Here is a 144,179-nt window from a genome sequence, read left to right as displayed (position 1 = left end):
TAAATACCATTAATACCGGGTCTTAAAAACAGCCCAAAAAATTTAGTTCTTTCAACTTCCCCTCCTTTCTTCATGAACTCATTCTTTGTTTTATGATTAACCCAAAAAATTTAGTTCTTTCAACTTCCCCTCCTTTCTTCATAAACTCATTCTTTGTTTTATGCCTCCAATTCCTGTTAGATCGAAGAGAACTAAAGAAGGACTTCATCAAAATTTCAGCGTTATCGTGGTGGTTTCTAAGCGTGGTCGCCGACATGGGAGGAAGGAACCCATCAAAAATCCCCATATGAGTGAACCAAGTAATTGGATAACTATCTAGCTGAAGCCATTAATACTTCATATTGTATTGGTATACGTACATACTATCTTCAATTGAGACTTCTAGAAAAAACCTGTTATGGAGTCGTTGCCACTTTGTAGCACCCCCAGGTTTGGTTCCATTATTGTTTTTTCGGACTTTTTGTCTTTGAATTATATAATGAAATATTTTTCAAGTTTTCTATTTGATTTGGCCATTCACTTCTTATTTCTTACTTGAAAATTATTTTTTCTGGCCATGGAATATGATTGTTGTTGTCTGCGTTCTCGACTTTGAGAACTAAATTCTGCCGTTGAGGTCGTTCAGCATGCTCAATTTTATATGCTTTTGATCTGCCCCGTTTTGTTACTGTAAATATAAATTGTTACTAGACTTATTAGTTTCTTGCATGTGGCTAGCACGGGGGTGTAGGATTCAGCCTTCATTTCGTTACTTGCTTCAACTTTAACCTTTCTTTGGATGATTTGGTGCAAGTCTACCTTTTCTTGATATCTCTTTTCTTTATTTTTTTTAAATATTCATTTTCAAGATTTATATATCTACAGAAAGTATGTGCTAGCTTACTGAAATTTCTCTTTACAAGCTTACATATGTAACTGTACGTACTGGGGCACATTGCAGAAAAGAAGATGGGGGATTCCCTGGAGTGGGTATTTGTGTTTTGGATCTCATAGAAATAGGAAGCGAATTGGCCATTATGCCTTAGTCCACTGAACTGCGATTAATGTCGAACCTGGCTGGGGCTTCCACCGAAATTCAGCCCATCCGCCCTTGTTGTATTACCCTTCGCCGCTCCTCCTCCCTCTTCCCCTGCTTCATTCCTTCAAATAACCCCCGTCTACTACCCGGACACCCGCCAGGATTCTTATCCTTCACTTCTCTATCTGCAAATGTCTATTCCCCGGTCCCAATTCCATCTTTGCCATTGGGCCTTATGCGCATGAGACCAGTTAGTTTCTCCACCTGTTTTCTCAACCTTCACCACTCAACCATCCACTGCTCCCTTTACTCCCCTCCGGAACCTTTGCATCGGACAACACCTTCGTCACCGGAGGTGCCATTTGCTCGACTACTAACATCCTCGGCCGGATGCAAATTGCAGAAATAGTGTAGCCGGTCGAAATTTCCACCTTCTCACTATGAATTCCAGTCCTATTATCTGTATCCGGGAAGCCCGGTTGGCCACCTTATCACCCGGTTTAGTGATCTCTAATTCGGGCACTTCTTCTCCTTTCCCGGATAATGAGTTCACTTTAGCGACATCTTTTTCTCGAAGTTTCGATCGGAGAACCTCCTAAGCTCGGAGTATTGATGGGTTCTCTACATGCAATTGGGGGCCACATCAAGGTTCTGGTTCCATAACACCAGATCCCGTGACACCACCTTCCGGAGACAATTTCCATCTGGAGAATCAGATTTCGGAGGTTGCATCACTTGCAAACTCAGACAATGGGTCCCAAAATGATGACATTGTCATTGGTCACAGGGTATCGTTTGAGTTAACTGCAAAAGTGGGTACCAACCGTATGGGAATGGATCATCTGGCATCAGTAGAATCTACAGCAGAGCTTTTATTAGACAGAACAATAGCGAGAGCTACAACTGAAAGAGATTGCCATTCCAATGGAGCAGAGAACTCAATCGACTGTCATGAAAATCTTTTAATGAGATTGTTTTGTATTACAGGAAGCTAAAAAACCAAAACTGTCGATACTACCGGAAGACTGTACTATCATAGATGTGGATGAGTATAAGGCAGCTAATGACTTGCCTTTGCCGATGTTCACAAAACTCACAGAAGTTGAGATTGTATGTACTATCTATGTTGTTGATTAACTAAGACACTCGTGAAAACAGTTTTTAAAAATTTTAACTCGATGATCTTACACCTTCTTGGGATTATTGTAGGAGGAGGTTGAAATGGAGGGGCGTATTGCGGATCCCATTATTGATATAGACAAATTGTGATTGAATAATCCACTTGCCGTTGTTGAATACATTAAAGACATTTACTCCTATTATAGGAAAACTGAGGTACACTAACTTTAGTCCTGTTTTGTTTCAATAAGCTATTTAGCCGTTTTAACGTTCATCAGAAAAAAAAAATTCCATATTCAAAGTAAATTTCTATAAGAACCTAGCTTTATGTGACCTTAGATAGAAACTATATAGGGATCGATGGTAAATAATATATGGTCGCAAACTTTACTATTCACTCAAATTTTGTTTGGAAAAAGATTTGTTTGTTTTCTCAAATACAAAAGCCCCTTTGAAGAATTGTTTTGTTGGTTGAGCTAAACTGATTTTAATAGTCCTTGGGTACTCTATGAGTCTGATATGTTTTGGAATTTTTTTTTAAAGAAGGAAATTACGTATCTTCCAATGGTTTCGTCACTAAAGCAGCTCATGCGCTACAGCCTTGGCTCTGTTGCTCTTGGTTCCCTGATTGTACCATTTGTCCACTTAATATTAATTACGTGTCTTTAATTACCATAAATACATATAGTCCTTTCACATTCCGTCTCCCTCTCAATCTTCGTCTCTCTCTCTCTCACTTTCTTTTGCCAACAGTAAAAATAACAAAATGAAAAAAAAATCATATTTTCTCCGGAGACAACAAGATATGCACCACTGTACAACTGGACTGCTTATGAAGAAGCTTTAAGAGAAAATCCTATTTTAGCTAAAATGATGATAAGTGGCATAGTCTACTCTCTGGGAGATTGGATTGCGCAGGTAACTCTTTGAGGCTCTCTGATACATTTAGTTTCTATTTCCATAGTTTTATTCTCATATTCTGTTGATTTGTAGTGCGTTGAAGGAAAACCTCTTTTGATTTTTTTGATCGGCCACGCATGTTCGATCGAGGCCTTGTTGGGTTCTCTCTTCATGGATCTCTTTCTCATTATTATTACCAGTTCTGTGAGGTGATTATTATCTTTTGATATTTTGTAAGAGTCGTTAATTATACCTTAATTTTATCTTATTAATTGAAATTGAGTGGAAGCCTGACACAGGTTTTGTTGCTTTGCAGGCTCTATTCCCCTTCCAGGATTGGTGGGTTGTTCCTATCAAAGTTGCCTTTGACCAAACTGCACGGGCAACACTTTGGAACAACATCTACTTTGCGGTTCTGAGGTTGTTGTGTTTCGAATCGCCAGCCAGCATCTCAAGTGAACTAAAGGCCACATTTTTGCCAATGCTTACTGTAAGTATATTTCTGTGGTTTCGTTTTCTTCATCTCCTCATTCTGTTGTTTACTACAAACTTTTTAACTATATGTAGCCTAAGGTCACCCGTTACTTAAAAACAGTGTTTTTTCTTTTCTTTTGAAATCCTTTTCTTTATGGATAATATTGTAATGTTTGTATTAGTTTCTCTTTGTGTGGAATGATTTGAAACTAAAAAGTGAAATCCCAGTATGTGGAATGATTTGTTTACTAAACTATGTTGGTCTATCATTTTATATGACAATGTGAACACTCTTCTTCTAATTGTCAGAACCAAGAAGAGGAGTTTAAATCCCTCGACATCCTGATTGATTTAAAATGATTTTGTTTTTTTGACTTTGTCAATCCCCCTCTACTGGTAAATAATTCCAGATATGGTTAAAATGTTAAATAAGTAACTCAGTTTATGTCGTACTAAAGCATGGTTAAAAACCAAACTTACCAGTTCAGAGATATTTGATGATTAGTTTTATGTGTAATGGCATCGGTATAAGGGGGAACATATTTTCTTTAGTAAATGCAATGCCTTTTTGGTGTTAAGTTGTTTACTGCTAACTTCTTTTTGTGGACTTTGAGTGATAACTTAAGTTGAATAGTACTTTTAAGGTTTTACGGTAACATAATCAATACCTAAACGTTTAAGTTGAACAATACTTTTAGAATGTTCATATGAGTATTATTTACTATGAGTACTAATTTTACAAAGATTAACTCTTATTGTTGTACTTTTGTAGTCATGTGTTGTCTGTCCAGAAGCAATGGTCTTAAGCAAAGAACAACTAGCATATGCATAAAAAAGATTGAGCGAAAATGAAAGCTGCAGCAAAAAAGGCATGTGGATGCTATGAGTCCTCACTTTTCAAATATGCGCAAACAGACAAGGCAAAGAATAGGTAGTACACAAGTTCACATCTATTCCCATACAAATGTTCATATGGATGGTACAAGTACAACAAGGACCACTTCGACTTCTATTCACGATGATCAAATTCTATGTAATAAAATAGCAGCAAGTAAGCATAATTGTTTTTTTGATATATATAATCAATCAATTTTTTGTTATTATTTCGACCTTGATATTTAATTATGGTTTTGCTCTCTTTATATACCTTTGCTATCTTCAATGCAGGTGCAGTCTAAAGCCACCAGTTTACTCTAACGTCTCATTTTAAGGTGTACCAATGCCTGTGTGGTATCCGGGTTTTGTGGAGATACCTTAAGTTGGAATAAGAGCTTTTTAAGGACTATTCTTCTGTATTTCTTTCATTTCGTTATTTCACACCAATAAGCACTCGCTGTCTTTTTAACATGTATAGAAGATATAGTGTAAAACATTGGTGGGCTCTTTTAGAAGGTTTAAATCAAGCGTAAAACGTGTTTGGACTATACATCATATCCTTCAACCCCCACCTATAGCATCTCTGTTACCACTAAAGGATCTATGCTCCTCTATCCTTCTTCACATGTAGTCTAGAAATTTTGAGCGGTGCATCATACCTTCAGTGATCCTAATTTTTACAGACATGCTTGCTGAATGGCCAAATGATTGTAAACTTGGAATAAAAACAACAATTTGTATATCAGTTGCAAGGCTCTTAGTGCTTTTTCTATTTGGGATTGGTGCTATTGCTTTGGCAAGTAAAATAGTTAACATATTGGATTGTGGTGATCAAATACATAATTTTGTGCTTCTACCGCAGAACACAACTCCAAGTGCCATATTACTTGCTGGGAGCATTTGCCAGCTTGAAGCGGTATGCAGTTCATGCGGCTTCTTCCCTTCTCTTTTGGCCAGTATATCTTTGTCATTTTTTCTCTTACCCATGTAAATCACCATTTTCTTTAATTTGCTACTATGTATTTGAGATATACAAGGAAGATTTTCTTTAAATATTCAAATTTTTGGTTATGTCTACGTTCTCCATCACATGTCATCATGTCAACAAATGTTGCGAAATACCAAAGCCAACTCCCTCAGTCAAATAGAAACAATTACTCAAAACCACCTCACCAGTTCATGACTTCACGCTCAACGAACGTGCCCAAAAAGCTTTTAATTTATTGTCCAGCATGCAGTCAAGCGAAAAAAAAGACTATGTGAGTAACTCCATATTAAATACTATGCCATTGTAACTTTATTTTGGATGATTGATTAACAAACCAAATGACTCAACTTTTGGATGGTATGTCCCATTCTTCCAATTCAATACCTACGGTTGCATATTACCTATTTATCTAAGATTTGGATATTGGTTTCAGTGCATAACATTACATAGATGCTTTTGATGCACTAATCTTTTATCTTTGTCATTTGCAACGTGCACTTGCTAGGATGAGCAGCTCAAAGTACATGTGATTTGGAGCTATACTTATAAGTTTATTGCTTACGTATGTCTGGAAATCAAATAGGCATGAAGTTCCATTCAATTCAAATTTTAAACGGATGTCAGTGTATCTGCTCAGGCATAATGTCAATTGTAAGTGTGCTCACCCAAATTATGTTTACACTCATCTTTACGTTTTGTTTGACATCGCGTGCATAGCACGTGCATCTTGCTAGTATAGTTAATTTGTATTTAGCTATTGAAGTGAACGGAACAGAGCCGTAGTATGGTGACATTCATATGAATGTCTTAAGAAAAAAATTGTCGAAGTGTTGAACTAATGCGTGTGCAATTTCTTTTAATCAGTTTTTTTTTCGTAGGGCATAAAAACATTACTAATAAACAGCAAAGGAAACAACACAAAGTGAGACAAAAAATAAGACGTAAGAATGATATGATGAAAATCTGTTGAGAAAGCACATACCCATCAAATTAAAGAATTATATATGATCTGTTTAGAGGTATATATCTTTTAACGTGCAAATGGAGGAGTTTCATATTGGAGACTCGTGAAGGCGAACCTTCACACCTTGAAACAATTGTTTTCCGTCCAAATCATCAACAGTGTCGTCTCGTCCGTTAGGCGAGTAAGGCGGTCTCCTAAGACCACATATTTGAGAAGGCCTCTAAATTTCTAAATTAGCCTTATAGCAATCCCTTTATTTCTATGTTTTAATGCGGTATTATGGTAATAAACAATAGATATAAATGGTAAATGTCATTTCGAGGTAACTAAATCCTTTCACTCCATGCACTAATTTTCGGGAGAGAATTAATTAACCAGGGTACATATTTTAGTGCTCCTCTATCATATGCTAATCCCAAAGTTTATCAAGAATCAAATGATCAGAAATAAGTCATAAGTTTTGTATTTTGTGAATGCGTCTATAGAGCATCTCTAGGTGGTAGTATAACCTGCCTTTTTCTTCATATTTGAAGGATAAGTTCGGAATATCTCGGAATTCCATCTCTAGGTGGTAGCAAATCCGATCGCATCACCTGCTTGTTCCCATTCTTGTTCGCAAATTTGACAATTTGGATGTGGATGCGGAGCGACATTGGTAATGTCGCCCCACTTTTTTTTTTTAGTTTGACCAGCATCACGCGCCAGTAGTACTGTCACGCGCCACTCCTAATGTCGCGTGGGTTTTTTTTTTACTTTTGGAATGGTTGCGCGCTACTCCTAATGTCGCGTGGGTTGTTTTGGAATTGTACTTGGGCGACACTCCAACTGTCGCGCGACAGTGATAATATCGCATGGGTTGACCTTTGCTTATGGAATTTGCGACCACCTAGAGTTGGTCGAAATTTGCCACCAGTTTCTTCAAACTTTTTCTTCAAATATAAAGAGTATGCTACCACCACCTAGTTAATCAATTTTCTCAAAAAAAATAATAATAAAAAAAAAATTTGATTTTATAACCAAAGAGTCCACGTTCTCTGTTCTTCTCAATATTCTCCACACCTTCCCTTCACTTCTCCCCTCTCTTTATGTAATACTTCTACTGTTTGTATTTCATTTTTTGAGTTAAACATCATTTTCAAATAATAAAATAATATATTTTTCTCTAATTTTTCTGTTTGGAATTGGATCTACACTGTGGTAAATTTGGTGTTTTATTTTCCAATTATGTATAATGATTACATAGTTGATTTTAATATATTATTTGGTAATTTGAATTTTCGTACACTGAAACATGGTACTTTTCTAACGGTTTATTTCTCCATTTAAGGCCACAAATTTTGTTTTCGCCTAAGGCCTTGCTTTGCCTAGAGTCGGCCCTGATCATCAAGCTAGTGTTGCTTGCAATGCCATTTAAGAATCTCAGGAAAGAAGTATTTGTAATTCCAACAGACCGCAAGAGTGTGATAACATACTCCAATATTGAATTAAAGATATACATTTGAAAGCTCTATATATTACCAATGAAGAAAAGAAACAACAAACATGTTGATTCGCACCAGCTGATAATTATCAAATAATCCTTATAATGAAAGACAATCTCAAAACGTGAACATACATGCCTTTCGGGAAAAAATCATGTTCGACGAACAGAAAATAGGTTGAAAACTGACAATTATTGGTTACCAAATAAAGCAATCTACTAAGAGCATTTCTAGGTGGTAGTATCATCTCCCAAATTCTTCAAATTTGCTTCCAAAAATTTGAAATTTCGCGGAAATCCAACTCTAGGTGGAAGCAAATTCAGTCGCATCACCTGTCTAGTCGCATCCTTGTTCACAAATTTGGGATTTCGGATGCGGATGCAGAGCGACAGTGGTAATATCGCGCGCCCTTGCAAATGTCGCCCAAATTTTTTGATTTTGACCAGCACACCGCGCCAGTGGTACTGTCACGTGCCACTCCTAATATCGTATGGGTTTTTTTTTTTACTTTTTCAATTTGGGTGCTATATTGTAAATGTCGCGTGGATTTTTTTTTTCACTTTTTTCAACCTTGGCGACAGTACCAATGGCGCTTGTGGTAGACCCTACAATTAATTTTGCGGTCGATATTTGCGACCACATAGAGTTGGTCAAAATTTGAGTCCAATTTCTCCAAATTTCGCCTTCAAATTTGAAGGAAATACTATCACCACTTAAAAATGCTCTAATATAATTCTTAATTACACCTATTTGATATACGTGACAAATTTCTGTATTATAAACCAGAAAACTCCAATGTTGAAAGGTAATGTGACCGGTGAACAGTCAAAGTAACGAAAAGAAAATATTTGGAAGGAGAAAGACTAACGCCGTTTGAAGAAGATGCCTTTTGGAGCCCGGATAATTTGGAAGGAAACATTTTAAGTGGAAAGAAGAGATATGTGTCTTTTCAGATAAATGTATTTTCTTATATTTGGGAGAATATGTTTATGAAATCTTAAGGCCAATCAGGGCCGGCCCTGAGCAGGTGCTATGTGGGCGACCGCACAGGGCCCCCAATATATAAGGCCTCAAAAAACTAGTTTTAGTGGAAAAGACTTATTTCGCAAATCAAAAGCCCAAACCGATGAAAAACTCAAAAAATTGAAAATTTCACATTAGTAAACAGTCGACTCTCTCATATTCTCTCTCCTCATTAATTATGTTCATAAAAAAAGAAAATAACAATAGATATAATAGATGAGGAGATCTTCTCATTGACTAGATCTCTCTCTTCCTAATTAATAACGTTTTTTTTTTTTTTGGAAAATCACTCCAATTAATTGCTTGAGTTGTCCTCAATTACTCAAATACAAAAAGAAATAGTAAAAAAAAAAAAAAAAACCCCCTCATTCACCTTATGACCATCTAGTATCCTCTCATTCTCAATAATTTCTTTCTTTACAATTGTGGATTTGTATTAATTTTCATTTCGATCAATCTCAATTACTTATTCACCTAAATTTTGATTATTTTTCAAGTAAATTAGAGATTAAAATCAATTTTTCCTTTTCTTAAATATTTTTTCAATAACTCAATTTAATTCCAAAGTAATCTAGTCTAATATTATTCACCTAACTTGATTTCTTGAAACGACATGATTGTTTCCTAATGCATTCATAGCTTATAGAATTTTGTTGATTGTTCCCATTGCTGTCGCGTATGCAGAAAAAAGTTTTTTAAAATTAAAATTATTGAAATCATACCTTAGATCGACTATGTCACAAAAAAGTTTAAATGGGCTAGCGTTAATATCTATTGAAAATGAATTTTTAAATAAAAATAACTTTGAAAGCTTCATTGATAATTTTGCAGCCAAAAATGCGAGAAGGGAAATATTTTGATGATCCAATCTCTGTTGATGGAAGATTGGAAGAGGGCCACATTTTGCCGTTTGCACAGGACCATTGAAAACTCAGGGACGGCCCTGAGGCCAATAATTTTTTAACCAAACTTGTTGAACGAAAATGGTTATTTCGGGGAGTTCGCTTTATGTATAGAATAGATACATACCCTTCACATGGATCACATCATCTGTTTCGAGTTTCAGGTTTATACAAACAACATTTCTAGTCAACTGAAGCTGTAAATAGTGTAGCTTTTAAAAATGAACATGAAGTGTTGAGAATTAAACATGGTGGTCTTCTTTACCTGGAGCGCTAAATAATGCAAAGAACACCCTGCTTTACAAAGTAGCTAGCAATGCCAACAACTACACAGTAGACAATGAATAAAACTCGATCCAATGCGGAAGGGACTGTACGTAAGTACGTTCCATAGGTTTATTTGGTCACTTGCATAGACTTATGAAACTTTAATTTGTGCTTGCGGATGCCCATTTATTTAGCAGGTAAGAAGCGCGTATCTCTTCGGGTGAGATACATGGATGACAAAGAATAATGCCCTAGTTTCTCAGTTTCTGATAGGTGAAGCGCAGCAACATAGATTTGGATCATATCGCGGAAGAGGAAATCTGGATCTACTTAATTAGGGAATTGAGCTCCTAAGTCCTAACTAACTCTATATGCATTCTGTATGCGTGCAAAATCCGAAAATCGTCATGTGGCTAATCATTAACTAACCTTGATTTCACATTCCAGCTAATTAAGGTGCTAACTAGGCATCCATAGATGCCGAATAGAAAGATTTAATATCTTTAATATATAAAAAAAAAACGTGGGGGTTGAGTAACAGTATTTTGGTGTACGTTTCAGGGGCAATTTAGTAATTCTCAGTTTTTTTTTAGGAATAAAATATTAATTTAACGTTTATAATTTTTTTTAAAAAACTCAATGGAGCCCACGTAGATACCACGTGCACATTGGCTAGTAGTTTATAGGTGCCAAGACCAACCCCCTACAAAAGTTCGCTTCCCCCCAAAACGACCACCGATACCTATGGGCGGCTAAGGCAAGCAGGCAAGCAAGCAATAAGAAAACACTGAGTTTTGGAGATCGAAGTTTCTTCTAAATGTCTACGTCGTTAATTTCCTTGCACGGCGTGTCATATACTCAATAGAGTTCGTCTACCACGAGGATATCCCTATAGGGACGCCAGCCGAGACCGTTGGATCCGAGATCTAACGGTCCGAAAATCCAAAACAAACCCATATTCTCTCTCTTCCTTTTTGTTTTTGATTTTCGGACCGTTAGATTTCGGATCCAACGGTCTCGAAACACTCATCCCTATAGGGATATCCTCGTGGTAGCCCAGATCTACTCGATACTAGTTTGATTGGGCATTAAACAAACTTTGTAGCAATTTAGTAACAGTATTTTGGTGTACGTCTCAGGGGCAATTTAGTAATTCTCAGTTTTTTTTTAGGGATAAAATATTAATTTAACGTTTATAATTTTTTTTTAAAAAACTCAGTGGAGCCCACATAGGTACCACGTGCACAGTGGCTAGTAGTTTATAGGTGCCAAGACCAACCCCTACAAAAGTTCGCTTCCCCCCAAAACGACCACCGATACCTATGGGCGGCTATGGCAAGCAGGCAAGCAAGCAATAAGAAAACATTGAGTTTTGGGGATCAAAGTTTCTTCTAAATGTCTACGTCTTTAATTTGCTTGCACGGCGTGTTATATACTCGATACTAGCTTGATTGGGCATTAAGCAAACTTTGTAGCAAAATTGAGCTCTTGTGTCGTGTTGCTCTGGTTGTACATGCCTCTACAATTAATGTCCAAGAAGGCAGGAACCTTGCTAAAACATTTGCAATTTTTTTTGTTAAATATAAACTTTTTTGATTAATTAGGGTCTTGATTAATTTAGGGTTTAGAAATTAAATTTTGTTTTCGGTTATTATTTCGGTGACTACAGAAAACAAAAGTATAGAAATTTTCGCAAAATGTAAGAGAAAATACATCAACAAAAATTAAAAATATAGATAACAACTATTCTTTCAAATTTGGCTATGCACCAAAATAAGACATATATGAATATATGAAATATCCATATTCACTTTCTCAAAATTAACAATATTTTCAAATAGACATATATGATATATCTTGATAATCAAATGTCCCCCAATAAAAAAAAATTAAATTAAATTAAATTAAAAGAAAAATGCAAAAAAGATAGCAAGGTAAATACTAAATACTTGTTTGAAAAAAATTAGGTATTTAATGTTTAGTAACTAGTAAATACTAAATGCTAAATTGACAAAAGTAATATCTATTTATATTATTTAGGATCTTTTAGTATTACCCTCCTACTAGATGAGCCAATTAGGATTTCTCCCAACTAGATGGAGAAATTAGGGTCTCTCCCCTAAGTACACACAAAAAAAAAAAAACACGGTCAATCTAATTGGGATAAATTAACAATAAGTTGACCTTTTTTTTTTGTGTGTATTAGGAGGGAGACTCTAATTTCCCCATCTAGTTGGGGTAAATCCTAATTGGCTCATCTAGTAGGAGGGTAATATTAAAAGATCCTAAATAATATAAATAAAGATTACTTTTGTCAATTTAGCATTTATTGTACTTGGTATAATTCGAAATTTTATGTAAATTGTGTGAAAAACTGCATATTCAAAATGAACAAAATCAAAAAAATAATCTAAATTTTCATGAAATAACTTTGAAAACTTGAAAACAGAAACTATAGGGTTTGAAATATTTTTATACCAACCGAAAACGAATTTTTTTTTGAAATTTAGTTCCTTTATGATAATCGGAGTGAAAACACAATCATACCCAAATCATACTCTCGCCCAAGGCCCACCCCCCATCACAGAATGAAATTCTGCATGAATCCCCAAGTTTCATAAGGTCGTTCTCTCCTCTTCATTCACAAAAACCAATGCCTAACTGCTTTTCTGTCTCTCTTCAGTATCTAATTCAGGCAAACTTAACAAGTTGTGGGAAACGAGGCAAAGGGACAAAGGAATTCAAAGTTGGTATGCTTTTCTAAGGTTAACATTAGAGAGATTGACTTCAATGAAGGCAGGTTAGCATGTACTACACATGAACTTGTACAGGTGCATCAGATCATTGGGTAATTTTATCTCTATTTATCGTCTGACACTATTCAATGCAATCTTTCCAAAAATGGGAACCAGTCCATTCTCTTTACTTGCAACGGATAATAACCATGTAACAAGCTCTATGCATCTTCTTTAATCCTACTTCATTTATGATTTATGTAGATCATGTATTTCTCGTAGTACATTACATACATTACTCCATGTCTCCTTTGTACACACCATGTCTGGTAGACCGGTACCTTTTCGTGTTGGGTCCATTCCACTTAGTTATTGGCTCAACCACCAACAGATCGCATAGCACTAGGCTAGTTTATTTATGGGTTTTCATACAGCACAACTTATATTTTAGTAAGGACTGCCCACACCAAAACAAAACCAAACGGACGCTAAGACTAAATGGACATCACTTGAGATTTTTATTTTTTTATAAAAAAAAAATTCTTTAATTTTGATTATTTTGGTTTTATATTACGTTTAATTAAATCAATGTGTTTTTTCAATATTGACAAAATTCAAAATTTTAATCATCTTCTATAAAATTGAACATATGGGTATATTCAAACGCACGATTAAATAATTTCATTAAATTATTTATTTATTTATTTCAATTGTCTATGATAATGTGGAGAAAAGATTATGGATTTGATTTGTAAGTTATTATGAGACTTACTTGTTTTCGTGTTCCTCCAAATTTTGATAAATTTTATAGTTTAATTTTTTTTTTTATTTTTTATAAATCAATGAGTATCTTCAATTAGTGATAAATTTTATAAGTCTTTCTTTGTTTGATTTTAAAAACTACAAAATTTTGTAAAAAAAAATTCGTGTTTTGATTATTAATAAGTTATTTTAAAATATTATTGTTTTTATTCCTAATTCTAGGACCAGTTTGTTTGGGGGAGGGGATAGTATATGGTGCTCTTGGTAAAATTAATGGTGTCTGTATGACAACCCTTATTTATATAGCAAAAAACAAGAGAAAAAATGAAAATGAGATTTTGGTGTCCTATTGTAAGTGCACGATAGACCAATGGACACCAAAATATGTTCTATTCTTGAAATGGGCACCAAATTAAATCAATATCAATCAATATATTAATATTAAAGCTCCCGCAAGAGATATTTTTCTAGCTCTCATAAAATTTCATGTCATCAACTTCTATTAAAACGGGAATTGTAGCACTTCTAATTAAAACGGGAATCCTTATCTTATTATAATGGGAATTCCTCCCTTATTGAAAAAAAAAATAAAATAATAAAAAAAATAAAAAATAAAAAAAAATAAAAATCTAGCACTTCTAATTAAAATGAGAATATTTCTCCTATTAAAAACGGAAATCACACTTCTAAATTAAAACAAGATCCCTCCCCCAATTAAAAAACGGGTTTTTTTAACTGAATTAAAACAATTTGTTGAGAGATTAAAACGGATTTTTAAAACTTGATTAAAACAATTTGTTAGAAAATTAAAACAGATTAATGACAAAAACAGGAATCACGGTTTGTTAAAAAAATTATATGTATAGTTATGATTGTTGAGCAAGTTTTTAGAAGAGCCGGTGGCGTATGCATGGGTCTACTTTCTAGTATGAAAGATATGACGTGCCAAATTGAAAATACATACATCTTGTGTCTTAAACGAAATAGATGTTGTAAAAGTGTAAACCATGCTCTGAAATATGACGTACACGTAGACATATATATATATGTTAGCCGAAGTTTAACTTCTCTAGGAAGAAGATTCAATCAAGTTTCATTTGTACACAGTTACAGACTAACATGTCGCTCAATTAAAAGGGAGGGGGTTGTTGTGTTTGTGCGCCAAAAATTTGTTAAGTTTACGTTTTAAATGTGTTTAACTAGTATGTTCTACCAAGAAATGGCCCTCAACCCCCTGATTTAGATCCGGGTTCATGTAAACCCTTTCCTTTCGCCCCGGCCCGTACCATAAAACCTCCATATTTTTTATGCCTCGTGATGTAAACTTTCTATTTTTGACGTTATACAAAAATCACAATCTCTTTCTTATCTCTCAATCTCTTCCTATTCCTCTTTTACAATTTGGAGAAAAAAGACCCATTTTCATTTCTTAGTTTATCTCTTTCAATCAATTTCCATTTTATTCGTTTCTCCTTCGATCAAATTTAGTTTTCAGAGGTTTAGTTCGAAATCAGCTTTGGTTAAACTAAATAAGAGTTTTGTTCATTGAAATATTTGAACAAATCAACAAATTCATCACTTCAACTTGTTTTTCAAATGAGGGGGCACAATCTTCTTTAGATTAATGTTCAAATCAACTTTATGCGTACTGGAATTGTTTTTTGCACAGTAAGTAGTGCAACTTCATCTTCATCACCTGGTGGGGTTGGATATGCATAACTCTATTCTTCTCTATGTGATTTTTTTTCCCTTGGTTTACATCAAAATTTGATGTTTTTCGTTTTCAGTGCTATAAATAGAAATTTCAATAAAAAATTAAAATTTTCATAGCAATTTTGCTATGTTAATTTACTTTTGCATAGAAATTTTGTATGCAAATTTATCTCTACATAGGAAATTGACTATGCAAAAACATTTTTGCATATATTTTTTTAGTACGCATCTGGTAATTGTACTATGTAAAACTGTTTTTGCGTAGTATTAAATTTCACTCTACAAACTGATTTTTCATACAAATTAATTTTGAAATACTAGTTTTTTTTTGCATAACAATTTGCCTGTGCAAATTTACTTTTGCATAGAACTTGACTACGTAAATTATTTTTTTCATATGTCAATTAATTTTTTTGCATAGAAATTTACCTATGTAAAGTTATTTTTGCATAACACTTGACTATGTAAATTATTTTTTGCATATATAAAAATAAACTTGCATATGTAAAAATATATTTGCATATGTACGTACATAGCAAATTGACTATGCATCATATTTTTCATACCAATTTCGAAGTATTTAGGTTCTTGTTTTGCAAAACCACATCTATTTTTGGAAAAAAAAAAAAGAGATTAATTTGTATGGATTATGTACATCTTGTTTCTTTTGATCGAATAAAAGGTTTTTGATTTACAAATCTACAATCATCTCTAGTTTTTCTTTTTTAATGTTCCAATCATTTCTTCTTCTTCTTTTCCATTTCAAAATTCTTGAAGATAGAAATGAGGTCCCTATATTTTTTGGATTGTTCTTTATTCCTCTTTTTTTTTTTTTTTGGAAGGTAAAGATGATGTAGAATGAGAGAATGTTGATCTTTTTGGGGCGGAGGAGTATTTTGGTCAATTTACAGTTGCGGTTTTCCATTTTATCACTTTTTCTGTATAGAAAGAGGTTATGTGTGTTTAAAGGAATGAGGAAGATTATTCTTAAAACCTGCTCTAGTGCTCTAGTTCTCTCCAAATTTTGAAAGTTGCCGAATGTTTAACAAACTGAAAATTAAAATTACTTATCGAAACTTCTCCGATCTTTGTATTTTTCTCTTGTCAAAATTTTAAGGTACGAAATCGGAAAGTAGGCCCCTCGTGAGTCGCGAAAGAATTTGTTCTTGGTAAATTTCAATGTTTCACAAAAGAATATCTAAAATCTACACGTGTTAGTCAAGCTGATCTCAGACTAGGAAAAAACACCTAAACAAAGAAACAAATCGCAAGATCAAGCTGATCTTGGATTGGGACATTACGTACGTTCCATTAGTGTTACTGTGTTAGTACTTAGTACTGCCCCCAAACTTTCATAACCTGGTTAACCTCCTCTCCACATACATGAAAATCACATAAATCCAAACTACATGCATTTTCTTTTATTTCTCATTTTTGGATTGCATACATTGTCTTTACTGAGCAGTACCTTTCAATGCTGTTCTTCAAAAAATAAAAATATAAAATATAAAGTATGAGAAATTTCAGTTGATTTCAATTCTCAAAACAAGAATATGGCCATCAGTTGAAACTTGAAACACAAATTTCATCTGAAAAGAGAAAATTGAACTCCAGAACAATTACAAAAATTAATTTCTATATATATACGTACATAATAGAAGTTAGAAAGAAGATCAAGTAAATAGAGAGAAAAAAAGAATATACTCCTCTTTCAGCATTTGTTGTACATGTAGCATTGAGCTGGGCCACAATATAGAAGAGGTAGTGCAATCAAATCACCCGTTTATAAAGAAAAACTACACCTGAGTAGGATGCGGCTTCTTGATCTTCTCCGTGATCATCTTCCTTCACTCTGTTAGTCTTTGCCTGCAATTTCTCTTCTCGTCTCCTACTTGTCGCTACCTGTTGTGCAAGGGATTTGGACCAGTGGGCACTACTCTTTTATCATCTAAAGTGGCATTTTTGGTCTTGTCAAAGGGAGAAAAGTAGTAATCACACAAATTCAACTTCTTTGACTTGCACCTTTTAACAACAACTGTACCTTTTACAGCAACTTCACTTGAATTTTTGCTCTCTTCTACCTCTGCATCAGCTTGTTTACTTCCATTTGTAAAAAATGTATCTCTTGCATCTACACCACACGACCTTATACTTCCAATAACCAAAAAGCACCCCAACACAAAAAAGACCAAACCCGACCTCATACTGCTCTACTAGCTTGAAATTTGAGTGCACATATAAAAAAGTTACCTAGGAATGAAAAAGAGTAGAAAATGACCAAGCAAAGAAAATATACTTAAGAAAGCTATGGTAGAATGAGATAGTGAGAATGAGAAGCGAGACAAAAGGAATTGGAATGTGATAATAGAGAGAAAGAAGAGCATAGTGGGGTTGAGCGAGAGATAGGAAGATGAGAGTGTTGATATTAAGTAAGGTACCTAGGATTTTCAGTTACCATCTTTGATTTGTCAACATCTTTTCATCAGAACCTCTACCAAACAGCATTAAAAGCGCTTAAATTCCATATTTCAATTCCTTCCTCCCTTCCATCACTCTGTCCCAAAACACAATGGAATTTAATATTTTTAAATTTAAACATACTTAATTAACACCAAGTAGTACTACATTCTACATTTTGACTTCTGTCCATCGTATTTTCTCATAATACTTTGACTTTTTCTTACACAACTGCACGAATTCAATACAAATGCAATTAAGAACTTAGTTCAAATGCCAAAAGTGAGATCATTTTTAAGTGGGGGAGTTGAATTAAGTTTGTTTTTAGCTTGTTAAGAACGTCAGCAAGTGCAGGGTGAATTTGTTTGTATTTTGAAGAAGAGAGACAAGAAGAGAAATAGAAGCTGATAGAGAGTAGTCATGGGCTCATGGCCTGCATGAAGACAGACATTTTGGGTCTTCGTATCATAAAGACCGCGACCTTTTTCCCTTAAACACGTAGGGTTAGGTAGCTCTTTTGACCGATCCTAATTTGGTCGAGTGTCTAGCTTCTGAATTCTTTGTGGTCAAAGGCGCGCTGTTCGTGTGTTTGTGTATGTAATTATGTATTACATTATATTATTAAGAGTAAAATATATATAGCACGAGGCTAATTCTTCTGATAAGAATGTTTGCGCTTTTGAGTTTTTGGAGCTTGCAAATTTAGGATGTTCCTTACTTGAGGTTTATTGGATCAGATGTTTTTGCTCTTTTGCGTAATTGTTGGTCTGTTTCTTTCCCATACAAACGAAATTGATCGGGGGCGCAATCTGCATTGAGGATGTTCTTTGGAATTGTTCATGTAATATGCCAGTTGCGTATACATGAGCTTATGGCTTAACTTGGTGATCTCATGGCACAACCGCAGAACCGCACAACATTGACTAGTCTTGGTATTGGAATTTAAACAAGCTAATTAGCTAAGGATTATCGACTCTTGAGAGGACCAAAACCTAATTACCCTTTAAAATTTGGACGCTCTATGGAATGAGTGCTGGACAAGGCTTTAGCTAAAGCAAATGAAATACCAACCCAAGTCAAACCAAGTGAGATATGCAGTCCCAGACTCCCAGCCCAACCTTATTTCTAAGTCCAAGCTTTTGTAGTAGACTGGTGGAGAGAGTTCGAGCCCAACTTAACAAAATTACATCATCACTTACCAACTAAAAAGGTATGGACTTTATTCGCACTTTTGATCAACTAATCTAATAACTTACCCAACAAAAAAGTGCACTTTCTTCGCCAGCAAAGAAAAATCTCAGGAAAAAGATATGGAGGTGGAGCTAGGAATCAGTTAGTACAAATTCAATATATGCAATTATGTCTTTGAGTTGGCAAGAAAAATCAACATGCTGATTTTAGCAAACTGCCAAACTGCAAAAGTCATAATTAAATGAGAGGTCGAGAGGACCTAAGCTAATTATATTTGCAGTTGGTTTAGCTTAGAGAAGTAGAATTGATAGAACTTTCAGGTTAAAGGTGACCGTCTAATAGCGTCTATTAATTGAAGTTGGCTGTGTTCGGAAGAACTATATATAAAACATCACGAGGCCTTAGAGGAGTCAGAGCATCTACCACCTAGATTAAGTGTCATATTTGAGGCAAGCATTGCAAACAATGACCAATCCTAGGAGGAGGCAAACTTAGTGAGACCTATTTTAGTAGGTAACAATTTTTTTTAAAAAAAATCCTAAAAAATAGAATATATTTTGGTTAAGTGAGTCCCATTTTAAATTTTTTTGTATTAAAATATTTATTTTCCCATAAAAAGAAACGACTATAAACCCAACAAAAAACCTATGGAGTATCGCATGGAATGTTGAAAAAGTAAAATAAATAAAAATAAACCACATACGATTCCCACGGTATGCACAAACGAAACAACAAATTTGCATCAACAGATATAACTAGACACTTTATAATATGCCTCAATATTTAAGTCCATCTAGAATTTGATTTGGCCGAAATTCTAAATGGTGAAGGCAAATTGACACTTGATGCCTCCACCACGTAGAAATGCTATTACGTAGTTATGTTACATGTCTACTTCAACATTATTTACATGTCTACTTCAACATTATTTACATTTTAAGCTTTGAAATGAAAACACTATAAATGGCTAGGCTGTCAGGACATTGAGAAAGACCTTTTTTTGCTCAACCCTTATCTCTAGTTTCGTTGATTGGTACATATTCTTACTAATCACTTCATAGTTTCTTCATAAATATTAATATAGTTGAACAAACCAAATATCCAAAAGCCATTGCAATCATGCCATCCACAGTCGATATTTTGCGCACGCATAATTACTTATTTGATTAATAGAAAAGACAAAATTAAAGACGTCTTCATGGGAGACATTGATCAGATGTGGACTCTTTTTCTTGATGATGGATGACAGACCGCTACCCAAAAGAATAGAACATGAGAAAAAAAGGTAGAATTATTGGCTGAAGCTTCATGGGAATGAGACTAGAGAGTTGTTACTTAGAAGAATATATAAAGAAGTCCGAATATGTCATTTGATAATAAGAGATGGCGCAACCAAGATAGAAGCAGTGACGCAGTCTAATCTTCTGGGGGAGGTGGATGCTAAATTGCTAATCATGTTAAGCTGCTGTTATAAATAGACGAACTAAGAAGCTTAAATGTGTGGTGATTGAGACCCTTTCTTTTTAAATTTTGTTCAGGAAAACAATTTTGTTCAGGAAAACACCAAACTTACGATCGACAATGAATTAATTATAGTGTTCTTATTATGACTTGGCCACCTATAAACTATCCTTTTGCAGATAAACATTGTGAAAAGAGGAGATAAAGAGGGCACGACGCCAAAAACGTCAAGAGTTATTTAGGGTTTGGTACTGCTTTTTAGACTGATATTAGGAACTCCTACTACATTTCAAATTAATTTGGAAATAGTACCACTTCTGTTAGTTGACCAAAGTCAAATTGTTTCAATCTGTTTGGATTTTCATATTGTCTATAATGCCCTCAACATGTTTTTCACGTTAGTAGGCATATAACCGTTGGAAGCCTTTAAGTCACAAATACACGTGTCAAAATCAAAGATTCAATCCAATGGCCCAAAAAACACGTTAGTAGGCATATAACCTGCCCAAGAAAAAAAAAGTCGCTGGAGGTTTTGTTCTATAAGAGTTGGGTTTACTTATTCCTGCCAAGTCATCTTCTTCCCTCTTCAATTTTCAATCTTATACCCGTTCCGATCCATAGCCTAGTCAAGTGAGTTAAACACCGCCAAACAGTACAAACTCACTTGTTTAACAGAAAAATTCTAATTAAGAGCAACAAAAGTGATTTTAATAAAAATGGATATCCCTCTAGACTGTTGTTTCTCAGCAATAACATGAATAAGAGTAATATATTGGCTACCTTGACCGATATCAAAATCTAGGACATGAATAACATTACTGTTTATTTGTTTTGTTGTGGCTTCAAGAATTGCTAAATTAGCTAGAAGCCATGAAACCGAGTTTGAAACACAGTGAAACTTCAAATAACATTTTCGTTGCTATAACATGATTATTGTAAATGAGTTCTTGAATGGGTGGTGGGTTTTCAGTTGGGTTTATTTTAGAACGAACTGCGGAAACCATGTAGGATATAAATTTTTGTTTTGAATCACCCTAAATGAAAGATTTGCCAAGTGTATTCATGAATGTGCAAGCTTTACTAGACCACTTTGGATTTGAGGATGGTGATGGTGACGAGGAGGAAAGGGGTTGTGTGAGATGGTGTTAATGAATGTGATTAGCAAATTTGGCATGATTTTGTAATGGAGGGTTGAAATTTGTGCATTTTGTACGGGACAGACATAACACTACACGAGTTGGAGAAGATGATGACGCGTCGATGTGGTGGGCCAGGAGAAATTGGCCACTCCAATTGAGTTTGACACCAAAAAGATTTCAAAATTTTGACACTAAAAAATTTATTTTGAAATTTTGAGATATGATTTGGAGTTTCCCTCCTTACTTCACCACTTTCATCGGGATCAAAGAAATAAAACATTAACAGCCAAGATTAGATCACATGGACCACTAAGAATGTAACACGTGGTGACTTTGACAACTCAAAAAGTGGTACCAAACCCTAATTACCTAAAACACGTGAGAGACACGCTAAGGGGTAATGTCACTATATTGAAAATACTAGTGGATTCTTCTTGGTCAACTGACTGTTAAAAAAAAAATTGGTGTTATTTCCTAATTAATTTGAAATGTGGTAATATTTCTTAAATATTGGCCTAAAAAGTGATACCAAACCCTAAATAATCCTAGTATAAATCTTTGGGTTAACGAGTATTACCTCCTACTAGATGAGCCAATTAGAATTCCCCGCCTCCCTTATTCCCTTAGTAGATGGAAAATGACTCTCCCTAATTTTCCATCTAATAGGGATCCTATTTGGCCCATCTATTGGTGTAATACTCGTTAACCCTAAATCTTTTGACAGCGGACTCCACAGTGCACAATGGTATTCAGTGTTTTCAAAATCAAGGTTCACCAATCATGTGAAGAAGCTAAATAAAGTATGGCCAAGGCCAGTTATTATGGAACTTTAGATTTTCCATGTGTGATGGGTAAAGCCTATTAATTAAGATATTTGTTATTGACAGACCCCATATTGTGTTGGGCAGACTCCAACAAAAAAAAACAATTATTATAAGTGTGTTATTGGTCCCAAAAAATCCAAAAAAAAAACAAATATTACAAGTGTGTCATTGGTCCCAAAAAATTGAATTCGAAAACCCCAAGCTTAAACGACCCGGCTAAGCCGTTCATTGTACAAACCCAACGATGTGGCCACACCATTCGGACTGAGTCCCCAACGATGTGGCCACATTGTTTGGACTAAGTCTCAAACGGTGTGGCCACATCGTTTGGACTAAGTCTCAAACGACTTGGCCACATCGTTTGAGACTTAGTCCAAACGGTGTGGCCACACCGGTCAACACCGGTCAAGAGACCAAAAAATATAACTTTATATTTTTTCAAAGTTCAAATCACAAACGGTGTGGCCACACCATTTGGACTAAATCTCTAACGATATGACTACACCGTTTGGACTAAGTTCCCAACGATGTGGCCACACCGTTTGAGACTTAGTCCAAACAGTGTAGCCATATCGTTGGAGACTTAGTCCAAACGGTGTGGCCACACCGTTTGGGATTTGAACTTTGAAAAAATATAAAGTTTTGTTTTTTGGCCTCTTGACCGGTGTGGCCACACCGTTTGGACTAAGTCTCAAAAGATGTGGCCAAGCCGTTTGGACTGAGTCCCCAATGATGTGGCGACACCGTTTGAGACTAGGTCGTTCATTGTGCAAACCCAACGATGTGGCCACATCTGTAAAGTCCTGAATTATTATTAAGGGTAATTGTGTAAATTTCATATCAAATCTAGGGTCATTTATGTAAATTGGTCGTCGGGTTTATGTTTCAAACGTACGTAACTGGATGAAACTTAACTCCGACTCATAAGTCACGCGTTAGTAGCGACCATAGGCTTAAAATTTGACCAAAAACGGCGGTTAGCGGTTTTCTGCGTCTCTTGCCGCACGAAGTTAACGGCTTACACGCATGATTGGGTCATCATTATAGCATCGATGTGAGATAGAATATAGAAGATTAAATTTAGCGGGATGAGCCGGAAAAATAATTACGGCGCGACGTCAAATTCGTTAGTGGTTAGGAGTCTAAGTAGGATGTTTAATCTAAGTAGGATATATTGGGCTTGGGCCAAATATATCGCGGCCCAAAATAGAAAAACAGAAATCGCGAAAACAGGAAAACAAGCGAAATCGCGAAATTGAAAATCGCGAAACCACTTCTTCTTCCCCAATTCGCATCTCTCAAAAACCTAAGAGAGAGAAACCCGAATTTGCCTAAAATTCCATCGATTCAACCTCAATTCCTCACGCCCAAACCTTAACAACACTCAACCAAGCGTGGGAATTCAAAAAAATTATTGGATTTGCGTCGTACCGCCGCTGCCGCCGCTGCCGGGTGAGTGTAATCCGCTCCAAACAACTAGTTTGAACTCGACGTCGATAGTTGGGGATGTATTGATGGAAGTATTGGACGGGGGTGTAGTATTTCTGCAGTAGCAGTTGGAGTAGAAATGAATTCGAGCATACCGAAGCGAAATCGAGATAAGAGGTGAGTTAGTTTCGCCTCAATCAAATAATTTGAATTCGATTTCGTTCTATTTGGTTGTATGGAGGAAGGATGATTGAAATTGGGTGGTTGTTAGGTCGACAGCAGCTGTGGGAGGAGACAAAGTGAGCGATTTTGGTGGAGCAGCAAGCTAGGAGCGATTTTCGCTTGCTGACTTCGGTAAGAATTGCTATATTCACTTTAATTTAAAGACGTTATGTTAGTCTAAACTTGTTTAGGATTTGATTCAGTAATGCACGATTGATAAGAAACACGACAGTAATTGTAATTAGATTTTATATGAACCGAAGAGTGGAATTTGTTTGTAGTTGAAATTTGGAATTTGAATTGAGAGGGATAGGATTACGCGTCGATATGAGGGCCGCCATGGCGAAATAGCCGTAGAGACCGTCCGTCGAGTAACAATGCCAGATGCGAAATGGCCAGAAGCTCTGATAATCCGGTAGTTAGATGGAAAGTTATCCGAAACCAAATTCTTAACGGCGAGAATTCTTCTCGACTTACACTAGATAAGAATTCCTCGTTGTTCGATCAATTCTAATAATCGACATATTTGTATATGCTATTATAGGAATGAATTCGAGTGGATTGGGTTAAGCGGGATTGATTCATTTAAGTGGGCTTGAGGAGAACGGAGCTTGCTAAGGTAGGAACCTACATCCCCATATATAGTCTGCTTATTTTCATGCATGATTTGAATTGCTTAAATTGGAAATAGATAGTTTGTGTATCAACCATGCATGTATATATGATATTCATGTTTTGCATTGTATTTCCTCGCTATAAACTATATATATAGATAGCTTTCGTGTGAAATGGGTTTTCTGAAAAATCGGGATAGCGAGGGATTGTTTCTTTGTTAAAAGTGAAAAACTGGTTTTGGGAAAGGTTAAATGTCTCTTGTCTCGATGGGAGACGAGAGATGGATTTTGAAATCGCGGGTAAGGATTACCCGGTTGTTTGTAATTAGGCGAGGTTCGGATTTTTCCCTTATGGGTGTTGTTATTTACGATGATTAAGCCGTTTGGGAATCATCGGTTGTTATTTAATATGACCGTTTTGGGAGTCATAGGTTGTTCTACTCGAGGATGGGAAATCCGGGAACTCACACCTACATAATCAACAGTTTTAAAAGAAAAAAAAACTACATAGGTAACTAGAGTATTTGAAAATAATCGGTAATATGAGTATATATATATAGATATTACTATGTTTATCACGAGGGATTTAGAAAAGGAATTGTGAATTCCTATAAAGAAGGAACCTGCTGTCGCATTTCCTGAGACGGCGCAGTAATTTCTAGATTCCAATCGTGGTGTACACCTTTTCGAGGTGGTGGGCCACCTTTAAAAGGATGCATCACCGGATGTAGTCCGAATTTCTTTTCTACTTTTCTAGATAACCATGCTTGTTTTCCTGAATGGGTGTTGTTATTTTACGATGATTCGCCGTTTGGGAATCATCGGTTGTTATTTACTATGATCGCCCGTTTTGGAGTCCTAGGTTGTTCTACTTTCGATTTCGGAAATCCATGAACTCACACCTATATAATCAACAGTTTTAAAAAGAAAACTAGATATGTAACTAGAGTATTTGAAAATAATCGGTAATCTGAAGTATATATATATATAGATATTACTATGTTTATCACGAGGAGATTTAGAAAAGGAACCGTGAATTCTATAAAGAAGGAACCGCTGTCGCATTTCCTGAGACGGCCGTTAACTTCTAGATTCCAACCGTGGTGTACACACCTTTCGAGGTGGTGGGCCACCTTTAAAGGGATGCATCAATGGATGTAGTCCCGAATTCCTTTTCTACTTTTCTAGATAACCATGCTTGTAGTGTCACCAGATGGTGATTAGCTTGAGTGGGGTTACATGTTACCTCGATGAGGTTTAGACGCCGAGGAGTGAGAGTTTAGTCCACTCCTGGATGTGTGTCGGGGATCCCGAAAGCGATCTGCGATCGTCGAACGGTTGACCACCGTAAGTTAGGTGACGCCCGTATGGGGAATCGTGGTCACGGCCCCACCCGAGCCCTAAAAGCTTTGGGGATTTTGTGTGTCTGAACACACAACAACGGCATTTCAGCTCCTGCCGGTAAAATCGGAAAAACAACGGTGCATGGTTCACACCGGAAGTCTTGAACCGAGATTGCCCTCGCGGATCGGGTCGAGTACCGGTCGTACCCACACCATTCTAATAGGATCAAATGCCCAATAGTTGTATGATGACCGTGAAAACTCTATTTTGAATATTAAAGAAGCATGCCGATATGATTTATGCTAGCTAGTGATTTATTACATAGTCACCATATTTGAATACTATTATAAAACCCCGCATGTTTTAAATGTTTTCTATAAGTAGCTATTTATTTATGGTTATGTCGCGTTTCTCTGGGCATAGTTGTTTGCTCATCCTACTTAACATTTCGCATTTGTTAGCCAGGTTCTGGGAGGAGGCTTTTCCTAACCCTAGCGATGAGGGTTATGGGGATTTGGGAGGATTCCACTTATGCTTGACGAGAGACAGAGTCAAGTTTTTTATTTTCAATATAGAGATAATCTAGGTTATTCTTTTGTAGATAATGAGCATAGCTCTTTTCTTTGGATGTATAGAGATAGTTCCTTCTTTTGTTGTATATATATAGAGCTCCGCTCATTTTGATGTAAAATTTGATGTATTTAAAGTAGCGATTACACTTACATAGTTGGTGGATGGGATGTGATGTTGTTTAGAAGGTTGGGTTGTATATATATATGTTTGTTGGAAGGGTATTATGAAGTGTCCGGGGGTTATGATGCGGTTTATGACAAGGTTATGACGTGTTTTTAGGGTTTGACGCCGATCAAACAAAGGAAACTCTGCGAAATTTCGGTAGAATCGGGATAGGTGTCGGCCTCGAGATTCATTCCACGCCCCGGGATGTGTGTTGGAGTCGTATGACAACATCGTTAGGGACTCGATCCAAACGGTGTGACCACATCGTTGGGTTTGCTGATGATGAATCCACTGGCCAAGTTAGTTTAAGCTTGGGGTTTTCGAATTCAATTTTTTGAAACCAATGACACATTTATAATATTTGTTTTTTTTTTTTTGACTTTTTAGGATCAATGGCACAATTGTAATAATTGTTTTTTTTTTTAGAGTCCGCCGTCCGTCAGTAATAGACCCTTAATTAAAGAATAATCCTTACGTCTGGTGATGTGTAAAGCCATTAAAGGATAATCCTTACACCTGTTTTTATCGAACAATAATTAAGCCAAGTGCATAATTATCTAGCGAGCTTCAGTGTTTGCAGGGCTGCAACTCTTTACGGAGTTCTTTCTTCTCCAAATTATTCATGTTCGCATCTCCAACTGTATTTCCCCATTTGAGCTTTTTTTCTAATATGACTAAAATGCCCTAACAGAAAAATACAAGATCATTGCAACTACAAAAGTGTGATGATATTTTGTTTCATAGTGATTCGTGACCACAAATTGATTCAAAGAACTTTCTCATTTGTGAAATTTTGAACAATTGCATTTGGTAATTTATTTTACTGATCAGGGTAGTACACTGAAGGGGGTTGGAGCTTATATTCTTCCGATAAAGAATTTGCAAGGTTCCTATGATTCAAATTAGTAGTGTTCTTCTATCTAAATGAATGGAGGGTGTTGAATGTTGATATCGTTTATGGGTATTTCCTGAATTCGACTACGCGTCTGTGAATTGTGAATTGAAAAAGGCGATGAGCAATTGGAAGTTGTTGTTGTTGAAAATGACGCTCAAATCGCCATCGGGATGATCCATCTTTAAGGTCTCTGTACCATAGTACAAAATATCCTGATATATCGCGATATTTGGAGATATCTATCCATATTTCAGAAAAAGATATATAAATATCACGATATGTTTAGAGATATATACGACTGTAAATATCAGTGATGTTTCGATAATATTTGTGATATTTGAGAATATTTTGTGATATTTGGAGATATTTGACGATATTTTGTATATATAACAATTTTATTTAATATTTACCATTATATTTTAAATAAATATAAATAATGTATCATGATATATCAAGAAATATCCACAATATCTACGATATTTGTCGATATTTTGGATATATCCATGATATTTGCATGTGAAACAATGTCAAATATCCCCAAAGAAAGGGATATATCCACGATACATATCCAGAAATTAAATATCGATAAATACCCATATCCTGATATTTTGTACTATGCTCTGTACAATACAGTGAAGCCTCAATCACATTGTCATTTTTGTGAAGCAGTAGATAAATTTTTGTGATCAAAAGCTTGGTTTTCAGATTCTGGAATCAAGATCACCAATTGATTTCTTCTAAGAGACACATCTAGTTTTTATCATATTGATGGATTGATGAAGGAGTCTGTTAAAGAGCTAGGCCGTTCAACTACTTTTTAGTGTTTCCATTTGTGGCAGTACAAGAAGAGATACTGGTTTTCTATTCTGGTGCATAATGAAAATTCAATTTGTATTTGAGGGTAAGTAAAATTAGAAGGTGATGGAATTCACATAAGCTTTTTTAATGGCTAGCCAAATTTAACGGATTGTATTGATTGTAAAAAATTGAAAATATAATGTATTTTTAGGCAAAAAAAAAAAAAATACATTGTATTTAATGTAATAAACAACAGTACGTTATATTTTTAGGTCATTACGTCTAAACGTTATAGAAAATTGTTAACAAAGAAATCGAGAATTCCGCTTATTGGTTGCCTGCTGCTGTTTGAACTTTGAAATAACTTTGAAATGAAAATGATATGAGTCGAAAGATTCCAACATCAATATAAATAAAACACGGATCAGTATGTTTCTCTTAATATAAAGAGTTGGTTTCATATAAAAGTCAGATACAATCAATAGCATGGCAACGTAAACAGCTGTGCATCTCAAGGACCACCAACCATTACCATAATCTACTTCACAAACGCGTGAGTTTCAAAATCAGTCCAAACTCCAAAGAACCCAAAACAACGTCTCACCTCACAGCCTAGCTGTCCATCACTTAGTACCCATGCTAAAACCCAGTCAAATACTCAACTAAGCCACCTTAAAACCTCCACATACATTTCCTACCTACTTGGCTTATTCTTAGTTTCTTATACACATAGCCCTCTTTTGCACGTATATAAACCCTTGTAGGCAGATAGACCCTCACCACCTTCAAGTCTTCAAAACAATCCTTAGTGTCTCATTTCTTCATTCAATCTTTCATTTGTTACATCATGACTTGTAATACTTCTTGTAGAGCTGAAACATTGATGTTCGTCATTTTTATGTTGGCATGCTCTTTCATAGCTTCCTGTGCTGCTAATCTCAACCAAGATTTGGAGATAACATGGGGTGACGGACGCGCTAAGATGCTCAATAACGGAAATCTTTTAACACTGTCACTAGACAAGACGTCCGGTTCTGGTTTTCAGTCTAGGAATGAATACATGTTCGGAAAGATAGATATGCAACTCAAGCTTGTCCCTGGTAACTCAGCAGGCACTGTCACTGCCTACTATGTACGTTTATCTATCTCAGACATTATCTTCACAAATATGTTATAGTATCATTAGTAGCATACAATGAAACATATGGCATTACAGAAATAGTTGCATTTCAAATTTATTAAGTGAGCAAGTTTCCAGCATTAAAATACTGTTTCTATTGTAATTAATTGGAATAAATAAATTCACTATAAAAAAAAATTGGAATAAATAAATAAATAAACATGTTTCTATGGTGTTGCAGCTATCGTCGCAAGGGCCAACTCACGACGAAATCGACTTCGAGTTTCTAGGCAATCTTACTGGTGACCCTTACATTTTACATACAAATGTGTTTGCACAAGGGAAAGGCAGCAAGGAGCAACAGTTTTATCTATGGTTCGATCCTACGAAGGACTTCCACACGTATTCCGTCTTATGGAATCCTCTTAGCATCATGTAAGTTCCCTCCACTGGCCGCTTGATTGAGAATTTTCATATCGGGCATCAGAGGCCCATACATAAAGACTGGCACGGTAAAATACCAAATACAGTATTTTACACACAGTTGGACACTTGGACTACACATAATGACATTGTTCGACGACACCTAAAGTTATTATCGAAAAAAAGAGACTACACCTAAAGCTCATCAAAAGAAAAAGCTTAAACCAAACGACTATGATGAGCACAAATTATCCTTTTTGGATTTTCCACAGAATATACTGACACTTCCGTCTTTCTATCAGCTTCTTTGTTGACGGCACTCCCATTAGACAGTTCAAGAACTCGGAATCCATTGGCGTTCCTTTTCCAAAGAATCAACCAATGAAGATTTATTCGAGTCTATGGAACGCCGATGATTGGGCCACGAGAGGTGGCCTTGTCAAGACGGATTGGAGCAAGGCACCATTCACTGCCTCCTATGCAAATTTCAAAGCCCAAGCTTGTATTTGGTCATCTGGTGGTTCTTCTTGTACTTCCAACAGCAATGATACCTGGCTAACCCAAGGTCTGGACTCAACAAGCCAGGAAAGCATTAAATCGGTTCAGAAAAATTACATGATCTACAACTACTGCACTGATACAAAACGGTTTCCTCAAGGTCTTCCTCGTGAATGCTCGGTCAACATCTAAGATCCTATATGGCTGTGATGATTAGTTCTTCAATTATCTAAGATCCTATATGGCTGTGAAGATTAGTTATTTAATCGTAAAAGCATTGGTTTTGTTCGTTGCACTTCACAGGAAGTGTCAGGAAAATAAAATGTATCCCTATAAACATTGTGTTCACTACTAAACAACAACAGATGGAAACTTGAAAACCAAAAAACAAAAAATAAAAAAATTTAGACTGGGTAAGAGGCAAAGCGAATTCAGGCTATTATGCGAAATCTTCCATCTTCTTTTATAAATCCTTACATTTGCCCTACACAGTCAATCAAAACTTAGGCATATTTTTCATTTCCTTCTAAAGAGTAGGGTTTTCCGTTTGATGTCAGTCCGTCTACTAATGGTTTGAGTAAGAGTAAGATGTACCATCAATAACAAACATACATAGGTCATGAGATGAAGTCACAGGGAATGTTCCATTCAGAAACCTTAAGTCCATAGACTAAAAGATATGGGATGATCAAATGTGCTACTGCAGCTACGCCTCATGAGTGCATGCCCGCTCTTAAAATTAGAAACACAGCGACAATTACTTGAGGAAGTCGAGTGAAACTCGTGAGCACATTAGAATAACTCCGAATATATCTTAGGGTTGTTGAGCCCATAACTTTCAGTTCGAAATATATAAAATGACAATGGGAACAGAGTGGCAGTGGTTTTACACCGATGAGGTGATAAATTTTCAACAAGGTACTTCCATGACAAGGTGTTGCTACAAATCAATTACCATTACTATTCAATTCAGCCCAGTATTAACACAAGGTTGTTGAATCCCAGAAGGCTGACATCAATTGATAAAAGGAGGAAAAATTGAAAAATCCAGGGTCTGTCTGCTTTTATTCTCATCCTTTCAGAAATGTCAACCAGCATGGTTTCGTTTTGTTCTTAAAAGGAGTTCTACCTAAATAGATACAGAAAAAGAAATGCCCCTGAAGTCTACTGCCTTGTCAGGCTGCCACCCTCTAATACACGGCATGCTTACCCAGACTGCAAAACAATCCACCCAGTTGGGTATGTCATCCGTATAAGCAAAACACCTCATATGGAAGAAGCTACATAACAGAATAAGATCTGGCTAAGCCCATCTCCATTCATTAGGCATTCAAACATATTTCAAAATACTCATCTTCCAATCGGACTGCTATTACACCATCAACATAGCTCCATCTAATTATTCCTCTATAGAACAATGTATATCTGCAGATAAGCTAAAGAAAATTCAGGAATAACCACGCACCAATTCCTCTATAGAACAGTGTATATCCACATATAAGCTAAAGGAACTTCAGGAATAGCCACGCACCAACTAAACTGGCACACCAAACACTATTGCCTGCGGGTTGTAGTGGCCTAAGCTTGCCTTTTAAACTTTTAATTCCCTATTTGTTGGATGGTCAAACGCCATGTATAATTGTGTGCGCTGCATGGACACACTACGTGCCTGTGTGTTGAGGCCAGCAGTTACATCATATCTCCCCCACTAAACTTTTAATTCCCTATTTGTTGGATGGTCAAACGCCATGTATAATGGTGTGCCAAACACCTCTGTAGGAATAAAGGATGCAGTAAAACACTGTTACAGAATGGTCTAACAAACTTGCATACTCCCTCAAAGCACCTCCTCCCATTGCGACCACGAGGTTGTCAACCTCGAGCCTCTCCCAACTCACATCTAAGTAAACACGTTACTGACAACCGAAAAAATGTGAGGTTGCCAATTTGATTTATCGTTTCTATTTTCTAAGAAAATATATTGGAAATACACTTTTAGTAACCAAACAAGCCAAATGATCCTTCTCCAAATCAATGAGAGTTGATACATTTCACTTCACCTGCCACCTTCCCCTAAAATAAAAAAATAAACACCCTAAACTTCTATTTTCTCTTTTGAAAACGGATAAATCAAATGCTATGCTAAATTACCTGTCTTTAGCAACTTTCACACATTACCATATAAATAGATATTCCACAATAGAAGACATTCAAAAACAATGTCAAAAATCCCCAAGTACCCAAACCACAACAGGGAACTAAGGGGAAATATTACCCCCAAATAGACACCAACTTAATGCCTCATATCTGCATTAGAAAAGTACAGAATAATCTGTTATGTCATAAGATCATTCTATTATTATTTTCACAATGATTACTTCACTGGCAATTAGAACAAAATAGAGGAACTACAAATCTACAATGGTACCTTTGGAAAGTACTATTATCCTTTTCTTGGTGAGTTTGCAAGGAATCACAAACACTTCCACTGCGAACTCTGCTTAACCATCTCTTTATTTACATTAAGAAAACCAAAATATGTACAGAGATGTATGTCCACTTCTCTGTAATGACTATATAAGCTAAATTACAAATTTAGCAGTAGCAAGTCTTCAGATGTTCTAAAGATACGCATTTCATAGTACGTCAACTCAAAAAACTAAATAACAACTGAAGCACTATAAAACTAGCGCTACCAAAGTATCACGTATGCTAAAGAACCCACGCAACTGAATTTCAAAAGTAACTAGATCATTTCAAACTTTACACAACTAGCAGTTTAGCATAGTAGATCATGTTTGACTTAACTATATGTGAAGAAGATATTCCTTTGTAGTGCAATCAAATGTCAAAAATAAAGAAGTGAAAGCAATGCCTTCTTTCAAGGAAACAGACATTCCCCCGAAAAATCAATCAAATCTGGTATTATTGAAATGCATTTCTAAGCTACAAGATGAGCATAAAGACACTGGCTATAGAAAACAGAATTGGAAACAATAACTAACTCAGTAAACTGTATGCTGAATGAATGAAAAGATTCTTCAGATAACACCCATCATACAAAAGCTTTCCCCAAATAAATAAAATAAGGAAAAACTCATCCCCATTCTGTGTAAAAAATTTAACCAAGAATTACGATACAAGAGCAAACAATCCAAATTATGTAAAGCAAGTATGTAAAGCAGCATCCATACTTCTTTAAGCAGAAAGAGCACGGCGCTTTCTCAGGCGCTTGACGGATGGAGAAACACTCTTCAGACTTTTCCGTGCCTTCTTGAGAGAAGTAGCCCTCCGCTTCACCTTTTTCACCATGGTAGGAGTCTCTATAACAGGACCGGCAGGTACGCCTTTCTTAAGAGCACTTCCTCTAGGAGTAGCAGATGGTGGTAATCTCAAACTTTGGGGAGGCAAAGGACTTTGAGGCTTCCATACCAAATTGTCCTTCATAGCAAACTTGACCTTCTTGCCACTCTTCTCAGCAGTCTTTCCAAATGCACTGCCTCCATTGACATCTTGACCAATAAGATCATCACAAACAGAAACCTGACCACCAATACTCTTTGCTCTCTTCCTCTTCTTTGGCACAGAGGCAACAAGTGGAGTTTCAGGTAAGTCAAAAGCAAATGAGTCATCAGTATCCATGCCAACTTCAGCGGCAACCTTCTCAAACTGCATCTGTAGATTTGAGATCACAGCTGCATTAAGTGTGATCAAACCCCCATCATCTGTTGAATTCTCTCCATTCAACATATTTCCATTCTCACTTCCATCTTTAACTTCTGAATGATCAGAACTTGACGCCATATCCCTCTTCTTCTTAGATTTCTTAGATTTTTTAGTTACACTTCCACCAGATGATTTTTTCAACTTCTTCATCTTCTTAGACAGCTTACTTGTTGATCCAATAGAAACTTTGTCTCCCACCTCCACCTGTTGCTCTGAAACTTCATCCATACTAACGTCAACCTGAGTAACTGGAACCAACTCAGAAACCTCCTCATTTCTCACTTCCGGAACCTTAATCTCAATCCCAGAACAAGCCAAATCCTTCTCCAACTTACCAAACTCCTCATGCAAACCAAACAAAACCTTCCTATTCCCTTGAACACACTCCTCCGATGACCCCAACTCAAAAAACTTCTTCGAAAAACCCAACATCGACGCAATAGACCCAAACAACTCCACCTCATCAACACCCCCACCTTCCACACCCTCCTCCCCCTTTCTCTTCCTCTCCAATAGCTTCTCCCCATTTTCCAGTAAAACCCCAAACACACAACCCTTAATCTTACTCAACAAAACCTTATCCAAACTCCTCCCCAAAACGGTCACAAACGGCTTCAACAAAACCTCAATAACCTCCCCATTCACAGGCAAAAACGGTTTCAACTCCTCCAAAAACACACCAACCAAATGATAATTCACCCCTTGTGCAGGAAACTTATCACAACTCAAAAACGTCTTTTCTTCCAAAATTAGCATAAACTCCCTAACAATCTCAACCCCCCACTTATTATCCCTCATCAAAACAAACAAATTACTCAAAAACTTTCTAATCAAACAGTAAAACTTGTCCAGCCTCAAATAATCAATACCACTCCATTCACGTCTAATAGTAAGTAAAAAAACATCAAAATATTCAACAGAAAGTGAAATATCAAGACTTACAATAAGTCCAGCTAGTAAATTGATCAGTTCAAGCTGGACTTGTGATTTATCAGAATGCCATAGTGTGTAAAATAAACCTTTCCAGATTTTTCTCATTTCTTCGTTGGTTATTTGTGGGTGTGTTGGTAACCATGTTTTCAGGAGGTGGGTTGCTTTGTCTCGTGTTTTTTTGTTGCATGAAGCTAACTGTTTTATTATTAATGATGATTCCATTTTTTTTTCTTTTTTGTGATCAGGCAAAACCCTAACCCTAGTTTTTTTTTTTTTTTTTTTTTTAATCTTTTGAGGACTCAGTGAGTTTATGGGTTTAAATGGGCTGGGCTTGTGCAAGGCCCAATACGATATATAATCAGGTGTGAAGTTATGTATTATGTAATCGAATATAGAAATGATTTTCACAAGCTGTCAAAGGTTAAGGCAAAATACAAAAGAAGAAAATTTATGTTTACAGAATCTTGACATGCATCATATTTTTTTACTAGGTCCACAGTAAGATTATAAATATAAACGAAAACAAAGAGTTTTTTTCATCTTGAAATTGGTAGTGAAGATGGTGAAAGTGTTCCCAACATTTTGTTTCCTTCTTTTTCTTATTGCATTTGTTTCAGGTTTTCTCATCTCTCTTGAACCACCTCTTTTGTTTTCTAAAAACTGACTTGCTCACAATCATTTTTTTATTATTTTGTAAGTTTGTAACACATTTTTTGATAGCTATGAAATTTCAACGTTTTGTTTATCTATCGAGATTTGATATCATCAAAAAAATAATAATGTTCGTTTGTTCGAAATTTTTCATTGAATTGATTGCAATTTGTAGAAAGCAAAATTTATTTATTAAATTCGACAAACTTGAACAATACAACGTGATAATTAATTCCATTTCCCCCAAAATCAACCCCATATTATTTATATTTCACACAACAACCATCTGATAATTGTTTTTTTTTCCTGATCATCACAGCAAGAAACTTGACTCCTCTGGTAGCTGAGACGGAAAAATTGGTGGTACAAGGAGGACTTTGTGTTGATAGTTGGGGTCCATGTTTCAGTGACAGTATTTGTAACATTCAGTGCAGAGACAAACACCCTGATGGTCATGGGCATTGTCTTTCTAACTCCTGCATTTGCCAGCATGGCGGTGATTGTTGATTGTAATTTTTTGTACTCTCTCATATCTTTGGCCTTTGGACATAGAAATTAATAAAGAGTGCATTTAATTTATTTGTTCCATTTATGCTAAAGATGATTGATATAGCTTGTCAGTTGGGGACTCACGTATAGCAGTTTGAAATAGTTTGTGACTTTGTGCGTGTTCTCTGTGGGCGATTAAAGTGGTGTTTCTTGTGTGAGTTTTGGGTAAAGATCAGCTTTTACCATATTAAATTCCATATCATTTCATTGTAGTCGGTGCACGTACAGATCATCCTATTATTATGGGTTTTGTATTACGGGATTTGAATATCCAGGATTCTAAATTGGAGTTTGTGGCTGCTGTATTGCCTTAGTTCTGGTTTTGAAAATAAGACCCTCAAAACCCGAGTACGCAGAGTAGTTTTTAGCTATGGGTGAGTTTGTTTACTCACTTAGCTAAGGAAAGAAAAGGAAAGATATAGAATGGTCACTTTAGAATAGAATGGAATGGAAACTAAATTTTGGTATTATATATTTGGTAAAATGGAGAAAAGAAAGGAAAACCAACTGATGGAATAAACCATGTTTGTTATGTAAATACTAAATAAAATAAAATGAAATGTGTTTATTCGTATTTTTCTTTTTCTCTTTCCTATTTAATTTTCCATTTCATGTTTGTTATTCGAAAACTAAAAAAAAGAAAAGAAAACAACCATTTTCCTTTTCCTTTCCTCTCAAATCCGTGGGTTGACTCTCAAAATCAAAAAGTCTTTCCATTCCATAGTTTTGTTTCTACAAGAGAAAATTTATATTCTTTTCTATAGCAAACAAACACACCAAACTTATAGAAAAGGTGAACCACCTTAGGAATGTCCAAACGGGTACCGACCCGGCCTGAACCCGACTTTTCGGGTTTTGAACTGGTATTGGGTTACCCGGACCGGTTTTCAGCTGGTTGGGTTCGGAGTCGGGTATTTTGTTGAGAAGTGTGACTAAACCCTACCCTAATCATATATTTCGAGTACCCATCGGGTTCGGGTTCGGGTTTCGGGTAGGATAAAGCCCGGTATAAATGAAGAAAGAAGACAATAAAAAACTTTATTTGAAATATATATCTACATTTTATTCTTTCTTTGGCTATCCACCAATCCATCAAACAAAATAAAACTTCTAATGAATTTGGAAGTAATTATTACTTATACTCGGACATAATTATTTGATACGATTTAAAAATAGATAGACTCAGAATGAACTATAGACACATGATCACGTGCAATTACTGAAAAAATTGAAAATCCCGACATAAATATTTTCATAATCCAATATATTAAATAACTCATCATTGTAAACATGAATGAGATCATAATCCAAATATTTATCTAACTCATTTTTTTTATATGAGATTAGTAGTATGCAATTGAAACCAGATTTGGGGTTCAATTTCGGTCTAGATTCGGTTTCGGGTTTTTTAGCCCTTTTAACGGGTTTAGGGCTAAATTATCGGGTTGGTCTGGGTTTTGAGAGTGTGACCAAACCCTACCCTATGTATTTCGATTTGGGTTCAGGTTCGGAGAGGGTTCGATACGGGTATTTTGTTCGGGTTTTGGGCGGATTTCGGGTTTCGGGCAAGATGGACATCCCTAGACCACCTCATATTTTTCTTTTCTTTTCCATTAGTTTTCTCTAAAACAAACGTAGCCTATAGTTCCTCAATATCCATGATAACAGCATGGAATTGCCGAGGTATGGGTTCCACTCGGCATTTCAATCTCTAACAGACCTAATTCGAGTAAGTCAACCGAACTTTACCAAAAAAAAAGTAAGTCAACCGAATATAAATTGCTTGTCGGAAACTATGATACAAGAAAAAAAAGGTGGAGTTTGTTCGCAAAAGAATTAAGCCCGATAGTAAATGTATTGTTTCAGTGGTTGAGAAGAAAGGCCGACTGGCTATCTTTTGGAAGGAAGGTGTGCAGTTAGAGATTATGGGTGTTGCTTCTAATAATATAACATGCAAAATCATTGCTTATCCTTCTCATTGTTTTTTTTTTTTTCATTCGTTTACAAACCTTTCTCCTAGTTTTTTTTTTTATCTGTTAAGGAAACTAGCTTTTGAACTTGTCCAATGAACGGGTGCCGTTATACTAAGTTAATCTGAAAAAATATTGGCAACTATGCAAATTAAAGCTGTGAGATATAAATATTATATTGATTACTCATCAAAATTTCTTATAACGTGAAAATCTCATTGTCCATAAAAAGAAAGACCCTTTATAAAACTCTTCAATTTTTGTTGTTGTTTAATAATAGAGGTTTTGTGAAAATGATCGACCAATGAGGTGAAGATCATATTGAAGCTACTTGAATAGCAATGCAATCCCAATAATATAAAAAACTATAAACACAATTTTAAATGCAAAACTATACTTGTCGAGACATTCCCACGACATATAATACAACTATATATGTTTTGAGGTTAATTAGTTTGCATCTAGTTTTCAATTTTCTGTTAATTATTCTTTGATGTTAGTGTTTCGACAAGATTTGCCAAAACACACCAATTGGGTCGGAAGTGATCTTGTTCGGATGAGATGGCGAAGGAGATGTTTGTTGGGGAGAGTTGAGACTGGACTTCGGTTTTGAAATTGCCTACGTACCTAAAGATATTGCTTGGGATCAAGTATCGATTGCGTAGTTCTGGAGATTGACGAAGGTTGGATTTTATAGAATCATGATCAGTTACTTCTGATAAGTACCCAAAATTGTGTTTTAAACCTCGTAGAAACATTACATTTGGGCCAATTATATGTGTTTAATAAATATAAATTAATTGTATTTTCATATTTTCACAGGTTTCAACAGACAACAATAAAATACACACAAAATCTGCATTTTAGCACGAAATAGAGCCGAATAAAGCTTGGTCTTAAAATCTTCAGTCTCAGTCGTTTAAAGCTCACAAATGCCAAAATAAAGCTCATGGACTCAATGGGCCAGAACAGGTCAATAGTGCCAAAAATTCAGCCAAATTTCGGAGCTCATATATTCTTATTCTGAACTCCAAATTCTACAACTGGCCTGCCTAGAAGATCAGTGCAACCTACTCTATCCAATGCCAAAATTTGCAAAAAGTCAACTTTCAGGTCTCACTGATAAAAGCTATGGGTCCCACCATAAGAATGGGCCCCACCATGGAAAGAACCATGAAACAAGTCAAAAGAACAAACCTAATCCCCTGAGCCAGCCAAAGGAGTCATTTTCGGGTTAAGACTTGGTCAAACTGACCTAAAATAGTCTGAGAATCAGGAGAAAGTTCAAACGGTGACATCTTTCGCCTCCTAACTCTAATTGAAGCATATGACCTGTCAAAATGATCAGTACAGAAAACTCTACGCAACGGTATATTGATTTTACAAAATAGACGTATGGTTTGAAATCAGAGATAAAGCTAAGCATGTCACTATTTATTGAAGACGACGTAGATATTTTAGATTTTTTATTATTTAACTTTTTGTAAAGTCAAAAGATAAATAGTTCCAAATAGTGTCAAATAGGGATTAGTATTCCTTAAAGTCAAAAAGTTGAATAGTGATCAAATCTCAGTCGTTGGATCAGATTTCTGAGATTCGATCACGATCGTCTATTCAACTATAAATAGAAGGGTCTAGTTTTAGTTTTTCTCATGGAATGTTTACCGTTCCATCAATAGGAGTAGAGTTAGATTTACTGCTTTCAAGTGTAATTTTACTGCTTTCTAGATTAATTTACTGCTTTCTGTTTTAAATTCATTTACTGCTTTCAGTTTTCAATTTCAGTTTTACTACTTTCTGATTTCAAATTCTATTTTCAATCTCTAAATCAATTAGGAAATAGAAAAATCTTAAAATGCTTTCAAAATCAAATCAAACTTTCTCTCCTCCACTTTCTCACTAAATCACATGATCGAATTAATAGTTTATGTTTATAAATAAACATTTGCAATTTTATTGAAATGTGAATGAAATGACAAACCCGACCGCTATGTTACAGACAGATCAACTTCCTCGTCTCCAATAAGTAATCAAATCATAGGTTCAACTTGGATAGCGGTTGGAGAACTATCACACGATCGATAGTGTTATTCTAACGAATATTAAATGTGGACGAAGTTGTGGAAGTTGTTTGACTCACAAAACATATGCGCAATTGATATTGATTTTACATGTAGGTATGTAGGTTTTGAGCATAGGCTTTGAACATGGGCTCTGAGTGTGGGTGTTATTGTAAATAAGCTCTGAGCGTGGGCTTTTGGGATCTGAGCATGGACTTTATTGTATATAAGCTCTGAGCATGGGCTCTGAACATAGGCTTTATTGTAGGTAGGTAAGTAGGCTGGTTCTGAGCGTGGGCTTTGAGTGTGGGTTTGTATTGAATTGGGCTTTTATTGGGACACATTTGTGGGGGCCAGAACATCGCCCTCTCTTTGTTACATGGGTAAGGCCCATGTGGCAAAAAAGTAAATATTATTATTTTTTAATTTTTTTATTAATTTTGTATTATTTTATTTTTTTTATAGGGTATTTGGTAGGTTTGTAAATCGGTAAAATAAAAATGATGGGAGTTGAAGGCAAATAGAAATTTCTTTCTTGATATAATTTATATGGATATAAATTTGGAGTTTGATATTGTTGAATTTATCGTATAAAGGTGAAAATATGCAATAGCAGTTTGATAAATAGAATTGTGTTGACTAGTTAAAATGGTTAAAAATGAAAGGCTATAGACTTATAGCCCACAGGCTTTTTGATGGGTGTTATGGGGATCAAACGTAAATTAAATATGGGTTGATTTTTAAGGGGTTGATATAATGGGCTTTATCTAGGCTTTTAGATAGAAGGGATCAGGTAACTAAAAAACAGAGAACAAGGATCGGTAAACCAATATTTTGGTCTAATTCGAAAGTTGGAACGACAATAGGAATAGAAGTTTTCACCAGCGGCTACTCAACTGGATCGTAAGTGGTAATATTGATTTCGAAAGCAAATTGTATACTGATTGATCGGCAATTGTTGATCAAAGGTTGAATTGTGTTGTCAAAAGAGGTCGGTTGGCCACTAACCAAAAGTAGTAAGAGTGGCGAAGAGGACCCGGCTTTATAGTTTGGTCTGCAAATAGGTTGTTTGGGTCACCCAAACAGTTAGGAATTGTTATACTCTATTCTGATCGGGTATTCAATTTTGGTTCAAATAACCAGGTGGAACGGCAATAGGATCGGCAAATGAAGGTAAGGTTCATCATTGAATAAAACTATGTGGTTCTTTTTTAAGTGTGCAAGAGAAATCAAAGGAATACCCATCCCATCAAAACTCCAAGAGGGACTCCAACGATGTAGTAGGAACCTATGTTTATAATGGCTGCAAGTGCTTGCCATCCTGATCCAACACGACTGAAAATTGCTGGCCCTGCTACTTTCCACATTTTCTTTGATTCATTCCATACTCTTGCTGATAATCTGTCTTCTTCTTCAATAAACTACTAATGTTTAATTTGAGAATGACGATATGGCTTATGGATCGGCAATTAAAAGGACTGGCAATTCAAAAGAGCGGCATCGGCAGTTCAAAGAATCGGCATCAGCAATTCATAGGATCGGCAATCAAAGGATCATTGGCAAGTGCGACAATTAAAAGGATTGACAACTCATTCAGCGGCATACAGCGGCAATTAACAGGATTAAATTGGAAGCTCGAAATATTACGTCGTCGGTCACCTCAAAGGATCGACAAAAACCAAAAGGTTTCTACCCATCAACTTGATCGGCACTTATTCGAGCGGCAATTGAGTGATCGGAAAATAAAGGTCTTATTCAAATATATAATTGAACCATTCAAAAAGAGATTGGCACCAAACTAATTGTCAACAAAACAAATAGGTCGGTTATAGAGAATGAAACTTATCAATTAACGAAATTAGTGCTAAATATAGAAGATTTCCAAAATTTGTCGTGAGATTGAACTTTGGAGAGTTGTTGCAAAGGGATATATATCTAGAAACGTAGTGAAGTGGGAGAGTTGAACAAATGTGGTTTTAAGAGAAAATATATATCACAAAACTTATATTCTTCTTCAAAAAATAACAGTAGACTGCTTCCACTAAAGATTGTTTGCTTACTCGTTTGAGACTCTAGCTTGCGGGTTTGATTATTTTATAAAAGGGAGAGGCGAAAGGTATTGTGTGTTGGAGTAGAGATAAAGGGAGAACTTGCTGGGTTGGAGTTACAGACTATTAGACCGAAGAGAAACTTGAGAGAGCAAAAAGGTTCGATCTTCTTTTCTTCGTCTGGCGTCAGTTAAGTGTTCGAGACTTCTTTGTTTATAGTTAGTACAGTCCATTCTCTGCTTGGATTTCTCTTTTAATTAAAACCTGATATTTTTTGGAGAGAGTTTATAACTTGAAGAGGAGATGGGGTGATAAAGGGGATTTTAATATGAATAGGGTGGCGAAGGGTATTGATGTAAATAGCTTGAGAGCAAAGTATGATATTTGTGAAGATATATCTATTGAGTATGTTGGAAGTGATATCGACCAAAAGTGTGAAAAAGACAAGATAATTTTTTTTTTTTCACATTTTTGGCTTGGTTGTAGTGTTCAATTTCGAAAATGTGTTTCCGAGTTATTAGCTCGATGGAGATTACATCCTTTAAAATTATCTCCTGGCTATTGGGCTATCTTTGCCTGTGTAGCGAGGATTTGTAAGGTTTATCAAAGGAGTATGTCTTCAAACTTTTTGTTTGAGTTATTGAAACCTATACGGCAAAACAAGGCTTATTTTAAAAGTTATGCGTTGAGCTATCACAATCATCACAACTAGAATTATCGGTTTTATGGGATGCCTTCAAACTACAAGAATGCAAAATTGTATGGTTTTAAGATCAAAGGCAATTGGAGGTTCAAGAATATTGATTATCCTAACAATATATCAGGTAAGGATGTTAAGAGTACACACATGGCCATTATCCACTAAGAGTACACACATGGTCATTACATCTCGTGATAGTATTCCACTATCATGCATACTGTAGGCTTCATTACTTGGTATTGACAAAAGAAGAATCAAGGGTTACATTTTATTTCATTTCCTCTTTCTCAAGCCAAGTTCTAAATATTCCCCCACCATGTGTAGGCCCTTAATACAAGTCCTCACCTTATCACCTTAGATATGTGATTAATAGCAATGAAGATAAAAAAAAACCAATACCAAAAGGATCTAAATAAAAATGTAGTTTTCAAAAAAGAATGTAAAAATAAATTAGGTGAACAAATGAAAACTACAGAAAATTAATAAAACTTAAATTGAAAAGATAAAATGTAAACAAATTAGGCAGGTGAAAGAACACTTAAAACTATATGTGAGGTCATGTTGAACTCAAATGCCGACAAAGTAATGGTAACCTTACTTCTTTAGGAACCTGCTGGCACAAGCCACAAGTACATATGAGGAAATTGCCAAATTCACAAGGTCTGAAGAAGTGGTCGTGGTATAATGCCTGGAATTACAGAGATCATGACACATTGATACCTTCTTCCTCGTGTCCTTATACCCTCTTGATTCTTAAGCAAATTTCCCTTCTTCAAGTAGTGTTCTAAATCCTCCCCCACCCCACAATTGTGAGACTCTTATACCAGTGATTAATAATAAGTCCATACACTGTTCTGAAAAAGGACGGTAATCACATTAACCATCTACAAAAATGAAAATAGGAATAGCAAATTAAGAAAGCATGTTGAACTTTGGAATATGCCAGACGATAAAGAAAACTCAACACAACACATAGGAAATCAGATCAAGTAAACATGTAAAACTCAGAAACTCCAACAAACTATGAAAACTCGAAAAGTCACATTTGGCATTGGTAATCAAAACAACTAAATATGTAAAACTCAAAACCACGAAACTGAATGTAAAATTACAAAGAAGATAACTGAAATGGGTAATGGGCCAAAAAGAAACATTGGAGTGGAATTATCCAGAAAAAATATGTAGGGGGTATCACATATACAAAAAAATGAGTTGACATAAACCTAGAAGAACGTATATATAGAATATAACAAGTACAAGACCTGCGTAATTATAATTATGTCCCCCATATTAAAACCATATTTAACAAGATTATGCCCATATTAAAACCATAAATTATTGAGGTAAATTATTATAGAAATTTAACAAGAAACTAATAAATTTCAACACCTACTCTATAGAAATCAATATCCAAACCTAAATGAGTATTTGAGAGATGCCCAATCCAGAGTTTGAAATGCTGAGGATTTCTCTTAAAAGATAGTAAGAAAGGAAAACAATGGAGATGAACTCGATAGTTTAGTGGAGATATCATAACTGGCCCGAAAAGAGTGTGAGAGATTGGCGCTAACTGTTTCCCTTTATTTTTTCGAACTAGCGAAGTTTTATTTCACTTTCCACTTTCCATTTTCGATGGCTATTAGGTTGGATTAGTTTTTGGGTAAATTTGGTATTTCATGTATTTGGTCCTTTTCCAAACCAGTTTCTCCAGTTAACAAGTTTGTTTTAGATTTTAGATTTTAAAACAAAAATCAGATGTGGGGTTGAAATTAGCGCACATTGGAATTTATTGGAGGGATTGCGCATTGAAGAAAACCTCATAAATTAAAGTTATGAAAATCACAAAAAGGAAGAAAAGGGATATGTACACAATATTGAAATTAAATGATTTTTGCAAGGTGTCCAAAAGTTTAGGTGAAATACAAAAGAGGACATTTGTCTTTACAGAATCTTGACATGCATGATTTTTTACTGGGCCTATAGAAAGATTATAAATGTAGATGAAAAATAAAGAGTTCTTTAATCTGTTAATTTGTTTGCAATCTGTTTCATTTTAAACTTAGTTGTAAAGATGGTGAAAGTGTTCCCAACATTTTGCTTCATTCTCTTTTTTCTTGCATTTGTTTCAGTTTTCTTCTCTCTATTGAACCACCTCTTTTGTGTTCTAACTAGGATATGTCCGTGCCTATGGCCCGTGAGACCTCGACGCGCCTGCCGCGCTACCCCCGACAACTTGTCGCACTTTCGGCGCAAGACGTATGAGTGCCGAAACACGTGCCTTCGGCACAAAACAACACATCGCGCCTTCAGCACGAAATAACTCGTCACGCCTTCGGCGCAAGGCATATGTTTTGCCGCACGAAACAACTCGTCACGGCACATGGCCAGCCCAATTGTCTATTATCCATAAGCCCAATAGCATCAATTGGGTCAGCCAATAATTGTGCAATACCATGTCAAATTTGGAGACCCAACAGTTTATAAGCTCAACCGCAATTATTGACTTTTGGCTGATTTTTGGATGCCTACCCCCACTATTACCATTTTTTTTTAATTGAGCCCATGCTCATGTTTCCAAGCCCATAAAAAATTCAACCCATAAAAATTTTGTCCAATGTTGACTCTTTTTGTGTGGGGTGGGTGAGGTGAGAAAAACCTTTTAACTCACCCCATAAAAGCTTTTTAATTCACCCTCTATGATTTTTTAGTGGCTATAGTTAGGGGGTGTGTCGACCACGTCTCACCTTATGACGTGGAATCTATCCTCCCACTCCTTTATGTTTTATTAGATAGATTGCCTACGTTTTGTGAGTAGTGTGGAATAGTTGTTTATGAAAAATAAAAAGAAAGTAGTAATAAACACATTATTATTTGATAGATGTAAAATTTCAACGAGTTTTTCATCTATTAAGATTTGATATCATCCAAAAAATTAAGGGTTTTTTTTACCTACACCCCCATTTGAAAATATCTCCATGGTCAAGGCAGCGAAATGTCTTGAATACCCTTGTCGTTGTAAACTACCAAAATAACCTTTGACTTTCCAATTCAAAATCCATTTTCAAGTTTGAGAAAGAAAGAGACATGTGTCAATATCTCCACTCTTTTACACGAACGAATGATTTCTTTTTTGTTAGTTAGTTTTTTTAGCTCCGCCCTTTTTGGAATATAAAATTATCTACCATTAGTACCATGAAAGGTCAAACTAAGTCTACTACTTACGAAAAAATTAATATTCTTAAGCTCGATCTAATGTCATACTTTACTAAGGAATCTAAATTTACAAATGATGTACCTTCCATTTTTCTGTCTATACCTTCTATTTTGTAGTCTATAACTTCTATTTTTCAGTGAATCACTTAATATCCCTTAAGGTTTGAGGAGCTGTGATTAGAACATGTATTCATCATCTTGGATCAAATCAATGATTTATTTTTGTTTCACATACTTTTTGGAACTTCTGTTTGTTATAAATCCATTGTGTACATTGATATCAATCTTTACACAGCCTGTTGGAGATGTTGGTGAAACAAAATCCATGTACAAAGAAGTAATTTTAGGCGGTGATGTTTGGGATCTTCTTGACGAGTTAATGATTTATATGGGAAACCCTACGCAGTACTACGAGAGAGAAGTGCAATTTATTAAGAGATTCTAGCAGCACAATGAATCTGTCACAGCCAGAGAATGCATCATCGGATCTATTTAAAGCTCCTTTAACTGAGTGCTTGCTTAAGCAGGAAACTAACATTGTAATCTCTTTTAGCAAAACATTGTTAAGTCCAAGTTCAGTACATAATCATCCAAAGTAGTCATCCTTCTTCTTTTCTAACCATGAAGGTTTTGACTTCATTTGCAGGTAAGGGTTGATCATATGACTTTAGCTTTGTCAAGGACGTTTAAATCGACTATAGTGGATACCATACAGTCACTGCCTCAACATCAACAGGTCGACTCTGTTTAGTTTCCATCTAGTTATAACTGTGTCATACACTATATCTATTGTTTTCATTAGGTCAACTAAAATGTAATTGCAAAACCTAAATTCTACACATTTATAGCCCCTCGTAATTATATCCTTGCAACTTAAGTTCACTTGTAAAATTTATTAGCCTGGAAAAACTTGTAACCAAGTTCTTGCTTGTCTTAAACCTATAAGGAAACAAACTTCTATATTATAAAAGGAATTCAATTTTGCCCAGTTTTTAGCTATCAAATACTCATTGATGGTTTGATGGTTACTGGTAACTGGTACGCTGAAAAACTTTAATTAGCCCTTCTTGTGCTTTCACATTATAACATTCAGGTTTTGTTTGTGAGTTATTCATACACTTGTCACTGCAGATCCTACTTTGTTCTATGGTGAAGCTTTTCCGTGGAACTAAGAAGGATACTACTGTTGGAGAGGTGTGCTCTCTTTCCTTAGATTCATTTTTAGAGTTTGAAGTGGCCATTAAGATACTCATTGCCTATTTTTGGCGCAGCTGAATAGATCTTACATTGACTTGAGCAAATCAGCACAAATTCCTCCCGCCGGCTTCTTAGAATTTTCAAATATGTGTAGAGTGCTCAATGACCAAGTGCTTGGAACACCACTGAACCTAATGATTTTTCTCATCTTCTAAAAACACCGATATTCGTACTACAATCAAATTCAATTTGTGTGCATGACTCAATTACATAGTCATGTCGTGCCTTGTTGAGTTGGGTGCGACCCTATATTACAAGAGAAAACTAACAAATCCCAGGCTGTTTGGTATGCAGGGAATTTTCAAAATGGGCCAATCTCGGGATGATAGATAAAAAAGAGTAACACTAAAAGTTGATGAATCAAACATCATGTTTGCCTTGCAGGTACGCATCAAAGTATTTCCAAGGCATCTTATGCTCCAATTATCAATCCCTTCATAGAAGTGAAACATTTTTCTTATATTTTTTGGAAATTCCTTTGGCTTCACAGGCAATTAGATTTTTTCAGAACTGTCTCCAGTAACCAGGAAATTTCTTCTTGAGCGGGATACGGTGGCTATTTGTTGCAATGTAGGCCATTACTTTCGATAATTCTTTTGGACTTACTAAGCGAGATGACCTGCTGATAATCTATTGATTTTGGGAGCTAAACATTCTGTAATGTAGTATAAGAAATTGTAAATGTTTTGTACTTCTATGTCATGTACATTGATTTTTAATAAAAAAGGGTATTGGTTATGGAACTTTGTTTGAGGTGGTTTTGTGGTGTACGAATTGTTTTTATATTATAATCTTTAGCGACTATGTTTTAATATTGGTTTATGCCGTTTTCAACAGCAAAAGCTCGTCATTGTTGAGAATTAATGACACATTCTGCAACAATTTATAAGTATAGGCCATTCTGAGAATTTAAAGCCGTTGGAAAAAAATTGGCTATACTAACTATTTTGAGTCGTCGAGATAGTTGTCAGTATTTGCGAAAGAAATTAGCTGTTGGCAACTCTGATGACTTTAAACCATTGAAATATCTTGTTTAAGCCGACAATTTTGGGTCATCACGCTAACTGTTGGAATTCTTGACAAGCTTTAGTTGTCGTTCTGGGTCATGGTTGCAAACAGCCGCATAGGTGTCGCGGATGTGGAAGCATTGCCAACGGTTGTAGTGACAATTTTAACCCGTCAATTATGCATTTGTGACACCACCTTCGCCAACGACTTTTCTGACAACCATAATTATCATGAAAGCCTTTTAGTGACAACTTTTAGCCATCGAATTATATTGAATTTTTGGTGGTGACATGAGGAGAATTAACTCTCCACACCGTACCTTTCTATTCATCGATTTTTACCTTATTTTAGTGTGCATGTTTTCGTAACTTTAAGAATCTAAAAGAAAATAGCTAAGTAATTTTAGTATAACTAATCATAAAATAAAAATTTACTCACTAGTTTCCTAAGGAACATAACAAGATTTTAAACTGTCCTAGACTTTAGGTTGGTTCGAATTCCTACTCGATCTAAACGCACGAAGATACGTGAGTAAATGCTTGAGTCTACACTAAACGGAAGGAGAATCCAAATCTTTATACCACAAAGTGTGGATATCAAACTCATAATCTATTGACACTTTTCGGCAATTGTTCTTAATATATATGTTTATAGTTGATAGCCTAAGAAAAACAATCAGTCGGTGCATGCAATAATCAAGTGAATGCATCAATTTGTTGCATTGCGCTATCGTGTTTGATTTGTTCTTATAGGTTGTATATCCTCCATAATGGAGTTAACAGTATCTTACTTGAGTTATAATCACTTTGCAGGATTTAAAGGAGAGTACAACGCCCGTGATTAGAAGCCACTATATTAAAATGTAAGAGCAACTAAAGAGAAGTTTGGGATTAATCCAGTATACAAAAGCTCAAAAAATGTTCACTAGGACTTCAAAACCAATATATCCTGTGTGTTTACAAATGTTTCCTACATGATGGATTTAATGCTGAAAGCACGAGGGCGCTAGATGGTACATTTGGCTATTGTTACATGTCCACGATGTATATTATACTAGGATATGCCCGTGGCTACGGCCCGCCGATACCTCGACGCGCCTGCCGCGCTACTCCCGACAACTCATCGCGTGCCTTCGGCACGAAACAACACGTCGCGCCTTCGGCATGAAACAACTGTCACGCCTTTGGCGTAAAGCGTATGTGCGCCTTCGGAAACAACTCGTCGCGGCGCAAGGCCAGCCCAATTGTCTATTATCCATAAGCCCAATAGCATCAATTGGGTCAGCCAATTGTGCAGTAACATGTCAAATTTAGAGGCCCAACAATTTATAAGCTCAGCCGCAATTGTTGACTTTTGGATGCCCCCCACTATTACTATTTTTTTTTAATTGAGTCCATGCTCATGTTTCCAAGCCCATAAAAAATTTGACCCATAAAAATTTTGTCCAATGTTTTGTGTGGGGTGGGTGAGGTGAGAAAAAACTTTTAACTCACCCCATAAAAACTTTTTAATTCACCCTCTATGATTTTTTAGTGGCTATAGTTAGGGGGTGTGTCGACCACGTCTCACCTTATGACATGTAATCTGTCCTCCCACTCCGTTCTGTTTTATTAGATAGATTAAACGTTCAGGTTGTCTTATAACAAAAAAATTCAATTAGAAGCATCACTGAATCCATATATCTAATTTTTTCAAATGTCTGTTCCGATCAGCGAGTTTTTAGTTTCTTATCAATTCTATTATTGTTCGCAATGATCTTTGTTTGCAGTGTCTATTTACTCACTTATCATCACTATTAGTTTATGCTGTTTATATTAGTTATGGACTATGATCATTACTGTTATGGACAATATTATTATTTCCAATTCTCTTTCCGTGCAACACACAGGCTCCAATGCTAGTAAGATCTAAAATAAGGTATAAATTAAAGTTATGAAAATCACAAAAAGGAAGAAAAAGGATATGTACACAATATTGAAATTAAATGATTTTTGCAAGGTGTCCAAAAGTTTAGGTGAAATACAAAAGAGGAAATTTGTCTTTACAGAATCTTGACATGCATGATTTTTTACTGGGCCTATAGAAAGATTATAAATGTAGATGAAAAATAAAGAGTTCTTTCATCTATTAATTTGTTTGCAATTTGTTTCATTTTAAACTTAGTTGTGAAGATGGTGAAAGTGTTCCCAACATTTTGCTTCATTCTCTTTCTTCTTGCATTTGTTCAAGTTTTCTTGTCTCTTGAACCACCTCTTTTGTGTTCTAATTGCCTACGTTTTGTGAGTAGTGTGGAATAGTTGCTTACGAAAAATAAAAAGAAGGTAGTAATAAACACATTATTATTTGATAGATGTAAAATTTCAAGGAGTTTTTCATCTATTAAGATTTGATATCATCCAAAAAATTAAGGGGTTTTTTTACCTACACCCCCATTTGAAAATATCTCCATGGTCAAGGCAGTGAAATGTCTTGAATACCCTTGTTGTTGTAAACTACCAAAATAACCTTTGACTTCCCAATTCAAAATCCATTTTCAAGTTTGAGAAAGAAAGAGACGTGTCAATATCTCGTCCTAGCTAATCGAACGATCACAAACACTTAATACATTGGACACGCGCCAACAAAAAGAATATTGGTAGCAAGAAAAGACAATTAAAAAATAAATCTTAAGTTAGAAATTAGACATGCCCTTCTACTGTTAGAACCCACCCACCCACCCCAAAAAAAAACAAAAAAAAAAAAAAAAAAATAAAATAAAATAAATCTCCATTACGGTTGGAGAAGACGAACTCAAGGTTTAGGGCTTAATTATCAATGAGTGATGTGGGCCATTGGATGTGAGTAATTAGATATTGGCACGTGTCATGTACATTCTCTAGTTTAAATTGGGTATTACAAAACCAATATATCATTTTGGTAATTTTTCAACGAAAAGGGTATTCAAGACATTTCAACTGCCTTGACTACAAGATAACGGTCAAAATACGTTGACTGAGTGAGTTTGCAGTTAAAGAAAACCCAAAAATTAATAATTGTAGAAAGAAAATTTTGATTCATCAAGTTGAACAAACTTGAAGACTGCAATGTGATAATTGTTCCAGATGTGCTACCATTTCCCCCAAAATCATCCCCGTGTTATTTAAAATAATTAATACTTGCACACAACAATTAGTTGATAATTTATTTCTTTTTCTCCTAATCCTCACAGCCAGAAACTTGACTCCTCAATAGCAGCTGAGACGGAAAAAGTGGTGGTACAAGAATTATTGTGTTTTGATTCTTGGAGACATGTTATAATGATAGTCTGTGCACCACTCACTACACAGACAAGCACTCTGAAGGTCATGGGACGTGTTCGAGCATGGGCATTGCTATTGATTGTAATTTTTTGTACTCTCTCAGATCTTTTGTGCTTAGGTGCTTTGGACACAGAAATTAGGAAAGAGTGCATTTGATTTCTTTTGTTCCATTTATCCAAGAGATTTAACAATTTGAATTATCGAGTTTATGAGAAACATCAAACTGATAATAATGACCATTTCAGTTTTAAGTTTAGCAGTTGGGCTTTCGTCGAAGTTGGGCCCACCCAATAACTGGTATAACTGTCAACAAGAAACGATAATAACTGTATTAACAGAAGTACATGGAGTCTCACTTGTTATCTTCACTTCCACTAAACCAAACCAGAATTTCTTTGACTCGTTTTACAGACTCGTTCAAATGCCAACTCATCTCTTGTTACTTCCCGAGTCAAAAACGATTCAACATAAACTCATTCTTGCAAAAACCGAGTCATTGGCATTTGCACAAAAAGAAAGGAAAGAGATGTTTTAGCAGAAACAGTGCTCAGATCGGGTGAGGTTCTTTTTTGTATTTTGTTTGATGAAATGCTTCAACCGTTTTAGTAAAGAGAGTGTAACTGTGTAAGTTGAATGAATATGATGGAAATGATTTAGGTGCATTTGAGTGTCTGGTGAGTAGGGGTGCACTAGATATTTATATGAGATACACAATGCGAGTGCGAAAAGACTAGGATTCACGTCTCGCCTGCTTGTTTCTTTACCATTGTTTAATTTGAAGAGTGTGGTGACAGGCTATTTACCTGTACTGATTAACCTAACCTTGAGAAATATTAATTTTTACTTTGGTGCTATGGAATTTTCAGGTGGTTAAGATATTTTATTTTTTCAAGGAGATCTTTGACATTTGGGATTATTGCCTTGTACTTGTTTGGTCCCAAACTTACTGGAGAGGCCTATGGTGATCCATATCTGTCATTTGGATTTCCTTGTGAAGATGTTTCACATTACTATACCTCTGCTGATCATATGGAAGGTGAAGATTTAAAGAAAGAGTTGAACTCGATCATCTCTCCTCACCACTCGTTATCTTACAAACAGGTGTGGGAGGCAATAAAGGTTCTTGATGCAGCCGATGATGATAATCCAGAAGCATCATCTGACGTGTATGTATTCTAAGATCTTACACTTTTTTGGTTCTATCACATAATCAGTCACATCAGTCACACTTGTAGTAAAATGCTTCTCCATACAATGGTTTGGAAGTCATAACATGTAAAACTAATACTAAAGTGAACAATTTGTCAGGTCAAATGTTTGGTTGATTACTTGCACTGCTTCATTTGCCCTGGATTTACTACTGTTCTAAAAGATATAAGTACTTGGACCTAGCGGTTGACAAACTTGCTTCACACCCTTGGTTTATTAGAGCAGTTTCCTCTTGTGCAGGGTAGAAATCTATTCCCTAAGAATTGTGTCAAAGATGTCGGCTGGAAAACCGGAAGGATGGAATAGTAAGTTTTGATCTTGGGGTACTATAGTGTTCCCTGTCTCCTTGAGACACTTTTGTGTGTACATGAGGTAGTCCACAGGGATTTGACATATTAGTTTGTATACCATTAGTTGATTTTTGCAGTTTGAAGATCCATCTCTCTCCTTTGGCTACTCTGTTTACAATTGCCTGACAAAATTCCAATTTTAAGACGAGAAAATCAATGAATATACAAGTTTGAGTAGGCTTTTGGTAGAGTATCGACTAACAAGATCAGGCCATTCTCTTCTTGTTTGGTTAATGGTGTATATGACTTTATTAGGCTCCAACATATTTGATGGTATACCTACTAATTGAGTGACAGTTTGTTGGAACTAAAATAAAAATTATTCACTTGCTAGTGTTCTTACTACTCAAATCTCTTCCGAAACACTGAAATTACGCTCAAATTTCTTCACTGTTGCACCGAGGTTTTGATCGTTGGATTTCTTTGACAGTTGTGGGAACACCCCGCCAAAGACGGACAAAGCTCATGAATCACCTTGGTTTTAATTCCATTATGCAACCTAGATTTTCAGGGATACAAGCTAATGCCATATCTCAAACTTTGGCAGGCAAAAAACCTTAGTTCAAGGCCTCCAACTCTTTCCTTTGTGCCTCCTGTTCTTTCTTTTGTCTTCTCTGAGTCTGAGAATAGTTTGGTTCCTGAATTTTGTAAGCTCCAATTTTGTTGTTCAGGAAGCATGTGTAAGCATTTTTATGTTCTCCTCAGGGGAACATTTATGGCCTCGGTCTTATGGGCTAACTAAGGGTCCTTCCTTGACTGATCTGCACAATATACGCCCAGCTGATGTGAATGGTAAGATGCTTTTTATTTTATTTATACTTTATTATATTTCATTTTTTTAGCATATATAAAAGAGGGAATTTAGCTTGACCGCTATTTGGTATTTTAAAGTGGTAATTGTTGTAGTAAATTCATCGAGGGGAAATAAATACTACGGAGAATGTCTTGCTAACTCAAACGACTGCATGAAGCCTGCAAACAAAGAAGCAGCATATGACACAGAAACGAACAAGATGAGATGGGCACCACCTTCGCAGGTTAGTTTTATACTAAAACACATCTCACACAGTTTAAATGTTTTTCCCAGTATCATTATTGGTCAACATGTGTCCTCATTATCATCAACTATGACTTACTAAAATTATGTCTGGGAGAAGTGCCTTGCTGCTAATCATGGTTTCGAGTCGTAGCACAAGCTGAATTGAGCAATACCTTTAAGAGTAAATAATAGTGTCATCTTCTACCATTTTTGTATGTTTAATTGGTTAGCATTTCTAAACATGCAAATCATAAGTGTTGCACGCAAAATGAGTCCAAAATTTTGTGCACGTACAGATGATATGTTGATATTTTTTTTCAAATTGCTTTTGTCTTGTGCAATCCATTCTTACAAGCGCTTTTATTTCTTCTGTACTTGGAATGAATTCCACCATATACCTTAAGAAGTATAGAATTATGTGACATTACAGGTTAGGGGGGACATAGCAAGGGCATTAATGTACATGGCCGTATGTTATGGGTTTGATCAATCAGATGGAAGCCCAAATCTTCACCTTTCTGATTCACCAAGCATGGGTGCGTTGCAGTACATTTTATTATAATGAGTACGAAAACTTCTTATCTAGATTATATATGTTTCGACCCCCACCTACGTGGTAAACGTCCATTAGTAGGGGTCTCTACTTTATTCATTTAATCGACAAGGCTAAAGCCCAATTTGCAATACCATGGATCGATGTACAGGCCCATTAATTCATGTGTCTAAGGCTGAACCTTAGCTACATGGCTTGCCACTAATGTACAGTGATTTATGTCCAGATTCATTTCTTATCAAAGAGATAATTATCAGTTGAGAGTTATATTCTATCACAATTACTCAAGCAACAAGATTACTTGAGCTACAAGGACTCTCTACTCCTATATAAATACCACATTATTTTTCATAAGGAACTACGTGGAAACTTGATCCCTAGATAATAGATCTTGGAGTGCGTGGCGACCATTATTTGGTTCGGTTCATCTCCCCAACATTAAATTCCTCGTTTCTTAGTGTGTTCTTTACCATTGCTCGTTGTGTTGAAGCGGTTTTCTTCAAAACATAATTGGGCGCCGTCTGTGGGGAACTTAGAATTCATTATCACGTGAAACAATCAAGATGGTAAGTACAAGAAGCAGACCAAATAGTCGAGATATTCCTCCTACTAATAGGACTCGCAACCCTCGAAATTCAAATTGGCCAATGCAAGAACCGTTGAACAATCAAGTTGCTCCTAGTGGTAGGATCAATTCTCAACATCCAACTGTAGCAGCGCAACCGCCACCGCCTCCGCCACCTCCACCGCAAAAGGTAGTACAAGTGCCGCCACCACCCCTAACGCCTTTTGCAACAAGAAAAAACCGACAAGTCGCCATCCTTCCATTGCGCCCGTCCGTCCATGTCAATCCTTTAGTTGACATGGATATGGACGCGGACATTACTCTCACACCAACTAACGGAAAAGGTGATAGTAACGTACCAATTCACCCTAATACAAATTGAGCGTGAGTTACGGCCGAATCAAAAATTTAAATAGGAACTTGAGAAGGAAGCCGGCAAAGAGGCAAAGCGCGGGCGACGATCTTTGCAAATTCAACAACATCAAGGCGACCACGAAGGGGCCAGCGGAGCCATTCCAGTGTATGGGACCGTCTTGAAGATCCACTTCATCGCCTCCGAGAACGTGTTATTTCTCAAACACAATCAACCGATTACGCGCTCTAAGAGTAATGACCCTATTACTCGTACTTATGGGAGAATCGGATTGGCGGGGATAACTACTACTCTAGACATGCCCGATCTCAAAGGGAAGATTTACCTCCGAGAAGCAATTTCGGGGAAGACCAGTCATCCGAGATATGTCCGACATGATCGGAAGGCGGGCATCCCGAACAAGAGCAACAAAACATGGAGAAGTGGTATAATTATTCCGATCACCCGACCAGGGTGACTACCGCCCTAGACGGTCGGTTCTGGGATAGACAAAGACAATCACCGGTCGGATGATCGTCGCGTCATCAGCTAAAGATCTCTAACTCCAATAAGAGATAATTGAAGGTATCCTTCTCCACATAGGCACGACCGGGAGCGTCCAGTTGTTCGAGCCAATACTTTAACTCTAACAGAACAACAGCTGAAAGAGTTGATTGCAAAGGAACTTAACGATAGAGAGTCAAGGGATATAAGAATGAAAAACTTGACAGTCAATGATGGAGTACTTGATAAGTTTTCGATCGACATTCAAGAAGCTTACCACCATCTCGACTTCAAACAACCCGATTTTGAACTTTATGATGAGTCGGAAAGAGATCCTGGCTTGCATGTTCTATCGTTCAAAAATAAGTTGGTGTTATGGGGTGGAGATAACCCGCTCAAATGTAAGCTATTTCCATCAACTCTAAAGGGAGAAGCATTACGCTGGTTTAGTGAGTTGCCTTCAAGATCAATTCACCAATTCAATGAACTAGAAAATCAGTTTGTTAATCGTTTCCGCCACAATTGCAAGACGCCAAAGAATGTCGACTCACTTTTGAACATCAAGCAACAACGTGACGAAAAGTTACGTACTTTTGTTACTAGGTTCAAAGGCAAAGAAGCAGATGTTCCGAAGTTTCGATGGGATGCTTCTTTTCGCTTTAAATAAGCATTATATTATGAAAGAGACGTAAGTTCGAACTTCATTGTAAAGGGATCTTTACCACTCTCTAATTAAAGATGTCCCTAAAACTCTTCGACGACGATTTGTATGTTAGGGCTGAACAACACATCCGTATCGAGGAGAACCTATCGGCGAAAGCAACAAGAGACAGAGATATTCGGAGTAAAGATTTTTCTGACAGCAAGAATTCTAAGCCGAAACAAGGACAGTCAGATCAATAGCATAACGATGGAAAGAATGACAATCAGAAGCAAGTTAGTTTCAATCGTGATGGAAAGACTTTACCTGAGCTAAAACTGACCCCGCTCAATGCGAAGTACTTTGTTATATATGAAAAGTTGAAAAGTGGGAATTTTCTTTCCCCGCCTTATCCACTTTCAGAAGATACCAAAGGGACAAGGGACAAAGCCTTGTGGTGTAAATTCCATAATGACTATGGCCATGAGACAGAACTTTGTCGCTCTCTCCGGGGTCGGATTCAGAAATTAGTGGAGAAAGGACTTTTAAACGAATATCTTACTAAAAGCTCTCAACAGGCAGTTGCTGCAACTTATGAGCATGTCATTAATGTTTCCCATTCTCATGTTGAGTCTCTTTCCAAAAGTCAGAGTAAGAATCAAAAGCGGTTGAAAGTTAGTTATGTTGGTGAGTTTAACCGTATCAACAAAGTCAATTTTGTCAAAGGAATCCAGACCGAAACTTTTGAAGAAGAGCCCCTCCGATTCACTGATGATGATCTCCTTGGTGTATATCACCCTCATTATGACGCAGTTATAATTTACGTGTCTATAGGTGCTTCGTGTTCAATCCGTAATGATCGACCACGGGGCCACCTCCGGCCATTTTCGGTGGATGTTATTCTCGGATGCAACTTCGCGAGGTATGATCATCATCCAAGACAATCCTATCATCGGTTTTGATGGACAACATCTTCGCCGGTTGGAAGAATTACCTTACCAATCAAATTAATGAACAAAGAAGTTGAGCTCGATTTCTTTTTGATGGATCATCGATCCCACTATAACGCATTTTGGGCGAGATTGGATACATTCCATGGGGGTCGTAGTCTCCACATTTCATCGATGTGTCAAGTTCCCTTCTCGGAATATTTGCAAGGTTCAGTAGTGACCAAGTATCCGCCCATGCCCGTCATGACAAAGCAATGGATGACTATAAAAATCTGAAGTTCGAGGTAATACGATCCTTGCAAGTGCCCCCACCCAAGTTACGGTTGCCAAGCGTGCTCTCCATCGATAATATTGAGGCTCATGTGCAGGTCGCTTCTGATGGATCGACTTTTGGAAGTGCAAGTAGAAGATTCAGAAGAAACCACTTTTATTTCTGGCGAACTTTCGGCGATAGAACAAAAAGAGTTGGTTTCCTTTACAAATGAAATAAAGCGATCTTCACTTGGAAAATTGAGGAAATGCCGGAATAGATCCTTCCGTTGCTGTCATAAACTTGACATTGATCCAAGTTTCGTGCGGTTCGCCGAAAACCAAGAAGAATGACACCGATCGGAAGTTCAAAGTTAAAGAGGAGATTGATAAGCTACTTGCGGTTAACTTTATCCGACGAAGTTACTTACCCAAAATGGCTTGCTAATGTCGTTCTGCGTTGCCAAAAAAGAACGGACAAATCAGAATTTGTATTGACTTTACAAACCTTAACGAAGCTTGTCCGATTCATCCGTATCCATTGCCCGCGAATTTCCGAACTAGTGGATGCCACTTCGATTCCAACACCTATCTTTCATGGATGCTTCTTCGTGGTACTACCGGATCTCTTTGAATGTGGATGACCAAGAGTTCACCGCTTCATTACCGACCAAGGCATTTTCGCTACTAATCGTTATGCCTTTTGGTCCGAAAAATGCCGGTCTACCAAAAGCTTATCAATACAATTTTTTCCGATCTGCTGGGGATAATAATGGAGGCTTATATCGATGATATAGTCGTTAAATCGAAGCTTGTCAATACAATTATTATCGATGATAATAATAAGGTGATCATCTTTCCGATCTTCAACTTGTTTTTGATAGGCTTAACAAGTATAACATGAGACTCAATCCCGCCAAATGTTCTTTTGGCCTCTCTTCCGAAAATTTCGGGATACCTCATGACTCGTAGAGGTATTGAGGCTAATCCCGATCGATATCGTCGTTATTGATATGTCATCACCAAAAATAAGAAGGAAATTTAAACTTCTTGGTTGGTTTGCGCGCTCTTCATAGATTTATTTCTAAATATTCCGATCGTTGTCATCCCTTCTTCCGGACTTTAAAGGGGACAAAGAACTTGGAACGTTGATTGTGAGATGGCATTGTAACAACCGAAGAAATACTTGGTCGGAAATCCTCCTATATTGACAAGTCCTTCAACGGGTCAACCTATTGGCATATACCTAGCGCCTACAACTCAAGCCGCATTCGCTTTATTCTTTTCGTCGATGATGGTAGACCCGCCTTTTTATCGGAAGACGCGTTAACCGAGCCGAAGTCTCGTTATTTAAATATGGAAAAATTGCACTTGCATTGGTTCATGCCGCTTTCGTCGGTTAAAACCATACTTCCGGGGAGTTGGTCGAGTTTATAATCGAGTATCCCTACGCGCAAGGTCTTCGTAATGCACAAGAATCAAGCGATTAGCCGAATGGGAAAGTTATCTTAGTGCATATAGCATTATCTTTAAAAGTCGATCACTGAAAAAGGACATGCTCTAGCTTCTTTGATAGCTGATTTTCCTATCGATCATTCTCCTATTGATGATTTTTGCCAAAAGAATCTATGGAAGACATTCCGCCACCAATCAATCGGGGCTTACGAAAACCAACTTGCAAACGCAATTCCTAATCCCATTGACCTATGGATTGTTTACTCGGATGGCTCCCATAATAAATCTGGTCCGAATTGGATGCGTTTTTGTTAAACCCGCGGAGAGAAGATTGAGAAATCAGGCGACTTGGCTTCGCCGCTTCAAATAACGGCCGAAAAGTGAGGTCAATGCGTTTGTGCCTTGAGAACAACTTTGAAACTGGTGGCGCGAAAGCTCCAGTTATACACGGACTCTCGCCTTGTGGCCAATCAATTTGGCGGGTCTTTTGAAGCAAGAGATGACCGTATGGAGGCTTATCTTGGTTTGATACATAGCCTTGCTCGACAATTTGATAGCATCTCTATCACTCAAAGACCCCGAAATGACATACGTCATGCTGATTCATTGGCTTATCTCTCCGCCGCCGTTAGAAGCGAAGAGTCAAGACACATCACTGTGGAGTTCCAGAAAGAGCCAAGCATTGACTTTACCGAAAAAGAATTGCATGACTTGTATGTACATGAAAGCAATTACTTGTTTTGCTTGTACGCAACAGCGAAATACGACCCACGTATAATCGCACCAATCATGACTCGGAAGCGAAAAGGGAGATGGAAAATTCACAACATGACCATACTTTGGATCTTCCATTAGAATCTATAGATCCATTTGTTCCTCCCGAATTCGCCCCCAAACAGATAATGAGTTGGTACATGAAGCGGATGATAGTCCCGGTTCCCGATATGATACTATCGAGAGCCAAAGATGATGATCTCCGACGCGCAAGATTGGCGTCTTCCTTATATCCAATACTTGCAAGTTTCTTCACTTCCGCCAGAACCAAAACTCGCTGAAAGAATCAAACGCGATGCATGGAAGTTTTTGGTGATATCTGTTACTGACGGAAGTTTGCACTTATATCGCAAAGGCTCGGACTTAAACCCTATGTTGCGATGCCTATCAAAACAGGAAGGACTTCAAGTTTTGGAAGATATTCACTCCGGCTTATGAGGAAGCCACTCCAAGGGGAGAAGTTTAGCTCATAAGGCTATGACACAGGGCTATTGGTGGCCAGAGATGCAAAAGGATGCAAAACACTTATCTGAGAGGTGTGAGCCATGCCAAAAGCACGATAATATGAGTAAACTACCTGTTATTGAGTTGCACCCCATGCTTAGCCCATGGCCATTTGCCAAATGGGGCTTAGACATTATTGGCCCTTTACCTAAAGCTCCAGGTAGTATACGATTCATTCTTGTGGCAACCGACATTTTACCAAATGGGTAGAAGCAAAGCCTTTGGTCCAAATCCATGCTTCCAACGCCAAAATGTTTTATGGAGAAATATTGTTTGTCGTTTTGGCATCCCTCGCGCACTTGTATCGATAATGGTAAACAATTTGATGTTTGAAGAAATTCGTCCATAGTTAACGATAGGCGGCCGAAGCCACCAATAAGGTGATTTTGGCTAACCTAAAGAGGCGTTTTGACCGGCGCAAAGGAAATTGGGTCAAGGAGTTACCGGTTGTCTTGTGGGCTTATAGATAACGCCAAATTATTCAACTGCATTATCACCTTTTAACCTTGCATATGGTGCTGAAGCAGTCTTACCTACAGAACCCCCACCTACGTGGGCAAACGTCCATTAGTAGGGGTCTCTACTTTATTCATTTAATCGACAGGGCTAAAGCCCAATTTGCAATACCATGGATTGATGTACAGGCCCATTAATTCATGTGTCTAAGGCTGAACCTTAACTACATGGCTTGCCACTAATGTATAGTGATTTATGTCCAGATTCATTTCTTATCAAAGAGATAATTATCAGTTGAGAGTTATATTCTATCACAATTACTCAAGCAACAAGATTACTTGAGCTACAAGGACTCTCTACTCTACCTATATAAATACCACATTATTTTTCATAAGGAACTACGTGGAAACTTGATCCCTAGATAATAGATCTTGGGTACGTAGGCAGCCATTATTTGGTTCAGTTTCATCTCCCCCAACATCAAATTCCTCTGTTTCTTAGTGTGTTCTTTACCATTGCTCTCGTTGTGTTGAAGCAGTTTACTGCCGAAACAATATATTTGGATACTAAAAGGTAAAAACAGTGAAACAAGGTAGGCGTTTTAGCGTTTAGGGGTCCACTATGACATGTATCTTTGTTTAAGGATTTCCATTTGGTTTGTTAAAATTATTCGTGTATTTTAGTATCTTTTAACTGAGAAAATCAACAAGGTACTGTACTCCATGAAATTGGCTAAGTGTAAGTTCTGAGTCATTTCTGAACTTCCCTTGATTCTGTTATATTTGAACTTTTGAAGCTTCAAATTGTACTGATGGCGAAATGAAATGATCCCTCTGGTATCAGTTTAGCTTGTCCTAAAAAACATTTACTTTTGGTAGTTGTATATGTTAAATGTTGATATCCCTATAACTTCTTCAGACTTTTTAAAAGTTGATTTCTTTCCTACAGAAAATAGGGAAATGGGGCTACTATCAACACTGTTGGAATGGAATGAACTTGATCCGCCATCAAGAACAGAGCAGTTGAGAAACAACAGGGTGTGCCAGCTTTACCAACACAATAGAAATCCATTTGTTGACCACCCAGAATACGCAAACCTCTTATGGAAGCAAGATATTGCATTTAGTCAAACAATGGATAGTCCCCTGATGGCATGGATAAATGAGCTGCACTACAACAATAGAGGGAAAGACAAGAACGAGGTTTGTGCAAAACTCGAAAAGCTATCTTGTTTCAACAATATTGTTTTGGTATATAAAAAGCATTCTCAAAAATTTTGTGAATCATGTCCACTCATTATACAGGCGTATTTTATGAACACTAAAATCCTGAATGAGTTTGACTCATTAGTATTAGCAAAATGACTGAACTAAAACGGCACGATTTTTTATTGGTAAAAAATCTTCCCACCTATTTTGGATTTTCTTAAAAATATATTGAAATTTCTTAAAAATAGTGATGAATATGATATTATTGTCTCTTTTTTTTATCAGAGATCTCCTAGGTTGAATTGTGGAATAATGGCGGGTAAGTCTTGTAGGTTTGGCGATACGTATGGCATTTGTAGAGAACTCTTCTCCGCATTCTCCGATTAAGTTAAACTAATCTGAGAAATTAAACGAGTCTGTTAAGAAATTCCATTTTCATGCAGTTTGTTGAAATAGTAGTGGAATCATCGGCAGATGCAACTAGACTCAAGCTTGCATTATATAATGGTACCACCGGGAAAGTTTACAGGACCTTGTCACTAGCAGACAAGAGTGTTTTCCATGTAACACATGTTGGCTCTAGTTTCTTAATTTATACAGCGTTTGTTCAACTTCAGAATGGACCTAGCAATGGTGTTGCTCTGGTTTCGGACAAAGATGATGGTCATGTTCAAGTCATTCAGTTCATTTCTTATCAAGGTGTTGTGAAAGTAATCAGTGAACCAGCCACAGAAACAAAGTCTGGATATTGGTATTCAGGAAACGGAAGAATCATCTGAAACTGGCTCTCTGGGGTTGACAGGAGGCCGATTCGGAAAGTTTATATGGAGGAAATTCAGGAATGAGGCATCCCCATGAAAACCAAACATGGGACAGATATTCTAAATTCTAATATATTTAGTTTTGTTAATAAACGTAGTTAATGAAAAATAGTACAAGAATCTTGAAGAAAATTCCACCATGTTCATATAACTTTATCTACTGTGCATTGTTTTCAGATTTATCCAGGCATTGTTCAAAGTGTATATGAAAAGCTTTCTCTTTAGCATCGTATGTGTGTAGTGCTGTTCCTTGCACGTACCAAAAGTAGATATGTAGGCAAATGCCTCCAGACTTCACAGCAAGAAGCTTCAGCCTGCTCTCGTGTTTTTTACAATAGCATATGGTAGACTTTCAAGAAAAGAAAATTCACAAAGGATAAGTTAAGAACATGAGACCGGGTAGGGACAACAAGGAGGATACTGGTGCAGTGGTGCTGGATAAGTATGTTCTGCTTGATAGAGCAATTTTGAGAAGCTCGGATATGGTTCAAACTTCAAATGCAGTCCAGCCGTTTGAAGGGCCTACAATTAAAGATGCTCGTTCACATATGGCAGTTTAAATCATAGTACAAAATATCGGAATATGGGTATTTATTGATACTTATGTATTCTGGATATATTTTTCTCTTTCGGCAGTTTAAGAATATTTTATATTGTTTCGTATGCAAATATCATAGATATATCTAAAATATCGATAAATATCATAAATACTTTTTGATATATTACGATATATTATTTATATTTATTTAAAATATAATAGTAAATATTAAATAAAATTGTTACCTAAACAAAATATTACCAAATATCTTTAAATATCGATAATACTGTATATATTGCCGACATTTACAGTCATATATATCTTTATATATCACAATATTTTGTGATATATCGCAATATTTTATACTATGGTTTAAATTGCTATAACTGCCAGTAAGGCAAAGTAATATAATTGAATGCCTCAAAATAATTCTTCAAAACATCACAACTGCTAGTCTGCTATACTTCAAGCTTTTTTGAACTAGATCCTTGTTCTAAGCAAACTTGTGAAGTAGGAATTAGGAAAGAAAACCAATTTCAGTTTTGGCTATATGTGAAATATAAAAGCAAGGAAATTATAACTCAAAAATGGAATGATCAGTCATATAAAAGGCTCATCAAAAACATCAATTTTACATTTAACTTTGAACCAAAAAAATGCTCAAACAATTGCTAAAAAAAAAAAAAAAAAAACTTTGAACCAAAAAATAATTCCTAGCTAAGTTCAGCTTCATCCAGTGAGGACGAATAAAAAAAAAATACAAACTAGTTTCCCACACGTGTTAAATTGCCTATTGAACCAAGTTCCAAATCCTGCTTCTGAGGTGACTTCTTTTTATCATCGTCACCGCCGCCTGGCTTGCGGAATGTGGCATATAATAGTAGCTGCAGTACCCCAAGAATTGCTCCAATGCCATTACTAACCTACAAAGTCAGATAGCCCGAGTTAGTGTATGTAGCGCAAAACAATAGGATCAACCAAACATTTAAGAAATTGGCTCAAACTAGAAGAAATATTAATTGAAAGGATGATGATGTGGTCATGAGGAGAAATATACAAATTAAACGACATATATAGAAGACTTACCAAGACGAAATAGTCCATTCGAATCAACGCATAGCCGGCCCAAGTTGTTCCATTAAGTAAGTTGGCACAACAAATTAGTAATGGCAAGTATTCGACGCTCTTTGTTGTCCAAACAGTCCACTGCACACACCAAATTCACTAAGATTAGGATTATTGTTGCTAGTCTCCAAATATCTAAATTACAGGAATCAATAGAAAAAATTAAAAAATTAAATAATGACATACCATTGCAGAGAGGGGCGAAGCATACAGGCAAATGCTAAAGATAGTGGAAGCCCATCCAGCAATAGTTCCTCTCGAATGACGAGGAAAAACTTCGAGTGTAAGACCAGCAAACAGAATGAACGCCACAATTATGACAATGAACATAAGCATGACATATGTCTGCAAATAATTTCACAATTATGACAATGACATAAGTATAGTATGACTTAAAAACGTATGTAGATGAACTTATTGTGCTTAAAACTTGAATAATTTGTAGCTAGGATATGATTGATTAAAATACCCTCGACTTCCATCTTTTCTTCTGGAGGTGAGCATAGTAGTAATAAACGGCTACGTAAAATAACTCCATAGCAAGGCCCAGACTGTTAATTGTTACAATCAGGACGTTGGATTTGGTTACAAACGGAAGTCCATAGAAAACCCACATCAGACAATTCATCACTCCAGCCACCAGCGGAATTGGCATGAAGTCTTCCACATCTTTTCTCTTATGAATAGTCCACATCATCTGACTGTTTCATACATTGGAAAAAAAAAACCACAGAAAAAATAAAAAGCATGTTTAGTAATCAGTACTAGTTGAGTTTATAGAAGTGAAAAGATTGAGTTATAACATAGTTAAGTACCCGGGTGAGAGAAACAAGAAGAAAGAGGTGACTTGGCCTGCAAACATGGAACAAATTGATAAAACAATCAAATAATAATGAATAAAAACGGCGATTGAGTGATGATCGACATTAAAACAATTTCCAGTACTGTATACTGAGAACCAGAATAAAGAAAGAAGAAGCGTAAACATACCGAATATGCCAAGCGCAAAGCGAAATGCCTCTAAGCCATGCATGTTTGCCAAAGGCAGAAGAACAAGCCAAGATCGATTGAGGAAGAACGAAGTAGAAAGAATGTGAGCGAAGGAGAGCACCTAAAACTCGTATGAAGTTTAAGGATCACCAAAAGAGAAGTATATATAGATGATCAAATTATCTGGATAAGTTATGATATCCGGATAGACTTTGAATAACCTTGCCACTTTTGCCAAGAGTACGTCCTATACTGCATGTAGTTTTCTTAATTCTTATTGAACTATATTTCGCTGGTATTCGCCAGGAGTTCAACTTCATACAGTCGTCTGGTTGTACGTACCATGTGTTTCTTACGCTCTCGAAAACATGCAATGAAGCAAGTGCATGTGTGTTGGCATTTTTAAACGATTAACTAACTGCATGATTATTGCGTCTAAAGTTCTGCCTTATTCTTACTCTGCACACTCTTTCAATTATTTGTAGCAGTTCCATAGAATTTTATAGGGATGGGCAGGGTCTGTGTGAAACAACGTAGCAGATCGAAATGCAGAATGTCGAAATGTCCATTTTGGAAGCTGGCAATTTTGGCAACTACAGAATCTAAGCAGTACTCTAGCTAGCTAATCCAAGTCATTTTCTTTCTGTTGTGGTAGATTTTTTCGCCACATATAATTTCTAAAGCATGTTAAGTACATTAATATTGTTAAGGTGGCACAATATAATACCACCGGAATATCCGATTCTATTGGAATTGGATGTTGGAACTAATTACTCAATAAATCCGTAGTTAGTTGTACGTAGTGGATAAACACTTTCTTAGAATTAATCTGACTTGGATAATAAGTTACTTGAAATTCTGGATAACTTGGATCTGTATGGTTACACACTTATCAGAAAACAAAACCAAAGAATGACTGTGGTAGACCCTCCATGACCTTTGTATCACTATCACTGACTTAAAAATTAAAATTAGAATGGGCCGACCAAATAATATGGATGTAAAAGGCGGTCGCTGCAACTTCTTTGAAAAACCGTCTTTCATTCAGCCATGGGTGAGTTGGAGAGACCTCAGTAAAAAAAAAAAATTGTGACATGGCGCGCCAACAACACGACAATATAATATCTCGTTCCCGATTTCTCACAATTTGGCAGATAACATCCCTTGCAACATCTCAATGATAATTTAGAGAACATGAATAAAATTGATTTTTCATTTTATCCTTTATATTAGGCAGCATGACTAAACTTACCTCAAGAAATCTGAATACACGATACAAAAGAACACCAAATCAAAGAAAGGTTTCGGATGTTGTATGAAAACTTTATCGACAAAACAACCTTAGTTAGTGGGTCCTACTATTGACAGACTCCAAATTGTATTGGGCAGACTCCGGCCCAACTTGGAGTCGGTATTGGGCTTGGGCTTCTCGGTTTATCACTGAGCAATACTTGAGTGGGTGATCAAGAATACAGATTAAGAAGCTTTTTTCTTCAAAATCATCGGGCTACAAGTCTACAACTGCAAATTATATTTTGGCTAAAACGACTAGACAAAATACGAAATGGCATTTCTTAAGTTCGGTTCAGATAAGTTACAAAGTTACAATTCAACATTAAAGTTTAAAGGTTACAACTCTGCATCGTTTTCAAATGGTACAGCTACTTCTCTGTACTCGAAACTTGCCCATATCAAATTCCACACCTAATATGGTTGCACATTTTTCTCTCCATCAGGCGAAGTAGATACTTTCTGCCAACAGTCAGATACCTTTGAATTAGTTAAATATCTATGATTATACAATGAACTTATAATAATGACTAATGAATCCGATTCATGCATCAAAAATATTTAAAAGTTGTCTACCTAAAATTTTCAAACTATAGAAGAATGTAATGTCTCAAGTCTCAACTCTATCATAAAAGTACTTAGTAATGATAATACCAGAAGTGATTCCCCGGCTAAAAAAAAGAGACACCAACCAGCTTCAACACTACTATGATGCTAATAATCATCATCACCAGAATAGTTTGCATTATCATCACTATCTTGCTCAAAAATCTGATATTCAGCGTCACTGAATTCAACCTCCTGATCCTTGTTGCTAGCTGCTTCGGTGGATGGGAAACTACCAAAGAGCTCCTGCAAGTAGTTCTTCGAGATGTTTTCTCCAATTGGATCTGCACAATATATAGGAAACTTTCTTGTTGCACGATGAGAAACTCAATAAAAATTCGACCAGAATCTTGCGTGTGGACAGGTTTTTTTTTTGAAATTGTGACTAACAATTCCAAAATCTGGTCAAGACTATTTATAGTAGATAGTATTAGTATTTTGGTTAGAGCCACAGCTAACTCCATAATTCAACGTTGAAATGGGAAAATAGAAGAGTTATGAGGGAAAAATTAAAAAAGAACAATAAGAGGAAGGGATCTAGGAGTGCATTCTGAAACAAAGACAAAAACTTAAATTATGCCTCGTGACACCAAAAAGACATCAATCCAAGTGTTTCAAAGACAATAGATAACGAAAAGGAAAATACAAAGAAAGAAAATTAAGTAGATGCAAGATTGCAATTAAACATTAATAAAGAACACTCCTTGTTGGAATTCTCTGCTAGTACATCACACTTCCTTGACATGTGCATTAACATGTACTCATTCAAATGACTGACAACAAGGCATTCGGCAAAGTTAAGCACCAGAAGATATTTATAACTGCTATAGCGACAGAAAACATCCAAAATTTTAAATACCCTCCAAAGTTATCTTCTTGATCACATGCAATAAATGTTAAAAGTAAACCTACAAACTGCTCAAAATCCCACAATTGTTTTTACCAGAAAATTAACATCCCTTAGTCATTCAACAAGTTCTAATTATGCACCAAATTCCTCTAAAACACTCATTGACTGGTCCAAGTAGTTCTCACTCATAGTAGGAAATTACACCGAGTTTCAATCTACTCGGACTCAGATAGATACATTGAAATTTACCTCTCCATGCTAGATAATCCAAACGCACTATAGGCACAGTTCACCTCAAAAATCTTCTCAACAGATACAGAATCATACCAAAGATTCTATAGCTATTCTTAAAAGGCTTCTAGCATCCTCCATTGATTTGAAACAACTATCATTATTGTTTCACCGTCGAATCCCCTATTCCAAACAACTGGGATTCCAAACGAAATCTATCCTTACTATCAATATTAATAAGAGTCAGTAATTTCATTTGAACCTTTTGAATTAAAACTTTTTCAATATTACCTTGATTTCGAATTGCCCAACCTTCCTTTTTCCCTGTACAGAGCCTTAACCCACACTAAAGACTCCTCACTTGTCATTTCTAGGCTGTGTTGTACGTGGCCAAATTACTTCAAATGAACTTCTCCACTTTATCTTTAACTGGGGATGCTCCTACCCCCCAAGTCCCAGCAACGCGCAGAGTCTTGATCTCTCCAACTTAGCCTTCCTCTTGTTAACCCCAGAATTAATGAATCAATGTTTTAATACTTGCAAATGTATTCGCAACTTTATAGAACGGGGAAGTACCCTGAATTCAGAAGCCAGACCAGAACACTGGTAACTTTTCTCCTCAGCACTCTCAAAGAGGTAGTGCTTAATATAGTTTCCTAAAGTTCTAGCTGTGAAATTTAGACTGGGACATTATGTGATATACTGATATACATAGGTATCAACATGTAAAGTAGCTATACTACAAAATACTATGTTTTACCCCCAAGATAAATCCATGAAACTTGACGAGAGTAAGAGACCAATTAAGTCAGAATTCTGAGAAAATATAACTTAGTAAATAAATAAGAAACGGAAAAGAGGAGAAAAAAAACGAATCTGAGCAATTATATTTCAAGGATACAGGAAAGTGGATTCAGAGTGAGGAAATTTAGACTGGGACATTATGTGATATACTGATATACATAGGTATCAACATGTAAAGTAGCTATACTACAAAATACTATGTTTTACCCCCAAGATAAATCCATGAAACTTGACGAGAGTAAGAGACCAATTAAGTCAGAATTCTGAGAAAATATAACTTAGTAAATAAATAAGAAACGGAAAAGAGGAGAAAAAAAACGAATCTGAGCAATTATATTTCAAGGATACAGGAAAGTGGATTCAGAGTGAAATCACCATCACCAGCGTCCTAAAGCCAAGAACACAAAAGAAACACATAAGAAAGAGCGAATAAGAAACACCAAAAGAGGGAGGGGAAAAAAGAATAAACTAGAAACTGAGGAAAGATATTAAAGAGGTCAGTTACCACTTGGTATGATTCGTATTCATCCATTTCCTCTTCCTCATCTTCCTCTTCCTCTTCCTCAATATAGTCATATCCATCATTGTTGTCTTCGTCATCATCGTACTCATCTTTACCATTATCAAAAACTAAATCTGTATCTTTGAGTTTCGTTGGTGAAACTTTAGAAAGATGACTGCTGGATTCTACAAATAAGAATATATCTTATATTATTATCGTAAATCAAACAGAATCAAATTGTATAACCAGTTGATTAACAGTAGAAATAATTGATAAGAGTAACAAGTTCAAATACTGGTAACAATGAACAAAAGTTTGAACCTTTGTTAAGTTGATGCTCCATTTCTTTGGGTCTGAAGTCACTCTTTAGAGCACGTGCTCTCTTAGACTTCTCAAATCGTAAAGATGCAGATTTCAACAAGCTTTCTGCACCCATTTTTGGGTATACGGATAAGAACCTCACTGCGATGCGTAATTTCAAGCTATCATGCACAAATGAAGAAAACCATCCTGTTGAACACTGCGACCAGAATATTTACAAAATGTTAAGGTGTACGCTAGAAGCCCTAACAACATCAATTTTACAGCTTCTACTGTCAACAAAAATGAAACAGAATTAGCACTTGTTCAATAAGGGAATCTAAAAACGTTTGTGGAAGAACCATTTGACTGTGTTGGTGATGCATGCTACAGAGTAGATCTTCATTTAGGAAAAAAGTTATATAGCTGACAGAGGTGCTGGCAGTAATTTTTTGGATGTGATGTTAGAAACCCAATGAGCCCAGTACTGTAACATCTTCTATGAAATCTGAGGCAGTTGGAGGGCCGTCCAGTGATTAGAAAACTTAAGTCTATGTTCTGACAGCATATAGTGCACACACTATACCTACCAAAGTTTTCACCAATGACCAACAAGAAATGCAAAAAGGAGTATTGTCATGTGAATTTTGGGAACTAATGGGTATGACATATCATGACAAGAAAAGAAGAGTATTACTCCAAGCATAATCTGAAGCCATTTCTGACCTTCTATTTGAACAACCTTGGGCGTGCTAAATAGTGGTAATTATATATTGAAATTGGCAAGATAAATTTGGAGTAATAAACGAAATTCATAACTCAGCAAAAGAAATTTTATCTTCTAATGTAAGAAAGAAAGTTCATTTCTTTTCTAGACAATGACAATAACAAATTTTCAAATGTGATACTTATACTGCTAAACGCTAGAAGTTACACGCTAACTTTCAGACAACGAGAAATACTTTTTCAGCTATTAAAAGGAAAAACTCAAGAATAAGGACCTTACTGAACAGGTATCTTCTGGTGGCTTTCTAATCTCTTCTCGAATGTAATCATCATCAAGTTCAAAAAGTTGCAACGAAATTTGACATTTACAAGGAAAAACCCGCAATGCACATAAATCCTTCCACATATGCTTCAATCTGTGAAAAAAGGGAACCTTCTAATGGCTAGTAACTGTATTCAACAACAATTAAAATTGCAGTTTGGTAGTAGTTGAGTTTAAAAGCAACAAATTATGTCAACAAAAGTTAGTAATATATTGGTAAGGTCAAATATATAACACTTCTTTTCGTCAACAATCTGGAAACCACATAGAAGGGCTGTCTAGATAAAGAAGCTTGTTTTAGGGCGATTATTATACTATTTTCGCTCTATGAAAAGAATATAGATCATTGATACACAACTCCGCATGATCAAAGAATGAGATTGAACACAACAAATTAATTTTTTTTTTAAAAAGCCCACAGAAAATCTAACTGAAATGGATAGCTTACTTGTCTGTTGCATGCACATCTCCTATGTGCCGTAATGGAGGTGGTACTCGAAAATCAATTCTCTGGTATCTGTAGAGGAACCAATGTCTCATAGAGTCAGATTTTCAACAATTCTGCGCTAAATATATACTCCAACTATCTCACACGATGTTTTCACCCATTAGTTTAAATATGCTTGTGGGGAAAGATGGAGACCCTAAACTAGCTCTAATGGCCTCTTTTACTCTTTAGAAGAAACAATGCATTCATACTCAACAATTCCAAAAAATTCTTCAAATCCCTCATTGTTCCCATTCAAATTAATGGGAGACTTACGGCCCAGCAAGTGTCATTAAGTACCTATTGGCATCAAAATAGTCTCAACACGGAACATGCTATCACTATAAATATCTTATATTTCTTTGATTTAAATTACACAACAAATATGATCTACAAAACTATAGGTATCTATAACTGATAAAATAAAAAGACTAAAGAACCATGATTCAAATCTTCAGGAAATATTCTAAGACATTCCATTTTCTTGACTCGAAATTGCCATTCTTGCCAAAATAAAAGAGCAAGCTGTCAATACAGTGTCATTAAATTCTGTTTTACATGGAACACTGACTTCACATAAATAGGATGCCTAAGATTCCATCTTCTTTAGTTGTGATAGTTACATGTTCTTTTAGTTGTGATAGTTAGACATACAAGTAAACAATAGTCCACACTCCACACTCCACCAGGTTAAAATAACAAGCAAAAAGAATCATTATACAGCCTTAAGTTATTGAGATCGTTTGATAAGATATCTTACATCCGTGATTCAGGATCCTTACGAGGATCATACCCTTTTCTAATCCAAAGCTGACGATATGGTCCTGTTGAAAAGTAGTAGGCAGTTCTAAACAGAAGCCTACACAAATCAAAACCAATTAAAAGTATTGTAAGAATTTTGACCAGTACAATGAGGGTGTTAATATTGGTAATCAGTAAACATAACTGGAATTTGTCTTGCGAGACCACCTTTTAAACATATGAGCACCAACCCTTAGACCTTTATCAAGCAAGCAGTGATTCAACGAAATTGTGTGCCATATAGGGCGTTCATCAAACAAGACAGATACAGCCTTTTGCCATTCCCAATGATCTGAGCCTCGGGTTATGTGATCTTCCCAATTGATTTTCCTAGGGATCTGTAATAATTTTAAGTAAACAAGAGGGTGGAGGTGAATGAGTTCAAAATGAGACATACTATAACTGTATTTTATCATATATTCGTCTTGCTAGATAATTAGAGACATCATTTAATGTATATTAAGTTAATGGCAAACTCTTTCCTACAATATGTTATCGACTTACTGTGGCATGGCTTTGTCTTTGCAATAAAAGAAAAATGCTTTAATTCAGAAGAGATGACTGAAGAATTTTTGTTTTTCTCCTTCACTCTATTTTGTTTATTTCCCTACCTTTGTTTCAGCAGTTTTTGTAGCATAGCAAGGGAATATATTCTGACTTCGCATTTCTGTGTGCGCTTGAGGAATTTGTTTTATTTTACTCACGTTTTGGACATTTTACAAATTGATTCAGGCAGTTTTTGCTAATTACAACCAACATTGTTTGGTGATCTTGTTATAGGTGTCAGGAATAGGATGTTAAATGTTGAGACACAGTCCTTTTTGTGCTTCTATACTTAATTAATATTCTTGTTCTATTTTTTTCAACTCAAATATTTTTCTTTTACGAATTTCTTACAATTTAAAAATAACTGTGGAGACCAGATGAAAAATTGTAACAAGTAATAGGATATCTTCAATGTTGTAATCGATTGCAACGCATGGCTCAATCTGCATCTGCAACAAAAGATAATAGGAAATATCTCAGTTCCAGCTCTGTGGCTATATATTCAGATTTAACTTGAAATTATTTTACAAGACACGGCAGCAAGATATCAGCAAATTGGGAAAACAATTATACATAAAGACTTGCACGAGGACTGCAGCTTTGTGCAATCAGAGGGGAAAATGTTTTGTACGTCTTAATTGCAAATTCAGTTTGCAGTTTGATGCACCTAAGCCAGTATGGGGACATCCATAGGCCAAAACAATGAAAACAGTTCACAGCCTGAGATATTAAAAATTCAAATAATGCCTGGCACTAAGTATCAAGTACATCACTTTCCAAGATGAGCCACAAGGTGGCAAGATTTCTTCCTATGGAGACAAATATAGCAAGTATCAGTTCCGATTACCCTCTTTGTAAATTCTATACTTCTTTTCAACATTTAGCAGATGCCATGTCAAGTTATAGCACCACATAGAGAGATTATCTTCCATTCGGAAGTATGAACCTTCTCTAGTACAGGGTGGGGAATAGTATCATGTCACAGGAACCTAGTTTACTGATCCTCCTATGGTTGAACATCCATCCCCAGACAAAGTTCTCAGACTTGAGCAGTTTATGTGAAAACTATAACAAGCAAATGATGTGGACCAACTCTTAGCTATATAAGTAATATCTCTGATGCAGTACAGATGCTCGCGGAAGAATACCTTGATGAATATGATAGGGTCATCAAAGTATGAGTAGTTGCTCTGAGGAGTACGAGCGCGGGGTGCGCTCAGTTTGCCTTGATACAAGCGCAGATCGCGCTCAAAGCTAGTGAATGTTACAGTAGAGCGAGCGCGTGGTGCGCTCAGTTTTGTCTTGATATAAGTGCAGGTCGCGCTCTGGGCCTTATCGTGGGCTTTACACGAATAATCGATTGTTTTGCTTATTTTTGGAAGGATTGGTTCAGGAAAGTCACCGCTTGTTTAGTTTAGAGTTAGGACGCCTATTTAAAGGCTTAGGAGGATTGTGATAAGATTATTCATTGATTTTATAAAGTTATTTCATCGTTTCTTGGTTAAAGACCGATTCTTTTGATTGTTTGTGAGCTAACGCACTTAGTATTACATTAGTTGGTATCAGAGCCAACTACGATCTAAATATGTAGCAAGAGGACGTGGTAGACCTCAGAGAGAAGCTTTTCTGGACGATGTGTATACTCGTGACCGCATGGCCGAACTTTCAAGGCAAGTAGCAACGCTAACCCGCCAGGTCGAGGCCCTTAATCGGCAACCCGACCAACCACAAGACCGTGAACCACAGCACGTGGAGGACGTTCTGGAGGCAGAGGATAACAATCCCTTTGCCGTTTTGGAGGAGGATGATAACTTCCCGCGTGTTCCGCAACACAGAGAGAACAAACGCTGGGAATCGGGTTTGAAAATTGATTTGCCTGAGTTTCATGGCAGCTTACAACCGCATTTATCTAATTGATTGGCTCGGACCGGGAGGAGATTGTGGAGTTCAAAGAGGTGCCGGGCGACAAACGGTGGCGCTTTGTGGCAACTTCGTTTTAAATGGTCGTGCTATGGCTTGGTGGCAACAGTTGAAAGCGACTCGTCACCGAAGAGGTAAATCTAAAATCGTTGATTGGGAGAAACTAAAAAAATATCTCCGTGCCGATTTTTTATCATTCAATTATACGCGTGAACTATATCAACGCTTTCAGAACTTGCGTCAAGGCGCAAAATCTGTAGATGACTATACCAAAGATTTTTATCAGTTATTGTCTCGTGTAGATTTGACAGAGTCTGATGATCAGTTGGTGGCCCGTTATATTGGGGGTTTTCATTCTAACCTGCAGGATGCCTTGAACTTGTTTGATGTTTTTTCGGTCTCTGAGGCTCATTAGTGTGCCTTAATTCTGGAAAAACAACAGAATCGCAGGAGTAGTGGTCCTATTCCCCGTACTCCTAATGTTCCTATCACTAAGCCGCAGGGTCCAGAAGCTTTAGGTTGTGGCACTAATGCGGTTAAGTGTTTTCATTGTGGTGAGATGGATCACTATGCTAACCGATGTTCCAAACCACCTGCTCCTGGTAAGATTTTGTTTGCCGAGAATGAGGATATTGATGAGGATCCCATGGGTGGTTTTCTGGGGGATCCCATTTTTGATGTGGGTTCGGATGACAGTCCGGAAGAACTAGTCACTGGTGACAGGGGTGAACTTCTGGTGGTGCGCCGACTATGTTTTACTCCTAAAAAACTGAGGGTAATGGTTGGCTCCACAACCATATTTTCCAGTCAACTTGTAGAATTCTAGGGAGGGTCTGTAAGCTACTTATTGATTCGGGTAGCTGTGAGAATGTCATCTCTTCTGAAGCTTAACTTGGCCACTGAGAAACATCCGGCGCTTATTCTCTCTCTTGGTTGAAGAAAGGCACAGAGGTAACAGTGACTAAACGTTGTTTGGTTTTTTTTTCTATTGGTTCTAAGTATGTTGATAAGGTGTGGTGTGATGTTGTTACTATGGATGCTTGCCATTTGTTATTGGGTTGCCCCTGGCAATTTGATCGGTGGGTTGCTCATGATGGTTGGAAGAATACTCATAGTTTTCAGTTTGAGGGTGTTAAAATTGTGTTAGTACCAACTTGGGAGCCTGTGCCCACAGCCTCACCCGAGCCAAAGTCTTCTTGTTTGGCTTTGCGCAGTTTTGAGACCGAAATGCTTGAAGCTAGTCATGTGTTTATTTTAATGTGTGAACCTCACACGCCAAAGATTGCAGTGCCAGCGTGTGTGCAGGGATTGTTACAAGAGCTCTCGGACCTTTTTCTGGATGAGTTACCGGCTGGTTTGCCTCCTATGAGGGATATACAACACCAAATCGATTTGGTTCCTGGTTCTAAAATCCCAAATCGTCCGCATTATCGGATGAATCCGAAAGAGCATGCTGAGTTACAACAACAGTTTACCGATTTGCTTGATAAAGGTTTTATTTGGGAAAGTTTAAGCCCATGTGCGGTTCCTGCTTTGTTAGTTCCCAAGAAGAATGAGTCTTGGCGTATGTGTGTTGACAGTCGGGCTATTAATAAGATCACTACCAAATACAGATTTCCTACTCCAAGGTTAGATGATCTTCTCAATCAGTTACATGGTGCTGTCGTCTTTACCAAGCTTGATTTAAAATTGGGTTATTATCAGATTCGCATCCGAATTGGTGATGAGTGGAAAACCGCCTTTAAGACTAAGGAGGGCCTATATAAGTGGTTGGTCATGCCATTCGGTCTCTCTAATGCACCCAGTACTTTCATGCGAGTCATGAACCAGGTGTTGAAGCCATTTTTGGGCAAGTGTGTGGTGGTTTACTTCGATGACATCTTAATTTACAGCAAGGATACCGCATCTCATCTCCAGGATCTCCAAACAGTGTTGTCTGTCTTACGCCAAGCTCAGCTCTTTGTTGCTGTTGCCAAATACATTTTCTGTACTGACTCAGTTCTGTTTCTGGGTTATGTGGTTTCGGCAGTAGGTATCTCTGTGGATATGTCTAAGGTCGAGGCGGTTCGCTCCTGGCCTAGCCCGACGACTTTAACTGAAGACCATAGTTTTCATGGGTTTGCTTCTTTTTATCGCCGTTTTGTTCCTCATTTTAGTACTATCACTATTCCTATTACTGACTGTTTGCGTGGTAGTAAGTTTCTTTGGTCTCTGGCAGCTGAAGAGAAGACTAAGCTTATTTCGGCACCAATTCTTAAACTACCGGATTTTTCATCTCCATTTGAAGTATGTACTGATGCTTCTAAAGTTGGTATTGGGGTTGTTCTTAGTCAGCATACTCACCCTATCGCTTATTTCAGTGAGAAACTCTCAGGTGCGAAACAGAACTACAATGTTTATGAGTTAAAAATTGATGCCGTTGTTTAGACCCTTAAACATTGGCGTCATTATTTGATTCACTCCAAATTTCTCCTTTATACTGACCATGAAGCACTTAAGCATATTGGTAACCAAGATAACGTCAGTGCCCGCCAACTGTGCTGGTCTAGTTATTTACAGGATTTTACCATTGTCTTGCGCCACAAATCTGGGGTTCAAAATCGTGTGATGGATGCTCTTAGCCGGCGTTCTTTGTTGTTGGTGTCCTTGTGTACTTCGGTTTTTGGGTTTGACTCTTTTCCTGAGATGTACACTAGTGATCCCTATTTTTCACTTGTTCTGACTGATATACAGGAGGGCCATGTCAAGTTATAGCACCACATAGAGAGATTATCTTCCATTCGGAAGTACGAACCTTCTCTAGTACAGGGTGGGGAATGGTATCATGTCATAGGAACCTAGTTTACTGATCCTCCTATGGTTGAACATCCATCCCCAGACAAAGTTCTCAGACTTGAGCAGTTTATGTGAAAACTATAACAAGCAAATGATGTGGACCAACTCTTAGCTATATAAGTAATATCTCTAACTCTTCGCGATGCCAAGTATTTCATCCTCTATGTGTGAATCACTAAAAGTGTTACTAAGAACAACGTCCACACTTGCATTACTTTCTCTTTTAACTCTGGTAGTTTTTCTGACTGGCGGAAGCTTCAGTTTAATAGAATCTACACTTTAATTGAAACACAATTTAAAGAAGACCTAAAATCACTCTTTTATTGAATCTCTCAATCACATTAACTTCAACACTCAGGAACCCTAATTACAAACCCTTATTTAAACTAAACCTAGAAAGCATAAACCAATAGTAACACGGCATGTGTCACAACTAACTAATGGACTCGAACCATGGGCTTGGACTCAACTAAAGGGCTCACGCCCATAACATGTAGAAGGAACATAGGCACACGTCTATGACACTAACAGACTCGACTAATGTTCTACATCACTCTCCCCATGTTGACGAAGCTTGTCCACAAGCTAAAGTAGTGGAGCGTCTGAAGTTGGAAACACTGACAAAGAAGCTTCATGCTGGAAATCAAGGACAAGATCAGGTGGCTTGGCAACAACATCTTCGACCTCATCTTCACCTTCAGCTAATAAAACAGGGCGCTTCTTCTTCTTAGGACACTCGGCTGCAATGTGACCCATAACGCCACATTCAAAGCACTTTCTAGCAAAGACTATATGTCCCAAAGAGTCGACCACGGGGAGTAACTAATAGTTGTAACTACACTCGCAGAACCCGATTATAAGGTGTTGAAGTCGCATTACCGGTGAAAGCACTCTTTTCAAAGACGCTTGATGCATACTTAAATGCGGTAGCCATGTCCTCAATCTCAAACATGATAAGTGCTTCACGAATTGACTTGCGCAGACTATTAAAGAAACGACCCACCCTCTGTTCATCAGTTTCAACCAACCCAAAGACGAAGTACCTGAAAATAACCTAAAACTTTCGGTATATTCTTGAACCGAAGACAACTGTTGTTTCAAATTCTATAAACGAATGAACAAATCTTGATGGTACTGTTTAGGAACAAAATGTGCATATAACTCTCGACGCATACTAGCCCAACTGCAAACACGCTGTAACCTTGATTAACCCTCTGCAGATTTAATTCATCCCACCACACCAAAGCATAACCCTTCAACTTAGTGGCTGCTAATTTAACCTTCTTTCCATCATCTAAGTTTTTATAATCAAAGGCCTTTTTCAATTTGATTAAGTCAATCAATAAACTCGTCAGGATCGAGTTTACCATCAAAAGTAGGCACATCGATTTTAATATCACCCGCCTGACTCCTCTCCAATATTCGGAGGAAACGATTAACATCAACAACCCTGTGTGTGCATATTTTAGCAAATAGATATGCAACACGTGGCAGTATCTTCTTAAGTCTCGGATATGGTTTTGGTATGGGTAGAAAGTACCAGAACATATCTCAAGTCCAAATCCTCTTACTTCCTAGGTTCGGAAGTAAGATACTTCCTAGGTTCGGAAGTGAGATAAGAAGAGGAGGTTCGTGGGCTTTGGAACTAGTTGGAGTTGTAGGTTCGTATAACCAACTCCTAACTATGAACTCCAAATCCGGAACTCAACTACTAGGTTCGGAGCAGGTTCATGGGCTTTGGAACTAGTTGGAGTAGTAGGTTCGTATAACCAACTCCTAACTATGGACTCCAAATCCGGAACTCAACTACTAGGCTCGGAGCTCTAACTACTACTCCGAACCTAAACATGTTTTTCTGTTGTTTAAGTCAATAAAGGAGACCTATTTGACTTGGGAAACATGGACTTCTAGAAGAGTCAAGATGAGACTTAACAAGAGATCTCCTAGTTAAACACTAACTGGGAAATCTTATCTATTCATCAAGATGATATTTAACAAGAGATGGTCTCCTAGTTAAACACTAATTGGGAAACTTCATCTATTTCTTATAAATAGAATAGTTGAACTACGCTTTGAGTTTGATTCCTAGACACGGGATAATGAAACCATTAAAGAACGCGGGTTCAACTCATCATCTTTCTAAATCTCTTCTTCTTATTGATTCAAGACTTCAAGTTGTTCTTTGATCATCAACAAAATATTTGTGTTTCTTGATTAGGAAAAATCATCACACAATTAAAGCGTCTGTGGGAAACTATCTGAAATTGATTTGATTTCTTGGTCGAAATTTTTTTTTGGTTCTAGGTTCTCCTACCTACCAATTTTTCTTGGGTTTGTTGTTCTTTAAAAAAAATATATATATATATTTTCTTCACTTTGATTCAAAATCATGGTTACTACAAGAGCCAATCACGAATCAAAGTAACGAGGGAATAACGAGATCAATAACCCACATGTTACTTCTCAAAGACAATCAACGAGCGTAGAGGAGATCGTCCGTTTTGGGACAGTGGTCGAAGAAAATGAGCCTAACAACGATACTCCACAATCCGCCATAACCAACCAAGCCATCATGGATCTTTGTGATGGCGAACGTGGTCGACATGGAGGCTCGTTTGCGTTTTTACAAGACTACTACCGCGACGCAGAGGGTCGTTCACCTCCAAGAGTGTTGCCTTTTACCGATGGAAACACGAGGCGCGCCCGCCACCAAGTCTCGACCACGGTGAGGTTACGTCCCCTACACCTTATATACCTTACTTTGTTTGGGTATCATAGCGACCAACCAGATTCGGATTATAATCCGAATCGATCCAACCCAACACTTCGAGCTCACACCGAACCGACTTCTCTTGGTATTCAAGTTCTCAAGGTACGAGGATGGACGTCCGAATGTGTTTTTGCCCGAATCCACAACTATTGAGGTCAACCTCAAAGACGAAGAAGACTTTCGGTTTCAAGGGAACCTTCATTGCCTCGGAATCCCTCCGTTCCCGATCCAGTTTTGCAAACTCCTCCACTCGATCTCGAACGGAACCACGCTATCATCAAGATGAGAACTATGAGAGTCCAGTCCGAGGTACAACAACGAGAGAACTCAAATTCATGAACCGACTACTCTCGCGACAACTCGAAGGCTAAATACTAGAGGAACTACGAGGTTCAAACCAACCAAGATGGATGAGTCATTGTTCGGTCTGCAAATCGAGGGTGACATTGGAACTCCTTTTCCACGACATGTTATGAGTGGATACATCCCCCATGATTATAAACCAATCGGGTTCTCTAAATTTAATGGCAAAGGAGATCCAAATCTCTATGTGCTCGGTTATCGTCAAGCAATGGTGGGTCTTTCTACGAAAGATCATTATTTGTGGCCGGTATTTTTTGCTTCAAGTTTGACAGACTCGGCGACTCATCCGGTACACGGCTACCCGTGGGCATCCACGATTTTAAGGTGCTATCCATCAATTTCATTCAATTAAATTCGGTTGAACCGACCTACATTAAAACCGCCGATGCCGCTTGATATGAAAATCCGAAAAGGACGAAATGTATCGTGGATTTCACCAAAAGATTTAACGAGGTTCAATTGCGTGTTGACAACGCGTTGATGAGACCCTCGCCATTGTGGCCTTTTAGAAAAGGATTAGATCCCGCTTACGGTCTATACACGCCTTTGAAGAAAAAGAAGCCTACGAACATGACAGAGTTGCGGGCTCCGGATTTATAAGTATCTGAACCGGAAGAAGACCTATCGATGGGGACTCTTCTCATAAAAGAGTGATAACCGGTGTCACCTCCGCTCCGTTGGTAGGAGTTCGATAGTCATTATGATGATAGGAAGTCCGAGGAACCACGGTCGGACCACAAGTCGGTCGACAGAATTCCTATCAAGATAAGTCCAAGAGGCAAAAGGTTAGTGACACGTCGTGAAAGTGAAAGCAACTACCCCTTTGGATAGGGACTTTACCACTTTAACTCATCCTTACGACGAGGACATCTTCGAGGCCATCAAGAACAAGAACATGTTAAAGAACCCTCCAAAGATGAAACCCGGTGCTATTGGAGCTAGGAATACAAACGATAATCTTTGTAAGTTCCATAAACAGCCGGTCATGGAACTAAGAATTGTAGGTCTCTTAAACATGGAATTCGGGATCTCATGTAATCGAGGGTTACTAGATCGAATATAAGGGTACTCGATTCAGAATACTACCGTAATTCCCGACACCAATGTACCTGTCTGACGCAGACGAGAACGGATAAGGTAGTGATTCACACGATCGGCCGGGGCAATTCTAAACGCCCATTTGAAGAGTTGAGTAGAGGGCAAAGGTACCGTGAAAGACAGCGGCGCATTTGCGGCGCATTAACAATGTCACTTCCAAACCGACCAAGGAATCTAACTCCGCGGTTGTTTTCAATCATGACGATGCAAAAGGGGTTTTCTTTCCACACTTTCGGATCGTTGGTTACTCCGTCCCCTTAGAAGTTCTTTGGGTGTGATATGCATAGGATCCTCATCGACCACAGGAGTTCCGCAGATATACTTTACTATCATGCTTTCAAACAAATGCCGATTCTAGAAACGGAACTTCATCCCGCGGAAATCTTCTTTGTATGGATTTAATGGTGACATAGCCGATCACGATGGGAGAGATTGAATTGACAAATCAAAGCTGCCGACGCGTCGCTCTAAATGTCAACTTCACGATTGTCGGGGAGTTACGCAATATAATGCTATTCTTGGTAGGAGTTGGCTTCATCGTTTGAAAGCGGTTCCAAGTACTTATCACCAAACCTTGAAGTTCCCTCACCAAGGCAATATCGTGGTGATCAAAGGAGATCAACAAGCTTCCAAGCGATGCTATGCAGACTCTTCTAAAAATGGTTCGTGAACCGCCCAATAACATCAGGTGTCTCTTGACCGCCAAATAGCAATTACGAACGAGTCCCCTCTCAAGACATAGTGTCGGCACCTTTGGATATAATTCCATTAGATTCTATAGGGCGATGAGAGGAGGACTCCACCAACATTGGAACCGGTTGACGAAGTCGACATAGGAGATGGTCCCAACCTCGACGAAGTCTCAATTGGCACCATGTTGGACCCAAAGACTAGAGAAGAGTTGATAAATTTCTTACAAGAATTCCGAGATATATTTTTGCTTGGAGTTATGAGGATATGCCGGAATTGATCCCTCCATCGCCGCCATAAGCTCAATTTGGATCCAACGTCGTGCGGTTAAAGCGTAAACTCGAAAGATGGGTCCCGAACGTCGAGGCTATCGACAAAGAAGTGGATAAATTGCTTAAGGCCAAGTACATACACGAAATATCACATACCCTACTTGGATCTCTAATGTTGTCATTTGAAAAAAAAGAATGGGAACCGCGAACGTGTGTCGATTATAACGGATGTGAACAAGCAATCGTAGAAGGATTGTTTTCCTCTTCCTCTTGTATTGACACATTGGGTCGATGCCACCGCAGACATGAGATTTTCTCTTCGCGGACGGCTTTTCGGTTACAACCGGATACTCATGTACCCTCCCCGATCAAGAGCATACTACTTTCATCACGCACGGGGAACATATTGTTATCGGGTTATGCCTTTTGGTTTAAAAATGCAGGGCAACGCATCAACGCTTTAGTCACAACGATGTTCAAAGATCATATTGGTGATTTTGTTGAAGTCTCATGTCGGCGACCTCGATCAAAAGTAAAACGTAAGTCCGATCATCTTGCACACCTTCGTCGTCTTTCCGGATCCCCGAGGAAGTATCGGATGAAACTTAACCCGACTAAATGTACCTTTGGTGTTACCTCCGGAAATTCTTAGGACATCCGTTACTAAACGTGGAATTGAAGCTAACCCGCACTGGATCAAAGCTATTCTTGATATGCGCTTCTCCAAGGTCTCCGAAAGAGGTGCGCAATGGTCATACGGGCGCCTTGCCGACTTACTTAACGTGTTCATCAGTAGGAGTTCGGATAAGTGTCAGGTTTTGTACAAGTTACTAAGGAAGAATATACGCTTTGATTGGACCGACGAATGTGAGATGGCTTTTACGGACTTAAAAAATTATTTGTCCTCCCCTCCCGTGCTCACTACCCCGAAGCAAGGAGACGTTTTAGGGTTATACTTAGCCTCTTCCGAGCATGGCATCAGCGCGGTATTGGTACGAATTGATGAGAGGAATATCGAAAAGCCTGTATACTTTGTTAGTAGAGCCCTCCTGGATGCCGAAACACGATATCCGAAGATTGAGAGAATAGCTCTAGCACTAATCTTCGCTGCTGAGAAGCTACGACCATACTTCCAAGCTCACACCATCGAGTCATCACCGAAAGTATCCTTTGAAGTCGGTCTTGGCAAGACCGGATAGGGCGGACGCCTCTTGAAATGGTCCATTCAATTAGGGGAATTTGACATTATTTATGTCGCAGAAATTTCGAAAAGGGCAAGCTTTGGCCGAAGTTCTTGATCGATTTTCCTCTAGATACCTCGGCCTTCGGCAATGGAAGCAGATTCGAAAAGTCACCTCCCCGCTTTTATGGAGTTAGACGAACCTAACTCACTTCCTCATAGTCCGGTTCGACCTTGGAGTCATATCCCGGTTGGAAGTTGTTAAGTAGATGGGTCTTCCAATGACCAAGCGGTATTGGTCGCGCGGTACTCTTGACTCCGGATAACACTAAGTTAGAAAAATCGGTGCATTTGGGGTTCAAGGCATCTAACAACTAAACCGAAAGTGAAGGTATGCTAGCGGGCTTGTCATGGCACTAAACTTAGGAGTCACGACATCCGACAAGATTCACCGACTCTCAATTAGTTGTCGCAACAGATTGAGGGTGGTTACTGGCTTCGAGACCCTCGTGGGCTCAATACTTGGAGTTGGTTAGATCTCTTACTTCTCATTTTGAAGATCTAAACTTCATTAATTTACCTAGGCTGGACAACCGGCATGCCGATTCACTTGCCTACTTAGCTTCTTTGCTTGGGGATATCGAAGCTCGTTCCATTCCCGTCGAATATCAGTCAGCGCCTAGTATTGAAAGAGAATTAGTTTGTCTTGTGGCTCCAATTTTGCAAGCTCCAGTGGGGACTTGGATGGATCCGTATCGTTCTTATCTTTTAAATGGCACTCTTCCGGTAGAAAAGACGGAAGCACAGAAGTTGTTAGCTAAAGTGGGACGTTATTTACTTGTTGGTGACAACTTGTACAAGAAGTCTTACCTACGACCTCACCTGCGTTGTGTTACTCATGCCGAGGCTCATACTTTACTTGAAGAGATACACTTTCGGCTTAATGTGGAAATCATCTTTGGGGCAGATCTTTGATACTCAAGATAATCTCGACAGGGTACTTTTGGCCTTATATGCTTAAAGACGCAGACGCTTTATGTTCTGGAAGTGTGATGCTTGCCGGAGACATGCTAACTACATCCATGTTCCGGCCGAAGAGCTCCATCCCACAGCGTCTCCGGGCCTTTTCGCTTCGATGGGAATGGACATTGTTGGTCCTCTACCCATAGCTCCCGGCAACATGAAATTCCTTTTAGTTCAAATGCATTATTTTACTAAGTGGATAGAGGCGGTTCCTTTAGCTAATATCGGGGAGGTTGATGTCACGGTTCATCCGGAACAATATCATTTGCGTGTTCGGATTACCTAAAGTCATTCTTTTCGATAATGGGACACAATTTCGGCACCAAAACACACGCTTTTGCCGAGATTGGGGCATTGTGCAACTTTTCTCTTCTCCCCGGATATCCTCAAGGTAACGGTCGGTGGAAGCCTCTAACCGCTTATTTTTGATAATTTAAAACGGAAACTCGTGGAGAGAAGCGGATTGTGGGTTAAGGAGTTGCCTAAAGTACTTTGGGCCTACCGAACAACTCCTCGACGTTCGACCGAGAATCACCTTTCACTCTCACTTATGGTACCGTCGTCCTTCCTATCGAGATGAGGGTCACTACCCGTAAGTCGATTTAGTACTCACCCTTGACAATGAGGAAATTCTTTGTCGAATTGGACTTGTTGGATGAAAAAGAGAATCTGCGACCTTTACGACTAGCATCTTATCGGCAGACCCGGTGAAAAGGTCTTTTGATAAAAGTACGACCTCGATCTTTCAAGGAAGGGGATTTGGTCCTCCAGATGGACCCCGCCTAAGAAATTAGGAGCTAATTGGGAAGGTCCGTATGTCGTTGATAGGATCGTTGGCAATGGTAGTTACTATCTTAAATCCATGGATGGTGAAGTTTTTGTTAAACCTTGGAATACTGCAAACTTGCGCAAGTATTTTCAATAGTAGTTATCTTTCTCTTTGTTAGAGTGTTACCCATGGAACATTGCGAATTTCCGCAAGTATTTTTAATAAAAGTTATCTTTCTCTCTTCAGAGTGTTGTTTCTTTTAATTTATTATGTTGGGATACTTTTTGGATGTTGGGTGCGAGATCCCATATGTTGGCCACACTTGTATCAGAACCTTAAGAAAGCTTTCTTTGGATAATGAATGAAAGGTCTCCTATGTTGTTCCATGTGTGTGCTTAAGAAAGTTTACACTTAGCTTGGATTTTATCTAGCTAAGTGCAATTTTAATGCCTTATGCTTATAAGTGTCGTTTTATGCATTAGATATCAGATCATTTAAGGACTATACAGGAACTAATACAGGGGCACACCCTACGTTCCTACAAAGTCTTATTTCTTAACAAAACTAAAGGTATTTACAGGAATTGACACAGGGACAAACCCTATTTTCCTACAAAACCTTGTTTTTCTAAGATTCGGAATGTGAATTTTTATACTGGGATACTTTTTGGATGTTGGGTGCGAGATCCCATATGTTGGCCACACTTGTATCAGAACCTTAAGAAAGCTTTCTTTGGATAATGAGTGAAAGATCTCATATGTTGCTCCATGTATGTGCTTATGAAACTTTACACTTAGCTTAGATTTTATCTAGCTAAGCGCAGTTCTAATGCCTTATGTCTATAAGTGTCGATTTATGCATTAGTTTTTCAAACATTACAGTCTTCACAGGAGCAGATACAGGGGTATACCCTACTTTCCTACACGATTGTTCTTTGTTGTCCCTTATAAACTTGGGGCATTAGAGTTATGCGTTACGTTTGAAAAAAAAAAAAAAAAAAAAAAAAAAAAAAAACCTTGTGGCACACATACTTGATTGTTTTTTCATCGAATTTAGCATAATTTGATTAAAAAATAAACACTCAAGTATAGCTAATCAAAGGTCTAGTACTGACAGATAAGCTGATTACAACTCAAATGGCATTTTAAGGAGTTACAAGGAATGAATCACATGTCTTCAGGAGCTACTCCTTCGGGTGTCGATCCGAGTGTTGCCAAGGATCGGCACTACGGTTCTCGATACCTCCGCCAATTCCTCCTCTCCATATGCTTCAACACCATGTTCCTCTTCCGACCTTCCCTTCCGAACCTTCCACTTCCGACCCTTTGTTGATACTTTTGCAAGGCTAGATCGTTCTCCAACTTCACCGCGAATACGCCGACATCTACCTCCGGATCGGGATACAAAACGCCATCATCGCCAGAGATGGTTCCGATGCCCAAGCTTTTCCAAGTTTTTCATCATACCGCTTGTTATATTCTGATTCAGGAATGTCAAACACGCGACAGGCGGAAGAGATGCCATTCTTGTATGCTTCGGTCCTGACTACATCAACTAGTTCGGTGTAAAACTCGGTTATCTCCTTCGCGACTCTCTCCGCGAGCTTCGAATCGGCACTAGAGCAAAGATTCTGATTTAGAGGATGAGGGAAGTCGAGCTCTCAACAGCCTCGACTCCGCGATTCGCTTGATTAAGCGATTCTCCTAACTCCAGATTCACCAACCGACCGGTCACCCACCGATCTTTGCCTTTTTACAAGCTTCGGATAGTTCGAACTTCGAGGTTCATTTCTCCTTGCAAGGCCGTGGCTTTGTCCTCATAATGCATCTTTAGATTCTTCAACGTAGCAATCTCACCGCTCAAACGACTTCGTCGATTGCCATGCCTCGCTGAGACCATCGAAATGGGCGTCTCGTTCAATCGATTGTTTTTACTTTAAGGACCTCCCCGGTGTTCGAAGTTTAGTAAATTCGAAGTTCTTCCTCATGACTCTTGTTCTTATATCCGGTCTTCCTAAGCTCTTTCTCGACGACTCGACTGCACATGCAATTTCATTGGCTTGACTCTCATTCTTGCTCTTCATAATATCATTATCACACTCCAATCTTTTAATCATTTGTTTAGAAACGAGGAGTTCCTTTGGTCGTCGACTTTCTTTTTGTGAATTTATCCATTTCATCTTGGTTCTTACGCACTGAGCAAAAGTTGATACATCCATGCTAGCTGCGCAGTGTTGAGAATACTATAGTTAGTATCCTGAACTTGCATATGGATGCGTAAACAAACAATGAAGAGTTATTGTGAATTACCTTCATCATATGCCGACACATTCGCTCTGCCCCCGGCTTACGGAGTACTCTTTTATGTTTAGCTTTCTCTTTGGGTAGCGTCATCGATTCAATCAATCCTATAGCAACGCCGGATCCTTAAAAGCGTATCTTGGTCGATGAATCAATGGATGATCCGATAATCCCAAGACTCTAGAACCGAACGAATGGTTTCGGACTGCCCCAAAGATTGGAAGATGTTGTTTTGCTCTTTTTCCCCACCCGAACGTCCACATCTTGAGTAATTGGATCCCTCCTTTTGTTTGACTTCGTGGACGGACCTTGATTGGCATCAGATATCATACTTTCAACCGGATCGGATTGCACGAGGTCCAAACTCTCAATATCGGTCAAGGAAAAAATATCATTATTCTCTTCCCCCGTGGTGTCAATGCCCGTTTCCTCATCAGGCTCATGAAGAAGAAGTTGCAAATTGGGTGTCCCCATCGTAATCTTGGTTCTTGATGATGGAATACCGTCTAGACTTTTAGTCCCATTGAGGTCTTCAGCTTCGTATATAATGATCGCATCGGAAGAACCCCCAGTTCCTGGAACTTCTCCTACCCTTTCTCTTGCAGTGAGACGCTTTTTCGTAGCCTCAGTCACCTTCGGCTTACTAACTCTTGCATACCTGACAACTTCGAGAGGGGGTTTATTAGTTTTTCTCGGAGCTCTCTTCTTCAAGTTTGGATCGGGCTTGGACATAAGAGCAAGGACCTCCTTTGGCACAAGGGGCTCCTTTGGGTACAACGCTTATCGCAGCGGTTCGAGGATTCCTCCCATATACCCAACTCCGGGTTCCAACGTTCGCAACTCCGTTGGGGACATTGTAAGGTACTCAGAGATTAACAACGGATCTGGAACTATGGAAGCAGGACGTTTCATAGAGATTGGGAGTGCGATAAGAGCCGTCACGGCATTTAGCTCTTCAAGAGTTAGAGACGGCAGCTTCAACATCAACTCTATCTTTGATAATGTAAAGCCGCACGGATTATCTTTCGACCATCATCAAAGGTAATATTACTCCACTCGCCTCCACGCGCGGATAGCATATTTCCGCCGGGGTCATCATTATTTTTACCTTCGTAACATATGATACGCTCACCTCCCGGTTTAGCGAAAGAGTAGCATCTCCGCTATTATAACTCAACAGTTTAAAAAGTGGGCAATAACCCCACAAGTCACAAAATATATTGTGTTTTCGCCCAATATGTGCATATACGTGACATTACTTAACGAACCACCGGCATTACTCGTTGATTGAGACTTGGAAATACTCGAGGGCATCCGCCATAAACGAAGGCAACGGAGACGGAGTCCAAACTTTCAATAATCCAAGATATATTAAGGGATGTTCATCACCCCAAGGTCGAGAGTTTGTGGATATACGATGTTGATTTCCTCCTAATCGAAAATGCATTACGGATCTTTTCTAAGTCAGATATATCCCCAAAAGGAATAGCGTTCCAATCTATTGTGGGAATTTTAGCTTTGGGCACAACCGGAGGTGTAGCATCTATAACTGCTCTGTAACCCGGCACTGTTATTGCTTCAACAACTGAATCATCCGGAACTATAGTGGTGGGTACTGTATCCGACACTGCCTCACTACTTATGGAACTCAGCAGTGCTTGATGAGACATCGTATACGCAGTAGCAACACGCGATACTGACTTGATCAAACTGGACGTGTAGCCTCGCTAGAAAACCCAATACAACAATACCAACCAACACCCAACATCAGAACTGATGGAAATCGGAATTGACTGCTGAAAATAAAATAAGAGAATTTAAACTAAGCAAACAGTTGAAAGTAAATTTTGGGTTTCAATCAAAGAAAATAAAAAGAACCGACGGTTTACTTACCTTCTCTTGATGTCTCACAACTCTTCAATCTTGTCAATGGCGATCAATGGCGATCAATGTTTGAGAAACAGATTTGTTTGATTTCAAAAGCACGTTTTGGTGAAGTTTGTTCGAGGTTACGGACTGCTTCAGATACCTTGCCGATGATCGTTTCTTGAACTGTCAGTAGTTGGTGGTATTACTGATCAATGCTTTGTTGGTTTTGAGGATGTGAATTCAGTGAACCACGTTTTGAAGATGTGACTTAAACAAAAGAAAATAGGAATTTTAAATCTGTGGGAGCTGTTGGAGCTGTTGGAGCTGTTGGAACAGTTTTGAATCTTGAATTTTGGAAGAAGGAAGAAGAGAGGGTTTCAAGCAATTAGGTAGCGAAGGGTATCTTTTTGGATTATGTTAACAGCTCAATTTCGCAAGGCCCATTTGAAGTTCCGCCAGGCCCAATTCCGGATTGCACTTACAGTTCCGGGTTGCACCTCCGAGTCTAGGTGATTTGGTTAAAATCTATCTAAGTCCGGATCTTTATAATACCTGGGATGTCCGGACTTGACAAATTTCGAACTTGTGCTTAGCTCCTCATATACTAGGTTCGGCCTAATATACAAGGTTCGGGGCATGGTGATGTCAAGTCCGGCTTTCACAAAATTTAGCTCCGGAATGTACTACCAAGAAGTCCCGATCTTTGTGAAACATGGGTCGGGTTGATCTGACCACGTCCGGATCATCACAATGCATGGCAGGACCAGTTTTCAGCAAGTTCGGCTTAATATAATGAGGTAATGGGCATGGTCGGGGGCAGGTCCAACTTTACAATTCCATGTACTGAAGTAATGCGAAATTTTGCCGATACATTCCACAGAGAAAGTCGAGGCATAAGACGTCGCGTCCATTTTACCAGGCCTTTTTCCTTAAGGGTTTGATTCACAACCCATGAATAAAAAAAAAGGGGCATCCGTGGTGTGCATATTTTAGCAAATAGATATGCAACACGTGGCAGTATCTTCTTAAGTCTCGGATATGGTTTTGGTATGGGTAGAAAGTACCAGAACATATCTCAAGTCCAAATCCTCTTACTTCCTAGGTTCGGAAGTAAGATACTTCCTAGGTTCGAAGTGAGATAAGAAGAGGAGGTTAAATTGGGCTTTGGAACTAGTTGGAGTTGTAGGTTCAGTATAACCAACTCCTAACTATGAACTCCAAACTCGAACTCAACTACTAGGTTCGAGCGAGTTCATGGGCTTTGGAACTAGTTGGAGTAGTAGGTTCAGATAACCAACTCCTAACTATGGACTCCAAATCCGAACTTCAACTACTAGGCTCGAGCTCTAACTACTACTCCGAACCTAAACATGTTTTTCTGTTGTTTAAGTCAATAAAGGAGACCTATTTGACTTGGGAAACATGGACTTCTAGAAGAGTCAAGATGAGACTTAACAAGAGACAGTCTCCTAGTTAAACACTAACTGGGAAATCTTATCTATTCATCAAGATGATATTTAACAAGAGATGGTCTCCTAGTTAAACACTAATTGGGAAACTTCATCTATTTCTTATAAATAGAATAGTTGAACTACGCTTTGAGTTTGATTCCTAGACACAGGATACGTAGGCAGCCATTAAAGAACGTGGTTCAACTCATCATCTTCTAAATCTCTTCTTCTTATTGATTCAAGACTTCAAGTTGTTCTTTGATCATCAACAAAATATTTGTGTTTCTTGATTAGGAAAAATCATCACACAAACCCCATTATCAATATTCTGAACACCATGATCTTCATCAAAATAATTAAAATGGTCATACCTTTCAAAATCACCTGCCTGGCGATTAGGTTCACAATCTGCCCTATGACCACTTCGGTCAGTAGAAGGAGGAGATGGAGACCGACCCCTATTCTCGCCTTGCATTGCGAGGAATGGGTTGTTCCCAAAAATTCCTATCACCATCAACCCAGCGCCACACAGGACGTTGGTAACCACATCCTCTGCCTCGAACCTAATTAACACGCGGAATCTCACACCCTTGTGGAGGAAGACGCACACCTCTAGCTGCCTCTTGCATTGGTAGCCCTCGATTTTGGCCATTAAGGTTTAACCTTGACTGAAAAATCGGATCTTGTGGCCCTTGGGGGAGCACGACAGGTAGTTGTTGGACTGGTGGTGGCACTATAGGTGGAACACACACAGGGGTTTCACCAACACCTTCATCACTTTGACCATCTCCAACAATAAGTGGTATATGATCACCTACTGCACCCAAGGGATGAACTTGAATATCGTTATTCTCTCCAACAACTCTTTCCCCGCCATTATTCTCTAGAGCAATAAAGCAGTGGGTTTAGAAAAGGTACCAAAGACTCTGCAAGGGGGACGATCATCGATTAATGCGAAACCATCGAACCATTATTCTGTGGTGGTGGCGGCTGTTGCGCCTCTATCTGTACTATGGCTATTGTTGTAGTAAAGTTCTGGAACATTTGTGTCATGTTTTTCATGTTTTCCTCTAAACGAAACATACAAGTATCTATGGATGGAGGACGACCTCAAATTGCTTTATTATTCACCATAATAACACAAAAAAATTGACTTTTCGAGAAAAAAATTCGTCGTGAACAGTAACTTGGGTGAACAGTGTTTTCGGTGAACAGTACCGTGAATAGTAACCCCTAGAATTAATCTGCTCTGATACCAAATAATATAGTTCTGACTGGCAGAAGCTAGAGTTTAATAGAATCTACACTTTAATTGAAACACAATTTAAAGAAGACCTAAAATCACTCTTTTATTGAATCTCTTAGTCACATAAACTTCAACACTCCAGAACCCTAATTACAAACCCTTATTTAAACTAAACCTATAAAGCATAAACCAATAGTAACACGACATGTGTCACAATTAACTAATGGACTCGAACCATGGACTTGGACTCAACTAAGGGGCTCACGCTCATAACATGTGGAGGAACATAGCCACACGCCTATGACACTAACAGACTCAACTAATGTTCTACATTAGAATGTCTTAGACTTCCCACTTTCCCAGCCATCCACCTCCTTAGTGGATAGTAAAATTGATGCAATCGCAACAAATAACGAATTCTCAACTAAAGCTACAATAAATTCAATCCCAAAACCTACTGTGGCCAAAGGCCTAAATGATTATTTATAGCCTTAATGGCTTACAATTTAGAAACTAATGGAAAAGGAAACTAAAAACAATATTGTTGAGATGTTTAGTCCCACATGGGATATGTTACGCCTTGCATTGAAATATATAAGTTCACGGGCCTCTCCACTTATCACCAATTGGTTTTAATTAAGTTGGATCCTCATCTTCAATAAATACCTAATTTTGTAATTGAAACCTAAAAAGAAAGTAGCCTAATTAACAGTAATGAACCCTAAATCACATAAAAAATATCCTTCAAATACCATTACCTCTACTTTTGGCATATATGACAATTCTAATAAACATACCTCCCAACGTTGTTTAACAATTGCCTCCTGTTTCTTTTTCGCACTCACAGTAGCCGATGGTTTCAACCTGAAAATTACAACAATTAAACCCAAATGGTGAAAGTAAGCATCTAGGTTACATTGACACCGGCACGGGTGTCGGTGTCCGACACGGATACGGGGTGTCGGATACGGCGAGCTCTAAGAGATCAACACGGGGTCACGACGAATAATTAATTATTTTTTTAATAATTATAAATTAGAAGTGATATAGAAAAACAAAATGAGTTTACAAAGTTCTGGAACTCACAAAGTTAAAAAAACTGGACTATTTTTTTGGCCCAATTTGTTTTTAAAAAGTCTATCCATAATAAAAGAAGGCAGACTTAAGTATTAAACAATTTAAGTTACAAGCCCAATTAAAAAGCCCACTAGGGCTTAGAAAAAACACCAATCGAGCTTGTCTCTCTCTCCCATCTCCTTCTCCTGCTCGACTGGCGGCTGCTCTCTGCCTCTCTCTCCTGGTCTCTCTCTCCTATCTGCTGCTCGCAACCATCAGGTACGTTATTCGGCATCCATCTCCCATCTCCTCTCCTGCTCTCTCTCCCATCTATTGCTGAATTTCGACGCTTTTAGTCGTGTTGACACGGTGTCGACACACATTTTTTTAAGAATATGTCGTGTCCATGTAACCTACATCTAATCCAACCTAATAATTAAATCATCTCAAAAATTCACTTTAAGAGAGGAAAAAAATGGTTCTCTGAAGGCACTAAATGGGTGTGTACTTAGCACTAGGCCTAACATCTAGCAATTATATTTAGCTCAAAAAAAAAAATTGATAGAATCATCCAACTCTCTAAAACTTATCGTATCCAATCAAACTCAATGATGCTTGACCATGGGTTTTGCACTGGATGGAGGTTAAATCTACCCTCACATACTTTCTACTTATGGACTCTTCTATTGAGAGGGGGAGTGAATTCCAACCCCTCACCGAAAACTTTTTTATCTGTGGTAACCAAAATCATAAGCATAACCCCTAGATAACATTCTATATCAAAACGTTTTGCAACATTAAAATCAGATGGTAGTTTGATAATAAGTTTTAAAATATATAAATAATAATATAAAAAACTATTTGATGGAAATTCTACTCATCCTACCGTTCCTACGGTCACTTTTTTTTTCCTTTATCTGTTTTTCTTTCCAAAACGTTAATCAAGTGTCCACTACTCTGAAGTAAAAAGTCTGATCCGAGGAATCTTACGCTAGTTTTTCTGGAAAATCCTTTGGTGAGAAAAGTGGTGGTACCAGAATCATCACATCCTCCTGATCTACATCTACAACGGCACCCTTCTCTGTGAAATATTTAAGAAACTTTTCAAGTAAATACAAGGAACAATATATGAAAACTTAAAACCACAAGGAGAAAATGCATCACCAGAATACGGTTCTTGTTCTGCCCTATCTCTCTTCCTGCTTTTGTTTTTGCCAGCATGTGCATGAACAGCAAGAACATGTTGGTAGTCTACCATTCCTACAATAACAGAATAGCAACTCAAGTCTTTAGTTTGTATGAAAGGAAAGTGCTAAAAGGATGGGGTCTAAATAGTAATACGTAAACTTCAAACTCAATTCATTACTACCAGAAACCTTCCGTATCTTGGACTCAAGCATTTGAAAAAAATATAACATATTAGAAAGTAATACGCAAACATGTGAATTCTAACCATTAAAGTGATAGGCCTCAGACACCCGAGCTACAATATCTGCAGATAGCTGGAACATTGTGTCCCCTTCCACCGCTGGTTGACTGGCATTGTTACAAGCATCCAGAGCATTCTCAGGGACTGTGCATTCCTGAGCATTTCTCAGAGTTTCAGAACTGCAGGCTACAGATATCACAGCATCTTGAACTTGAGTGGTTCTCTTTTTGGATATCTTAAGCAGGAGATTATTACAGGGACGAAGATCTCCAAATGCAGGATGTGAGTATGGATCTTCAGGTCGAAAATGAAGCTTGAGAGGTTCCGATGGCGAACCGCGTGCCTTTAATAAAAAATCACAGAATAAAAATGAATATAAAGAATAATATCCTTATTAAAATAGCTTAATTAATTAATACCTTGAGAATGGCTTCAGAACCACCAAGAGTCTCGATGGCACGAGAAGTTGAGGAAGGATAACCAGGATAATGCACAGCAAAACACACATTATCTGGTAAAAACCCAGTAATCGTTCCATCTTTTATTACTCCCATACCTACTACTAATCTATCCAGAGAAAGAAATTCGCCCAGACAACTTACTTGGTTTAACAAGGTTTTATAACGTATTCCGTAGAGATTGACTTTCTTCGATATTCCGCGATATATATATATATTTCAGTTATATGCCCACATATAACACCATAAACCAAAACGAAGTCGCAATTCTTTCATTCGGAACAAAAAACTTAAAAATAAGAGATGAGCTCTCAACAGTTTGAACCAAAAAAAAACAATGAGTAGAGAATGGCTTTCTATCAGACGTCGTGCTAATTTGGTCCTCATCAAACAAGTTTTAATCAACAGAAGCAAAACATGTTAGGCATTTTTATATTTTGATTCTTCCCGCTGCTGAGGAGACTTGAACCAAGGTATCCACACTGACGTTGTCTTTTGGTACATCTTATAGGACTTTGCTCTGTATTCTTGATTCAGCATTCTCTGTTCCACAAGCACAGTCACATACGCTAAGCACAAACTATTGATCAAAGATCCAATAAACGTCCACCCATGTCCAACATTCCATCCAAAGATAACCAATCCCCACCACCATAGCTGCTCCCCAAAGTAATTTGGATGTCGTGAATGCTGCCATAAACCACTGTCGAGATTCGGTATTGCGTCCACACCTACTTCTCTCAATATTTTGTTACTACTAACAAACTTGTGGAGTTGCGTGTCAGCAAAGTAAGCAACAACAATTCCGCAAAGGCAGACAAACGTTCCGATAGAGTCCCAAGTGTTCCATGGTGCGTCAGTGCAGTTGACGGCATACATAGGAAGGCATATGCCCATCAAGAATACCTGTGGATATATTTTAACAAAAACATAATTATTCAAACTAACAGAGGACATATAAGATACTCGACAAAGAAAAAGAATCGAGTCAAATTGTACAGTGTAATAGTTCATTGAGGCAATTAATCAAACACACTAACAAGAAACATAGTTGGAATTACCTGTTGGGAAACATAAACAACGAAGAAAGAAACCCACCACCAATGCTTCCCATACTGCTTTCTCATTTCACTAAACCTCCAATCTTCCCTTTCACCCCATTGCCAATTCTCTCTCCTAAAATAACTATGAGTGAGTCTAATACTCCAAACCCAAGTTAACAAAATCACAATTCTTGATCTCCATAAATTGGCTTCTTCTCCAAATGGGTGACTTCCATAGTAATGTGCAAGCATTACTGGTATTACAGTCCAATATAAATCTATCATCCAATGGCTTGATTGAATGAGACCAATTATCCAGAATAATATATTGACGTTTATAAAGAAAAGGAGGTTGGGTAATAAAATTGGGTGTTGTGAACACCATGTCCAGAGTAGAGAATTTGATGAAGTGTTGTGAATAAATGTGAGGTAGAATATTATGGAGGGAAGTGGAATGAGTACTGCTATTATTGCATTTTTCAGGTTCCTCATTTTATTTCCTCTCACAATTTCACAAATGTTTGTCGTAATAAGACATTGACTCAATGGACCCTGGCACCTTGATGGTGGTCCTTTATATGGTGCAACTCAGTGATAACATCTTTGATAGTCATGCGTTCTGCTGGTGATTCCATTGAACATGCGAGTCCAAGTCTTATTACTGAAATCAAACATTCTTGTAGTCTTTCTTCGCCCTCAACCTGAATATCATCTAAAAGCATCATTGGACCTAAGATTTCCGCATCTTGATTGTGCAAAGCCATTTGGACGTAGTTGTGTAGGGTGAGTCCATCTGAAAACATGTCATCCGTTGGTTTCTTCCTTGTGAATATCTCTAGTAACAATATACCGAAGCTGTACACATCTCCTTCCGTGGAAGCCTCACCCCCCATTCCGTACTCTGCATATAATAAAATTGTGAGACATATAAATGAAAAGTGGAAATTTTGAAACAAACACTGACACAAAAAATAATGGCAAAGCATCCGTATGAGCAATAATGGCCTCATAATAATTACCTGGAGCCAGGTATCCAATTGTTCCCTTCACTATAATTGAGCTGATTTGCGCGTGTGAAGAATCGTTAGAAGGGGCAGAAAACATTTTGGCTATTCCGAAATCAGCTACATGAGCAGTCATGGCATCATCGAGAAGAACATTGCTTGGCTTCAGATCACGATGGACAATTCCTGGTTGGCAGTAGTGGTGAAGGTACTCTAGTGCACACGCAACATCAATTGCTATATTTAGACCTTGAGTGAAGTTCAAGCTTTTATAGCGGAGATGCTGCTCATCTACTACTGGGTGTAACCACTCTTCCAAACTCCCGTTAGACATGAATTCGAAAACTAGAGCTTTAAAATCATTGCCTTCAAAGTCCACACTTGAGCAAGATGTTATAATTTTGAGAAGGTTCCGATGGCGGAGATTTCTCAAGGCGTTAGATTCGGTTAGGAAACTCTTTGGAGCTCCTTCTCGTTGAAGATTTAGAACCTTCACGGCAATAACTCTGTTCGTGTCCTCGATAACACCTTTAAACACTGATCCATAACACCCAACACCAATCAAATTGTTTGTAGAGAATCCATTCGTGGCTTTAAGGAGCTCTAAATAAGATATTCTTTCATAAAACTGATCAAACAACGTTGCTTTTGAAGATGGTCCCTTTTCTGCATTGGTCCTTCGGCACCACACAAAAAAAGCACACGATAACATAAGCAAACACAGGTTCCCAACATTGACAGGAACAATCACTTTGATAAGAAAGGAAGTTTTCTTTGTCTTTTGAATGCCTTCTTGGATGCATGGAGGCAACTTCAGTTCTAATATTCCTCCGCACAAGTTTTTGTTTCCAACAAGTGAAAACAAGCTTGTATTACCAAACACCCCATTGTTTGGAACTCGTCCCTCAAACTGGTTGAAGGACAAATTCAAGTTTGAAAGAGGAAACTGCTCTAAGTATTGTGGAATCTCACCTGACAAGTTGTTACGAGAAATGTCAAGTTTTTCTAGACTTCTTAAAGCCCTCAACGACTTGGGTATTTCTCCTTCAAAGATGTTATTGTCCAGGTCAAGGATTCTAAGGTTCAAACAATAATCAAGCGAGTTTGGAATGCGGCCTGACAATCTATTTCCAGAAACTGACAACGCTAGAAGATTGGCCAAGTTACCTACTTGTGGTGGCAATGAACCAGTGAGGGAATTCTTAGCCAAGTGAAGATCAATCATATGTGAAGAAAGGCGAAAAACTTCTTTGGGTATCGTACCATTGAGGTTATTTTGAGAAAGATCAAGATATTCCAAGTATTGGCAATTTCCAAGAGTAGGCGGAATGATTCCACTAAGACTGTTACCTGATAAAGTAAGTCGTCTAAGTTGAGTCATATTTTGGAGACATGGAATTTGTCCGGATAACACATTTCCTTTGGCATATAAATATGTCAGTTTGTTCAGCTTTCCTATAACTGCAGGGATGTTCCCGATGAGATTAATGTTATTAAGAAGCAATAATTCTAGGTTAACTAAACTGTCAATTCCTACTGGAAAACTTCCAAATATGTTATTGTTATATAAAGATAACACCTTAACTGTTGTGGATAGATTGGATATAGAATCTGGAAGACGACCTCCGAAATAATTATCCCCGATGTCAATGACCTCTAAATTGCTACAATTGGTTATAGAAGTTATGAATTCCAAATCATCCCCAACTTTGGTTCCTAGTTGGTTATTGCTGAAACTTACTCTTTGAAGAACTGACAACTTTCCTAAATCTGTTGGCACTGAACCAGTGAAATTATTTGAACCAAAATCAATAAATTCAAGTCTTGTGGCATTGGATAACGAAACTGGGATAATGCCATTAAACTTGTTTCCTGCCAGATTCAACCCCCAAACGTTTGGAAGACTAAGGCCAATGTTTGGAGGAAGGTGTCCCTCTAGTTTATTATCATGAACACTGAAAAGATTTAAGTTGGAGTTGTTGTAAAGGCAAGATGGAACCTCACCTGTGAGATTATTTCCATTCACAGTACAGAATCGCAAGTGCGAAAGTTGACATATGTTATCTGGAATGCTTCCCTCTAAATGGCTTGTTTGAAGGCTAAGTTGAAAAAGAGAGGATAGGTTCCCAAGTGATGGTGGAATGTGTCCAGTGATGTCATTCTTGCCCAGATCCAAGCTCTGAAGCTTTCTTAGATGGGAAAGCTCAGCAGGAATATTCCCATGCAACTTGTTGTCCATGAGATTGAGATTTATCAAGTTGGAACAGCGAGTAAGATTGCTTGGGATTTCACCAATGAAAGAGTTATTATTGAGATAGAGGTGTTGTAGACGAAACAAACGACCAATTTCCTGCGGTATTTCACCTTTGAAGCTGTTGTTAGTAATAGTGATTACTCTGAGGAAGGTGAGGTTCCCTATAAAAGGAGAGAGAGTACCTTCCAGTTTTTGTGATTGTAGGTTCAACATAGTGACTCGATCACGATGTCGATGGCCGCATGTGACTCCTCTCCATTGACAGTAGTGGATTGAGTCATTCCATGATCTTAACACATCCATTGGATCAAGTAGTTGTGACTTGAATGCAAGTAACGCAAGGCAATCAGAGCCGTTTGTTGAAGAAATAGTGACTAGTGCTGAGCATAAGTTCATTAAAACTACGAATACGTAAGACAACCAACACCATCGTCTGAAGAAAATCTGACCAGAATTTGCTACACGAGAAATGACCTCCATGAACGAAACAAACCTTGGCCAAATTTTAGAATGTCTACAATGGGATGGAAGAATTGAAGTGAATTAACTTCCTCAGTAGCGAGTATTAGTATGTATGTTTAGTTTTTAGTAAAAAAAATACATAAATAAATTAGTATTGGGAAATTTCAAGGAAAACTGCTAACATGAAAAAATAAGAGTCGGGATTCAGTGAGGGTAACCGCACAAGTCAACTTGTGTGGGCGCAACTAATCCCATTAGATTAATTTTGAGATTAAGATTAGATAACGAGACTCTTAACAGTTTAACACCGTTTAACAGATTTAGTTCCTAAAAAAATTAAAGATTGAAAGAAAAATTGGAGAATAGAAATAAGAAAATAGGAGGAAAAAAAAATATCGTTATCTAATCTTAATCTCAAAATTAATCTCATGGGATTAGTTGTGCCACACAAGTTGACTTGTGCCGTTACCCTCACTGAATCCGGACTCAAAAAATAAAGAAAAAAAGGGAAAGTCCATATTGAGCTATTGACTTAAAAGGAGCGGAAAATAAAAATAAATAATATTGACTACAAAACCAAATGAGTGGTGGACACATGGTGAAAGAAGTCAAGAAAATGCTCTAGTAGTGGAACTAACACCAAAGCGGTGGAACACAAGAAAATAAGGTGATGGTAGTATTTCAAATGGACCGAATAGCAGTTTCTATGACACTAAATTTTGTTGTTGCGACATTGTTGCCTCAAATTGTGGCAAATTATTAAGGGTGCGTACTTATTCATAATTTCCTTTTACGATATTTAACTGGTGTCATTGAATATTTTCTTTCACGATATTGAAATATGTTGTTATGGCAGTTTATACTTTCTAACATTTAATCATATATACATTTTTCATATCTATCATCATTTGTTACAGTGGAATTGATTCACTGTACAATCACTCGGCTCATCATTAATGTTAGAAACTTTTGATGCATTGTTTAATCGACCATCGTTCTCTTTGGTCGAATTGGATTACAAGGTGTCAGAAGTTAAAGTAATTAATTGTGGCATATAAGAGCATTGCTATAACTAGAAATTAGGCTCTACACACTTTCTTTAGTGTGTGTTTTGTCTAGAGAAAGACCATTATTATCTTTTGATTTTACTCCAATTTTAGCAACACGTCACTTTTTGGGTGTATTAACTGTTTTTAAAAAAAATTATTTCTCCTTTTTACCCTTTCATTTGTAACTGCCAATTTCTTCCACAAATAAATAATACTAAAATCTAATGTGCCCAGGTTGTAGGTGTGTGTGTCAATCGCAAGGGTGCGTGTGTATTGCTCCAAAATGTACTGCAATCAAATAATACAATTGTCTTATAAAAAAAATTCATTTGTCCTTTCACAATTTCACAATTTGAATTACATCAAACAAAGCTTAAATATGTTATTCAAAATTATCAGAGATGCATTTTAAATTGTTAAAGCTGTATTGAAATTAGTTGTAATCAACATACATTTTTTCCGTTTTTGAAATTGATGTTTTCCACATTATTTTGGTCTCTCCAGAAATTCATCTCACTTCTAATTGGAATTTTGTAGATTTCGAATGAATTTTAGTTATTTTGATTAACTGGTAGTTGGCTTTTAGTTGAGACTAATAAAAGAGGTCAAAATTGTAAAAGTCAGTCTGAAATTTGAGACAAATGTCAAATTTCAGTTTTTACGAAGGAAAAACAAAAAAAAAGTTTGTTATTTCCTCTAAACTTAAGAAATTTGAGTATGTGTATCTATACCCAATTTTCTGGTTGCTATAATCAATTTCTAATGTGATAGTTGACAATTTATTTGGTATTTTTTGTCACCAACGCGTTGTCAAAATATCGTTTTTATTTTAACAATTGTCAAATCCGAAACAAAATTGGTCAGAAATATAGAAATGATTCTCGTCCAAGAGTGGGACGGGACAAGTTTCGCCGTCCAACATTTTTTTCTTTTTTTTTAATAAAAAATTCAAACAGCTCGATTTTGTACCGTTGGAATTAACGGTTATATTAACGGCTATATTTAGTTTCGTTGGGCTGGGCCTATATATATTGCATATTTGCTTAACTAATTTTTCACCAATTCACTTCATATTTTTCTTTATTATTTTATTCTTTACCAAAATCCCAAAATATCTTCACAAAGGTCTAGAAGGTCTAGAAGGTCTAGAGGTAGAGGAAATAAATGTGGTATAAATAGTGAAAACCAAAGCCAAGAAAACAGCCAACATACCTATGTTCAAGGTCATTCAAAAAAATTCACAGTTGTAGAATATGAAATTTTATGTCATAGTTGGATTTTTATTTCAGAAGATGCAGTTGTTAGAACGGGCCAAAATAGACATGTTTGTTTTGAGAAAATTGCTGATGAAATGAACAAGTGTATGAGCCAGCTTGGTCATGTATGGCAACCACGAACTGGTGGATCGGTTCAAACGCGTTTTCACATCATCTAACATGCGGTAAGTTTATTTCAAGGTTATTATGATCAACAATTGAGAGTGAATGCTAGTGATACTAATGCGGATGATAGAATGTCACGAGCTTGTACTATTTTTTCAACTGTTCAAAATGAACCATTTAAATTTGAACATTGTTATTGGATTTTAATTTTATGTCCAAAATGGAATCACTTCTATCAAACTAGAAGTGATAGTAGTTCAAAAAAGCAAAGAACCACTTCTAGTAGTGATGTTAGTGGTGGCATCAGTGGTGGATCAACTGCTAACAATATTGGGATAGCCAATATTTCGTTAGATGAAGAAAGTCAACCATCGAGGGAAGTGCCCGGATAAAAAAAATGGTCAAAAGAAAGAAAGTTTAAGAAAATAGATGATGATGAAGTTGTGCACCAAATGGCACAAACTTTGGAGGAGGTCAGAGACAATCAACTTACAACTGCAAAATATCTGCAAGAACAAACATAGCTAAAACGACAAATGCTCCTCTCAATGAAAAAGGAAAAAGAAGATGAAATATTGAAGCTTGAAACACAGAAAGAACAAGATATCATGATGCTTGATCTAAACAAGTTTAGCAGTAGTCAACTGACATTTTGGGAAGCTAAGCAAGCAGCTATCTATTGTAAGTGGGTTGAACAAGAACAAGGTATTCCTGCTGCTCCTTCTATTCCTAATTATCTAACCTCTTCTACTTCATACATTCCAACCCCTCCTAGTCCATACATTCCAACCCATTTTTTCTCAACAGTTTGGGTCTTTTTCTTCTTCTGGATCAACAAACAGTGTTAGTCAATCTCATGGTAGACGAGCACGCTCTCCCAATCCATTTATGAGGGATGAAAATGAAGAATATGAAGATGATGATTTTTAGTTATAACGTTTTTAATTCCAAGTATGTTGTAATGTTTTTAATTCCAAATATGTTGTAACGTTTTTAATTTCAAGTATGTGCAAATCTTATTCAACAAATCACAATCTTATTTAAACAAAACAAACTTGATGAAAATACACTTAACAAAAAATACATAAAGCACACTTAAAAAACATAGTTAACGTAAAATTCAACTAAGACAAATCAAACTTAAACAAACTTATTAGTTGTTCTTTTCGTTGTGGCGTGCACCATAATGTGCCCAATGATGTTCAACCAGATCATTCTTTAATTGTTGATTAGTAGCTCCACAACGAATACTTAGGCTTTGTTTGGCTGCAAGAGATATTGTATTACTTAACTATGATTAGGTGATACAAGTCATGAGATGGAGTACTTGTGTGTCTGCCTCTTATCCTATCACATGTTTTACTTGGCTACTGTTTGGTTGACATTCACACCTATATACTCATTTTTTATATCATACAAAAGAAAAACTAAAAAAAAAAAAATCATATACAAAATTTACAAATAAAAACTTAAAAACAAATAAAAACTAATAAACAAATAAAAGGGAAAAAAAAAACTCTAATTAAATATTGAATACATAAGCACACAATTGATTTATACAAAAAACATTCCAAAAAAAAAAAAAAAAAAATCCCAATTTGATTAATAATGTGAAGATTTAAACACTACTTTTTGGAGGAAAAAAAAAGTTTTAATGTCAGAAAATAAAAAAGGTGGAGAGAAAAAAAAATACATAAGATTTATAGTTCCATTAATAAGATTCCCATGAAAGAGAGAGAGGAGGAGAAAGAGATAGGGAAAACATTCTTTATGTGTTTTTATTATTTTTATTTTTTTCTCTTTCATGGAGAGAAAACACGTTTTAGTGAATCTGGACTTTTCCTTTGGATTTGCTTATCCACACTTTTGTGTTCCTACAATTCAAGGGGCTTACTAGAGTATCCACGTTTTAGACAGACCAAACACCTATACAAAATAAACATGACTGCCACGTCACCAATTCCTGAATATGGACTCTCTATTCACACTGCCAAACAGAGCCTTAATGTCTTGGCTACAATGTTTTGTACGAACAGTCTACATCTCAACTTCATGCCACAACCGTTCATCTGAAGGTGGTTTCCACTTTGGAAGTTGTACATTACGTTCATTCTCAACAATTATGTTGTAAAGTATAATACACGTCTTCATTATACGAGATTGTAGCGCCCCGATTTTCCAGACAATTGAATATTTAGATGAAAGAGCTCGATCTAAATATTCAACCGTCTAATAAACCAATACGTGAGCGGGTTTGACTCACACGAGTCCAAACTAGAACTAAAATATAAAACCCCCTCTGAACATCGCGTTCAAAGAAAATTCGGTAGAGTTTCCTCTGTATTTCTAATATTTCATAAATTTACAACCTGTCCTAACTTGAAATTCAAATAATACACTTCCATTTATCATATTAAAACCTCAACCGTAAACCCAACTACTAAATATATTGATTCGTGGCACCGGCTACTTAACCATCTCGACAAATGTCAGTTAAATCAAGTAGCTGCAGCGCCCCGAACCAATCTCATACCCCAGATCAATCTTTCACAAGTGAACGCTAATCCATGTCATAATTTCTAACTAATGGATGCATCCTAATTGGATTCATTCTTAAAGACAATAAAGAAATACTAAATTATTACAAAACAACTTAAATGAAAAATTTTAGGAATAAGAACAACTAAAAGAACCATCTTAGCCGATCAGAGTACGCTTCACGTTAAATTTTTCTTAGTGAACACATACGCCCTTTTCCTATTTTCTGGGAGCCTGTTTGTCCCTGTGAAGATACTCCAACGCTCAACGTTGGATACGTAGGCAATATATAATAATCAACTTGAAATGAAATTGAAAACAAAAGACAAGGTTAACACATACATTTAGCTGCTTAATACCACTTACCGTTTCCTTATTAAATCCTCGTAAGTGCATCGATTAACATACTCTCAAGAAAAATGTTAGCATTCAATATATTCCGTATATCCATGCATAACATGTACAATATAATTTAACCATAATTTATCAATAATAAAACAGATTAAACACTCGACTTCTTTGTACAAGGGGTAAGGGTTTTCCTATAGAAGCGACTGAGCCGGGTGGCTACCTACGTACCCATTTAGGGATCAAGCCAATCGTAGTTTCCCTATTAGGGTAAGGATCTATAGAAATGGATTAAGCCATTTCCAATGAGGAAGGCGGTATGGGTTTCTCTACCCTTGGTTCTATTTATTGACCAGGTCCAGTTGTAATTATTTACGGTTCCACCGCAGCTATCCAATACTATCAAATTCTAAATCTAACTACTTGAGCTTGAATTAAGCTCAAAGTTTCTGCCCAATGCAAATTATCGCACAAATACTATTTGGTTTAATAATAGCACCAAATATTCTCATTCTAACGACTAATTTTTTTATACGAGACTAAGAAATCATATTACCAAAATATTATAAATAATAAAAGCAAATTAACCCTCTATACATCGACTTAGTGAAAACACTATTACAAACTTAATTAAACCCAACAGAATTGTGCTTAACTTGAACGGTTGTTGGCTACGTACTGGAATCCCAGTTCAATATCAAGTAATAACACCTGAATTTATCTTGTGTTAAAATGTTAATAATATAGCTACAATACGTTGACTGTTAGTGTAATGTGTGAGACTTTCATATACTATCAGAACCAGAACCAGGATTCTATATTCAACCTACCAAGCTAATAAAACTAAATAGTACATAGCGTATCCTCATCAGTACCCATATCCATATCACTCTATTAAGTATTAAGTTCTAAGAGTTAACCTACTTCAATGTAAAGACAATTAAAATAGTAACTAGACACACTTCTAACCTGTACCAAACGTTCTTCCAAGTTGTTGTTCATTCACCTCATGTGTTCAACAAGCCAAACAACCATTAAGTAAGACCGAATTCATCTATGGGTGATTAATCAACCCGGTTATTTACCCCACTCCCTAGCTTGATCAGATCCAGTGGTGTCCCTCCAATTTGAATTTCGAACTCCGAATGAGAGAGATCGATCCCTCGGGTTTTTTTTTTTTTTTTTTTTGGACGTCCCCTTTCTATTCTCCCTCCTCTTTTTAGTCCTTATCCTCTATATCCCATCCGTGGTTATCTAAAAAAAATGGGCCAAACATATATAGCCGACTCCCTAATCTAATAGGTCCACTATAATAGCAAGTCTAATACTTAAGAGGCCCACTAACATAAAAGGTGGCCCAATAATATAGCAAACCCAATAATTATAGAGCAAGCCCAATATAATATAACGGTCCAACAGAATAACAAGCCCAATACAATAACCAGACCCAATATAAAAATAATCATCAAAGTCTGCCAATAATATACGTTACCACCCCGCCAAATATATAAATGTTAAACCTCGCCATATAGTACGTAATTACCTAGAGGCACTGAATTAACACGTAAAATTAATTACCGGTTTACCCGTAGGTAAAATTCCGGGTCATTACAAAGATAGAGCTTCTCTGTCCCACTGACGAGCAGGCTTGTTAACAATTGCAAATCTAGCCTGTAAAACACCAAAACCACGTTCCACATCTTTACGAGCTGCTTCTTGAGCTTTTGCAAAGTAAGTATCCATGGGAGTAGCAGGAGATGAGATTGTTTGAATCAGTGTAGCCCATGGTAGATATATTCCATCAACAAGGTAGTTGCCCATGTTGTAAGGATTGTTATTAACTTGATAAACACAAGCTGGAGCTGTTACTCTAACTAAATTACCAAATAAATAAGAATTATCTAACACATTAAGATCATTACACGATCCAACCATTCCAAAGTATGCATGCCAAAACCATAGTTCCTGGTTTACAACTGCTTCCAAAATCACAGTCGCTTTTCTAGCATGGCCCAAATGAGTTCCATGCCACACAGTTGGACAATTTTTCCATACCCAATGCATATAGTCTAAGTTACCCAACATACCTGGCCAAACGCGTTCTTCACCTACTGCAAGTAAGCGTGTTACATCTTCTTCCGTTGGGCTTCTCAGGTACTGTTTTTCAAAACAGTTGACAACTGCATTGTAGAAATGATGAAGTGATTCTCGGGTCATACTCTCAGCAAGTTTTATCCAGTGATCCATTAAATCAGCTGGACATCCATAAACAAGTATCTGCATTACAGCTGTCATCTTCACCAAACCCGAAACCCCAGGCAAACCAAGAGCACCACAAGAAGGCTTAAAATATGGATCAAAATTAGTGACAACTTCCAATATACGGTTAAAAAGTGGTCTTCTCATACGAAAGCTACGACGAAACTTACCTAATTTATCATTTGGTATAGTAGCAAAATAATCAGTCACCAACCGTTCATGCGCACCAACATGATCGCGGTTAATGTATTCTCTACCATCAACAGATCCACCCCATATTGGTACAGATAAAATGTTGAAAACCGGAATTATTGACGCCACTACAACTGCATCACTTTGCATTTGTTGAACGATTGCAGCAGTTTCATCATTGTCGTCGAAAATCAGTTCACTTACTCTTTCGCACCGATTGCTATTATGACTACTAGAACTCATGACAAAATAATTGAAAGTTTATGACTGATGAGAGGAGATGAAGAAATGAACAAATATATCGATGCTTCACATGTGATTGATCTGATATATAGCATAGAAAATGGAAGGAAACGATAGGCGCGAAAATGGTTTGGCACCACAGAAATAGAGGGGAATGATGGACGGGACAACTTTTGCTGTTTATAAAAAAAAAAAATTGTCTGGACAGGACAACTTTTGCCGTGCGAAATCGAAACCAGAAATTTAAATTTTTTGCATTTGTGTTTGACTCGTTCTTAACAATTTTGATTGACAAAAAATACTGAGGTGTCACAACAAAATTTAAAAATGCGTTGATGATGCTCTAAGTCACTGAAATAGGAAAAGTCGAGGAGACATGGGAGTTAGAGAATTGGTGCTAGAAGTCAATAGAGTGGTGGACACACGGTAAAGAAGTCAATAAAATACTTTATTATGGTAGTGAATATTTTAAATCTTTATATATATATAATAGCAGTCCCTTTTAGAGCAATATGAGGCTATCCACGTCATCAGGGGGATTACGAGAAAGGTGGAGAAAAAAACTCTGAAAAGTGATGAAAGCTAATGATCAAACTTTCACAAGACACAAAACACTTCTATTCTGAAACCCGTCCTCTGTTTATCAAAAAAGAAAAAACCTTTCCTTTAAATCCTCTCCCATCCAAAGATTAATCCACCTTTCTTTTTTCTTCTTCGAATTTTCTGGATACTTCTCAATTTCATTGTCAAAAATATTTCACTACTAACTCAAATCTATCACTAAATCAAAGATCAAGTTTTTGAGTTTGACTACTTACTCAAAACTTATTAGCTAAAAAGAACATACCTTAATTAGCTATATTTCCCGTGACTGAATAGGACGATTTCGTAATACAAAAGATGCAAACTGAGAATGAAGAAATAAAAGTGATTGATTGTTAGTTGGATTCTCACTCCACTAGGTAAGCGTTCTTCACGAATACCTTATTTTACTACATTTTTCTTCTCATGTGAATTGCCATAGCTTCAAATTTAATTGTTTCCGCTTAAATTACTATTATTATTAGGAGTTGTGCGGAAGTGATTTGTGTTACTATTATTGATTTAAATTCTTTGTTTTTTTTTAGTTAAATTTAATTACAATGCTCTTGCAGTTACGTTTATGATGTATGGAAATTTCTTTCAAGGTTAATGGCTGTCGGAAGTAAGGGATCTAGAAAGGACCAGGCTGCACTTAAGTTTAGTTGGATTCCACTTACTGGTCTTTCTGACGTTCGTAAGGAAGAAAACGACTCTACACTCTCTGACTCTAATAAGCAAACTGATAAACCACCTTCCGAACCTAAATCTCCTGACAAAAGTAAGTAAATGGAACCAGTGGAACCCCCCGACTGAACAAAGGAATAAATTGAATGCCGATGGGGCGTTAAATGATCGAGGCACAGGACATGGAGGAGTGTTGCGTGATGGGCAGGGAACAGTGAACGAAGCTTATTCAGGTTCTGGGGGGATGAAATCAGTAATATTTCAAGAACTCAAGGCCATTGAGATAGGACTGATGAGATGTCAGGACACAATACACTTTGCAATCTGCTACAGAGTTTTTCCATCCTGCTTCGGGCTACTATAGGCAGTTAGGTTGCTGCAGGCTACTGTATCGCCTTCTTCACTCTCCTTTTGGGTGCAGGCTTGGTGCTCGAATTAACAGGTTAGTGAGGCTTACTTTCTCTTTGTTATTTCAAGCGTTGGTGGATGTATTAGTTACTTTGAGAAATTTTGGTTTGCTCATGTATATCAAACAAACTTATTTACTGATTGAATTTTGGATATTTAATAAAGCTTCGTGCATGGTTGAGTTTGCGTGATCGTTTCTTATAGACTTTTTGTTTGTTAAGTTTGATTTGTTAAGAATAAATGGTTAGTTTAATTTCATTCACTGTGTGAAGTTTTCTATCGAGAATGGTCGTTGTATAAATGATATGTGTTTATATTTTTTTCACCAGCCTAATTCAGGCTAATGAATATGTAATTTTTTCTGTTTTAGCATTCTGCATCAATAATTAAGCCAAGCATATTATTCTGCATCAATAATACGCATATTAGGCTCGACATTTTTTGGCACAAAAGAAATGAAAACAAATTTCTGTTTTCTTTGTCCAAATCCCTCTCTTAATCTGTTTCAAATACTAAAGGACTTAACCTCTTGGGATGTAAAGGCAAACTTGGTTTGCCCAAGAACTCGAGCACTTGCTTGATTGATTGATTCATAAATCTTTGAGATATATAATAGCATACCCTTTTCGGGCTCATTGGGGTTGTCCGCGTAAGTAGGGGGGATTACGAAAATAGCGGAGAAAAAAACTACGATAGATGTCTCCCACTTAGAATGGAAGGATAGCTAAACCCGCCTAAAAACCCCACGACTAAAGGACTATTTCAAATACTAAAGGACTTAACCGCTGGGATGTAAAGGCAAACTTGGTTTGCCCAAGAACTCGAGCACTTGCTTGATTGATTGATTCATAAATCTTTGAGATATATAATAGCATACCCCTTTCGGGCTCAATTAAATCTTTGAGATATATAATAGCATACCCCAGCCTCATGAATGTCTTAGGGCTATTTTGCTTATCAAGATGTGGAGTTTGTAATCTATTTTGCTTAGCAGTCCATTTTTGAGCTCATTGAGGATGTTCACATCAGCAGGGGGGTTACGACAACTTAGGAGAAAAAAACTGTAATCTAAAAAAAAGAATATATAACTACATGCGATCTCACAAAGAGAGTCCTAATCTAAATCATACACTTTAAATAGATGTTTCTTAATGAATCGAATAAACCGTTGCTGCCTCTTGCATTTCCAATTGTGATTGCTCTTCCTGTTTCTGGATCGGAAGTCCTCAACAAACTGAGCAGCTTCACATAACGATGGACGACATTATCTCTTTCTAAGCCAGCTTCTGAGTTATCTACGCTGGAAACATCCTCTGCACAAGATTGTTTCAACGTCAAATCCTTACTCCAAGTAACATCGGTACTAATGGCCTACTCCTAGAATCGTAGATGTACACCAACAAGTGAACCTAAGCAGCAACAAAGCGTTTGAAAGTTCATCTAATCTATCCTCCGAGATATACTGAAGGCCTTTGTTATAACCTTAAGAGTACATGCTTCCAAACAACAATATATTTCATTTTCATCAGGCACTATATAATAAATTTTTGTTGAGTTAAATTCTTTTTGATTATTAGTTATCAAGTTATTCTTTTTATTGATCCTGAAGAAACCAAGAATATGTATCTTGCAATTTTATTTTATGGAAACTCATCTCCTCCACAGACCACAATACCCCTAGCGTGTTCTCACCCACTTGCCAAAACATCATACAGTCAAACATAGAGCTCTGTGTGGTGTTACCACCACGTCAATCGGTGGTGGACCGGTTATGAAAATCTACATGGTCTTGGACTCACAAGTAAGGTAATGGTGTTGGTGGGACGACAAAACTCTTGGTCTCAGTAAATGTGGGTCGAGTAGTAATCTTCATAGTTGGGGAAACTAAGTGGATCGGAGTGCCGGGTGATTTGGGATTGTATTCGTTGGGTCAAGCATTGATGAGCGGTGGCATAGGATGTTATCTCTGCGCTGCGGTACTTGCTACTAGGTTTTAGCTTGCACCAACAAACAGCTCCCTCAAACTCATGTTAGTTCACAATACATCGCCCGGCTTCGCTCGGATGACTATGGAAGTATCAAATATAAGGCATACAGTGTTGTTGGAAGCACTTTCAGGGACAAAAAAACTATATATATTAATGTGTCTAAGAAACACATCGATAATCCGCTCTAAAAACTTGCCAACTGAACACCACATCTTCTCCTCGAAGGAGCTGAAATATTTGGATTGTAAAGCTTCCCAAAATAATGAATTTGACATCAAAATTGTCCCTAAATAACCTTAATTCATCTTCAGTATATAAGATCAATGGCAGAGAAAGGGTGAAAATACTGCATGAAGTATAGTACCATAATGTATTAACTCTGGCCTATCTACAGTCCACGTACTTTATGAATTTGTTAGTTCTTTATTTTAGACTGCTTATGTTGCATTGATAGACTTTGACACTACCAGATGCCGCAAAGGAATGCAGAGTTATAATTGACACAGTTGAAGCCGCACTGCCTAATGGTCTGCCAGAGAGTTTTGTTGAGGACTGCAAGTTGCAGGAGATACTTCACAAATCTCTAGAGTTGCTCCCAAGTCTGTGGAAGCAAGCTGGATTTCTTGATGAAGTTATTGCTGCCTATCGGTAAGCTTTAAGCAATCCCTGGAATCTGGATTCCCAGAAGTTGGCCACCATCCAGAAAGATTTGGCTGGAATTTTGATTCATGGTGGGGTGGAAGTAAGTTTTCCATCTCAGTTGTAGGTATGAGGACCAACTACCCCTACAAATAACATGGAAGAAGCAATTTTAATGTTGTTTATACTAATGAAGAGATCACATTTGAGGAAATATGTTGATATCCTGAAATCATAGACTATCTTACCTTTGCACTCTCGTATCAGATCCGGCAATTTGAATTTCTAGATGATCACGTTGGCGCAGTCCTTCCGGGGATCTATAACCGAGCCGAGACAAAGAACTCAGTTATACTTAGTGAACAATGCAACATGGAGTCGGTCAATATACTATCTGATCCAGCTCCTCCCACTTATGCAAAGCACATCCTGCCTTTTGACGATGATATTGTTGAAGGCATTGAGATAGTATTGGAGAATTCAAATGAACCTAAATACCTCCCCTTCAGTGTTAACAAACTCAATTACCCCAGCTTTATGCAAAGAAGTCCTTGCATGAATTGTGTCCCTTTTGGCAAACTTCGGGGTATCCTTGGAATTATATCTCCTATCTACATCAGTTTTTGGTAGTTCCTGCAGTGGAGGGAATATATCCATATATCCTAATGCAGCCTCTCCTTTACCAATCGGGCTCAACACCCACACACGCGACAAATTGGTAAACCACCGTCCTTATACGTACTGTCACGTGCTGCTTGATAAGCTACTACACTTTCAGTCTTGATGGTGTGAGCTCAACTTCCCTAAGGCTCATATCATCAGATTAGATGTGAGCTGATATAAAATCTCCGAACTTGATTTTCTATAACACTACTAACATATTTAGTGCTTTCTATGACACGAAACAAATGTCCCCTCAAGCATCAAATCAGCAAGAACTTTTAATTAGAGCTATAAAAAAATGCTTAAAAGTTTTGAAACCTCAAATGCATATGATTGAACTTGAAACAAAATAAGATTAAACCTCAAATACTCTATTTTCAAGTCAACCAAATCATCAGTTTACGAAAGCAGTAATCAGAGATATCACCTTTACGACATGTAATCTCTAAATTTAGCATAATCAAGAGTATATGAACAATTAAATGAAAGAATAAGAAGTAAATGGAAATAACTTACCTTTGAGTTGGTTGGAGAAAATGTTTGAGATAGGTTTCGGTGATCAATGTACTACTCTCTCAATTTACGTCTAAATAACAGGTCTGAAATTGTGCACACACAATATGGACTAGAAACTTGGATAAACAAAGTAGTGTTACAAAGTCTTTAAATTAACAGATAAAATAAGATCTTGCAACAGCTGTTAATTAAATCATTATTTCCTTCTACACAAGGGCATGAAGGAGAGTTAAGGTCTTCTACTACTCTATACTGACTATTGACCATAACCTCCGGTAGAGTGGAAAAGTGGCAGTGTTGCACTATGATTGGATATCAATAAGGGAATACTACCCTATTAAACATAAGACATTAATGTGTACACTAATTAGAAACCTAAAAACCCTTTAAAGTTGAAGCCAGAAAAATAATTAATGCAACAACTTTTTAGTTATTACCTACCATATCTAGGAAAGCTAAGACCTAATAAACTAAGATACTTCTAAGGTAGCTTTACCAATAAAGGAGACTTAGTCGCCACAGTTGGTGTAGGTGGTGGCCTAAAATAGGAACTTTTGCCCACGTTCAACGACTTCACTATTGGAGGTGTCTTAGATATTGAGGCAGTGTTGCACTATGATTACTCTAGGGATCCCTTAAACTAACATAGTCCGGTCCAAGATTTTAGATTATTCCAGAAGACAACACAACATATGAAGTATGTAACTTGGTCTTGGGCATCTCTAGAAATTATGAATAGGTAGACTAGCCATTTCTTTTTAGAACTATCTATATTGGTTCTGTAATAAGCCTAAACATACACAACATATGTTGTACGTTGATAAGGTTAGCGAACTAAGAAGCAAGGATGAAAATTTCATAAATGAATGTCAGATGCAATTGGATGAGTATTGTCAGAACATTGGGTACACTGGAGGATACACCTGAAGCTTGCCCACGTTCGACGGCTTCACTATTTGAAGTGATGTAAAAATACTAGAGTTAGTGGACACAACTTCAATAAAGGATGTTTTGGACTAGCAAAGTCGGTAAAACCTTTGGGTGATGATACCAGAGGTCTGGGACTCGAGCCCCGCCAGCATCAAAGAGTTATTGATCTCATTTAAAACAGGCTTACCAATCAAAAAAAAAATTGTGGCTTTGCCACGGGAGGCTTCATGGGCACATGGGGTGGTGTCACTATAGCATACTTCAGTACATGCATGAGGCAACATGACGATGACGATGGGTTGCTTTGGCACATAGAGTTCATGTCAGAATGAAGTGAAAGAGCAACATAAAAAAATAAAACATGATCATATATTAATTAAACTGTAAACAAAGCAAAAAATATATGTGATAAAACAAAATTACCTATCAACAACTTCTTCTTCATCTTTTTTTAGTCTTCACATTCCGACCACTACAACTTCCTTCATCATAAAGTTCTTCAATGTTTTTTGTTTTAAAATGATGAAGTTCTTCCTTCCTAATAACTTCAACCAAAAAATTCACACACTAGAGAAAATTGATTCAATCAAAATTCTTATCATAATAATTTTGTATGTTCTCCACCCGAACTTTTTTGGAAAACAACATTATAGCAGGAAAGCTAACACAATCACTTTAAGAAAAAAAAAATACTAATGTTATAACTAAAATTATTCAAATTATAAAATTAGATTTAAAAAAAAAAAAACATACTCATTCAATTGGCTTCTCATACTTAGAACCAACTTTTGAGTTTCACTATTTATATATCGATTACTGTCACCACGTTTTAATCAGATATTCAAAATAATCAAACACATAAATCCTTTCTCTGTTATCAAAAGCATACTTATTTGCCAGCCAGATATCTTTTGGACAATTAAAAAAACATCATAAATTTACAAGCACAATCCCTACAAAACAAAAAAAATGAGACAAATACATTACTAAAAAATAAAAATTTACTTCAGTAAAACTTTGATAAAAATAAACAGATAAAACAATAAAAAAAAATTACTCTTCCATTGAGAAAAAAATATTCCAAGAATACCTATAAAACAATAAAAAAAAAATACATAAAATCAACTTACTCTTCATTCTATACATATGCATTTAAATTAATCAAGCATAACTAGAGAGATAAACTTATTGCCATAACCAAATATACTACTCTATCATAAATGGAATGATAATTATGTGTATGACTTTCTGTAGTACAATATATGTTGTAAAAGTTTAGACTGATTATGAATACTATATTTTAAACAATTATAGTTCAATGCATGCGTAATCCAGATTAACCCATGGCCAAAAGGACATACATTTGGAATCATGAAACCAACTATACGTCTATATGTCTGCTGCTAGAATTAGAAATGAATTTCAGCTAACATGCATGCTTAATAAAGAAGAATATCAGTAAGCCCATGTGAGACTAAATGCTTGATATATACACCATAACAATAAGTTAATTAAATTTGCATTTTTAGCTATTTTGGCATGGTTTATCCAAAACAGCGTAATTTGGTGTCGAATTTTTGATGTCTGGGTTGAAGTTGTTTGGTGTTTAATTGTTTGGTAAAAAAATTTGGTGTTTTTCAAATCTTACCATTAAAGATGCTCTCAGGCAGGTGTTAAGAATACCATTATGAGATGGAAGAGTTTAAAACTTTAAATAATTGAATCTGAGGTTGAGGGTCCTAAACATAAACAAAAGTACTTCATGGGGTAGTATGATGTTAGAAAAGATTGTTTCCATTGCAACGACCATAATTTTGTAGTAATTCCCACACAGTCTCAGGGGAATTGATATTCTTAACAACGAATAAAGAATATACATATTTTGGACCTTAATAGGTTACAAGGGGTAATTTAATGCTCCTAACCACATAAGTGGAACTTTTAACGTTGATTCGGTTGATTACTATTTAAAATTATATTCGTATGATTGGGAATGCCTAGCTATTCAACTAGGTGCAATATGATCTTTGTCTAATTTGGCATTCTCAAAAAAACTTCGATCAAACGCCTATTATTAAAAAAACAAAAAAAAAGTTGAAGAGATTCTTTATTTTTATGGTGAATGGGGTTTTCACGTTACAAAATCAATATAATATTTATATCTCATAACTCTGCATAGTTGCAAATATTTTCCAAAATAATATATAATATATAACGGCACCCGTTCGTAGGACGGGTTTGAAAACTAGTATAATAGTGATGGAGATTATCATAAGAAAAAATATATACCAGTTGTGTAGGATAGTGGTAGTGAAATTTCAAATGGACCAAGTAGCACTGTGTAAGACGCTAAATGTTTTTGTTGCGACATTGTAGTCTCAGATTATGGCAAATTAAGTGCACTTCTTTGTTGAATGCATAATGTTTAATTGGTGGTGTTCAATGTTTCTTTTCACGAGATTGGAGTATGTTCTTACGAAATTTATACTTTCTAACATTCAATTTTAATCCCCAAACTTCCAAGCAGTGTTAGTTAAGGGGCGGACCCACTATATGGGCTGGGTATTCAAGTGAATACTCTCAATTTTGCCCAAGAAAAAGAATACTGGTGTTAGTTTTAATTTGGCCCATGTGGCCATCCAATGATCTGCCTTAAAAGAAATGGCCCAATATATTATCGAAAAAAAATAAAAATGGCCCAATAAATTAACAGTGTTACCACCGCAGATCCCATATTCCCATCGTTTTTTAAGAGAGTTTTATCTTATTTCTCTATATTCCCCAAATCCCCAATTCACCTTTTTTTAGGAATTGAGGTACATTGTAGTTAATTTATTATTTTCTTTAACCCAAGTTATTTTTCCATTATTCATATATATATATATATATATATATATATATATATATATATATATATATATATATATATATATATATATATATATTATTTTTTATTTTATTGTAGATTTGTCATTTGGTTAGAGACTTAAAATATTTGATTTCATGTTTGTATTATTGTATCAGTAATGTTGTAATGGATAAATACTTTAAAAAGTTATATGTGCCCATTGAGTCTCTTACATTCAAGAAACGTGGTTCGAGTCAGCACCCTTGTCACACTCCGAATTTCGACAGAATTCGGAAAACAATATTTGTTCCCGACTCTTCGATTTTCGAGATGTGATGCACTCTCCACTTCTAAAAACCCATTATCTATTTAATTACGCTGATAATTCAAAACCAATAAAAAATTTAAATAAACAAAAGTCATCTTCATTACCAAAAACTCACAAATATGATTAAATTACAAATCTCCTTTCAACAACTCTTTAATTATAATTACAACTGAAAATACAAAATAACATTGCCTCAATTAAAATCTATTGCACCTTAAAGGAAAACCAAACATATCCTGAAATGTGACGCTAACGCAAACCAAAAGCAGCAACCAACCTTTTTCCACACTAATCCTGTCAAGACTTATCAACTGGGTTTATTTAATGAACACACCCGATAAGCAAACATGCAAATCGGTCAGCATTATAAACAATGTTGGTATGAGTAGCCCTAAAATACAAAATATACTTGTACATATATATACACAATCCATAAGGCAGTTAGTTCTTTCACTGAGGCGCCTTAACTTCCAACGACTAATACAACATTCTTATTTACACTAATTAAGGCAGGTAGTTCCTCCACTGAGGCGCCTTAGCTTCCAATTCATTAATAGTAAGACATTTAGTTCCTCCACCGAAGCGCCTTAGCTTCAAACCGTACTATATCAACTATATCTAATAATCAAATAATAAACATAAACTTACTATTTACTTACATTGGTATAGGCCAAATCACAGAGTGGGTCACACCTGCATAACTAATCAATTCAACCCACCCTTCTGCAAAACCTTTGTGAATGCAACATAAATATCAATAAAACAAACATATCATACACATAATTCCAATCATCTCATTGAACCAAATTTCACAACCACCATCAATCATTTATTATAGATTTAACGTACACTTTGATATATCATCACAATTACTGTTTATAGTTTCTTCAAGTGTTTCTAGAATCACGTCGTCTCTATGTCTTACCTAGTTTTCCTGGCTACCACAATCGTTTTCCAACGCCGAACATGTACATCCACATGCCTCCCCTCACATAATGAACCACTCCGTGTGTAGCTACTATAAGCGGGATATCGCATACCAGGTAACCCTCACACAAAAGCCATTAGGTGAGTACTGCCACTATTCGGCATAAAATATCGTGTGTCTCATTCTAATTTTTGCGAACGGAATAATCAAGCCACTATTTGGCTACGCCAGAAGGGCCATTCAGATTCACTGAAACGCCAAAATGGCCAATCAAATTTCTTATGCCAAAAGGGCTATTCAGATTCATTAAAACGCCAGAAGGGCCAATCATATCACATACGCCTATCACAAGGGCCAAATCACATGAGTTGTGGTATCTAGGTTCTAGGATTTTCGTTACGTAATTTATTCAGGTGTCATACATTTATATCTCATAATCATTTCACTATATCACATGCATGCCAATTAATTATTGCACTAAGCCACACTATTTAGAAATATTTCAATACATCTCATAACACCTTTCATTCTTTCACGTGCCAATATATTATTGCACTAAGTCACAATCCCGTGGGAAAATATCCACAAATACTATACTACCTCATAGTATCATCTCACATATATAATAATGGAGCGTTTATATTAATTTCTCAAAGATATTGCATTTAATCGATATCCTAACATATGATATCATTTAACAGAACAATATTGTCAACATACCACATAACGTCACAATTTCTCCCATCATACTGCATAGCATTTTTTTTATAGCGTTTTAGGAATATTATGTCTCCTAAGATTTCTATCTCGTCACGAGTCAAAAATATACAATATCAACGTCAAATCTTTCTTAGATAATGACTAACCAATTATACAGGCTTCCGCACTATTTTAGCATTTGATTTGTCCATATAATGTACAACATAAAACGTAGCACAATTAAACAGTCAAAAGTCCACAATCAAAGCCCAAAACCAAAACCCAAAAGTCTAAACATTTAAAGATTTGGACCTATTTTTAATTCATATGGACTGGTCCAAACAAAGATAGAACGGGCCCAAACAAAAGAAATGAAACTGTCCTAAAAACTTAAACTGAACTAGCCAAAACACAAATGGGTTCGACCCAAAGAAACTAATCTAAACTGGCCTAAAACAAAAGATTAATTTCGGCCCAACACTAACAAAATAGAACTGGCGCAAAGAAAAACCAACTAAGGCCCAAACCCCCACCCACTGATAGGTTTCGGCCCAAGGCCTAACCACATCAACAGAAACAGTATCGCCATTAACGCCCCTTCCTTCTTCTTCCTCCACAGCTCCCTCCACCACCAGCTACCACTAACCACCACTCGACCGCCTTCATCCCAGCGGTTTTGACCCTCCTGCAAAACCACCTCTTCCCATACCAACAAAACCCGAGTCCCCCACTCCTCACCATTTGGTGGTCGGCGCCATTAACAAACTTTGGGAGCTTCAACAGCCCCCATTTGACAGCACTCACACACACTACACTACCCCACTTCAACCAATCATCAATCAACCAACAAAATTAACCGAATAACAGCTCAAAATATTTTATAGGAGGATGTTTGGGCGAGCCGCCATTAACACTTCCTTCATGCTTCGACATCCTTCAAACCCACGTCAATACCACATAACTAACACTTCACCACAACCACCAAACATCCTTCAATCCTAACCACATCAGTAAGGGTTCAAAACCACCACAAAAGAGCTCAAACAAAAATGGTAGACGATTTCTTGTTGTTGGGCTTTCGCCGCCATTAACAGCCCAATAAGCTTCAACAGTTCAATAATTAAGCAAAACAATCTACTAACATTTAACCAGTTTAACACTTCGACAATATAGCAGAATAACTAGAGAAGAACCAACAGAAAAATGAACGGAAACCTTGGACAGTAAAATTATGTCTGTATCGTAAAACTCTAGATTCAGTGAAATGGAAAAACTAACTACTCACCTTAATTAAAAGCTCCACGAATCCCTCATAGTCCGAATCGTTGGCTCCAACTCTCTAGCAAGCGAGCCGCCTCCATTTTATTTTATTTTTATCTCTAAACCCTATTCTCTTGAAAAATATGAATATATACCTGGGTTTTGAAACCTAAGCCCAACACAGACTCGGGCCCAGAAACCAGGCCCACATATCCCAAATCCAATCCAACAAATTTTTAAATAAAAAAATTAATTAATATAAATAAATACAAATTACAAATACGGGCGTTACAACCCTAGTCTCAAAAGAAATCATGAAGAAGTTAAGCTAGCTTACTCAATCTCCTTCTACATTGAACATTGTTGATGTCAATCAAGTAGAACCTAGTTTAAAACAAAGGCATGTAAATGCTGACTTAGATGCTCTTTTTGCAACCCCGCTTGCAGACACTAATTTCATATTACCATCCTAGTGCTCAAGACTCCATTCGAAGAGTGCATCCAGAGTGGAGAATTTGATGAAGTGTTGTGAATAAATGTGAGGTAGAGTATTATGGAGGGATGTGGAATAAGTACTGCTATTATTGCATTTTTAAGGTTCCTCATTTGATTTCCTTTCACAAATGAAATTACATGAGAAAATGTTTGTCATAATAAGACATTAACTCAATGAACCCTGGCACCTTGATAGTGGTCCTTTATATGGTGCAACGCTGTGATAACATCTTTGATAGTCATGTGTTCTACTGGTGATTCCATTGAACATGCGAGTCCAAGTCTTATTACTGAAATCAAACATTCTTGTAGTTTTTCTTGTGTATGGCTCTCGTCCTCAACTTGAATATCATCCGCATTTTCTTCTAAAAGCATCGTTGGACCTACGATTTCCGCATCTTGATTGTGCAAAGCCATTTGGACATAGTTGTGTAGGGTGAGTCCATCTAAAACATGTTATCCGTTGGTTTCTTCCCTGTAAATATCTCTAGCAACAATATCCCAAAGTTGTACACATCTCCTTCCATGGAAGCCTCACCCCCCATTCTGTACTATGCGTATGTATAATGAAAATGTGAGACACAGAATATCTGTTGCATGCGACACAATTAGCAAGCTTCCTATGACCAGTAAATATATAAAGGAATATAGAAATTATATAACAAACACCATCACAAAATAGTATATGTCTGAACAATGGCCTTATATAATTTACCTGGAGCCACATATCCAATTGTTCCCTTGACTATAACTTAGCTGATTTGCGTTTGTGAAGAATCATTAGAAGTGGCAGAGAACATTTTAGCGATTCCAAAATCAGCTACATGAGCAGTCATGGCATAATCGAGAAGAACATTGCTTGGCTTCAGATCACGATGGACAATTCCTGGTTGGTAATAGTGGTGAAGGTACTCTAGTGGACATGCAACATCAATTGCTATATTTAGTCCTTGAGTGAAGTTCAAGCTTTTATGGTGGAGATGCTGCTCATCTACTCGTGGGTGTAGCCACTCCTCCAAGCTCCCATTAGACATGAATTTAAAAACCAGAGCTTTGAAATCATTGCCTTGAAAGTCCACACTTGAGCAAGATGTTATGATTTTGAGAAGGTTTCGATGGCGGAGATTTCTCAAGGCATTAGATTCGGTAGGGAAACTCTTTGGAGCTTGTGGAGGTACAATTTAGGCAGGACCTTACAATCTCGGAGAATAGGGTTTGTATAAGATGTTTGACTGAACTCAGGTCAGTGCTCTGAGTTACCTACGTATCCAGTTCTCTGATGAACTAGAATCAAGTCAGACATAGTTCATTTTGAGTGATTGAGTTGGAGATGGAAAGAATGTGAGCCTCCCCCGATAATGGAGAAGTCGGCCCCTTTTATAGGCGTAGATCCCCCTTTTATGCTGTCTTGATGATTGCTTTTACTCCTTCTGTTACGAAGTAATGATCTGTCATTAATGATGTTGTTGACTAGCTTGCAGCGATTACGTTTCCTAGGTCATTTGGACAACCTAAGCTTAGGTCGTATGCACGACCTGCTTGTAGTCTGGACATGTGGTCTGCCACGAGTGGTTGAGAGTGGAGGGTATTGACATAGCCCCCTTTCTTTATATCACTATTTGTAGAATAGTGTTGTAAAGAAAGTTAATAAAAGAGACCGCGTGTCTTACTTGGTTGAAAATAGAAATTGATGCAAATTGAATTTTCTGTGTTTGTAGGCTAGATGTTGTTTGTTGCTTAGAGCTTTGTTAGGAGTTGATGTGGTAGTGCGCAGATTGTAGCTCGTAGTGCGTAGATTGTAAATCGTAGTTCGTAGATTGGTTTTGACTGATAATTAACCTTTGAGTGGTAATTACAGTTGAATCAAACTTAACCCTTGCATTGGTGTTAAGTTGATTGTACGCCTTTTGGGGGCGATTTTGTTGATAGTTAGCCTTTTGAGGGCGTCACTATGGTTGATTCCCATTGAGCATCCTTGAATGCGATCTGACATCATAGTGCATGGTTCAAACTTGATCCTTAGCAGGGCGTCAAGCTGATTGGTTGATAGCCAGCCTTTTGGAGGCGCTATTGTTGTTGTAGATACCATTTGAGTTGGCTGATAGTAAGCCTTTTGGGGGCATTACTATGATCGTAAATGCCAATTTAGTTGGCTGATAGTAAGCCTTTTGGGGGCATTACTATGATTGATTGTTATCCTTTACCTGGTGTGCTTATCACTAGCCCCCCGGTTAAGTAGTAAGCAGCGACCCTTTGTGGGTGTTAATGTTGTTTAGCCCCAGTGATGTTCGTTCAAGCTCCAATGAACTGATGACAACTTGTTGTGTACAAGATGAACTGACATTGATTGTGTTCGAGTTGAAATGATAGTTGGAATATTGGTTGCTTCTTCTAGGTTGTAGACCTACTTTGACCTAACTTGAGGCTGACCTGATCTGAGGATGAGCTGATCTGAGGATGAGGTGACTTGAGGATGAATTGACTTGAGGATGACCTGTCTTGAGGATGAGTCGTTTACGGATGAAATGATCCGAGGGATGAAATGACTTGATGATGAGTTGTTTTAAGGATGAGCCGACTTGAGCATAAGTGATCTAAAGATGAGTGACTTGATGATGATAAGCCGCTCTAAGGATGATGAAAGACTTGAGGAGGGATTCGAAATGGTGGGATGAGCTGATCCGAATGAGTGACTTGAAAACGACCTCACCGAAAGTGATGACGCAGAGGATCTAAGTTAGATGATGCTGAGTTGTCCGATTGCACATTGATGATACTATGGTTGTCAGTGGGAGGCTGCTTGTCCCTGACTTCTGTGGTGAATGGTGACACCTTGTATGACTGGAGCATCTTCTGAATGATCTGGGTTGCGCTGGCTTTTTCGCCTGTGTTGTCCAGTCGTTAGGTGAGATCGTCAAGGCATTGATTAGTAGTTGTAATAAGGGTTGTGACTGCGTTGTTGTCGATGACGTCTGGAGTCACGTTGTTGGTGTTGGAAGTGGTTTGCTCGCGCATAGCTTCGTTCTCTTGCTGGAGCGTGGTGAATGATTCTTGGAGGAACTTGACTTGATCTACCATAGTTTGTAGTTGTGCTTCCATGGTGGTTGTGTTGATCTGAGGACGACCTGGTGGAGGAATTGGAATAAGTTTGGATACTTTTTGGTATTTTGGCCATAACTTTGGCTACAGTTGTCAGAATCACGCGAGCGACCCCAATTCGGAAAGATCTCGGTGGCGCGCACATTGTTATTGGATCTAATGGACGACCTGGCTGAGGATGACCTAGAGATGGACGACCTGGTTGGATGCGTTTTGGTATTTTGGCCATAACTTTGGCTACAGTTGTCATAATCACGCGTGCGACCCCAATTCGGAAAGATCTCGGTGACGTGCACGTTGTCACTAGATCTGATGGACGACCTGGAGATGGACGACCTAGAGGAGGACGATCTGGTGGAGGACGACTTGACTAGATGCGTTTTGGTATTTTGGCCATAACTTTGGCTACAATTGTCAGAATCACGCGTGCAACCCTAATTCGGAAAGATCTCGGCGGTGCGCACACTGTTAGGTGGTACTTGATAGATGAACTAGCTTAGAACGACCTAGAGGAGGATGACCTAGAGGAGGACGACCAGGCTGAAAATGACCTGGAGGAGGACGACCAGGCTGAGGACGACCTGGAGGAGGTCTTTGCATGAGATCTGGCTGAGGTTTTGATATAGCTCTTTATGCTGGTGTATGATTTTCCTCATTGATATAGGTCCATAGATTGGCATGCTATGAAATTTCTGTTTGAGATTGGTTGAACCAACACCTTAGTAGACCTGGTAAGGAGCAACCTCTAAGTTGGATTCCTGGATCTGTATTGTCACTGATTCGCCGTAAAAGAAGCATGTGACATGGTGGTAGTTGAAGCCCTCGGGTTGGTACTGGATCAACTGCAAGTGATCTGTAAATATGAAGTATATCTTGTAACATAGAAGTATGCACAGATTATCCAAATTGATCAAAAGATTAAAGATTAGTATAAATGAAAGATAGTTGAATATAGACTTATCTCTTAGAACACTAACTTTTCGCTTGCTGACATTGATAGTTGAATGGAAGAATGCTGACTGTTCTTCCATGGTGGTTTTACCAAGTTTTGTGGGCTTGAGAAAATGGTGTGAATGTTTTTTCTCAAGAAGATGAATTGGTAGACGACGTCAATGTAGAGGTACAATTTAGGCAGGACCTTACAATCTCGGAGAAAAGGATTTGTATAAGATGCTTGACTGAACTCAGGTCGGTGCCCTGAGTTGCCTACATATCCAGTTCTCTAATGAACTGGAATCAAATTAGACGTAGTTCATTTTGAGTGATTGAGTTGGAGATAGAGAGAATGTGAGCCTCCCCCGATAATGGAGAAGACGCCTCCTTTTATAGGCGTAGATCCCCCTTTTGTGCTGTCTTGATGATTGCTTTTACTCCTTCCGTTACGAAGTAATAATCTATCATTAATGATGTTGTTGACCAGCTTGCAGCGGTTACGTTTTCTAGGTCGTTTGGACGACCTGACCTTAGGTCGTATGCACGACCTGCTTGTAGTCTGGACACGTGGTGTAGATATTGGTTACTTTGGGACTACGACCTGATGATTTGTTGGATAGGGAATGGCTGCACTCTTCTTGGGATAAGAGTTGCCTACGTATCAAGTTTCTCGGGGTAAACATGAATCAAGCCTTACGTAGTCCATCTCTCTCTATTTATAGATGTGTGCTTGAACTGTTATGGATTGCAGATCCACCTTGTGTGCTATCTTGATGACTCGCCATTAATATGTTGTTACAAAGTTAATGTTTCCTTGATTATGACGTTAATTGAGCTCCAAGATTGTGCTAGTTGATATCTTTCCATGAATGGTTGTAACTACTGCTGGTGAGGACCTGGCTGTTGGGTCGTTGGTACGATCTGATGTTGTGGGACGAGCTAAAGTAGGACGTCCTGCCATGTGGACACGTGCTCTGTAGTGTAGAACGGAGGGTACTTACACATCCCCCTTTATTTTTATTCGTTCTTTGGGCAGTTGTTGTGTGGAAGGAGAACGATTAAAAAGTAAAGTTTGAAAGCACATGTCTGACAGCTATTTTGTTTTGAATTTAGGTTTCGGGGAATGTGCGGGAACTGTTGCGTTGGATTCGTGGGCCCGTAGTTACTGCGATTTGTGGGCGTATAATGATTTAGTTTTTGGGAACACGAAACGTTTTGATTGTCTCAAGGTGTTTGGGCAGTTGAGGGGGTTTTTGACATGTAATAGCGTTTTGTTTGTTCACTTTTCAACCAAAGGAAAAAAAGGAAAAAATCCAGAGTGAAAGAAAAGGAAAGAAAGCAAAGAGAAAGAAAAAAAAATAACTTCTCGTCCCTTGCCATCAAGTTTGTGTTTTTAACTTTAGAAATTTGAGATTTCCTTCTTTCTTTGATTGTGCAATGTCTATGACTAGTGATAGTTTTAGTGGTAAGATTGAAGTTGGTAAATGGAGAGAGAGAACGGTAAGTGACGAAGAAGTTGAGGAGAGGGTTCGTAGTGGTGATGAGGCTTCGTCGTCTTCCTCGTTGGAGACGGTGGATGAGAGGAAGCCTAAGTCGGTGGATTGTTATGCCGCTTTGAGAAAGGAGTTTGGTTGGGTGAAATCCAATCTGTCTATGTACAATCTAGCTGGGGAGAAGAATTTGTATACTAACGACTACATTCCTTGGGGTGGAGGAGTAGTTGTTTGTTATGGGCAATTGAAGGCTGGGATGAGGCTGCCCTTTTCCCGTCTTACTGTGGAGGTTTTGAACTTTTTGGGGAAATCCCCCTGTCAACTCGTAGGGAACAGTTGGAGGATTCTCCATGTGTTGGATTTGTTGAATGATAGGGGCTACAACATCTGCTTAAACGATGTGACGGAGCACTTTGTTGTGAGGAGGTCGGGTGCTATGAACTTTAGTTTTCATGTTTATAAGGGAAAGTTTCCTGTTATTGTGGGGGTGAGTAAGGAGGAATGGGGGCGTAAGCCGTTGTTGGATGTGGGTAGATATTGCCCGCCTGGTTTGGAGATTGATAAACGTGTTGTACAATTTCCTGGTAGGTCGTTGGTTATAGGTCGTAATGTGTATGATAAATTATAATTTGGACGTTCTGATTTATTTGGTTTGTTTTTACAGAGATTACAATCCGTTCTGGTGCGGTGAGGACGGTTGGAGGGGTGACGCCTTCCAGACGTCCTAAGTTAGGTGACGCAAATCGTTTGTTATCCCAACATTCTGAGTTGGGTGATGCAAATCATTTGGCACCCCAACGTTCCGAGTTGGGGGATGGAGGGCACTCTGTGTCCAACGACTTCTCCTTTGGTGATGCAGATCGTTCTGCATCCAACTGCTTCTCTTCTGGAGATGCGGGTGCTGGAAGTGTTGGTGGTGCTGCAGGTGGCAGTGCTGGTGAGGAGGGTGATGCTCCTACTTCGTTCCGAAAGCCTAATCTGAAAAGGCATTCCGAAGTGGTTGAGCCGGAGGGGGCTAAGAAGGCCCGATCTGAGTCTGAAAACCGACCTGGTTCTGTTGAAGGTTGTGCGTCTTCAAGTCGGGTTCCCCTAAAGAGGATGAACCTGATTGATTTGGCTGATGATGCTGGGGTGGCTGAGGCCCGTGGAAAGAAGAAAGTTAGTGAGGCTGAGCCTGCTGCTGAGCAGGGCAAGGGGTCAGAAAGTACGAATCCAAGTAAGAAGAGTGACAGTGTTGTCCTTGATAGAATGGTTACGTATGAGGACCCTTATAGTTTGTTGCCGAAGTTTGTTGTGAATGGTGATTGTAGTTTCAAGTCCCCTTTGGTTGGTGGGACGTTGTTGGAGAGTATTGTGCTTGCCGGGGATAGGCACAAGCTGGATAATAAGGGCCTGGAAGTGAACTTGGTGGAGATGGAACGGTCGTTGTGCTATGTGAGTATTCTTCCGTTCTGAGCTTGCTCTTTTTGGGTCTTGTTGATTTTGATCCACTCTAATGTCTATATTTGTTATCTTGTGTGCTCGGTTCTGGCAATGTATAGGAAGCTGAAGGATATGACATCTATCTCCGACCGTTACAAGAAGGAGCTGGATGTCAGCAAGCAAACTTGTAGCAGATTGGTGGTTGATCAGCAAGTGCAGAGAACGGATGTTGCAAGGCTGAGGGGTCAAGTGCAGTAGTTGGGTGGTAAAGTGGCTCTGTTGCAACTCGCTCTGGATTCTGCAAAGCTGGAGATTCTGCAAAGCGATGAGTGCAAGAGGCTGCGCTCCATTGCTGAACGAGCTGAAACTGCATATAACGACTTGGTAGACACGGTGGAGAGTGGTGACGTTTACGTGCTGATGGATAATTATATTGAGGCATTGGATAAGTATGATCGCCTTAAGATGTCTGTTGAAAGTGGGGCTGCAACAGTGTCTGCTGCAGATGTTGGTGTAGATGCTAGTAGACCATTTGATCTGCCATCTGACCAAGTCGTTGTGCCACCGGTTGCTCCAGCTGTTCCTCCTGTTATTTCTGGGTCAGATGTTTCTGAAGTTGTTGTTGATCAGGCTACTAGTTCTGGTGCTGTAGAGGGTGGTGATCTGAACCCTTTGAATGTGGAGAATCTTCCTTGTGTGAATTAACTATGAACGTCTTGTGTTTGCTCTTGGGTTGGGAGGTCGTTGAACAATATTTAAACAGCTCTTTGTTCTTGATACTGATACAATATTATTTTTGATGGGGATACTGAGGTCGTTTTCCCGGGATAACCTGGGGGCCTCGGTATCTAACTGATTTTATAATTAGAAATATTTAAATTACTTACTTGTTGAAGTCGGCTTGAAGTATGCATGTGATTGCTTTTGTTTTGGCTGATTTGTTGTTTGACGACCTGTGCTACGTAGTACTAGTCCTGATGGACTGCTTGACTTTGCTAGGTCGTCTTTTGTCACAGGTCGTAGAACGTTTGAGTACGACCTGATGTATTTGAGTAGTTGGCACCTAGACTTCGTCTTGTCCCTAGGTGTACGCCTTGATTCGTTTCTTTTGGGGGAACTTCTGATTGATATAATTAGCCTTTGAGTGGCCATTATATTTGAGTCTGTCTTAAACCCTTTGTAAGTAAGTTGACTTGGGGTCCTTTTGGGGTCCCCTAGATAGAATTTTGTTTGATAATTGGCCTTTGAGTGACAATTACAGTTGAACCATACTTAACCTTGGTGTTGGTGTTTAAGTTGGTTTAAGGTCCTTTTAGGGGACCTTGGTTTGAATTGATTGAAAATTAACCACTACGTGGCTGTTGTTGAGTCGTTCTGGATTCCATCTTTGATATCCGACCTGATATTGTGATGTCTTAGGTCGGGCTACGCAGTGTGAAATGCAAGGTGCTCATGTAATGCAAAAATGATAGTTGTACTCACAATGTTGATGAGAATTCATTCATATTGACTTATGTACTTGGAGAAAAACTTATTGATAAAAGCGTTTGAGGAGAGCTGTATTCCAAGGTCGGGGAAGCCTATCACCTAGCTGGGTTTTGGTCTAATATGCGCCATTCCCAACGACTTTGTCAACAATGTAGGGGCCCTCCCATGTTGGGTAGAGCTTGGCTGGTGCTAAAGTCTTTTTGAGGACTAGGTCGCTAGCTTGGAAAGATTTTGGGATGCCCTTCTTGTTGTAAGAACGCTGGATTGTTTGGTGGTACCGAGCTAGGAATATTGCGACAGTTTCTCTACATTCTTCTAGGAGATCCACTTCTTTTGCCAAGATGTTGTCATTGACTCCTGATTCAACAATGTCATAATGTGTAGTTGTGATTGTGAGTTCTGATGGTATCATTGCTTCCGTTCCAAAGCAAAGTGTGAAAGGAGACTCATTTGTACTAGATCTAGCTGTTGTTCTGTATGCCCATAGAATATTTTCAAGTTGCTATGGCCATTGGTTTTTCTTGCTCTCCAGCTTCTTTTGGAGGTTTTCTTTGATGGCCTTGTTGGTGGCCTCTTCTTGGCCATTGCTTTGTGCATATCTAGGTGTAGAAAATGTTTGTGTGATGCGCCATTTTTGTAGAAAATCCTTGACTTGAGTGCCAGCAAATTGTGTTCCGTTGTCCATGACTAGGGTGTGGGGTAGATCAAATCTAGTGATGATATTGGTCCAGATGAAGTTGATTACGTTGACTTCCTTGACTTGGACTAGTGGGATTGCTTCAACCCACTTGGTGAAGTAATCTGTGGCTACTAGGATGTATTTGATCCCTGATTTCTTTTGCGGGATGAACGGTCCCATGATGTTTAGCCCCCACATGTGGAACGGCCATAGGCTGGCTATGTTGATCAATTCCCTTGCTGGCGTTGGATCTCTTGTTGTTGTTGTTGTTACTTTCCTTGGGGTCTGGCTCGTTGCTAATTGCGAGGACTTATTTGCTTTTGTGCTTGGCCATGCATCCACTCTTCGTACTTGATGTATTTGTCAACTCTGTGATACAGGTCGGCTGAGGTGTCTGGCTTGTTGCGCATGAGGGACCCTGCTAGGTCGGAGTCGTCCAAGAGGGCGTCTGTGAACCCAGAAATTGCAAAACCGTCACTGAGTCCTGACTCCAGTGAGAGGAGGTCCTTCTTAAAACGTCCTAGGAAAGTTCGGATCGTTTCTCCATGAGCTTGCTTGAGCTGAAACAAGGAGTCCAAGTCGGCGCGCTTCTTTCATTATGGATCTAACTCGCTACTTAACGCCTCGGAAGCTTGTCGGGTTGTTGATCGAATCTGGAGGGAGTGTGTAAAACCGCCTATTGCTCCGCCCTTTAAACCGGGCCGGAAAAAGTTTGCACTTCGTAGTCGTAGTCGATGACTATAGAGTGCTAGGATTTATTTGCGAAGCGAAGCTCGTGCTCGCTTGGGCAGGAGGTACCGCCGTCGTCTGGCAAAACTTTGGTTGGATGAACTCTGAAGGAGGTTGTTTGTCTCGGATATCTTGGATGAATGGTGATGCTTTGTACATCTCTAGCATCTTCTAAGCGATCTGGACCACACTAGCTCTTTCGCTTGACTTCTCTAGTTTTTGCACAAAATCTTCTAAACGCTGATTGGTGGTGTTGGTTAGGGCTGCAACAGTGTTGTGCTCCCCGGCTTTTGTGGTGCCATTGTTGGCATTGGAGTTAACCTGCTCTCACATTGTCTAGTTTTCTTGTTGTAAAGTGATGAAGGCTTCTTGGAGTGTCTTCATCTGGTATGCCAATGCTTGTAGATTGGGCTCCATTGTGATTTTTCTAACTAGCTTCGTGGGCTTGAGAAAAGAGTGGTTGTTCTTTTCTTAAGGAAATGAACCGACAGACGACGCCAATGTAAATGTTGGTTACTTTAGGACTACGACCTGATGATTTGTTGGATAGGGAATGGCTGCACTCTTCTTGGGATAAGAGTTGCCTACGTATCAAGTTTCTCAGGGTAAACTTGAATCAAGCCTTACGTAGTTCATCTCTCTCTATTTATAGATGTGTCATTGAACCGTTATGGATTGCAGACCCACCTTGTGTGCTATCTTGATGACTCACCATTAATGTGCTGTTACAAAGTTAATGTTTCCTTGATTGTGGCGTTGATTGAGCTCCAAGATTGTGCTAGTTGATATCTTTCTATGAATGGTTGTAACTGTTGCTGGTGACAACCTGGGTGTTGGGTCATTGGTACGATCTGATGTTGTGGGACGAGCTGTAGTAGGACGTGTGGCCATGTGGACACGTGCTCTGTAGTGTAGAACGTACACGTGGTCTGCCACGAGTGGTTGAGAGTGGAGGTTACTGACAGAGCTCCTTCTTGTTGAAGATTTAGAACTTTCACGACAATAACTCTGTTCATGTCTTGGATAACACCTTTAAACACTGAGCCATAACTCCCAACACCAAGCAAATTGTCTGTAGAGAATCCATTCGTGGCTTTAAGGAGCTCTACATAAGAGATCCTTTCATAAAACTGGTCGAACAACGTTGCTTTTGAAGATGGTATGTTCTTTGCTATGGCTCTTCGGTAACACACAAGAAAAGCACACGACAACATAAGCAAACACAGGCTCCCAACAATGACATGAACAATCACTTTGACCAGAATGGAAGTTTTCTTTGTTTTCTGAATGCCTGTTTGGGTGCATGGAGGCAACTTCAATTCTAATATTCCTCCGCACAAGTTTTCGTTTCTAACAAGTGAAAACAAGCTTGCGTTACCAAAAACCCCATTGTTTGGAACTCGTCCCTCAAATTGGTTGAAGGACAAATTCAAGTTTGAAAGAGGAAGCCGCTCTAAGTATTCTGGAATCGATCTCACCTGACAAGTTGTTACGAGAAAGGTCAAGTCCTTCTAGACCTCTTAAAGAAATCAATGATTTGGGTATTTCTCCTTCAAAGATGTTATTGTCTAGGCCAAGGACTTTAAGGTTCAAACAATAACCAAGCGAGTTCGGAATGCGGCCTGACAATCTATTTCCAGAAACTGATAACTCTACACGATTGGTCAAGTTACCTACTTGTGGTGGCAATGAACTAGTATGGGAATTCTCTTGCAAGTAAAGGGCAATCGTAAGGGAAGAAAGGCGAAAAACTTCTTTGGGTATCGTACCATTGAGGTTATTTTGAGAAAGATCGAGATATTCCAGGTTTTGGTAATTTCCAAGAGTAGGTGGAATGATTCCACTAAGACTGTTACCTGATAAACCAAGTTGCCTCAGTTGAGTCATATTTTCGACAGATGTTGGAATTTGTCCGGATAGCATATTTCCATTGGCAAATAAATAAGTCAGTCTGTTGGGCTTACCTATATCTGCAAGGATGTTCTCGGTGAGATTATTGTTGCCAAGAGTCAATATTTCTAGGTTAACTAAATTGTCAATTCCTACAGGAAAACTTCCGTATATGTTATTGTTGAAGAGATTTGAGATTCTGTCTGAAAATTATATTTTTGTTGAATGAATTATTACAAGCTAACTAGTGTTTATATACTTGTACAAAAATAGAATCCTAACTTAACTATAACAGAACAGACAGCTGGCATAACAGCCTAACAGAAACAGTTATTTCTAAACTACTTTATTACATTGTTAAGATTTCTCTAATACACCCCCTCAAGCTGGAAGTGGCAACACTGAGAGCTTGTACGTTAATGCTTGAAATTTGGCAGATGTGAGACCTTTTGTAAAGATGTCAGCTACTTGATCTTGAGTGCACAAGTACTTGACCTGCAACACTTTACTAGTCACCAGTTCACGAATGTAATGGTAGTCAACTTCCACATGCTTAGTTCTGGCATGAAATATTGGATTATAAGCAAGAGCAATGGAACTTATATTGTCACACCAGATGATTGGAGAATCCTTAATGTGCACTTTAAGACTGAGAAGTATCTAATTGAGAAAATAGAGTTCTACAGCTGTGTGAGCCAAGGATCTGTACTCTGCTTCAGTAGAGGATCTTGCTACTGTTGATTGTTTCTTTGCTGACCATGTTATTGGATAGTTTCCCAAGAATACAATATAACCACTTGTTGATCTCCTGTCATGTGGAGAGCCAGCCCAATCAGCATCAGAATAGGATATAAGTTGTTGTGGTCCACTTTTGAAACAAACACCATAACTTAAAGTGCCTTTGATGTATCTAAGTATTCTTTTAACTGCACTGAAATGAGATGTCCTTGGAGCATGCATGAATTGTGAGACCTGATTTACTACAAAGCTAATATCAGGCCTTGTCCAGACTAAGTATTGTAATCCTCCAACTAATGATATGTATAAGGAAGGATCATCATAGATATCTCCTGATTCAGAGTCAAGTTTAAAACTTGTACATGGTGTATAAAGTGGCTTGGCTCTATCCATTTTAGCTTTCTGAACAAGTTCTCTAGATATTTGGCTTAACAAAGATGTAAAGAATCTGCTTTTCTGTGAACTTCAAGACCGAGGAAATAATTTAGCTTACCAAGATCCTTCATAGAGAATTTCTTACTCAGCTGATGAGTGACTTCTTGAATCAGTGCTTCAGAACTGCCAGTAAGTATTATATCATCAACATATACTAAAAGGATGATAATGTCTGTACCAACAGACTTGACAAAAAGAGAAGTGTCTACTGATGAAGTTTCAAACTGCAGACTGAGGAGAGCTTGATGTAATTCAGCATACCAAGCACGAGGTGCTTGTTTTAGGCCATAGAGAGACTTGTGTAACTTGCACACATGTGTAGGTTTTGTAGGATCAACAAAACCTGGTGGTTGAACCATAAATACTTCTTCTTGAAGATGCCCATGTAGAAATGCATTACACACATCTAGTTATTTAAGCTTCCAACCATATTGAACTGCAAAAGCTAGACTATTCTGATAGTCTGAGGCTTGACAACTGGACTAAAGGTTTCACTAAAATCAATTCCAGGTTGTTGATGATATCCTTTGGTAACTAATCTAGCTTTAAAATTTTGAATGGAATTGTCAGAGTGTAGTTTAAGCCTGAAAACCCACTTAGCTCCAATCAAATTATATAAAGGATCAAATGGAACTAAGGACCATGTACCAGTTTGTTGTAGAGCATTAAATTCCTCTGTCATTGCTTGCCTCCATTGAGAATTCTTCATTGCCTGAATGTGACTTGTTGGAACTTCTGGTAAAGACTGAAGTGATGATGTAAAAGCAGTCATGGGATATTTTGTGGTGATAAGTACTTTCTTTGGTTTGTGTACACCATTTTTGGCTCGAGTGATCATGGTATGTTGATTAGGATTTTGCACTAGTTATGGAGGAGGTGATGGAATAATGTTGTGTGTTGAAGCTGAAGAAGTTGAATTTTGTGATGACTGTTAAGAAGAGGTGAATTGTTCAGAATTAAGTTTAACAGGTAAGTGATGAGGAGTTAAAGAGTGATGTTGTGAAGTGGACTGTAGAGGAGAAGTAGGAATTGGAATATGTTCAGATGCTGATGCATTTTGAATAGAAGTTGATGGTGTGTTAGTAGGAATGGAAGTAGAGACATATGGGACATAAATATCATGAGGACATAAGCAGGGAGAGGAAGCAGAAGATAAAAGTGGTGAGTTTTTGAATGGAAATGATTTTTCATTAAATACTACATGCCTTGAAATATAGATTCTACCAGTTTTAGAATCTAAACATTTGTATCCAAGATGCTGAAGACTGTAACCAATGAATGTACATTCAATACTTCTAGGTTGCAGTTTGTTGGAGTTATATGGTCTAAGCCAAGGATAACATGAACAACCATAGCCTTTGAGAAAATTATAATTAGGTGACTTTTGAAATAGTGTTTCCCAAGGTGAAGTGTATTGAAGGGATTTGGATGGTAACTTGTTAATGAGGAAAACACAAGATTGAAAAAGGTCAGGCCAGTAGATGAAAGGAACACCACTATGAGCTAAAAGAGTTCTAGCCATGTCAACAATGTGTTTGTGTTTCCTTTCAGCTACACCATTTTGTTCAGGTGTGTGAGCACAAGAAAACTGGTGTGTAATACCAGATTGTTGAAGATAAATCTCAAGTTTTGTACTTGTAAATTCACATTTGATCCGTTTCCGAGAATTTTAAGTTTTGAGCTGAGTAAGTTTTCATTGATGGTTTTGAAAATTTGAAACACAGAATAGAAATCAGACTTTTTATGAATAGGATATATCTAACAATATTTTGAATAATCATCAACAAAACTAGCATAGTATAAAAAACCATTGATAGAAGCCACTGGAGCAGGACCCCAAAGATCACAATGAACAAGATGCAATGGTTTATTATATTTGGAATCTGATGAAAGAAAAGGTAATTTTGTGCTTTTACCAAGCTTACATGAAGTACAGAAATCAGGTACAATATGTCCTTCAACAGGAAGATTATTTGAAGTAACAATTTTATTCAAAATAACAAGAGATGGATGGCCAATTCTAGCATGCCAAGTAGCAGATGAAGTCCTTTCACCAATGTAAGTGCATGGACTGGAAGGTTGTGAGGAAGGCTGTTGAGAAGGTTGTGCTGATGAGTGAAGCTTTTTATGAGGAAAGAGCTTGAAGGGATATAGACCATGTCTATGTGGTCCTTGGAAAAGCATCTTCCCCGAGATGTTGTCCTTCACAACATCATTTAATGAGTCAAAGGTTATGGAACAATTATTATCAGTTGTAAATCGATGGGCTGATAATAGATTTTGAGAAAGGTGAGGTACATGTAAAATGTCTTTTAAAGCAAAGTTTGTGTGTGATGATGCAGGATGAACTAAAGAGTAACCAATATTAGATATGGTGAGAGATTTACCATTTCCAATAGTCACTACATCCTTGCCTTTGTAATCCTCATGCAGAGAAAGATTATTGAGATCAGCTATTACATGATTAGTTGCACCAGTGTCTGCAAACCATTGAGTTGGCTGAGCTGAACTTTGTCCATAAGAAGTAGATGCATTTGCTCCATTGAATTGTGAGTTGTAAGGTGTGTTGTAGTTATCACCATTTCCATAAGAAGTAGATGCATTTGCTCCATTGAACTGTGAGTTGTAAGCACCATTTCCATAAGAAGTAGATGCATTTGCTCCATTGAACTGTGAGTTGTAAGCACCATTTCCAGTATAATAAGCAGTGTTTGTGTGAGGGCCAGATGAAGCATAGAATGCAGAAGCAGAGTTGTCATTTGATGGTGTGTTGTAGTTATCATCAGGATTGAAATTCTCATTGTAGAAGGAGGAATAAGTGTTGTAGGCTGCTCTTTCTGCTATCATAGCAGATAGCTTTTGAGGTGGAATCTTGCCTGCAAAAGGATGATTCATGCGATTATGACAGTCAATTGCAAGATGTCCAACTTTGTTGCAGATTTGACACACTGGTCTAGTGCCATTGTTGTTATAATTTGAAGTTCCATTTGAGAAGTTGTTGTTACTTGAGGATGCACCATTGTTGAAATTTGATGAAGTGAACTGATTAAAGTTTCCTCTTCCTCTGTTGTAATTGTTTCCTCTTAAATATGAGAAACTCCCTCTTCCTTGACTGTGAAAGTTGCCTTGCATTGCAACAAATTAAGGCTTGAGCACCATTATCTGAAGTAAGAATATTTCTCTGTCTGCTTTGAATAGCAATTTCCTCACTAAGAATCAAACTGTGTAGAGAATCCAAAGTTAAGTCCTGTAAATGCATCCTAGCTGAAGTGGCAAATGCCTCATATCCTTTTGGTAAGGCTCTTAAAATATGGAATATTCCATCACTATCATGAACTGGTTCTCCAGCAGCAGCTAGTGCATCACATATCCCTTTAACACTTTGAAGATATTCAGCCATTGACTTGTTTCATTTACTAACAGTTTGAAGTCTTTCTTTCAATTGAATTACATGAGACCTTGATATATGAGCAAATCGAGTTTCTAGTGTTATCCAAAGACCTCTAGCATTAGGTGCACCAACAGTATAAGGTAACACTGATTCTGATAAAGTCGAATTGATCCAAATCATGAGTGTTTGATCAGTTCTAATCCACTCAGTGTATTTGGGATTAACAACATTTGTAATTACACCTTGAGCATCTTTCTTGAATTTTTCAGGACAAGAAAAAGAGCCATCAAGGTAAGAACCAAGATCAAAACTTCGAATAAGAGGAAGAAATAGTTGTCTCCAAATGAGAAAGTTCTCTATGTTGAGTTTAACAGGAACAAAATTTGTGATATTGATGACTAACGAAGAGATTGAATCTTTAGTATTCATATTTGACTTGAAACAGATATGAACTTGAAACAAGATTTATACTGAAATCGAAGAGAAGATAATACGAACTGAATTGAAGTTTTAAAAAAGAAAAATTGATATTTGAGATAAAAGAATTGAATCAAATTGAACTTCTAGGTTTTGAATCGAATTGAACAAGTAATTGAAATCAAATTTGCATAGATCTTTTCAATAACTACTAAGTATTGAAATTAACAATTGAAGAAGCTTAGCTTTGAAGCTTTAATGGCAGAAGTGGATCGAAGAAGAAGACCGCATGGTTGCTGCTCTGATACCATGAAGAGATTTGAGATTCTGTATGAAAATTATAATTTTGTTGAATGAATTATTACAAGCTAATCAGTGTTTATATACTTGTACAGAAATAGAATCCTAACTTAACTATAACAGAACAGACAACTGGCATAACAGCCTAACAGAAAACAGTTTAGAAATTATTTCTAAACTACTTTATTACATTGTTAAGATTTCTCTAATAATTGTGCCCTAGAGATAACCGTTTAAGTGTTCTGGATAGATTGGATATAGAATCTGGAAGAAGACCTGGGAAATAATTAGCCGCCATATTAGCATTAAATTGCTACAATTGGTTAGAGAAGTTATGAATTTCAAATCATCTCCAACTTTGGTTCCTAGTTGGTTACGGCCGAAATTTACTATGCGAAGAACTGACAACCTTCCAAAATATGTTGGCACTGAACCAGAGAAATTATTTGAATAAAACTCAATAACTTCAAGTCTTGTGGCGTTGAATAACGAAACTGGGATAAGGCCTTTAAACGTGTTTACTGCCAAATACAACCCCCAAACGTTTGGAAGAGTAAGGCCAATATTGGGGGGAAGACGTCCCTGTAGTTTATTATCAGAAACATGAAAAACTTTTAAGTTGGAGTTGTTGTAAAGGCAAGATGGAACCTCACCTGTGAGATTGTTTCCACCCACACTAAAGAATTCCAAGTGCGAAAGTTGACATAAGTTATCAGGAATGCTTCCCTCTAAATGGCTTGTTGTAAGGCTAAGTTCAATAAGAGAGGATAGGTTCCCAAGAGATGGTGGGATGTGTCCAGTGATGTCATTCTTTTCCAGACCCAATCCCTGAAGTTTTCTTAGATGGGAAAGTTCAACAGGAATGTTCCCATATAGCTTGTTGTCAACGAGATTGATAAATATCAAGTTAGAACAACGAGTAAGATTGGTTGGGATTTCACCAACAAAAGAGTTATTATTGAGAGAGAGTTTTTTTAGACGAAACAGTCAACCAATTTCCTGCGGTATTTCACCTTTGAAGCCGTTGTTAGTAAGGGCGATTACTCTAAGGAAGGTGAGGTTCCCTATAAAAGGAGAGAGGGTACCTTCCAGTTTTTGTGATTGTAGGTTCAACATAGTGACTCGATCACGGTGTCGATGGCCGCATGTGACTCCTCTCCATTGACAGTAGTGGATTGAGTCATTTCATGATTTTAATACGTCCATTAGATCAAGTAAATGAGACTTGAATGCAAGTAACGCAAGACGATCAGATCCGTTTGTTGAAGAAATAGTGACTACTGCTGAGCCTGATTTCAGTAAGTCCATTAAATATACAGTGTTTGTGATTCTGAACGAAATCTCAGAATTCCGCCTAATATTTCTGTTTTTCAAAAAATCGGAATTTCAAATACCTTTAACATATAGAAAAATGTGGGGGTTGAGTAACAGTGTTTTGGTGTATGTCCCATGGGCAATTTGGTAATTTCCAATTTTTTGGGGTTTTTAGAGAGGTAAAATAGTAATTTAATGTTTATAATTTTTTTTAAAAAACTCAGTGGAGCCCACATAGGTACCACGTGCACAGTGGCTAGTATAGTTGAAATATTGATTATTCCGAAATCAATCGTAATTCTGAATATAATAGGGGTCAAATTTTGATGAATTTCGATTTTTGAATTTTTCGGAATTCTGAGAATTCCGAAATCCCAAACTATCAATATAACAAGGGAGGAAAGTTTTATGACCAATGACTGGGATTCGTTTTAAGGGGGTATAAATTGAAGGCCGGGAGCCAAGGACGCGTTGTAATGCAAGATTAGCACGATTAGAGGCAATAAATTAGGAATTAATTAGAGTCTTAATTATGGAAACTGAATAGATAGAAACCTTTCGTTCTCTCATTGGGACTTTCAATACCCGATTAGAATTAAAGTTAGTTCGGTAATAAGAGAGTAAATGCATTTTAACGATTGGAGTCCTGGCCTGTTGAACTACTTCTTTTACCCGACGTTCAAAACCAAATGGACAAAAAAGCGAAAAATTCACCAAGGATCATTCTACTCTTTTCACAAAGAAGCATCCATCTGTTCATGAAGAAAGTTAGTTTCTCACCGTCTCCCTCCACTAAAAGAAAGGGTGTGTCTACTCTCTCTCTCTCTATTACTTTCCTTAAGTGAGTAAATTAATCAGAACCTCATTGTTGTCTTATTTTTTTCTCAATCAAAGTTACAATCTCACTGTGTCTCACTGTCGTTGTTCCAGAATTGGCAATTGATTAAGTAGGGTGTTGTTGTGAATTTGTGATATACATAAAATTTGGTCAATGGATTAATTTGTTGTCATGGTGTTCTCAAGTAAGTATAGTTAAGCATAATCTAAAATAATTACGACACTTAATTGAGATGGCGGTTCCATGGTTTAATTGAGATTATTGAGATAGCAGTGCCATGGTGTTGTTGTTTATTTGTTTATTTGCCATGGTGTTATTAGTTTCAGAGATTGCTTTTGGGATGGACTTTTTTACCTCGAAAGTTGTGTTGCTGAGATTAGAAAATTAATTAGCACGATTAGGATTAAAGTTTTGAACCTTTCGTTTTCAAAGTTTTCCTGAAAATACTGTGGAGAATTATTGGTCTTTCGTGTTCGCTTTGCTATCTTCGTTAACTGTCACTTTTATTTTATTTTTTCTATTTTTGATGACTGCTAGAATATTTTATTGATTTTGAATGTTTAAGTGAATAACCAATAATTTGCCATCTCTTATTTGCTTCCGGGGGACATAGACTCCTATTGATTGACTGACTCACTCTGCCCTAGGAAAGATTGATGGAAGTTTTTCTTTTAAATGTGTTCTTGGGTTCATAGTTTGGGATTTCTTTTACAATTTTTCATTGTATTTAAGCAATAGAAGTAATAAATTGGGAAACACGAGAATGGAGGGCAGAACTCACAGAAGGAAGGTTTGTACACCTACTTTCATATTCTATCACATGAACTTCATTTAACTGAATCAAAATTCGTACTTCCTTAGTTTTGAGAAACCTACACCTCTTTTCCTTTTGTTACGATTTCTTTGATGCTTTGTATACTTGATATGGCTTATTAGTTGACGCAGGTTTTTTTTTTGGTCATTTTTGGTCATTGTGGAATCAAGGTTAATATCAGCATGATTTGTTTAATATCAATCAGTTAAGGCCACTGTTACATGAATATGTGCTTTCATAAGATTTAATTTTCTGATTAACGGGTTTATTTCTATTGCTTATAATGTAGGATTTGTGTTGAAAAAAACAACAAAGAATTAGACTTTGTCGGTAATAGTTTTATCTAATAATTGTTAGGAAACCAGAACAAGAACAAAACCAAAACCAAAACCAAAAGGTTTCAATGGTATTCTTTAAGGTGATGTAGTACTGATAACATACCCAGAAAAAGCAGAATGAACTCAAATTACTATAAATTCCTGAGATATCCAAGGGTTGGGATTCAAATCTTTGTTGTTTAAATCTCTTCTTAGGGTTAGTAGTGTGAGAATAGTGAGGTGGAATATTACAAAAAAAGTATGTAACACAGTGATGGGTACTTAAACTTTTATTTTTTTCTCGAGTTTAGTACTTCAGTGGCAGTTTACGACTCTATGCTTTATTTACTTGCTATATTAGTTCTTTTGAAGATATTTTCCTACTCCACTTAGTGGAGTAATTTCTTAACAGGTCGTTTTTCAATTTTCTCTCCTCTTAATGGTTTGTGTTTGGACGGAAAAGGTCAAAAGGACATACCAAGATTTTACCAGGGAGTCGAATCATAATATTAATTAGAGTAGAAATACCAATCACCGAGTGCCCACTTCGTATGACTACAGTAACCCTTTGTTTTAGACATTAACCTATGAATGTATTTGCTTTTTGTGTATGCAATCGCTCTCACTTTTTCCTTTTTCCTTACTTACATTGACGACACTTAAAATCAGAAGAACCCCATGTAAGAAACTTCTGGGAACAAATTCTAGGAACAATTGTATTCAATATTACCAATGTGTCACATAGTTTTGCAGAGGCAACTGGTCGTATATGTTTATTAGCTTTTTAGTTTGTTGCTACTTGCTACAGGTTTATAACTCTTTATCCCATTCTGATATACATTTTCCAGTTTTGAATGTATAGTCACCAGGTACAATGATACACAACAAAAATGCATTGGGCAAGGATGTTATAGCAAATTTGCACACGGATGGCGGAGGATCCTAATGTGTGTTGATTTTCAATCCTTAATCTTTTTTTTTCCCTAGATATAGATTTGTCTTTAGCTTAATTCACCAGTTAAGTGTTTTATGGTATTTAGATGGAAGAGTGGGAATGCCAACTTTTATTTATGAATGCATAAGAATTAGAATTTCATTATTCTGACCTTAGGATATTCATCTAATCTAAACCATTGCAATTGATTTGTCGAATATACATTCTAGGTGTGTTGAAGGCACAACACTACCAAATGCACATTCATTGTAGAAAATTTATAAGGATTTGAGTGCTAGACAAATGGTGTTCATACTTGGACCAACGTACATATAGTATGAAATATTTCCTAACCGAACCATTGCTTGTTTTTCTTATGTTGGAATCGTCTTTAAAATGCTACGTCCTATTTGTTAGTAAAATAATAAATGACTTCCCATTGTAAAATAAGTGTTGTGTCCCATTTATTTATTTGTTGATAAAACTTAACAAAATGGACATGGGTATGAATAGACAAAAAGATGGTTTAATTTACTGTGTGGCTACATTATTAGAGGAGCTTTCATTGTGATTTACAATGGAACAAGGGTAGCTGATTAGCTCACCACCTATCCGTACTGTATTTAGTTTCAACGTGTTTCATTGAATTTAATTGAAGTACCATAATGATTTTGGTCAAAATTAATATTCATTTTCGGGTCATTATTTTATTTTTTGATTAAATGATTTTCAGGAAATTGAACATGCTTGCTTTAATAAAGATATATTAGAAATATGATGAAGTATGTGATGACTACTCTATGTGTCTCTAGGAGACTTTTGTTTTAGTTGCACTACAAACCAAATTTGTTCAATGTAAGGAATTTGATTGATCCTACCAAGACTTGCCGTTATTCATTTAATGAAGCCATGGTGGATTGGTGGTTCTCAATGTCAGATTTG

At 37.4% G+C, this 144,179-nt stretch overlaps 8 protein-coding genes, 2 long non-coding RNA genes and 1 pseudogene across 22 annotated transcripts; 5 read left to right on the top strand and 6 right to left on the bottom strand.

Moving 5' to 3' along the window:
• LOC147509007 (uncharacterized protein At1g76660-like) overlaps positions 1 to 2,036 on the top strand; it is a 2,527-nt pseudogene extending 491 nt beyond the window's left edge.
• Positions 2,037 to 29,180: 27,144 nt separating this feature from the next.
• LOC147509006 (putative xyloglucan endotransglucosylase/hydrolase protein 23) lies at positions 29,181 to 30,711 on the top strand. Its single transcript, XM_086601331.1, has 3 exons — positions 29,181 to 29,465; positions 29,695 to 29,888; positions 30,179 to 30,711. The coding sequence occupies exons 1-3, from the start codon at positions 29,181 to 29,183 to the stop codon at positions 30,564 to 30,566; spliced, it is 867 nt and encodes a 288-aa protein (XP_086457457.1). The 3' UTR covers positions 30,567 to 30,711.
• Positions 30,712 to 33,351: 2,640 nt separating this feature from the next.
• On the bottom strand, positions 33,352 to 35,365 carry LOC147509005 (ribosomal RNA processing-like protein). Its single transcript, XM_086601330.1, has one exon. It carries the CDS (start codon positions 35,253 to 35,255, stop codon positions 33,573 to 33,575), a length of 1,683 nt encoding a protein of 560 aa, XP_086457456.1. The 5' UTR covers positions 35,256 to 35,365; the 3' UTR covers positions 33,352 to 33,572.
• A 45-nt stretch (positions 35,366 to 35,410) lies between these two features.
• On the top strand, positions 35,411 to 36,263 carry LOC147509004 (uncharacterized). Its single transcript, XR_015218313.1, has 2 exons — positions 35,411 to 35,650; positions 36,004 to 36,263. It is a non-coding gene; the product is annotated as an uncharacterized LOC147509004 (long non-coding RNA).
• A 15,269-nt stretch (positions 36,264 to 51,532) lies between these two features.
• LOC147509003 (uncharacterized) lies at positions 51,533 to 64,070 on the top strand. Of its 11 annotated transcripts, none has more exons than XR_015218312.1 (9): positions 51,939 to 52,344; positions 52,655 to 52,954; positions 53,238 to 53,302; positions 54,053 to 54,139; positions 54,239 to 54,384; positions 54,817 to 54,922; positions 62,337 to 62,781; positions 62,882 to 62,915; positions 63,040 to 63,133. XR_015218312.1 is itself a non-coding variant. In XM_086601325.1 (9 exons), the coding sequence occupies exons 1-8, from the start codon at positions 52,133 to 52,135 to the stop codon at positions 62,750 to 62,752; spliced, it is 1,230 nt and encodes a 409-aa protein (XP_086457451.1). In that variant the 5' UTR covers positions 51,939 to 52,132; the 3' UTR covers positions 62,753 to 62,781; positions 62,882 to 62,925. The 11 variants fall into 11 exon arrangements, 9 of the variants coding, with proteins under 9 accessions (XP_086457455.1, XP_086457451.1, XP_086457452.1 ...); XM_086601325.1 differs by lacking the exon at positions 63,040 to 63,133 and having other exon boundaries at positions 62,337 to 62,590; positions 62,693 to 62,781; positions 62,882 to 62,925; XM_086601327.1 differs by having other exon boundaries at positions 51,941 to 52,344; positions 62,337 to 62,590; positions 63,040 to 63,178.
• Positions 64,071 to 64,563: 493 nt separating this feature from the next.
• Positions 64,564 to 65,793, bottom strand: LOC147509002 (bidirectional sugar transporter SWEET7b-like). Its single transcript, XM_086599190.1, has 4 exons — positions 65,550 to 65,793; positions 65,267 to 65,425; positions 65,042 to 65,161; positions 64,564 to 64,878 (listed from the first exon to the last, which is right to left on the bottom strand). The coding sequence occupies exons 1-4, from the start codon at positions 65,775 to 65,777 to the stop codon at positions 64,720 to 64,722; spliced, it is 666 nt and encodes a 221-aa protein (XP_086455316.1). The 5' UTR covers positions 65,778 to 65,793; the 3' UTR covers positions 64,564 to 64,719.
• Positions 65,794 to 67,619: 1,826 nt separating this feature from the next.
• Positions 67,620 to 96,504, bottom strand: LOC147509001 (uncharacterized). The gene is made up of 15 exons (XM_086601316.1): positions 96,226 to 96,504; positions 95,831 to 96,149; positions 95,542 to 95,637; positions 95,368 to 95,458; positions 94,119 to 94,185; positions 73,942 to 73,984; positions 73,158 to 73,329; positions 72,949 to 73,047; positions 72,150 to 72,218; positions 71,660 to 71,795; positions 70,675 to 70,873; positions 70,357 to 70,538; positions 70,200 to 70,239; positions 68,015 to 68,250; positions 67,620 to 67,822 (listed from the first exon to the last, which is right to left on the bottom strand). Exons 1-14 carry the CDS (start codon positions 96,358 to 96,360, stop codon positions 68,075 to 68,077), a joined length of 1,824 nt encoding a protein of 607 aa, XP_086457442.1. The 5' UTR covers positions 96,361 to 96,504; the 3' UTR covers positions 67,620 to 67,822; positions 68,015 to 68,074.
• Positions 96,505 to 96,516: 12 nt separating this feature from the next.
• LOC147509000 (uncharacterized protein C594.04c-like) lies at positions 96,517 to 97,941 on the bottom strand. The gene is made up of 2 exons (XM_086601319.1): positions 97,326 to 97,941; positions 96,517 to 97,170 (listed from the first exon to the last, which is right to left on the bottom strand). Exons 1-2 carry the CDS (start codon positions 97,797 to 97,799, stop codon positions 96,685 to 96,687), a joined length of 960 nt encoding a protein of 319 aa, XP_086457445.1. The 5' UTR covers positions 97,800 to 97,941; the 3' UTR covers positions 96,517 to 96,684.
• LOC147508999 (putative receptor-like protein kinase At3g47110) lies at positions 97,754 to 107,606 on the bottom strand. Of its 2 annotated transcripts, XM_086601317.1 has the most exons (4): positions 105,460 to 107,606; positions 100,316 to 104,708; positions 98,327 to 98,848; positions 97,754 to 98,208 (listed from the first exon to the last, which is right to left on the bottom strand). In XM_086601317.1, exons 2-4 carry the CDS (start codon positions 101,043 to 101,045, stop codon positions 97,850 to 97,852), a joined length of 1,611 nt encoding a protein of 536 aa, XP_086457443.1. In that variant the 5' UTR covers positions 101,046 to 104,708; positions 105,460 to 107,606; the 3' UTR covers positions 97,754 to 97,849. The 2 variants fall into 2 exon arrangements, with proteins under 2 accessions (XP_086457443.1, XP_086457444.1); XM_086601318.1 differs by lacking the exon at positions 105,460 to 107,606 and having other exon boundaries at positions 100,748 to 101,331.
• A 346-nt stretch (positions 107,607 to 107,952) lies between these two features.
• LOC147508998 (uncharacterized) lies at positions 107,953 to 109,038 on the bottom strand. Its single transcript, XM_086597692.1, has one exon. The coding sequence runs from the start codon at positions 109,036 to 109,038 to the stop codon at positions 107,953 to 107,955; it is 1,086 nt and encodes a 361-aa protein (XP_086453818.1).
• Positions 109,039 to 109,938: 900 nt separating this feature from the next.
• Positions 109,939 to 110,900, top strand: LOC147508997 (uncharacterized). 2 transcript variants are annotated; one of them, XR_015216485.1, is made up of 2 exons: positions 109,939 to 110,000; positions 110,226 to 110,900. It is a non-coding gene; the product is annotated as an uncharacterized LOC147508997 (long non-coding RNA). The 2 variants fall into 2 exon arrangements; XR_015216486.1 differs by having other exon boundaries at positions 109,941 to 110,000; positions 110,193 to 110,900.
• The last annotated feature ends 33,279 nt before the right edge of the window (positions 110,901 to 144,179 follow it).

Source organism: Coptis chinensis, chromosome 3 (assembly GCF_015680905.1).
Source record: "Coptis chinensis isolate HL-2020 chromosome 3, ASM1568090v1, whole genome shotgun sequence".
Classification (NCBI taxonomy): Eukaryota; Viridiplantae; Streptophyta; class Magnoliopsida; order Ranunculales; family Ranunculaceae; genus Coptis; species Coptis chinensis.
Note: the sequence above shows the minus strand (reverse complement) of the source record. Positions and strands in the feature narration are given on the sequence as shown.

What these genes read in the sequence shown, in the direction of transcription:
- LOC147509003 (XM_086601321.1), top strand. Translation starts at nt 52,133, where the DNA reads ATGGAGTCTCACTTGTTATCTTCACTTCCACTAAACCAAACCAGAATT. An exon ending in ACGCCCAGCTGATGTGAATG is followed by an intron (nt 54,140 to 54,238) that starts GTAAGATGCTTT and finishes GGTATTTTAAAG; the next exon opens with TGGTAATTGTTGTAGTAAAT. An exon ending in TTCTGATTCACCAAGCATGG is followed by an intron (nt 54,923 to 62,336) that starts GTGCGTTGCAGT and finishes TCTTTCCTACAG; the next exon opens with AAAATAGGGAAATGGGGCTA.
- LOC147509006 (XM_086601331.1), top strand. Translation starts at nt 29,181, where the DNA reads ATGACTTGTAATACTTCTTGTAGAGCTGAAACATTGATGTTCGTCATT. An exon ending in GCACTGTCACTGCCTACTAT is followed by an intron (nt 29,466 to 29,694) that starts GTACGTTTATCT and finishes ATGGTGTTGCAG; the next exon opens with CTATCGTCGCAAGGGCCAAC. An exon ending in TGGAATCCTCTTAGCATCAT is followed by an intron (nt 29,889 to 30,178) that starts GTAAGTTCCCTC and finishes TCTTTCTATCAG; the next exon opens with CTTCTTTGTTGACGGCACTC.
- LOC147509002 (XM_086599190.1), bottom strand. Translation starts at nt 65,777, where the DNA reads ATGATGTGGACTATTCATAAGAGAAAAGATGTGGAAGACTTCATGCCA. An exon ending in AGAAAAGATGGAAGTCGAGG is followed by an intron (nt 65,426 to 65,549) that starts GTATTTTAATCA and finishes AATTATTTGCAG; the next exon opens with ACATATGTCATGCTTATGTT. An exon ending in GAATGGACTATTTCGTCTTG is followed by an intron (nt 64,879 to 65,041) that starts GTAAGTCTTCTA and finishes CTGACTTTGTAG; the next exon opens with GTTAGTAATGGCATTGGAGC.
- LOC147509005 (XM_086601330.1), bottom strand. Translation starts at nt 35,255, where the DNA reads ATGGAATCATCATTAATAATAAAACAGTTAGCTTCATGCAACAAAAAA.
- LOC147508998 (XM_086597692.1), bottom strand. Translation starts at nt 109,038, where the DNA reads ATGAGTTCTAGTAGTCATAATAGCAATCGGTGCGAAAGAGTAAGTGAA.
- LOC147508999 (XM_086601317.1), bottom strand. Translation starts at nt 101,045, where the DNA reads ATGGAGGTCATTTCTCGTGTAGCAAATTCTGGTCAGATTTTCTTCAGA. An exon ending in GAATGGAAATAATCTCACAG is followed by an intron (nt 98,849 to 100,315) that starts GTGAGGTTCCAT and finishes GTTATGGATCAG; the next exon opens with TGTTTAAAGGTGTTATCGAG. An exon ending in AATTGGATACCTGGCTCCAG is followed by an intron (nt 98,209 to 98,326) that starts GTAATTATTATG and finishes TATTATATGCAG; the next exon opens with AGTACGGAATGGGGGGTGAG.
- LOC147509000 (XM_086601319.1), bottom strand. Translation starts at nt 97,799, where the DNA reads ATGAGGAACCTGAAAAATGCAATAATAGCAGTACTCATTCCACTTCCC. An exon ending in TTGTTTATGTTTCCCAACAG is followed by an intron (nt 97,171 to 97,325) that starts GTAATTCCAACT and finishes ATATATCCACAG; the next exon opens with GTATTCTTGATGGGCATATG.
- LOC147509001 (XM_086601316.1), bottom strand. Translation starts at nt 96,360, where the DNA reads ATGGGAGTAATAAAAGATGGAACGATTACTGGGTTTTTACCAGATAAT. An exon ending in AATACGAATCATACCAAGTG is followed by an intron (nt 70,240 to 70,356) that starts GTAACTGACCTC and finishes TCTTGGCTTTAG; the next exon opens with GACGCTGGTGATGGTGATTT. An exon ending in CACTCTGAATCCACTTTCCT is followed by an intron (nt 68,251 to 70,199) that starts GTATCCTTGAAA and finishes TATATTGTGCAG; the next exon opens with ATCCAATTGGAGAAAACATC.